Genomic DNA, 144,179 nt, shown 5'->3' on the forward strand with positions numbered 1-144,179 from the left:
AGCGTTTCACTTGCATCTCTTTCAATTTGGTCTATTGCATTCGCTGCTCTCAATGTGGTCTCCTCTATATTGGAGAGACCAAACGTAGACTGGGTGATCACTTTGCTGAGCACCTTCGGTCTGTGTGCAATCAGGTCCCTTACCTTCCGGTTGCTTGCCATCTTAACACATAATCCTGCTCCCATGTCCACATGTCTTTCCTTGGCTTGCTGCAATGTTCCAGTGAAGCTCAACGCAAACTGGAGGAACAGCATCCCATCTTCCCACTAGGTACTTTACAGCCTTCCGGTCTTAACATTGAATTCAACAACTTCAGATGATTAGCTCTACCCCACCTCGACGCCTTTGTTTTCATTTTATTTAGTTTTCAAATGTTCTCTACCTTTTATTTCTTTATTGTCTTTATTTTTCTTTCCCCCCACTCTTTCCCCTTATTTTACCCCCTTTGCTTCCCTTTTTCTCAACTTACCTCTCCCAATCCTCACCCCCCCCTCCCCCAACAGCTTTATCTGTCACAGCTTACCCTCTGATTTTAATTTCTCTGCCATTTGGCCATTCACACCTTCTATTCCATCTATGGACTGCCATTAGCAACCTTTCCCCGTGTTTTTATGGCCATGACTCATCTTTCATTCCCTCACCCCACAGTATAAATAGCTCCCACTTTCTATGCCTTTTAGCTTTGACAACGGGTCATCTGGACTCGAAACGTCAGCTCTTTTCTCTCTTTGCAGATGGTGCCAGACCTGCTGACCTTTTCCAGCATTTTCTCTTCTGATTTCAGATACCAGCATCCGCAGTAATTTGCTTTTATCCTGGGATATTAAAGGCTGTGGGTATGATTAGCGAACAAGACTAGGGGATTGTAAAAAAAATATTAGCACTGTGTAGAAAAATATTAGCACTGACTTGATGGACCAAATGGACTGTTTCTAAGCTATAACAGTCTGTGTTTCCCAGTAATGGCATCCTGGATGCTTCGTATTTAACACAACAGTTTTATGCCCTTAATAGATTGGATAAAAATGAAGCTACTCCATTACCTTGCCTCCTTAGATCGTCATTCTGGAATGAAAATGGAAGAGGGATCAAACGCTTTGGCTTGCTTGTAGGACAAAACTGATGGTGTAACATTGCATTGTTTATGAACAATATGGTACATAAGAAATGCACCAAAATAGATGTGAAATCAATTGGACACCTTCACTGGGTTCAGTGTTATTTCTACACAGGGGAAAAGTGCGTTTTTAGAGTCATAGAGGTTTACAGCATGGAAACAGGCCCCTCGGCCCAACTTGTCCATGCCGCCCTTTCTTTTTTAAAACCTCTAAGCTAGTCCCAATTGCCCGCATTTGGCCCATATCCCTCTAAACCCATCATACCCATGTAACTATCTAAATGCTTTTTAAAAGACAAAATTGTACCCGTCTCTACTACTACCTCTGGCAGCTTGTTCCAGACACTCACCACCCTCTATGTGAAACAATTGCCCCTCTGGACACTTTTGTATCTCTCCCCTCTCACCTTAAACCTATGCCCTCTAGATTTAGACTCCCCTACCTTTGGAAAAAGATATTGACTATCTAGTTGATCTGTGCCCCTCATTATTTTATAGACCTCTATAAGATCACCCCTCTGCCTCCTACGCTCCAGAGAAAATAGTCCCAGTCTATCCAGCCTCTCTTTATAACTCAATCCACCAAGTCCCGGTAGCATCCTAATAAATCTTTTCTGCACTCTTTCTAGTTTAATAATATCCTTTTTATAATAGGGCGACCAGAATTGCACACAGTATTCCAAATGTGGCCTTACAAATGTCTTGTACAACTTCAACAAGACATCCCAACTCCTGTATTCAATGTTCTGACCGATGAAACCAAGCATGCCGGATGCTTTCTTCACCACTCTGTCCACCTGTGACTCCACTTTCAAGGAGCAATGAACATGTACTCCTAGAGCTCTTTGTTCTGTAACTCTCCCTAATGCCCTACCATTAACTGAGTAAGTGCTGCCCTGGTTCAATCTAGCAAAATGCATCACCTCGCATTTGTCTAAATTAAACTCCATATGCCATTCGTCAGCCCACTGGCCCAATTGATCAAGATCCCGTTGCAATTGGAGATAACTTTCTTCACTGTCCACTATGCCACCAATCTTAGTGTCATCTGCAAACTTACTAACCATGCCCCTTATATTCTCATCCAAATCATTAATATAAATGACAAATAACAGAGGACCCAGCACTGATCCCTGAGGCACACTGCTGGTCACAGGCCTCCAGTTTGAAAAACAACCCTCTACAACCCTCTCAAGAAGCCAATTTTGTATCCATTTAGATACCTCACCCTGGATCCCGTGGCAATTTTAATTGCCACTGTTACATTTTGACCCACTTGTTTCAGCAACTGCTCTATACACAAGTACACCTCAATTTTATTGCTTTCTTCCAAGTACTGAAGAGAGAACTATTTGGAATGTAGTTAGAATTATTCAGTGCTGTAATACAGTATTAGGGTGACAACTTTACTCTGGAAAAGCATGAACATTGAGGCCCAAAAGAACATTTATTTTCTTCCCAGTGTGAGAGAGGTGTGTGTATATCTGTGTTTGTAGGAGAGAAGGGTGTGTGTCCGTGCGTGCCCGTTTGTCTGTGCAAAGAAGAGTATGTGCGCATGCACGTCTGATATAAGAATCCAGATCTCCAGCAACACTCCTAATATTTAATGAATTTGTGAGCAATAGAAACAGCATCACTCCTCCAATTATATTGATAAAAAGGTAAGACTTAAGTACTTGTTGAATAAAATAAATTATAAATGCATGCATATATGAATGTATACATATAAATGTATACATATAGAACAGTACAGCACAGAACAGGCCCTTCGGCCCACGATGTTGTGCCGAGCTTTGTCTGAAACCCAGATCAAGCTATTTCCTCCCTATCATCCCAAAGTACTCCATGTGCCTATCCAATAGCTTCTTAAATGTTCCTAAAGTTTCTGACTGCACTATCCCTGCAGGCAGTCCATTCCACACCCCAACCACTCTCTGAGTAAAAAACCTACCTCGGACATCCTTCCTATATCTCCCACCATGAACTCTATAGTTATGCCCCCTAGTTACCGCTCCATTCACCCGAGGAAATAGTCTTTGAACGTTCACTCTATCTATCCCCCTCATTATCTTATAAACCTCTATCAAGTCTCCTCTCAACCTCCTCCGCTCCAAAGAGAAAAGCCCTTTCCTCATAAGACCTACCCTCCAAACCAGGCAGCATCCTGGTAAATCTCCTTTGCACTCTTTCCAGTGTCTCCACATTCTTCTTGTAGTGAGGTGACCAGAACTGCACACAATATTCCAAATGTGGTCTCACCAAGGTCCTGTACAGTTGCAGCATAACCCCACGGCTCTTAAACTCAAACCCCCTGTTAATGAACGCCAACACACTATAGGCCTTCTTCACGGCTCTATCCACTTGAGTGGCAACCTTCAGAGCTCTATGGATATGAACCCCAAGATCTCTCTGTTCCTCCACATTCTTCAGAACCCTACCTTTGACCCTGTAATCCACATTTAAATTTGTCCTACCAAAATGAATCACCTTGCATTTGTCAGGGTTAAACTCCATTTGCCATTTCTCAGCCCAGCTCTGCATCCTATCTATATCACTTTGCAGCCTACAACAGCCCTCCACCTCATCCACTACTCCACCAATCTTGGTGTCATCAGCAAATTTACTGATCCACCCTTCAGCCCCCTCCTCCAAGTCATTTATAAAAATTACAAATAGCAGAGGACCAAGCACTGATCCCTGTGGCACTCCGCTGGTAACCAGTTTCCAGTCCGAAAATTTTCCATCCACCACCACCCTCTGTCTTCTGTTAGATAGCCAGTTACCTATCCAATCGGCCAAACTTCCCTCTATCCCACAGATCCTTACTTTCTTCATAAGTCGACCATGGGGGACTTTATCAAACGCCTTACTAAAATCCATGTATATGACATCAACTGCACTACCTTCATCTACACGCTTAATTACCTCCTCAAAAAATTCTTTCAAATTTGTGAGGCAAGACTTGCCCTTCACAAATCCGTGCTGACTATCCCGGATTAATCCGCATCTTTCTAAATGGTCGTAAATCCTATCCCTAAGGACCTTTTCCATCAACTTAGCGACCACCGAAGTAAGACTAACCGGCCTATAATTACCAGGGTCATTTCTATTCCCTTTCTTAAACAGAGGAACCACATTCGCCACTCTCCAGTCCTCTGGCACCACCCCCGTGGACAGCGAGGACCCAAAGATCAAAGCCAAAGGCTCTGCTATCTCATCCCTTGCCTCCCAAAGAATCCTAGGATATATTTCATCAGGCCCAGGGGACTCATCAACTTTCAGTTTATTCAAAATTGCAAGTACATCTTCCCTCCAAACATCTACTTCCTCCAGCCTATCAGCCTGTGACACCCTCTCTTCCTCAAAAACATGGCCCCTCTCCTTGGTGAATACCGAAGAAAAGTATTCATTCATCACCTCTCCTATTTCTTCTGACTCAATGCATAAATTCCCACTACCGTCCTTGACCGGCCCCAACCTCACCCTGGTCATTCTTTTATTCCTCACATAATACTTATATAAATTTATATAACTTATATTCTTATATAAATTTGTTATTGTGTGTTTGTGCAAAAACATTCAATCTTTTGTGGTTTAATTCTTGAAATAATGTTTCTCAGGGTTTCACCAGTATCCCGGGGAGGTCAAAATAATTCTGTGGCTGGAAAAGTTAAGGAAACCCGACTTTAAGTGAACACATTGTTAAAACACCATTAAATGTGTTGCCCACCAATTGAATTTAAAGTCAGGGAGTAGGAATATGGGCTTTGATTTAGACTGAACCACTATTGTTGGCTCCAGACACACAGGAGGTTGGAGTTGCGATGCAAGTTTTGGTGGTGTCCAGAATTCCAGTGGGAGAATTAGAGATCCTAACTGTAATTGTACAGATTATTGAATGTGAAGAAAAATACAACTTTCCGTTAATTTATCTTTTGATAGTATATTAGTGAGATGAATCAAAACATTCTAAATTATTCAGATTTGGGTAAAAGAATAACCAAATTTTACAATTCTCAAAAAGATTAAGTAGAAAATTTCCCGAGAGATTTTGAGGTGAAAAATCAGTTAAAATATGTAAATATAAAAAAGGTATTTTATCTAAATAAAGTTTTTACAAAATTGATCATATTCAGAGAGATTCATAGAATCATAGAAATCGTACAGTGCAGAAAGAGGCTATTTGGTCCATCGAGTTAGCACCGACCACAATCCCAGCCAGGCCCTACCCCCATATCCCTACATATTTACCCACTAATCCCTCTAACCTACGCATCTCAGGACACTAAGGGGCAATTTTAGCATGGCCAATCAACCTAACCCGCACATCTTTGCTCTGTGGGAGGAAACCGGAGCACCCGGAGGAAACCCACGCAGACATGAGGAGAATGTGCAAACTCCACACGGACAGTGACCCAAGCCAGGAATCGAACCCAGGTCCCTGGAGCTGTGAAGCAGCAGTGCTAACCACTGTGCTACTGTTTCAATCACACATGTATTACTTACAATCCTTCCTGAATTGGTCGCAAACTGCTATATCATTGTTAAAATTCACTGCTTACCTGACAGGCGGTAGCAGTTGTCTAAACAGGTACAACAGCAACTCGGGAAGGTGCTATATCCGATTCCACAAATTATCACGGATTGAAACAGCCTATGCTGAGGTTGCTCCATAGTGTACCTCCTTTGATAACAAAAGCTGAATCTGTGATTTTCATACTTGTGAATTTAGGCCAACATGTCCTCTTCAAGCCCCTCCAGTTTGAGAACCACTATTATGTATGTTCTTAGTCACATAGGTTGAGCTAGTCCAGTGTGAGGAACTCTGGATCAAAGCCAAAAACTGATTAACATGGTTTTGGAGCCATTGATAGGTCTCTTTTGAAGAAGGATGCCCAATTATCATGGTTCAAGCTCTAGGAAGAAATTAATAAGTCACGCGATGTATGATTTTTGTCCAACTAATTAAATTCTGACAATACTAGTTTTTGAAATATGCCTTTTTTATTTAAGTTTTTAAGTTTATTTATTAGTGTCACAAGTATGCTTATATCAACACGGCAATGAAGTCACTGAAAATCCCCTAGTCAGCACACTCCAGCGCCTGTTCAGGTAACACGGAGGGAGAATTTAGCATGGCCAATGCACCTAACCAGCATGTCTTTGGACTGTGGGAGGAAACCGGAGCACCCGGAGGAAACCCACACAGACACGGGAAGAACATGCAAACTCCAGTGACCCAAGGTGGGCATTGAACCTTGGTCCCTGGCGCTTGACGCAGCAGTGCTAACCACTGTGCCACCGTATTAGTTTACACTATGCTTGTTCAACCCCAGGCCCGTTGGCTGCATCTGTCTGCTGAAGTGTCTGACCTCTCTGTAGCCCACAGAGAAAGATTCTACTACAGGCTGCCCTGCTCCCATGTTTACTGCTGATAAGGCTCATTTAGGGAAGGGAGTGGAGAAGAGATTGGCTGCCACGTGAGGGATTGAGAGTATGCGTGTAAGTGTATACCATCCCTTGGCTTTGTGACAGGAAAAGTCTTATTGGAAAACCTAGGTCCTTGGTTGAAGGAATATTAATTTTATTAGTTTCATGGTTTGAATAGATGTTTCGTGACTTTAATGGGAGGCTGAATTTTAGTATTTCTATTATTTCCTTGTGATTGAAATGAGGAAAATAATGGCTTGATGAACATCTAGCCAATCAGAATCCTGGAGTACTCTAATACATTTGAATATACTACCAATATATATTTGCCAAAATTACTGAAAGGTATGCCAGGACACAATATTGTTTTTGTTATTCTTTTATGGGATACATATCTCTGGGAAGGCCAGCATCTGTGGCCCACCCCTAATTGCCACTGGACGGGGATGTTGTTCTGCCTTCTTAGATTGTTTTAGTCCACATGGTGTATGTAGGTACATTTACAGTGCTGTTCGGGAGGGAGCTCCAATGATGGTGAAGGAAGTGATGTAATTCAAAACCAGACTTTGCAGCTTGGGGGAAAGTTGCAGGTTGGTGTGCCTATGCATCTTAGGCTTCGAGGTGACAAAAGGTGTGGATTTGGAAAGTGCTGTTGAAAGAGCTTTGGTAAGTTGATGCAGTGCATCTTGTAGATGGTACATACTGTTGCCAGTTTGTCAGTGATGGAGGGAGTGAATGTTTGTGAAAGGATTGCCAATCAACCAGGTTGCTTTGTCCTTGATGGTGTCAAATTTCTTGTGTTGTTGGAGTTACAAAGTGGAGAGTATTACATGACATCCCCGATTGTTTTGCAGATGGAGGAGAGGTGGCAAATTACTGGCCACAAAATTCCCGTCGACTCACCTGTTCTTGTAGCCACAGTATTTAAATGGAATTTAACAGTGAGGGATTTAGTAATGGTAAAGTCGCAAGTAATATTCATGCCAGAAGCCTGAATGTTGCCTAAATGCAGCAAGATCTGGACAGACTGCTTTGGTATCTAAGGAGTCATAAATGGTACTGAACATTGCAAAGAGCGAACATTCCCATATCAGACCTTATAATGGAGGAAAGGTCATTGATGAAGCAGCTTGTAGATGTTTGGGCTTCAAAAGAACTCCAACAATGTCCTCAGGCGGAGATGATTGGTTTCCAACAACCAGAACCATCTTCCTTTATGCCAGGTACGACTCAAACCAATGGAGTTTTTCCCCAATTAACATTAACTTCAATTTTGCTATGGCTCCTTGATGCTACCTTCCTTTCGATGCTATCTTGACATCTGGGACAGGCACTCGCTAACCTCACCTCCTGAATTCAGCTTTGTTCCGAACGAAGTTGCAACGTCAGGACAGAGTAGCCCTAGTGGAACACAGACTGACCATGTCTCATAAGTACTGTTTGATAACACTGTCAACAATACCTTAGTTCTGTATCAAGTCTTTAATAATACTACCAGGCTATTGTCAGAGTTCAAAGCCTTTACAGTGTCCATCTTCAGCTGTTACTTAATATCACATTTAGTGAATCAAATTGGCTGACAACTGGTACCTGTGATGTTGGGGGCCTCAGGAAGGCAAGGTGGATAATTCACTTTGCACTTCCGGATAAACATGATGCACAGCATGGTGTGCTCGATCCCCCCATATGGAACAGGAGTGATATGGTGCATAGGTCAACACAAATAAATAATTTCACCAGAATGAATTTTAAAAATGGAGACGTTCCTCAGAATCCAAGAAATGAATATGATTCCCTTTGAAAGTTCATTTTCTTCAAACCATTTAAAAGTATTTAAATATCCTTTATCAAAGGAATCTCAAAGTTCCATCAGAAATTGGATAGTGTACTGAACTTTAGCTTTCAGGTCATATGATATTTGAAAATAAGTCATGGATGGATGCTTGACAGATTTAATATATTCCTAACATTCCAGTTCAGAAATTTCTCAATGATTTAACACCAACATTTTGAATATATTTATTTACATGTATATTTTAACAAAATGATTAGAGACGTCCAATTTCTAACAGGTGAATAAATACAAAAACCTTTAAATGTTAATTTTAGTTGAAACACTGCATTCACATGGATTGAGTCAAAGGAGGAAGAGTTTACATCAGATTATGACTACTACCTTGATAATTGTATATTTAAAAATTCAATCATTAGCTTGCCCATTGTTAGATGCAAAGCCATTACCCTTGCTCCTTTTGCTAGATGCTTCATAATGCAACTGCAATTTTTTTTTTTAAACCTGTTGTGCTACTGGTTTATTAGATAATTCACCTTTTAGAAGATATGCCCACAGTACTGCAAACTAACTACAAAAATTGTGCATTACAATGGAAAAAGAAAACATTCTGTAACAAAAAACACATTTGGGAACTTGAAAAAAATTACTGAAGGAATACATGGTCATTACTTACAGTACATACATTTGTAGAGTGCTCTGTCATATTTATATCATAATTATAAAGTTTCATAACCCTTCTAGAGCAAATCATCTGATCTACTTCAATTAGTTCTGTATTTTAATGATTTTTTTCAATATGGCATTCCTACCAGAGCAGTCTGATAAGTTTATGTAAATGCAGACCAAGTCGTAATACCCTATTTACAAGAAGTGGATCTCAGTAAATCGCAAAGTAATGATATTGAGGGAATATACACGAGAAAATATTAGTGCAAGGAGTGGTACAGCTTTTACACAACAACCTGCCAAAATAGAGTTCAATTCCATTATAATTCTTTCTGCAGGTCAGATTGCTGAATGGAACTTTAACATTTTAAAGTTATTTCCAATAAATAATTAGATTATATTGGTTTTAATAATATACTGTACATCCAATATAAACATTTAAGAAGCATTAACCAAATGGTCACCTCTTAGTTAATTGGATACAGTCAATAGTACAAATTTCAATTGAACCAATTTAAGCAGGTTTTAAGGTTTCATTAATTTTTCATTAGTTCATCCCTACAGAAGGCAAAATTTATGCTTGTATTGAGCGATGCATGCATCTACCAACTGAAGAGAAGAACACTTTACATTTTAAAAGTTCTTAAGACATAAATCTTGTATTAGAAATGTAACTATATGCTTTTGTTCTAAATTTTGAAATTGTTGAGGGTCATCTGTTAACACCAGATTTTCCATTACAAAGCAGTAGTGAGGTGGATACTTGGAAATGGAATTGCATTAGAAACAGGCCTAGTTACTACAACACTGGCTCTTCGTCTGTTGGGTGGGTTCATGAAGATCTACTCCTCTGCTTCTTCCACTGTTTGGTCCTGTATTCTGAGGCTCATTCTTGGGCAATTTCTTTGCTGCAAGGACGAGATTACAAGTCTGACAGTTCATTTCCTGGGCCATACCAATCTAAGTGTGTTTCAGTTTTTCTGCTCAAAAGAACCTTTTGCATTTGCATCACTTTCCTACTCAGTCAGAAATACTGTATTTCAAATCTCTACAGATGGTCCTAACTCATACTCTGGCACTATAACTTTTGGAAACTTATAACAGCCTGTCATCTTAATTCCCTCGCTGACCTCTGTCCTTGGCTTGCTACACTATTCCAATGAAGATCGACGCAAGTTTGAGAAACAGCATCTCATTTTTTAATTAGACACTTTAGTTTTCCAGGCTCACATTCAACAATGTCAGATTATAATTTCTATCCCCTTTTATTTTTGGATGACACCTTATGTTTCTTGTCCCATTACCATCTCCTATGCCTTCCACCATTATCTCTCATTTAAATCTCCCCTGCCTTCCATCCTAACAGTCTTAAAACACATTACATCTTCAATTTTCTCTAGTTCTGATGAAAGGTCAGAACTGGGAGTTGGCATGAAACTGCAGGAGACTGTCAGGAGCTGAGGAGCACCTATAAATAAAGCCCAGGGATTGCAGTGTGACCTACCTTGCTGGGAGTTGGAGTTGAGTAGATGGGTGCACTATTTCACCTGCAGGGAGGCAGCAGTGAAACAAAAGTGCAGTGGTGACTTCACAGGCAGATTGGCCGGAAAGTGCTCAGTTCAAGGGACAGTGTGTCGAAAAGCAGCTTAGGACACAGGAGTTAAGGTAGATCTATAAATAAGAACTAAGTCCTTAAAATAAGTAAAATTTTAAAATAAAAAAATATATATCTGAAACACATACCCGTGTGGTTACGAAGCATACAGCTTTTAGTCAGTGGTACTAGCATTCAATAAGCACAGTACTCCAAGTTAATTAAAGTTATCAAATTAAGTTACAGTCAGAAGTTTACAGCACGGAAACAGGCCTTTGGGTCCAACCTATCCAAGTTAACTAAATAACAAGTTAGAATGGCAAGGCAAGTGAGATGTTGCAACTGTGGAATGAATGTGTTTTGGGCACCAAAGCAATCCAGCACTAGGTGGACATGGAAAGGATGTTTCCTCTTGTGGGGAACACAGGTCATCCTTTCAGGACAGATGAGAATTTTTTTTTGTCAGGGTTGTGCGAAGTCAGGACTCTGCCTTAGAAGTCAGTGGAAGCAGGGTCATTGAATATTTTTAATGCAGCAGTAGATTGATTTCCTTGCCTAACAAAAATCCACCGTTATTGGGGGTAGATGGGAATGTAGAACTCAAACACAAACAGATCAGCTATGATCTTGTTGAATGGCAGAGCTGGCTCGAGGGGTTGAATGGCCTATTTCTACTCCTATTTCATATGTTTGTTATGTCAACTTCAAAACATTAACTGTGTTTCTCTCCACAGATGCTGACTGGCCTTGCCGAGTATGTGCAGCATTTTCTGTTTTTTATTTTATATTTAACTTTCCTTTTCAACAGCCCCTCGCAAGAGAAAGGGGGAAAGAGAGAAAATGAACGAAGTGAAATAGGCAAAACAAATAAAATTAAGTTGCTTGTTGAAACATTAAATAGTTTCAGGTGAAAAATAGGTTAGAATGTGTAAATGCTTAGCTTAAGGAATTAATTGTTCCTCCCAAGTTTCTACAAACTGAAACAATGAGTTTAACAACTTCAGATCTTGATTCTCTTAGGCAGCAGGCATTGGTAACCAGAGCCATTGGAAGAAAAGGAGATGTGGGTTATTCACTGGTTTTAGAAGAGTGAGGAGGGATCTCACAGAAACTTATAATATTCTAACAGGGTTAGACAGGGTAGATTCAAAGAATGTTCCCAATGGTGGGGGAGTCCAGAACTAGGGGCTAGAGTTTGAGGATGAGGGGTAAACCTTTTAGAATTGAGGCAAGGAGAAATTTCTTCACCCAGAGGGTGGTGAACGCGTGGAATTCACTATCACCATATGTAGTTGAAGCTAAAACGTTGTCTGATTTCAAGAAGAAATTAGATATAGCTCTTGGGGCTAAAGGGATCAAGGAATATGTGGGGGGGGGGGGGGGTGAAATCAGGATACTGAATTTGATGATCAGCCATGATCAAGATGAAAGGCGGAGCAGGCTCGAAGGGCTGAATGACCTACTCCTGCTTCTAGTTTCTATGTTAGTACTTTATGGGGATCACCTATTGATGCACGATTGACAGGGTCTTTCACATCCCTTGGGTCTACCTGCTTTTCTTCCACCACATTCCTTGGTCATGGAGATTTACTTGGAAGGTTTTCCATACTTCCCTTTGTTGCTATCCTGTTGTAAACATTTTCACCTCCTCTGGAAAAATCTTGTGTTTCTATACTTATTGCCTGGCTTCTTATCCCTTGTTACTTTGTTTATTTTTGCTCTCAACCTTATTAAAATAGATTTCCCTCTTGCTCTTTGCCTGCATCTATACCTTCGCTCTGCACTTATTAAAACCTTTCCATCTCCAAACATCTTCCAGTTCAGAAGTCGTCATTGACGAGAAGCATTAACCCTGTGCATCTCTTTACAGGCCCACTGCAATTTCCAGTGTTTCATTTTTATTTAGCATTTAAGTGTCTGCACATTTGGTTTAATGGTTACACTCATTTAGAGAGAAGTTACATAAATAAGTTAAAGTAATCAAATTACATGGTTTGTACATTCCTGAAGCATCTCACTGTCCAAAAACTTACATAAGCAGCTTTTATTTGAATACTTTATATGCAGATTCAATTTTTAATGAAATTTTATTGCAGCAAGCTGCAATTTATAGACATTCATTTCGATGTAATCAAGCTTACCTATTGCCAAAAATATTTCATTCACATTCATTGAAGTTTTTGCAGATGTCTCCATGAATAATAAGCTGTTGTCATCTGCATAGGACTGTGCTTCCTATAAAACAGATCAATTAGTTAAAAAGCATTTTGTTTGGAGGCTGTCTGCAGAATTACAGCAACTATCTCACCCTTTTCAAAAAGGCACAATTGGAATACATCCAGTTTTTCTACCACAGAACAAATATTTCTTTGTGTAGCATGGTCTGCAGTAAACACTTGAGAATGCCATTCTTGTGGACATTAGGGATATATAAATTCTGCAATGTTTAAAAGAAATTCAATACTCAAGCAGTAGAACATTTATGCAAATTATATATAAAACTACTCTATTAATCAATGTTTTGATTTAAAGTTTCTTAGGTCAGTGTTTCCATTATTTATTTTAACTCTCACCCTCCTTCCCTACAAAGCAGCAACTCATTTTGAGGTGAAGTGCTGTCAATGCACACTTGGACAATGAAATGACAGCATTCGCATTTACCAAGAAGAAAAACTGTTCAACAGGGCAAAGTCAACCCAGTCAATTGGCCTCATTAGCTTATTCCCAATGATAACCAAATTGTTAGAAGGAATTGACAGCAGTGCTATTAAGTGGCACTTACCAATAACCTGATCTTTGATATTTAATTTGATTTTGGCAAAGGCCACACAGCTCCAAACCAACTTCCTTGGTCCAAACATGAAAACAAAAGTTGCATTCCAGAGATGGGGCAAGTGACTGATAGACACTGTGGCAGATTTCGACTGGAGTGTGGCACCAAGTTATAGTGAAATTAATGAGAATTAGGGGGTGAAACGCCACAGGTGATTGAAGTCAAGACAGCTATGGTTGTTGAAGGCCAATCATCTCAAATATCTGATCACTTTTAGGGGTCAGAGGACTTTCCCAGAATTATTTTTCCAAGGAGATTACTTGGCTGCTAATAAGACAGGGAGCATTGGGCAGCTTGTTGCCCAGTTACAAGATGTCTCATTAGGACAGAAACCCCCCCCCCAGCTGATTTCTGTATTTTTCATACATTTGAAATAAAGCTGCTTTATAATTTATCATCATGCCTCACATCACCAAATGTTTACTTGGCTTGCCTTCAGGGAGATAAAGTAGTACATGAGAAGATAAATATCTGGTTCACGTCACAAGTCACTACTGAGCAGAGAGAATCAACTTCCAACAACGTAAAAAGATCAGATTGCTTACAGGAGCAACTGTGGCAATTGAACCAGAGAAGGACCAATGGCAAGCCCAAACCTGTAATAAGTACTATGGAGAAGAATGTGTTTTTTGAAGAGACTGTTAACAACTACTGGTTTAGAATTCAAGTGACCAATTAAATCAGAAGTTGTTAGTCACAAGTGTGAAAGATGTACTTTACAAAACATTTGCTGCACACATTCAAAGCCAACTCAAACTGTTTTGAAAATATTTTTACTGCACACAGCAACAATTGCTCATCTTTTACAAACCTGGAACTCTATCGCTCTCTTGTTCGCAAGATCAGCCTTGTTCCCCGCTAAAGCTATTACAATGTTAGGACTTGCTTGCCTCTGAAGCTCCTTAACCCAATTCTTGGCCCGTACAAAAGTATCCTGCAAAGAAATGGATGAAGGAAATAGTGAACATAAGAATTTTTACAAATCTGCCAAACAATGGACAGACAGCTTTCAAGCACCTGTCCTGAGGACCAATGTTCTGCAAAGCATGAAGACCATAAGACATAGGAGCGGAAGTAAGGCCATTCGGCCCATCGAGTCCACTCCACCGTTCAATCATGGTTGATTTCAACTCCATTTACCCGCTCTCTCCCCATAGCCCTTAATTCCTCGAGAAATCAAGAATTTATCAATTTCTGTCTTGAAGACGCTCAACGTCTCGGCCTCCACAGCCCTCTGTGGCAATGAATTCCACAGACCTACCACTCTCTGGCTGAAGAAATTTCTCCTCATCTCTGTTCTAAAGTGACTCCCTTTTATTCTAAGGCTGTGCCCCCGCATCCTAGTCTCCCCTGCTAATGGAAACAACTTCCCTACGTCCATCCTATCTAAGCCGTTCATTATCTTGTAAGTCTCTATCAGATCTCCCCTCAACCTCCTAAACTCCAATGAATATAATCCCACGATCCTCAGACGTTCATCGTATGTCAGGCCTACCATTCCTGGGATCATCCGTGTGAATCTCCGCTGGACCCGCTCCAGTGCCAGTATGTCCTTCCTGAGGTGTGGGGCCCAAAATTGCTCACAGTACTCCAAATGGGGCCTAACCAGTGCTTTATAAAGCCTCAGAAGTACATCCCTGCTTTTGTATTCCAAGCCTCTTGAGATAAATGACAACATTACATTTGCTTTCTTAATTACGGACTCAACCTGCAAGTTTACCTTTAGAGAATCCTGGACTAGGACTCCCAAGTCCCTTTGCACTTTAGCATTATGAATTTTGTCACCGTTTAGAAAATAGTCCATGCCTCTATTCTTTTTTCCAAAGTGCACGACCTCGCACTTGCCCACGTTGAATTTCATCAGCCACTTCTTGGACCACTCTCCTAAACTGTCTAAATCTTTCTGCAGCCTCCCCACCTCCTCAATACTACCTGCCCCTCCACCTATCTTTGTATCATCGGCAAACTTGGCCAGAATGCCCCCAGTCCCGTCATCTAGATCGTTAATATATAAAGAGAACAGCTGTGGCCCCAACACTGAACCCTGCGGGACACCACTTGTCACCGGTTGCCATTCTGAGAAAGAACCTTTTATCCCAACTCTCTGCCTTCTGTCTGACAGCCAATCGTCAATCCATGTTAGTACCTTGCCTCGAATACCATGGGCCCTTATTTTACTCAGCAGTCTCCCGTGAGGCACCTTGTCAAAGGCCTTTTGGAAGTCAAGATAGATAACATCCATTGGCTCTCCTTGGTCTAACCTATTTGTTATCTCTTCAAAGAACATTGTTGGAAAAAAAACTAGACACTGGTTTGGCAAGATCATGAGGGTTATTTGAGGCTTGTCATTTTAAGAGTGTGCTGTGCTTTAATTCTGTTCAAAGTTGTACCCCTGCTAAGTAACACATATAACATTATGGCTCACAAAGCTCTGAATACCAAATACATTCAGTTCCTGCCAGGTGTGGGGGCTCCATTCCTGCAAATTCTCGAAGTGTGAAATTGCAAACGATGAACCCGCTCATGAGCAGAGTTGGCACATGCGCAGTGCTCACTGGCTGTGCAGGAAAGGAGTGTTTAACATTCTAAGTCAGGAATATGTGAAATTTTATGCCACAAACTGTGATTACGTTTACAATTGCATTCGCGCAGGCAAACAATTTTGTAATAGAGGGGCTAGCAAACAAGGAGTTGTTTGTGCACAGAAATTACAACCTAAAGTTTTACTGATGACTAAAAACAGTTTAGATCACCTTACAGGTCATCAGATATTATCTTAAAAAATTAATCCTACCACAAAGCTAAAAGACAGGTGAAAGACTATTTTTTCAAGGGACCTTTTGTGACTCATTGCTTGCTTATGGATTTTTTTTTTTAACCTAAGAGAAGGATGTAATAGCCAGGTATGTTGATTTTAAAAGAGGAAATTTGAAAAGGTTTTCAATTTTGGACTATAGCGAAAAAGTTTCTAAATATTGAGACAATCCAGCTGTGAAAGGAGGGAGCTATGACATTCACTGAATTATACATTGAGTTAATTTGTGCCAGTTGCTATATTGCGTAACAGTGCATCTTCCTTTTCAGGTAGTTTCAATCCAACGTTTTGAAAATATAAAAGGAAATCTTAGCTACTGCTCTACTTCAAAAAGAAAATCAAAGAATCTGTTACTTGATTGAGAATTATGTATTTGTACCATAAGGACATATGAACATGAAATAAGAGCTATTCGACTCCGAGTCTGTCTTGCCTTTCAATAAGATCATGGCTACTCTGTTTGAGTTTTGAATTCCACATTCCCATCTACCCCTAACAACCTTTGATTTCCTAGCCTAATAAAAATCCACCCACCTCAAAAAATTCAATGACCCTGCCTTCTGAGGCCAAGTTCCGAAATTGCACAACCCTCAGAAAATGTTCTCATCTTTGTCCAGAGGGCAACCCTTAATTTTAAAACAGTGGCCTCTCGTTCTGGACACACCCAAAAGTGGCACCATTCTTTCCATGTCTATCTCAAGATCGTTCAGGATCTTATCAATAAAGTCACCCCTCACTCCTCTAAACCCCAGTGGAAACAAACCCAGTCTGTCTATCTTTTCCTCATAAGACAACCCACTTTCTCAATTTAGTAAATCTCCTTTAAACTGCCTCCAATGTATTTACATCCTTTGTTAAATGAGACCAAAACACGATATTCAAGTTGTGGTCTCACCAATGCCCAGTATAACTGAAACACAAGATCCTTATGTTTAATTCCTCTCAAAGAACAGAATTCAATTAGTCTTAATTATTTGCTGTGCCTGCACACTAACACTGACTCATGCAAGAGAATACCTCGATCCTGCTAAAGCTCGGAATTCTGCAACCATTCTCCGTTCCTGTAGTCATAGAAATCATAGAAACCCCACAGCGCAGAAGGAGGCCATTCGGCCCATCGAGTCCGCACCGACCACAATCCCACCCAGGCCCCACCCCCACATATTTTACCCGCTAATCCCTCTAACCTACGCATCCCAGGACTCTAAGGGGCAATTTTTTTTTTTAACCTGGCCAATCAACCTAACCCGCACATCTTTGGACTGTGGGAGGAAACCGGAGCACCCGAAGGAAACCCACGCAGACACGAGGAGAATGTGCAAACTCCACACAGACAGTTCCTTTTTAGTTTTCCTGCCAAAGTGAAAAACTTTACATTTTCCCACATTATACTCCACCTGCCAGATTTATGCCACTAAAATCAATCTAACTATCAATCTGCAAACTCATGTCCTCTTCTACAAATTTAGCTACCATGCCTTTGCTCCCCACATCTAAATCACTAATACAATCTGTAAAAAGTTGAGGCCCCAGCACAGGCCCCTGTGGGGCTCCAATTGACACATCTTGCCAATTTATCCAAAGTGTCTTCTGCCAGTCAATCGTATCAATTTTGGACATAAACACAATGTATTAAATTTATACAGACATACATGGTCAAGGTGCTAACTACAAAAATAAAGTACTGATAGTCACAGCCTGCACCCCAAACTTCAGACGGAGGCCATTCGGCCCATCGAGTCCGCACCAACCACAATCCCACCCAGGCCCCACCCCCACATATTTTACCCGCTAATCCCTCTAACCTGGAAAACTACATCAGATGGTACCCAACTCCAAACTGATTTTTCTTTTAGAAAAAGTGTTCCTTTTGGGAATTAACAGTATCTACAAATCTTTGAAACGCAGTCAGGCTTCAAATTCAACTTAAACCTTCAGCATTAATGAAGCAATTTGATCCAGTTTGCTTATTCGCTCAGAAAAGAGAAGCTAATATCTCACCTGATATTTTATAAATGAGGTGAAATCTTAAGATGCAAAATAAAAATGTCTAAAGAAAATTTTGCCCAGATGCAAAGGAAAAACAGAAGATTTGAGGGGAACTGGGCAGATGTAGTGATTAGAAAATAGGTCAAATGGTACGCAATTACAAAAATCATTATGAAACAAACAACTACAGACGCATCAATTAGATTTTATTCACTGTGTAAAATAATGGAATCTATTCTCAGGAGTAAGCTTGACTAAGTTGCCTGATTATCTTAAACAGCAGAGATTTAGAAGGGGAAGGTTTTGCCTGCTAAATTCGCAACTTGTGTTTTAAAAATGTTGACATCCAAAATGAACTATGGAAAGCCCCAAGCCAATATAGTGTACCTAGATTTCCAAAATGAATCCGAAAGTGCAAATTAGTATGAAAATCAGAATCCCTATAGTGCAGAAGAGGGCGTTCGGCCAATCAAGTCCGCGCAGACTCTCTGACATGATAGAGCATCTCTCCCACACCTTTCCCATGGCTAATCCATCTAACATATCTTGGGATACAATGGGCAATAGCCTGCTAATCTTTGGACTGAAAGGAGAGGAGTTCAATGAAAGCAATGAGTACTTTACTTTCAGATGGTGGGACTGTGTATGGCCCTATATTGGCTCCACCATTGTTTCTAATTTAGTTCAGTTCCAGATTAAGAAACTAAATGCAAATCCATCAAATATAAAGAGGATACTAAACTAGGTTTTGGCAGTTGATTTGAAGCAGGCTGTCAATTACAGATTTTGCAGAAAATAGGTAAAGTGGAAGAACAATGGCAAATGAATATAAATGCAACTGTAAAGTACATTAGCATCATTATGATACAGAGAAGCCATTTGGCCCAAGTACCATGCCAACCTCTCAAGAGGGATCCAGTTAGTGTCATTCCACTTCTCTATCCCTGTAGCACCTCGGTTCCTAAAAGCCCTAAAAGCTTAACTTCTGTAAGATGCCAATCCTACTTCCTTTTGAAATCATTAATGATCTCTGCTTCTACCACCCTCATAAGCACCATGACCCAGGTCATTACCCCTCGCTGTGTACAAAGGCTCTTCCTAAAATGCCTCTGCACCCTTGCTCACAACCTTAAATCTGTGACCTCCAGTCCCTAAATCATCAAAACCTATTATGATCTTGTACACCTCTTATCAAATCGCCTGAATCGCTTTTGCTCCAAGGAGAACAACCACCGTTTCACAAATCTAACCATTTGGCTAAAACTCTCTGGAAGCATTGTTGTTAATCTCCTTTGCATCCTCTCAAGGATCCTCACATCCTTCTTGAAGCGCAGTGAACAGAATTGGACACAATTGTGATGGCCTAACCGGAATATTATAAAAATGCAGCATGCCGTCTCTTTGTACTAAATCAGTTGCAAGTCTAATCAGCAGAACAGGCATGATTTTGGGAGAAACCCTCAGTTTCATATAATAGCTATCAAGCTTGTCATACTATATCCTTGCATCTATGTGAAGCATTTTTTAAATCAAATTCTCAAAGCACTGAAAATGCCCTACTCAATTTTCAGCTCAAAACATCCTGCTATTCCACACACAGCCTAGCATGCTTGACCTATTTGTTTAGAGTAGTTTTGCCAATTAAAAATCTCTAGCTTGTTTCTAAACAGTAATGCCAGCAGATAATTCAGCTCAATGTTCTCCCCAGATTTGGTGCTTCCCACAGCACACAGGATCTTAACATTTTAGTACCATTCAAACAAACAAAGCTGTACTTGATGGTCACAAAACACACTATATGAGGTGCTTTCAATGAAACAAAGTTTGAATATTCTACATTTACTGGAAATACTATTTTCAGTCAATCTGAATCTCTGAAGTACTCCACCAAAATTAAGAATGCAGCTGTAATGTAGTTGTACAACTCCACTTACATCATTTGTAATGTCGTATACCACTATAGCAGCCTGCGCTCCTCGATAGTACATTGGGGCCAAGCTGTGATATCTTTCTTGTCCTGCTGTGTCCCATATTTCAAATTTCACAGTTGTGTCATCCAGGCATACAGTCTGAGTTAGGAAAGCAGCTGAAACAGTTGATGCAGTTAAAAATTTGAATATTTTTTGAACTGGATAGCACAAACAAAATTTGTCAGCAATACAAAAGCTTAAGAGTTACAAAAATTTGCTTGCTTCAAAGAAGAGTTTTTATTTACACATTTAAAATTATGCATTCAAATTCAGGAATATGTATCAAAGTCATTAAAATAGTTACAAGCAGCATTTTTATTCATTGAGGACTCAATTAGAGTTAACCAGCTTGGAGCACTTCAATATCAACTGTTTGACCTTGTAGTCTATGGTCACAACCACCATTTTCGTCCAAACCAAACAAAACTGATTCACAAAAATAGAAATTAAAATAGTAAATGAAAGTAATTTGAAACCAGCTTCTCAGATTAGCAGATGCAAATGAACCTCCAAAGCTGAATTTCAACAGTAATCTTAAAAGTATTACTTGGCATGTTTAGTTTTAAAATCAGGCACATATTGTTTGTCTTTGTGTTGCATATGCTATGATAAACGTTTCATTACAGAATTTCCCTGCATGAGATGCAAAACAAATATTTTGTTTTAAAAAGTTGGGACTTATACATTGTTTACTTCTCTACTTGAGAAACAAATTTAGGTTTTCAAGCTCCATGAGAGAATTTATCATGGCTAGTCCGCACATTATTGGACTGTAGGAGGAAACTGGAGTACACTGAGAAACTCACGCAGACACAGGGAGAAACTCCACACAGTCACCCGAGTCTGGAATCGTACCCAGGGCTCTGTGGCGCTGTAAGGCAGCAGTGCTAACCATTGTGCCACCATGCTGCCCGCAAGGATCTCACCTCGCTGCATTCAACTCTTTTGTCGATGTTTGGACCAAGGCCATCATGCGGTCAGGAGCAGAGCAAGTTTGGCAGAACCAAAACTGAGCATTGGTGAATGAGTTATAGCTGGAAACAAAAACTTGGTTAAGGATGTCAGGTCCTAATTATAGTTCAGAAGCTCCTAGCATTTTAAGATTCTAACTTTTAAACAGAATGATATTGCTCGTGAGTGGGAAGGTTTAGATCCTGGGATTTTGCAGCATTTGTGTATGGGGGAGGGGGGGGGAAAAGAGAGAAACAGAGGTAGGCTTGCGGTTGTGTGTGTTGGGGGACAGAAATGCTGGGATTTGGTAGCTTAAGCTGCTTAATTATTTCAAGAGGTGCTTAGTTGCATGAGCAACCTTAACTCAACAGTATTTTTCAGTTTATTTCCTCTAATGTGGAGGGTAGGGAAAGGCGGGAAGCAACTCAAAAGTCAATGAGGATGTTGTGCCATATAAAGACGACAATATTACTGGCAACTGAATAGATCAAATTCTGTTTTTATGTTGTAGTAGATGCCAACCGTTTTGGGGGATCAAATTCGTCTTTTGAAAACTGTAAATTTTAATTAATGCAACTCATTTATATTTCTTTACCTATGTATTTATTCCTTTCTCTCAAGACCTATGATACACAGGATAATGAAAAGCTTAATGTGACAAACCAGGGATAGCTATGTGACAGCAATTGTGGGTGAAAACGAAATGAAGGACCCTGTTGTATTGGATGATGGGTTATGGGAAATCGATAATCTTTGAGCTTTGGAGTGCTAAGCATTCTAGATCATGGGAGTACTGGGACAGGAAGTTTGTCTTTGACCACTCTTGGCCATCAAACCACTCCTTTGCTCTGCTCCTTGCTGTTAAGGCACCATTCTACAGCCCACTACATTCCCAGCCTGAAATGAATGGAAGCGCAAAATGTGCTTTTGACTATTGCCCACCACCCTCCATGCACACTAACATGCGTATTTTTAAATTTTAATTTTATTTGTGTGTCACAAGTAGGCTTACATTAGCACTGCAATGAAGTTACTGTGAAAATCCCCTAGTCGCCACACTCTGGCGCCTGTTCGGGTAACTGAGGGAGAATTTAGCTTGGCCAATGCACTGAACCAGCACGTCTTTCAGCCTGTGAGGAAACCGGAGCACCCAGAGGAAACCCATGCCGACACGGGCAAAATGTACAATCTCCACACAGACAGTGACACAAGCTGGGAATCAAACCCAGATCCCTAGCGCTGAGAGGCAGCAGTGCTAACCACTGTGCCACATATAAACCCAACAGTTAAGAGTGGACAGGGTCTGGGTAATGGTGGGCGGAAAGGTCCAATGTCCAGAAACAGACGAGTCAGGGTGGCTTGCAAATGCCATTAGTAAGGATGAATGAGGTTCTGTTCAAGGCCTCGCTGTGATTAAGGTAGCAGCAGAGCAAGAGTCTGAGGGAAAAAAAGTGCACCTCACGATTTTGCTCATTGGCTGGATGTGGAAAATGCATTCAGCTTGTTTTATCACATTTGAATTGGTTGCATTAATTCTATTCAAACTGAGTGAACAAACTTTATTTTAAAAAAGTAAGGGTTTAAACTACGCAAATTCCAAAAGAGATGAGAACATACTGAATGGAAATGAATTAGTTCAAAACCTAGGTTACAGCAGATATATTACTTCAAATAGTAAATTTCCATGTTTAAATTGTTTAGCTTCAACATGGGGGCCTGTTTAGCATTGAATTTCAGTTTAGACTTGTTTCATGCAGGAATGATTGTAGGGCCGTTGGCATGACTGGCATTTTGGGAGTGGACTTTGCCATGCTCTGATTCACCTTCTAGAGGCCGGCAGCCTCTGCAGCACACTGACTCTCCTTCCCTCTCCTCCAGATTGTGCCTTACGTCCTGCAAATCAAAGTCACTTGTCTGCATCTTGCCATTCAACTCCAAAGAATGCTCAGGGGAGGGAAGTGACACACATTAGAGGCAGGGAGCTGGAGGTTCAGCAAGAGAGTGGGTCTGCAACAAGCGGGAAAGTGAGGGAGCACCAGTGACCATGAACACTTTGGAGGAAATAATAACAAATGGGATTACTATCTCAATGGAAACAAATTAAAACATGCTACCGTGCAAAGGGACCTGGGGTTCCTTGTGCATGAGACGCAAAAGCCCAGTCTGCAGGTACAACAGGTGATCAAGAAGGCAAATGGGATGTTGGCCTATATCGCGAGGGGGATAGAATATAAAAGCAGGGATGTCTTGATGCACCTGTACAGGGCATTGGTGAGGCCGCAGCTGGAATACTGTGTGCAGTATTGGTCCCCTTATATGAGGAAGGATATATTGGCATTGGAGGGAGTGCAGAGAAGGTTCACCAGGTTGATACCGGAGATGAGGGGTTTGGATTATGAGGAGAGGCTGAGGAGATTGGGTTTGTACTCGTTGGAGTTTAGAAGGATGAGGGGGGATCTTATGGAGACTTATAAGATAATGCGGGGGCTGGATAGGGTGGAGGCGGAGAGATTCTTTCCACTTAGTAGGGAAGTTAAAACTAGAGGACACAGCCTCAAAATAAAGGGGGGTCGGTTTAAGACAGAGTTGAGGAGGAACTTCTTCTCCCAGAGGGTGGAGAATCTCTGGAATTCTCTGCCCACTGAGGTGGTGGAGGCTACCTCGCTGAATATGTTTAAAGCGCGGATGGATGGATTCCTGATCGGTAAGGGAATTAAGGGTTATGGGGATCAGGCGGGTAAGTGGTACTGATCCACATCAGATCAGCCATGATCTTATTGAATGGCGGGGCAGGCTCGAGGGGCTAGATGGCCTACTCCTGCTCCTATTTCTTATGTTCTTATGAACCAAAGGGTTGACATCAAGAGAGAGATGAGGCAGAGGACACAAACCAAAGGGTTGGCAATGAGAGGTAGGGCTAGAGAGCTGCAAAGGCTACAAACTGAAGGGTCGGCAACAAGAGGAAGGGTCTGCAGTGACTCTGATGGTCAGGTAGCAGGGTATGTAGTGAGCAAGAGGCTCAAGGAGGCAGCAGAAGAAAGTTAGCATATTTATATTTAAAAGTCATTTAATTTACCAATATAGGAATTTAGTATTTCAACTTACAGGGTGTTTTAGAAAGGTCCTACAGAACAGAACTAGAATCAACTAATTGTTGTAATGGGAAAATCTTATTTGCTTCAAGTTGTTTCTTTCAGGAATGCAACTACAACTTTGACAATGTACTGTATCTATTTTGTTTTACTCTTTTATGGGATGCGATTGTCACTGCCAAGGCCAGCATTTACTGCTCGTCTCCATTTGCCCTCGAGATGGTGATGGTCTTCTTGGACCACAGCCAGATGTATCAATGCTGCAGAGTCCAGGTTCTTTGACCAACAACAATAAAAGAAGAGCAATATAGTTATAAGTCTGAATGGTGGGGCTTGGAGGGGAACTCACAGACTATCATTACCATGTTATCCCTCGCGGTTCTTCTAGATGGTGGATATCGTGGATTTGGAAGGTACTGACGAAGGAGCCTTGGTGATTTGTTGAAGTGTATCGTGATTATAGTACACTATTGTGGTGGTGGAAGTGAATGTTGAAGGTAGTTGGGAGTGTCAATCAAGTAGGTGGTTTTGTCCTGGATGGTGTCAAGTTGAGAATACTGTTGGAGATGCACCTATCCAGGCAAGTCCACAGTATTCCATTACACTCCTGACTTGTGCCTTTTGGATAGTGGACAGGCTTTAGGAGTCAGGAGGCAAGCTACTTAGTGTAAGATTCCTAGCTTGCAATCTGTTCTTGCAGTTACAACATTTATATGGCTGGTCCAGTTCAGTTTCTGGTCAATGGGATGTTGACAGTGAGGAATTCAGTGATGGCAATGTCAATGGATGACTGAGGGAGATGGTTGGATTGTCTCTTGTTGGAAACTGTTATTGCCTGGAACTTGTATGGCATCAATATACACATTACTTTACTAAAACAAAGTTGATGACATCTCAAGATATATACAGCAATAACAAGTCCACATTATGCTCAAGTTTTACAATTCACTGACCAGACCATATAAAGTATGAGTTTTGGACACAATGCCCCAAAGTTGATTTTTTTGCGCACTGTTTCTGAAATAAGTAAATTGACAGCAATTGTAAAGATGGTGACCTATTGGCAGGGGTGATGGTGGTGAGCATAGTCAGGAACAGTGGCTGGACCATCGGCAGGTGTGGAGGGGTAGGCAATGTTCAGGGTGCTTGTTTGTGTACGCATGTGCGCGTGGGGGGGGCGGGTGTATGAAGTTCACTTGTTCGGCTCAAGTTGTAAAAATGTCTTTCCAACAAAGCTCCCACTGTTAAATCACTGTCAAGCCATCACCTATAATTAACAGTGGAAGCATCCCAGCTCCACCATACGTGCACAAGACTTTTCAACCGCAGCAATGTCTCAATATTCATCACTATTGCCAGCAGAAGATCCTAGCCCGTTTGATAGCTTAAATTTTTATGCAATAGCAGTGCACATACTGGAAAGAGAAAAAAAGATACATTTGCATTATGTACTGCATTTCACATCTTTATATCACAAATCAATTCACATTTTTGACACAACTTACAAGTTATACCAAAAGTGTGAATTGTCAATTTATCTACAGATTTCAATGTTATTTCTGGTACTCATTAGACATTCAACAGGTAGTATACAAATCTTCCATATCTACATTAGCATAGCACATCACTTTGTTTAAGGAAGGCTGCAGGAAAAAGCCTGGGAACCAGTGAGCCTAACATCTGTAGTGGGTAAGTTGTTAGAAGGTATTCTGAGACAGGATCTACCGGCATTTAGAGGCAAGGACTGATTAGGGACAGTCAGCATGGCTTTGAGTGGAAAATCACATCTCATGAATTTGATTGCAGTCGACGTTGTCTACATGGACTTTAGCAAGACCTTTGACAGGGTACCGCATGGTAGGTTGTTGCATTAGATTAAATCTCATGGGATCCAGGATGAAGTAGCCAATTGGATACAAAATTGGCTTGATGAGAGAAGACAGAAGGGGTTGTAGAGGGTTGTTTTTCAAATTGGAGGCTCGTGACCAGTGGTGTGCCTCAGGGATCGGTTATCTACTGTTACTTGTCATTGATAGTAATGATTTAGATGAGAATTTAGGAGGCATGTTTGCAGATGACACCAAGATTGGTGGCATTGTGGACAGTGAGGAAGGTTTGCAACGGGATCTTGGCGGCATGGTAGCACAGTGGTTAGCACTGCTGCTTCACAGCTCCAGGGTCCCGGGTTCGATTCCCGGCTCGGGTCACTGTCTGTGTGGAGTTTGCACATTCTCCTCGTGTCTGCGTGGGTTTCCTCCGGGTGCTCCGGTTTCCTCCCACAGTCCAAAGATGTGCGGGTTAGGTTGATTGGCCAGGTTAAAAAAAAAAAATTGCCCCTGAGATGCGTAGGTTAGAGGGATTAGCGGGTAAAATATGTGGGGGTAGGGCCTGGGTGGGATTGTGGTCGGTGCAGACTCGATGGGCCGAATGGCCTCCTTCTGCACTGTAGGGTTTCTATGATTTCTATGAATTGGGCCAACGGGCTGATGGCAGATGGAGTTTAGTTTAAATAAATGCGAGGTGATGCATTTTGGTATATCGAACCAGGGCAGAACTTAGTTAATGGTAGGGCATTGGGAAGAGTTATAGAAGCAATAGATCCAGGGGTTAAGGTTCATAGCTCCTTGAAAGTGGACAAGGTGGTGAAGGCAGCATTCAACACGCTTGGTTTCATTGGTTAGAACATTGAATACAAGAGTTGGGACATCTTATTGGAGCTGTACAAGACATTGGTAACGCCACACTTGGAATACTGTGTACAGTTCTGGTCACCCAATTATAGAAAGGATATTAAACTAGAAAGCGTGCAGAAAAGATTTACTAGGATGCTACCGGGACTTGATGGTTTGAGTTATAAGGAGAGGGTGGATAGACTGGGACTTTTCTCCCTGGAACATAGGAGGCTTAGGGGTGATCTCAGAGGTCTATAAAATAATGAAGTGCACAGATAAAGTAGATTGTCAACATCTCTTCCCAAAGGTAGGGAAATCTAAAACTGGAGAGCATCGGTTTAAGTGAGAGGGAGAGATACAGAAGGGTCCAGAGGGGCAATTTTTTTCACACAGAGGGTGGTGTCTGGACCAGGCTGCCAGAGGTAATAGTAGAGGGTACAATTTTGTCTTTTAAAAAGCATTGGGACAGTTATATGGATAAGATTGGCATAGAGGGATATGGGCCAAACACGGACAATTGGGATCAGCTTAATGGTTAAAAACTTGGCGGTATGAACAAGTTGGGCTGAAGGGCCTGTTTCCATGCTGTAAACCTCCATGGTTCTATCAGAGGGACACTGGAGTTTGACCCATTGCTGGAATTGAAGGGATAAAGCGATCAGCTACATGGTTAGCGGCAGAAGTCCAATAAAGGATGAATGCATTTCAGTCGCAATCAAAGAATATGATCAAATACAAGAAGCTATTGCTAACATGTGAAATCCAGTTCTACTGAGTACCACTTCCATAGAGTACCAGACTAGGGGAATTCAGTGCAGTGAGGGAAGAGGTGCAGCACTGGAATTTTAAAAATTTCAAGCAGCAGCTCAAGAGATGGACGATTCACAATAATGGCTAAGTGGAGGACTAGAGATGTTGCAAGTAATAGTTTATCCAAGGTACTAACTAGATTCTGAAAGAGGAAAAATATTTTTAGGGTCATGGACGGGCACCGAGAACTGCTACTTGCAATTCCTGTACCATATTGGAACTCAACACCATTTGTTGTTGAGAGCAAACATTTTAGCTGCTTGAATATAAGTTTGGTTTCTGAACGCAAGGAGCATGGGGACCAATTATATTCAAAAGAGATGGGTTGCACCTCAACAGGACTGAGACCAATGTGATTGTGGGGAGGTTCATTTATGATGACGAAGCCTTAAAATAGTGATGGGCACCAGCATATTAGAGGAGGAGAAAAAAAAACGAACAACAGAATGTTGGATAGTACTCGAGAAGGAAACATTAGGTAAGAGCAGACCAAGGGGGCTCATGAGGAAGACAAAGATTTAGAATGCACGTACATAAATGCATACAATTTGGTGAATATGGTTAGTAAGCTACAAACATGAACAGCTGAGCAGGAATATGATGCAGTGGCAATAACAAATGTGGTTTAAAAGTGATGAGGACTGGTATTTAATATTTACAGATACAAAGTGTTAAGATAGGGAAGGAAAATAGGGCAATGCAGTGGCTGGACTGATTAGGGAAGACTGAGTGTTGGAAAAAGGGGACAAGTATAGAGCTGAGAAGCGCAAAAGGGTATGATTACAAACTATATACTGGATATTCTATAGGTCTCCAATTGAAAGACAATGAGGAACAATTCTGCTGGGAACTCTCAGAAAAGCACAATTATAGAATGGTGCTATCGGAGGGATTTATTAAATTAAATATTGACTGGAATAAAGTTAAGAGTGGGGGGGGGGGGGGGGTTATTTCTGAAATGTATGTTCAGCAGAACTTCCTGGACTAGTTTTTTCACAGCAACTAGGAATGAAGCATTGATGGATCTTGCACTGAATGAGGTAGGTCATGCAGACCAAATATCTGTTGGGCAATATTATGACTAGTGTAATCATATCAGGTTGAGATTAATAATGAAGAGGAACAAGAAACAACTGAAAGAACGTCTAAATTGGAAGAAGGCTAACATCAATGGGATGAGGAGACCTAACCTGTGTAAAATGGAACCAAATCGACAAAAACAAGCAAATAGGAAGAGGTGGGGTGGGGTCCAATAGGGACAAAGAAGGTCGTATATGCTTTGAAGCTATTGGGCATGACTAGAATACTTAAATAAATACTGCTGCAAAGCACTCATTAAGGAAGCACATGCTGACAATATGTTAGGAGTCAAGCTGATACAGATAACGGATGGAGTGAAAATGAATAGGCAGGATGTACTGGAAAGACTGGCTATGCTTGGAGTGGATAAGACACCTACGCCTAGAAGACTTGCAATACATGTCACTAAGGAGGTGGGGTGGAGGAGAGGGTGGAGATAGTGGAAGGTCTTCCAATCTTCCCTAGATATGGGAGGTGCCAAAGGATTGGAAAGTGTCAAAAATAAAATCCTTGTTCAATAAGGTGTAAAGATATTCCTGGTAACCACAGTCAGTTTAATATCAATGGTGAGTAAGGTTTTACCAATAAAGGGGAAAAAAAGATATTTGAAGAGGTTTAAGTGATTTAAGGAGACCAAGGGTGGATTTGTCGAAGGCAGATCATGTTCAACTAATCTAATTGAATTTTTTGACAAACAAACAGAGAAGATGTAGGGAATTCAGTGGATATTGAATACATGGATTTTCAGAATACCTTTGACAAACTGCCACATAAATAGTTGGTTAAAAAAGGTTCAATGAATGGGGCAGCAATCGGTTTGGATACAAAAAAAAATAGCAAGTTTAGGCATGTTTGTTTCGGAGGCTGTTCCTACAACGAACTGGAAAAGTCACTGCTTTTTAATTATATATACACATGACTTGGAGTAAAATTTCAATGTTTGCCTTATGAGACCAAACTTGGAGATGTGATCAACAGTGAGGATGATACCAATCAACTGCAACAGGCCACAAATGGGTTAGCAGAAAGGCAAGCAAGTAGATGGAATTTAACACTGTCAGGTGATGCATTTTGCAGAAGGATCAGAGGAGGCAATATAGACTTAATGCGACAGTTCTAAGAATGTGCCAAGAAGGGGAAACTTGGGGTTCATAAGCATAGATCTTTGAAAGGGGCAGGGTATATTGAGAGTAGCTAGCTAAGCATATGGAATCTTTCCTTCCTAAATTGAATATAAAAGCAGATAAGTTATGCTAAACCTTTATAAAGCTCTGGTTAGGTCACAACTATTATTACAAGAGTAATACATTACGTTCTGGCTTAGGAAGGACATGCTGGCCCACAAAAGGGGACAGAAGAGATTTAACAGAACAGGCTCAGGGATGAAGCAATTTACTTACAGGTTAGGTTGAGAAGCTGGGATTGCTCCTCTTGGAGCAAAGGGGATTTGTGGGAAGATTTGATAGCAGTGTAGAAGATTGTCAGGTTTAGATAAGGTAAACAAAGAAAAGTTGTTCCCATTAGCTGATACAAGGATTGGGGATACAGATTTAAGATTTTGGGCAGGAGATGCAGGTGATGTGAGTGGCAATGATGTGCTACTGGCTGCCTACAAAGTGTGGTGGAAGCAGAAACAATTATTTCCAAAAGATTGGATAGGCACTTGAGGGAAATAAACTTGCAGGGCTGTGTGAATAGAACAGGGGAATGGGACTGACTGGAGTGCTCTACAGAGCCCCCAGCATGGATGCCATCGTACAAATTGCCTTCATCAATGCCTAATGATATTGCGACCTGTGTCTTTGGTCAGACGGTTTTGATGATGCAGGAGAAGGAAAAACTGACTAAAGGGAAGCAAAGAGTGCTGTGGGAGATATGAGCAAAGGCTTTAGTAGAAAATATGGGTTGTAGTTAGTATGGACAGAAAAGTTAGCGTTTATTTTAAGTAAGGGTGAGGATAGGTAACCAATTCCAACGTTAGCTAGCATGAGCCAAGAGTGAAGTTGAATAGTCAGGAGTTTCATTATAACAGAGTCAAGGGAACGTGGCCGAGATGAGCTAGGAAAAGACAGGTGTTGTTGAGTGAGCAACCGAGGGCTCCAGCAGTACAGAGCAGATAGTTACACTCAGGGGCCTGCAGCAAAGGCAGATGATCACATTATAAAGAAAATAAAGACGAATAAACCAACAAGTTCCTTCTACTGTATCTACAAAATGTAGGAAGTAGTGGTCAAAGATTCTGGCGAAAGAGATACAGACTCTGGAGTGACCTTTGCTATTCAGGATGTTCCTAGAACCCTGCACAGTTCAGCAAAGCTTGACGAGCGGAACTTGATAAAGGCCTAATGGCTTCAAAAAAATATGAACCATTTCAAAATACACAAAAAAATAAGACCAAGCAAGCAGTAATAGAATTAACCAAAAGCATGTTTGAAAGAAGAGATTTTGAAGGAAGTGATCATGAAGAACTCCTCAGAATTAGAGCTAGGAAGCTGACAGGAGTTTTTACTTCATGACCAAACCACGGAGAAGTAACCAAACGTTAGGTGACCAGGCTACTGGTTGACATAGCCTTGAAATCTGTTCCAATTCTGAGTCAGAGGAAGGTCATGGAGAAACCTCCAAGAATGAATTTTGAATTGAGCAACAGGAGAGAAGAGAGCCAACATTGAGTTTAGAGGACCCTTTGTCAGAACTCGAAATATTGGCTCTATTCTCTCCCCACAGATGCTGTCATACCTGCTGAGATTTTCCAGCATTTTTTGGTTTTGTTTCAGATTTCAGCATCTGCAGTATTTTGCCTTTATTATAGGAGACAATGGAAGTGAATAGTGAATGATGGATAGTGAAATGCACATGCAGCAGTGTTTGAGGACAGTTGGGAGATTGCAAGTAGGCGTTTGGGTGAAGCTTAGGAAATCAAAGTGTGTGTTGCAAATAGCCTAACTTGAGGTAACAAAAGTATGGAATTATACACAATGGAGGCAAAGAAATGATAGAGGCTGGCAGTGCTGTAGAAGCATTTCTTTTAAGTAGCGCAATAGTATAAAATATAATCTAAATAGTAAGCGAAATAGCAAGATTTAATGTTCTTGTTAATCTGATCAAACTGTTCTAAAGATGATACTACTTCATTGTAAGTATTTTTGCACAACTTCCAACCAACTGACCTCTCTCCTGGTCTCTGCCACAAACATTACTAGTGACTCCGGCTGTCTGAGTTTGTTGGATAAAGTTGGTTTGGAATCCTTGTTTGGTGCTGATTTTTATTTCAGCACTGTATCAAGAGCATGCTGTGATGGTTAGTAAGAGAGGTACGAGACTGTTGATTGCTGAATTGGGTTTGTCTGTACCATAACAGAATGAGCCAATCAGAGCAACATGACTGGAAAACAGACCTTACTGGATGCCGCCTGCTCTTCCTCTTTACCGTGCGCATAGTAGAAAAGGCTGTGCTCTCACGATCAAAGTTGCACAGGATGCAGCAAGCCATAACAAATCACGTCATGCACTCTGAAGAGTACTGTAGGACTATTCCAAATGGCCAATAGTATGTTCTATGGTATGTACGGCAGCATGATTCTTATATTGAGCATGCTGCTGACATGCACATTGGTAGGGCATTGGAGTCTTGAGCCAGGTGGATATCCCTTGTTACATAGTAGCTTCTGGTTTCTTATGATGACTCGAGTTTGGTGATACAGCTGCCAGGATACTGATAATTAATCTGCATAATGATTAAAGTACGGTTACAGACCATCTGAACACTGAGGAACCCTTTGTGGTACATCTCAATTTATATGTAGTGCTTACATAGTGAAGCCTGCAGTCAATGCTCCCCTACAATCTGGTGAAACAATATGTTTGCTATGCCCATTTTTCTCTTGCTAGAGAGCAGCAATGCACTCCACTCACTTTGCATAGTCAGTGACCTCCCATATGCAACAGTGGATGGCAAACTGCAAGGATGTTGAAAATGTCAATACCTCCAGCTTAGAAGTCCAGGGTCATAGTCACAGTCACCTTTGCAATTACTGACAATGCTGTCTTCACCCTGCTGAAGCTGCAGATATGCCTGCAACAAGTCACAGATTTCAGTGAAGACCTCCTTCGTGAAGGGGAGATATTGCACAATGTTCCTTGCTCTGGTAGGGATAGGAGAATTTCTCCCTAAAGACTCTAGATGGATATAAAGCTCTTTTCCACCTCTTCCCATTTAGTGCCTCATGTTCTCCTGTGTCACTTCTCATTCGCTGTTACGCTGCAGGCCAAGGGGGAGAGAAACTACAGCACCCATGACTAGAAATAAATGACCCAAGCAGAATCAAGTCCATCAGCATGTGCTGCACCACTCCCCGCAGACCAACTTTTAGTAACAAAAATCTCCCGACACTTTTACTAACTCAACAATTGTCACTAAAAATCAAATAGCAACTGACCTGAAAGTGGTTAATGACCCTTTTAAATGGCATCGGTAGGAGTCACCTCCTACTGCCAAACACATTCAATTGTATAACTTGAGAACACGCACACAAGTTGGTGTGCAGATCCAAATGGTACCGACACAAACCTATGCCACTCTCAGATCAATAGAAATGACCTACCCGAAATGTTGGCCCAGAAACGATCATATCAAAACTGTGCCTGTCAGATGCAATTTTGAATCTAAACAAAAGCACCTTTGGCACAAAAAATACAAGTGCCATGCAGCCAAATTTTGCTGCACAAATCTCTAAACAAAAACCCGAAGTAGATACATTAATACCATTTGGTCTCCAAAGTAAATTTTACTCTTTCAAAAAAAATAACAAACTTCTCCAGCAAAAAAACCCAGAAGTACCAATGTTTTTAATGTGTTAAATAAATTTGATCATACGTCATTTGTTACTACTTTTGTGCAGCATTCAAAAGAAAACTTATACCCCTTTGAGCCTTTGCTGTACTTTTGGTTGGGCAGCAAATGGGCCACCAGTAAACTTTTAATCCCATCATCCTTTCTGAAAACAGCACAGAGATGTTAATCCGTGAAAGGGGCAGGGAAAAAATGGATGTAGAGCACATAATACAAACATTCATACAGAAAAGTTACTGGATATAGTTACACTAAAAGCCTTGAGATAAACCCTCAGTGAATTAAAACTTACCACCAATAGTGCTTTCTTGATATTCATGGAACTGCCCCTTCACAAAACGAAGAACCAAACTAGATTTGCCAACAGCAGACTCTCCAAGTAGAACAAGCTTGAACTGGCAGATTTTGTTAGCAGCAGCTGGTCCATTCGGTCTCGCTGCGCCTCCCCGATTTGCCATGTCCTAATAAGTCACCAGATTCAATCGTGCGAAATTAATACTTGTTCCTGGTCTCCTCGTCAGTTTTAGGCTAAAAAAAAAACAAGACTTTTCTTAAAGCAATGGTAATGTAAGAATATACAATCCTGCCAGGGCTTTATTGAAACGGGTAAATAATCTCCAAAAATGTTCCATTCCTGTACCAAAATTATGAACGATGTAAAAATACAAGATGATTTTCAGTTAATCAAATACCGAAAAAGAGCATTTGCTGAAAATCTGAAACAAATAGGAAATACTGGAAATCTACAGCAAGTTAAATCAGTATTTGTAAAGAGGAAAGACATTAATGTTTAGTGTACATCAGAACTGGAACTACCTACCCCACCCCAGAATAAGTGAAATCCAAGGCATTTTTGATTCTACCCAATTGAAATAACTGGGAAAAATAGAAAATTCTCACGGGTGCATAGTAAAACTTTTGCTAACAACCAGGATGTTTTTCTCTGCTTGTTCCTTCAAGATGTTGTCAAGTAAGCCTTTACGCCACAAGCCTGGTTTCTTCTATCATTTCTCCACATTGTTCTTCCAAATGGCTAGCGCAACAGCTAATTGGTTTGATTACTCTTCAATAACTAAAGGTGCAAAAAGTGAAATAAGGCTCAAAAATTGGAAGCAAAGTACAGAAGACGGAAAAGAAAATCAATTCAAAATTCTGAGAATTGGTTCTTTGATACCCACCTTGCAGCACTTCAGATGGAAAGTGCTTCTGGAGTGCCCAATTGTTTGTGCAATTATTCAAATGTACCGCTTGAATCTCAGACTAAGGTGGTCTCAGATTGGATACTTATTCTATTGAGTTAAGTGGTATCAAGTGGATTGAAATTGGGATGCTACAATTAGTACTCCAGGTACAGGAAAAGTCAGTTCTGAAACAAATTTTGAAAAAAGCCATTTCTAAACTTTTTACAAAGTCCAACTTTGCCTGAAATATTGCTTTATTCATTCTACTGCACATTTCCTACACAATAAACAAGATGAGGGTAAAAAGTGAGCCAGTGTGGTTATTCCACTGGGGGTCTTGTTTCAGAAACTCTATTTTTAAAAGACAAAATGATCTATTACCACCTTGAACATCAAGATTACGGAAAAATTGGAACAACATGTTTTAAGCAAGTTGCTATATAATTGGACAACAAATCTCTGTTCACAAAACCTATTTTTAGCTCAAATTTGTTTGACAGGGTTAGTCCTTGACAGGCTCAGTCCTCTGATGTTTCCATTAGCAAGTATTCAGACTATGCCTAATTCATATCAACAACTTCCTCCATTCGTTATCCAATCGCGTCTACTTTCATCAATAACTCCACTTTACATTCTTATGATCAATCTCCATAATTCAGTGCAGTGGAATTCGTGTTTGCCTTAGTGGGATAATGCAAATCATATTAATGTTACCAGAGAGGCAGTGCTGGGTAGACTAATGGGACTGAAGGTGGACAAGTCCCCGGGTCCGGATGGAATGCATCCCAGGGTATTGAAAGAAATGTCAGAGGTAATAGTGGATGCGTTAGTGATTATTTATCAAAACTCGTTGCATTCTGGGGTAGTGCCGGTTGATTGGAAAACGGCAAATGTTACGCCGCTGTTTAAAAAAGGAAGGAGACAAAAGGCGGGTAACTATAGGCCGGTCAGCTTAACGTCTGTAGTAGGGAAAATGCTGGAATCCATTATTAAAGAGGAGATAGCAGGGCATCTGGATAGAAATGGTTCGATCAATCAGACGCAGCATGGATTCATGAGGGGAAAGTCGTGCTTGACGAACATGTTGGATTTTTATGAAGATGTGACTAGGGCGGTTGATGGAGGAGAACCGGTGGATGCGGTGTTTTTGGATTTCCAAAAGGCGTTTGATAAGGTGCCCCATAAAAGGCTGCTGAAGAAGATTAGGGCACACGGAGTTGGGGGTAGTGTGTTAAAGTGGATTGGGGACTGGCTATCCGACAGGAAGCAAAGAGTCGGAATAAATGGGTGTTTTTCCGGTTGGAGGAAGGTAACTAGTGGCGTGCCGCAGGGATTGGTACTCGGGCCGCAACTATTTACCATTTATATAGATGATCTGGAGGAGGGGACGGAGTGTAGGGTAACGAAGTTTGCAGACGACACAAAGATAAGTGGAAAAGTGAATCGTGTGGAGGACGGAGAAGATCTGCAGAGAGATTTGGACAGGCTGAGTGAGTGGGCGAGGATATGGCAAATGGAGTATAATGTTGAGAAATGCGAGGTTATACACTTTGGAGGAAATAATAACAAATGGGATTACTATCTCAATGGAAACAAATTAAAACATGCTACCGTGCAAAGGGACCTGGGGGTCCTTGTGCATGAGACGCAAAAGCCCAGTCTGCAGGTACAACAGGTGATCAAGAAGGCAAATGGGATGTTGGCCTATATCGCGAGGGGGATAGAATATAAAAGCAGGGATGTCGTGATGCACCTGTACAGGGCATTGGTGAGGCCGCAGCTGGAATACTGTGTGCAGTATTGGTCCCCTTATATGAGGAAGGATATATTGGCATTGGAGGGAGTGCAGAGAAGGTTCACCAGGTTGATACCGGAGATGAGGGGTTTGGATTATGAGGAGAGGCTGAGGAGATTGGGTTTGTACTCGTTGGCGTTTAGAAGGATGAGGGGGGATCTTATGGAGACTTATAAGATAATGCGGGGGCTGGATAGGGTGGAGGCGGAGAGATTCTTTCCACTTAGTAAGGAAGTTAAAACTAGAGGACACAGCCTCAAAATAAAGGGGGGTCGGTTTAAGACAGAGTTGAGGAGGAACTTCTTCTCCCAGAGGGTGGTGAATCTCTGGAATTCTCTGCCCACTGAGGTGGTGGAGGCTACCTCGCTGAATATGTTTAAAGCGCGGATGGATGGATTCCTGATCGGTAAGGGAATTAAGGGTTATGGGGATCAGGCGGGTAAGTGGTACTGATCCACGTCAGATCAGCCATGATCTTATTGAATGGCGGGGCAGGCTCGAGGGGCTAGATGGCCTACTCCTGCTCCTATTTCTTATGTTCTTATATCCCTTTCAAAATATTCAATTTCAGATTTCTCATTTCCTCTCGTGTTTCCTCCATCCTTGATGCAAAAATAATTAATCTCAAATGGAACTCTTAGATCACTTCCATTGCCAAACTTACTTTTAAACTGTTTGCACTTTCACGCTTATGCTCTACACAAAAATCTAAGTCCACCAAGGAATTCAACAGTACTTCAATAAAAAGGAAGGCACAAACATCCTTTTTTGTACTGTGGCACAAAATACAGGGTTTGTTTGATGGATCCTTCCTTTACCTCAACCTCCCATCACAAATACCTAGTCTCCCACTAACTTGTTCTTTCCCAAGGTCTCAATTGTGAATCATTCCTATCTCTGTAGTTTTTCACTATACTGATTTTCAGAAAATTCTGGTTAAAATACAGCTGGAATAGAGGCAAGATTTCTGCATGACAAGAGATAGAATTACAAAATCCCAGTGTAGGAGTCATTCAGCCCTACAAGTCTGCACTGACACTCCGACAGGGTGGGAGGCCTTGGTAAGATGCTCTCTGTAACACTGCACATTTACCCCACTAATCCCTTTAACCTACACATTTTGGGACACTAAGGGGCAATTTAACATGGCCAATCTACCTAACCTGTACATCTTTGGATTGTGGGAGGAAACCAAGCACCCAAAGAAACCCAGGCAGAACATGCAAACTCCATACAGAAAAACACCCAAGCCCAGAATCGAACCTGGGTCCCTGGCCCCATGAGGCAGCAGTGTTAACCACTGTGACAGCATGCCACCTTAGCTTGCACCATTTTCCCCAAGAAACTGTATGATTCTTCATAACGTTGGCAAGAGTTTTACATTTTGTTTGTATTCCTTTCACAACTCAATACTTTGTATCCTTTTTATTGTTGTTTTAACCCAATCTACTAGATTTCCACTTTGTACTGATACAATCTTCTCTTTTAGCTTTTCTTTTTTGACAGCCCCGCAGGATAAAGGATGACTTTCTTTCATTCTGGTTTGATGGATTTTAAAATAACTGAGTCCAACACACAATCGGCAGACTGCCATTTGTGGAGCAGATGATGCTTGAAGGGTTGGGTAGGTAAGTTGCTTGGAGGTTTGTGCACACCCTTTAACACCTCAACTTCACCTCTGCACATTCCTGAAATCTCTTGATCTGCTTCATTTTAGTCAGATGCCAAGGTCACCCAATCAGTTGGTGGTTATGTTTGACCATTTCAGGCATACTTTGATGACATCGCTAAAGAGTTTAATCAAACTTGAAACTATGGCCATGGTTTACTGGGTTCTTGTATACTTCGGAGACTTGGTGGATGACATACTGCAAGCATTTCAAAGCACTGGCGAAGTACCACCAGCAGTGTCTTCTCAAATCCTCGGGCAAGAAAGATGGTCCAACAGCAGTATTTTCTCCCAAGCTAATTTACCCAGCTTCAAGGCACTAATCTACTCTTAGCTTTATACTGTATCTTATGTTTGCTGAGCATTATTTCACATCTAAACAAGTGCAGTGTATCTTTTAGGGGCATGTACTGGTCTTGCATCAAATATTTTCCTTGAATACCTCCCACTGTTTTTAGGTTACCGGTTAATAATTCAGCCCAATTCATCAGTTTATGTCCCTTTCTTAGTTTATGACTCATCCTCCTCTCTTTGAAACGTCCATTCATTTCTAATTCAGTCATGTATGGTTACTATTCACAAGAAGTTGTCTTACTGTCAGATTGTGTATTTGACCTGGCTCATTGCTCACCACTAAATCCAGTATGGAAATAATTCGAAAAGCAAAGATTAATTAAACCGGGGAAAAAAACTAAACTGAAAGCAAGAGTTCAGGTCAATTAGCAAGACTACGTCTTAATTTTTTTTTGTATTGCAAATAATTTAATCTGAAACAGTTCCTAGTTTCATAAATATTAACTAGTAAGACTGGAATTTGCTGTTACCTATGGGGAGACAGTGGTGTAGTGGTAATATCGCTGGACTAATAATCCAGTTGCCTAAATTAATGCTCTGGGGACAGATTAAAATCCCATCACAGCAGCTGGTAGAATTTAAATTCAATTAATTCCTCTGGAATATAAAGCTAGTCCATGATAACTATTATCGATTGTTGTAAAAAGCCATCTAGTTCACTCTCCTTTATGGAAAGAAATCTGCAGCAGCGACTAATTACCTGGACTCACCTACATGTGATCCCAGACCCACAATGCGGTTGACTCAGCGAGACAAAGGGCAATTAGGGATGGGCAAGAAATGTTGGCATTCTTAGGAACACTCACATTCCCTGGAAGAAAAAACTTGGCAAGATTTTATTTTTTTAAAATTGGCACCCAGTGTTTTTTAAATGATCAGAAAACGGCAAAAAATCAGAAAGTCTCAATTCTACAGTCAGTCACAAAATAGTGAAAAGTAGGGCAAGTATACAACAATCATTGCATTGAGAGTTAGGACTGATTTAATAATCATGATTTTAAAAGGTTAGCCATGATTCCCATCTACTGAACACTAATAAACTTATAGCAAGGACCAGAGTATAAGGACAAGATTGTACACTGAGTGCAGTCTTTTGAATATTGCAACAACACTAGCCAGAGATTCGTTTACGAAGAAATAACACTAAAGCAGGCAGCTGGAGAGCTGTTTGCATCCAGCAACTGCACCCCGGAATAATTCAGCATGTGCAGGAAGCAATCAAGGAAAGAATGCTGGTAGTATCCTTTATGACAATATTCAGTTGTGATGCAATCACTCAAGGATTTTCTTTTGGAATGTCTGCTCCAGCCAGCTGATTTCTGTAAGACAATCTAACTACACTAAATAACTTTTACATACAGCAGCTTTAAACAGATTACATCACCAAAGATTAATAACATATTTGTTCTTTGAAGCTATTTCAATGTGGTTAAATTAGGTAATGCAGAAGACATCAAGAACATAGTATTTCCTTTGCATCGAGATATGGTAAAAAAAATGCAGCAAATGAAATCATAAAAATGCTTGGATCACCTGAAATTTAGGAGCCAGTGATCATCATTACAAGGGTAACTGATCCCAATCAATCTCCATTGTAACTTAAAAGTTTGCTTTCGCATTCTTGAAGACTGCGAACACAGGTCCTCAGACTATAATGATTTATGAGGGAAACATCCCTCCAAAAACAGTTTCAACTTTCATTTCATAACAATCGAAGGATAGATTGTTGACAGATCTAAAATCTTCCACTGAAAGCATCAGTGGTCAATCTATTTCCAGACAGCTTAATGAAGCCGAGTAGAGAAATATTTTATTGCAATGACTAAGATCAGCAGCTTAGAAGATATTGGGCATGAACCCATTTTATAACGGATCTCACCAACAACTCGAGTTACAGCATTTCAGTCAAAATGGAAAATAAAAAAATCAAGAAAATTAGTACCTTGCTGCAGTTAGTAAATATCGGGTTCATAATTTGAACAACAGCTTTTGTGGCTCTTTATAGCAACAGCTACCCGTCACAAACACATCTGATTAACAGCACATAGGCAGACACCAAAATCATAAAAATGACATGGAAGAAAAAAGCTAGGGGATCTTTTATTTCATTGCTGATGGGAGAGTCAGAACTCTGTTTTATTTAGGATGTAAATATAGTGTGATGTTGGCTGTCAGTGATCAAGATATGCATTTGATCGATGACAGCATAGCAGGAAGATTGTGTTTGCAGTTTGGGAGGGACTTGAGGATTTGGAAGACAACAGTCATTGAAATGGAGCAATGAAAAGTAGGCAGCAGCAGTGACTAATTGAGAAAATAAGTAAGGTGGAAGACAATGTTCAAGGTAATTTTTGGGATTATAAAAATATTAGAGGAAGTAATTGTGGATGGCGTAGCTAGCATTGGGGAAAGTCATGGTATGAGGCAAGTACGGTATTTAAGGGAATAATTAATGAGAAGGCAGCCAAAGGGCAGGGCAAGTTTGGATGGTGGACATTGAAAAATAGTTACTTTCAGAATAAGTGCATAGGACACCAAATTTATAGCTTGGAGACGAACAGTATTAGAATACACCACGGGAACAGAAGTGAGTGATTCAGCCCTCTTCAGCCTGTTGCACCATTCAAAATCCTGAACCCCCTCTCGAACAGCACTGTGGGTGTACCTACACCAAGTAGACAAGGTGGCAGCTCACCACCACCTTCTTATTAGGCAATTAGGGAACTCTTTTTGTCCAACCAAATAAACAAAATCAAATTAATGGACAATAAGTGCTGACCTAATCAGTGGTACCTACATCCCATAGATGGTCTGTATTGACTTCAATTACTCATCTTTCCGCTGGTGGCAGTGGAGAATGCAGCAGTTGCTAGAATTACAACAGTAAGATAGGACCAGTTATGGTTTGAAAAATAAGAGAGTCAGATTAAGAAATGGATATGGATCCTCAGAAGGACATCATGGATGAGTGAAGAGGATTGAATCCAACAGAGGAGGTATTGAGCAGCAGGGTGGAGCAGTCATGGAAAAGTGGATGGAGAGCAGAGCTGGGTCTCCAAGCTATGAAGCAAAATTAGTGACAAGACAACTCCTAATGTTGCATTTAAAAATTGGAAAATATTGTTTTATTATATTAACGAATCAAGTGGTGTCAAAACCTGGCTAAGATCCAGAAATTACTGGTTAAGACTCAGGAACACTTTAATAAAATTATAAATATGGGGAAGGCAAAAAAACTCCCAAAAATGTAATTACTTACAACAATCACTCATATCACATATCCTATTATGAATTCTTGCAAATAAAATGAGCTAAGGCAATTTCATTAAATGTTCCATTACAGGACAAATTTCTAGCAGCATCTAAAGTGACTCATTTACAATGAGTACTTAGAAATCCTACAGCACAGAAAGAGGCCATTTGGCCCATCGAGTCTGCACCGACCACAATCCCATCCAGGCCCTACCCCCATATCCACCCACTAATCCCTCGAACCTACGCATCCCAGGACACTAAGGGCAATTTTTTAGCATGGCCAATCAACCTAACCCGCACATCTTTGGACTGTGGGAGGAAACCGGAGCACCCGGAGGAAACCCACGCAGACACGAGGAGAATGTGCAAACTCCACACAGGCAGTGACCCAAGCCGGGAATCGAACCCAGGTCCCTGGAGCTGTGAAGCAGCAGTGCTAACCACTGTGCTACTGTGCCGCCCTACTATTCCATAGAAATGAGATCTGAACAACTGTTTCCCAAAATTTGCAGAAAGCTAAAATCTAAATCATAGCTACGCTTTTCACATTGTTATTGTTCATCAAGTTACCTTAAAATTATTTTGGAAGTTACGGTAAAAATGCCCATGATAAATGGTTTTAGTATCTGTTGCTGCAGGAGACAATACACTAAATTGACTATTATGCTCTCAACTGCAAATATCAAAAGTTAAACAATTTGCATTACAGCTGTTCATCATCCTTTACAGAATGTTTTCACGAACACTTTAAAAAACATTAGATAAATATCCTGTTGCTTCAATGACCTTTGCTGCACTTACTGCTCTGATAAAATTTTAGACAAAAGATTCATACAAGAGAAACCAGTGTAGATTACAATTGAATAGGACTGACATACTAAAGCTATATTAAACTTAAGGGGGCAAGAGTCAAAATAATAAGATCATAAGAAATAGGGAAATAATTTTAGCAACAAGGTACATTATGTTGCAAACAAAAATGATTAATGACTTAAAATTAGAATGCATTAATTTGGAACAAACATGCAACTTTTAAGAGTCTGTACAGTAACCAAGCAGTATTGGAGATGTTCTAGCACCTGACTGCTAAATACTATTCTAAAGTTGTTAAAAACAAAAATAGACTATAGAAAGGGTATAGTTACATACTTGAATAGCAGCATACCTGTTCATTTTGCAGTCAACCTATGTGGAAATTAAGCATCAAGTAATTTAAGTATACTTATTTTTTCCCTTTAAGTTTCAAGCATCCTTATTCGAAGTTGAAAATCTTAACTGGTCATCTGTTGAATAGACTGTCAAGTGTTCACCTAAGGGTCACCATTTAACTTTTACGCTTTCTCAGAAATATAACTAGCTGCAATATAGCTGCTGCCCTATAATCAAATGTTTTAGTTGTTGGCTGCCATCACAAACTTTCACTTGAGAAAATAAGCAGGACATCCTGTTTGAAAATGGAATCAAATTGCTAAACATTTTCAAGCTTCCACTTGTAATTCAACGAAAACCAAGACACTGGGTAGAAAAGGATCTTGAGGAACTTGCATTTTTAAAAAAAATTGCTGCAAGATAGATATGGCCATGTTTTAGTCAGCACAGAGTAGGATCACAAAAAAGATTCTGTTTAAAGATTTTCTGCTAAGCATGATGACTCAATTTAATTGGAACTACCACTGAATAGTATCAAGTAAGGTTACTTAACAAGATTTCCAGAAATTCGAAGTAATAATTACAAGTAAACCAAAGAATCAGACCGAACCAACCTTATTTTCTCACTACTTACATACTCAGTTGTTCCCAACCTACTGAGTGGTCCCAGCATTTTCAATTATTTCAGATTTCCAGCTTCTGCAGTACTTTGGTTTTACAGATGATTACTTTCATTTACTCAAAAATTTCAGTTAACATGCAATTCTTTGCCATCCAGTTCTATAACCTTACGAGGTTTGCTGTACCAAGTGGACAGAATGTTGACCTAGCAGCAACCGAATTCCTAATTGAGCTCGTGTGACATTAATTTTGTTCAAACATAGGTGAGACAATCTTGAAGCAACTTAACATATTGTTATACTTCAACGCTATCTGGGAAACAATGAATCGTTAGCTTTAAAATAAATGTTAATCCGTTTTCGCATTCCGATAATTGGCACCGTGTGATTTAATGTACTTCAAGAAATTGCTTACAAAAATGAACAGAGTACATCACCTGCGAGCACTCTCACACTGGCTCCACTAGAATGGAAAGGGAAAGGTTGTTTACTGTCCCTTCCCATTTTACAAGCAAGCCCACAGTTGATGATAAAAGCTTTGACATAATAACTTTGCGAAAGAAGAAGCTTGCTCTAGTTACACAGCTTACGTCATCCCAGACTTACAACAAAAACACCGGGGCCTGGAGGAGAAAGCGTCGCCGACCGGCCTGCCAGCGGGGGAGACAGGGGGGGGGGCAACCGGGCGAAGGCGCGGCGAGAGGGGATGCGGTCGGTAGAGGGTCAAGGGCGGGGTGTCCGGGTGGAGAGATAGGGGTCCGGGTGAAGAGAGAGGGGGCTGGGCGGGCGCCAGGGGTTCAAGGGCGGCGGCCCGGGCCACCATAAACCAACAGCACCGACTGTGAAATTGACCCAGCCCAACCCAAGCCCAATCTCGGAGGCTTCTCCCCTCGGCGGCCTCCATTCGGCGCTCGGTCTGACCGGTTTCTCGCCCTGGGTTTTGTTGTCGGTTCTACGTAGCCGGGAGCCGCCATTTTGCAGCGACTTCACTGACAGCCCGAGAGCCCGGGGACGGGGCTGCGGCTCCAACTCGCTGCTAAAATTAATGGGGAAGAGGAGGAGGAGCAGGGTGGGAAAGACAACAGGAACAAATCGCCCAACTTCCAGCATCCGACTCCTTACCGACTGAAGGCAGCGAAGGTCAGGTGGGTTCGGGGCCGCTCTCCCCGCCCGGCCGCTATGACATTAATCCGGGGCCTAGCGACTGCCCAAGCGCCCGCTCCGCCTCAGCACTCACACCGGAACTCATTGACACACGCATCACCGCCGCGTCACCTTCCGCTGCCTCTCGCACATGCGCGTTCCACACACTTGGCTACTTTTGCTACTTGTGAATTTGGGAGGTGTGTGTCTGGGTGCCAGTTTGGCTAAGATGGGTGGCACGGTAGCACAGGGGTTAGCACTGCTGCTTCACAGCTCCACGGACCTGGGTTTGATTCCTGGCTTGGGTCACTGTCTGTGTGGAGTTTGCACATTCTCCTCGTGTCTGTGTGGGTTTCCTCCGGGTGCTCCGGTTTCCTCCCACAGTCCAAAGATGTGCGGGTTAGGTTGATTGGCCATGCTAAAAATTGCTCTTAGTGTCCTGAGATGTGTAGGTTAGAGGGATTCGTGGGTAAATATGTAGGGATATGGGGGAGGGCCTGGGTGGGGTTGTGGTCGGTGCAGACTTGATGGGCCGAATGGCCTCTTTCTGTACTGTAGGGTTTCTATAATTCTATAAGCTCAAGATGGGTTGCAATGCCTCATGTCAGCTTGGATCTTGCTTGTCTCCCTTTTATGGGGACCTTGAATTGGATTCAGTTGGATTTTGAATTTGGTTTTTGGGGCAAGCAAGGAATGGATTTAAGCTTGCCTGGTCCATTCTGATCATTGGTTTTAAAATTAAGAATGGAGTAAAAATAAAAAAGACACTTGCTCATGATAAATATTGTTCACTGATTTTTGTTTATCATTAAAAATAACAAGACTTCACATTTTTGTAATGGTAAGTCCTAATGAACTTATCACCATGCTGAAAGGTTAACTTCCCCCCACAGATGCTGCCTGACCCGCTGAGCAGATCCAGCACTTTCTGTTTTTTTATTTCAGATCTCCCAGATCCATATCAGTCTGCTTATATATATTTGTGCCTCTTTTTTTTCTCATATTGAAAGCCCAAATTTAAGCACTATTAATGAAAATGGCTTTGCAAGGGAGAAAAGGGCCATGGGCAACAGGAGAAATGGTTTAGGCCTCATTTTCAGTTCAAGAATCAAGTGTATTTCAAGTTTTTAGGAGGAAAACTTCAAACTTTCTAAATTGGAGGAAATCTTATGGGAGGACGTGATATGATTGCAACCAGTATTCAATTAATTAATCATATCTAGGGGGGAACTTAAAATTAAATAGCATAGGAGCATGAATGATGATGAATTATTCAGTGAATTAAAATGTGAGGATTATAGTGTTGCAAAATGATTTTAAAACCAAATTGTCATGAGTAGACATGTATATCCAGAGTGCCACATCACCAGTCAGTGCACTAAAACAACAATGTATTGTCCCACACCACAGCACATGGTGAGATCTGGAAAAATATATTTGATCCTGTGATGTAAGCTCCCGTATTTGTGTCTAAAAGTGGAATTATTTTGAACTTCTGGGAATCACAAGAAACATGGTGGCATGAGGTGTTTGTGCATAAAACACAAACATTATAAATGAAATAAATGCTGAATCAGATTTGGAAAAAATGATCCAAATTCATGCCAGAGAAAGAGAGAGAGAAACATGAGTGCATGATGTGAAATAGAAACAGCTGCTGCTGTCACGGCAATGAATGTGTAGCTCCAGCCCAGGATGATCTGGAAGGCTGATGATGTTGTATGTTGCATTTATGAAGTTTAAACAAAAATGCACATTAACACTCACTAATTTTCTAAAAGACACTCATGAAGAAGTGTCAGCTTAATATTTCTGTGGACAGGAGAGAAAAGCTTCAGTAGGCTAATCTAACCTTTTTGCGTGAGTGGCCACATTTCCATATTTTTCTTCCTCAAGGGGCTGATGAGCAAATAACAGAAAGATAAGGTTTGATACAGAATTAAACATGATTTTAAAACTACCTTTGAAGTACAAAGAAAATAAATAACTTGCTGAGCAAAGATAAAGCAATGACAAAGGAAGACCTAAACATTACCTATTGTCACTCTAAGTTGCATCTCTCAAAGCTGAAATGAAGTCATCTGCCGAGCTTCTTAATGGCAGAAAGTGGAAGACACCTTTACCAAGGAGGATACATTTTCTAAATGACCAGGAGGAAGTAAGGCAACAACTCTTTGATGCGCAGGTGGAAGAAAGTCCACACTTAAAGTGTGCCAAATCCTTTCCTAAGTTGTTGACAAACTGTGCAGATGTTGTGGGAAAAGTCCACTAGTAGTCAGATCTCGAGATTCCAAAACACAGTTTATTCAACGGAGCTCCGTGGAGACAAGGCACAAGTCTGTAGCAAACCTTCTCTCAGTAAAATGACGGGAACGGTCCATCTTTATACTTTTTACACAATAGATGGACCGGAGATTTGAACATTATCACATCGTTATAGGCAGATACAAACATTTAACATAGTATTGTTCTCATGAATGGGTACATTTCCTATGTCTGTGGCTATCAATGGTCGGTTTCGGCTCATTCAGGTGCTAATCGGTTTTCCTGCATTCATATTTTCCCACTCTTCCTATGACTAATCTACTCCCTTTGTCTCGGGTTTTTTCCCTTACCTAAAAGATGTCTCGATCCTTGGCTGGCTTCCTGAGGTGTTTGTTAACTTTAAATCACTGTCTGTGATTCTAAATGGCTTGTCTGTTGGGTTTGATTTCAAGTGATCTTTGTCTAAGTGGAAGCCGGTGTCTGTTTTATGGTTCCTTTCCCAGTTAACTCTTTATGTGCCAGGTTATTCACGGAGGCCCATCTTCTCAACCTTGCCCCTCATCTGAGGTTATTTTAAAGTGTGCTTTCCTTACGTTTTTCCCCTTACACAGATATAGGATCCAATCATGATAACTTGAAACCAGCAAAGAAGTGAAGCTGGGACTCCATGATCATATGTCATTGAGACTGAAACTGGTAAGTAAAAGGGAAAGAACAGAGTCCATATTCAGCATACACCATAGCTGATCAAGCAGAAAAGGTCATCAACAACACTAGCAACATCACTGACAAGTGAGACAAGATCAGCAGCAACCAGCAGTGCAACATCAACATCACCAGCAAGTGATACAGCATTAGCACTATCAAGGATAACCTTGACAATACAAGAGCAACATGCACAACATTGCCAGTACAGTGTGCTAACTCATTGCTGAGAGTGACAAATACCAAATCCATGAGGCGGAGGAACAACATTTTAGCATCTGAGCAACAATAAAACAAACATTAAAAAAATTTAAGTTCGGAAATACTCATTTAACTATAAAAGTTGATTGGACATTTTAGCTGAGACGCATTCTTGTTAAGAATTTAAAGGTTACATTGGTATGAAAAGCCAAATTCTTTTAAAGAAGGATGTTATTTTGTTACATTATTGCAAAAGAATTTGGGAACAATATTGTTATGTACAGGTATACATGTATATCCAAAAAGGTAAAGCCACCAGACGACCAAAGGCTGCTCTCCTCTTTGAGGGGGAGAGCTGATTGGTGGTGATTTAACCTGAGGATCCCCACACCTCAGATGAGGGGCAAGGTTGAGAAGATGGGCCTCCATGAATAACCTCAACTGCTACGGTAATTGAAGCCATGCTGTTGGAGTCACTCTGCATCACGAACCAGCCATCTAGTCAACTGAACTAACTGACCTGGCCATATTCAGAGTGCTGCATTATTGTCCGTGTTCCAAAGCAGCAGTATATCGTTCTGCACACAAATGGTGAGGTCTGGAATAATACATTCAATGTTATTTCCAGGAATTGTGTCTAAAAGTATGATTATTTCAACTTCTGGGAACCACAGACACAACAAATAGGAAATAAGAGCCAAGTAAAACATTTACGTTAAACCTTCCAACAAAATAAAAGTGGTGTCAGCACAAGGGGAGCTACTGTTTAGTGAGTAGCTGGTGAGAATTTAAGTCAGTCTTAAGTTTATTTCTGTTGAGCCAGATAATAGTCTCATAATGGGAGGACAGCTTGGTTTCGTGCAGTGCACATCTTGTCCCATGTGGGAACTCCAAGATACTTCTTGCATACTTGAGAGAAAGCAGAGGAGGTTCAATTGCTTTAGAGGGGGTGGAGCAGGTGGAGCAAAATAAGTCAGGGATAGGCAGGAGCTCAGGAGAGATTTGACAAATATATCATGGGCACAAGACGAAGGGAGTGTTAATGGTTGGCTGTCATTTTCCAGTCCCCCTCAGACGGGTTTTCCAACAGCGTATGCAGCTTGTGATTGGCTACCAGTGGAATCTTTCTGTCCCGCTGATGTATGCACCATTTTTCTTGGCTCGCCTGTCCTACTGTCAGGGACCCTGTGGTGGGGGTTGACTTCAGTGAGACTGGAAAATCCCACTGGCAGGAAGGGCCAGAAAATCCCACCCATAGACTGCAAAACTCCATCTGCCATTTATCGGCCCAGCTCTGCATCCTATCAATGTCTCTTTGGAGGGCTTTTGTAGGCTGCAAAGAGACATTGATAGGATGCAGAGCTGGGCCAAAAAATGGCAGATGGAGTTTAACGCTGATAAGTGCGAGGTGATTCATTTTGGTAGGACAAATGTGAATGCGGATTACAGGGTCAACGGCAGGGTTCTGAGGAATGTGGAGGAACAGAGAGATCTTGGGGTTCATATCCACAGACCTCTGAAAGTTGCCACTCAAGTGGATAGAGCCGTGAAGAAGGCCTATAGTGTGTTAGCGTTTATTAACAGGGGGTTTGAGTTAGCCGTGGGGTTATGCTGCAACTGTACAGGACCTTGGTGAGACCACATTTGGAATATTGTGTGCAGTTCTGGTCACCTCACTATAAGAAGGATGTGGAAGCATTGGAAAGAGCGCAAAGGAGATTTACCAGGATGCTGCCTGGTTTGGAGGGTAGGTCTTATGAGGAAAGGTTGAGGGAGCTAGGGCTTTTCTCTTTAGAGCGAAGGAGGATGAGAGGCGACTTAATAGAGGTTTATAAGATGTTGAGGGGGATAGATAGAGTGGACGCTCAGAGACTATTTCCTCGGGTGCATGTAGCTGTTACTAGGGGGCATAACTATAAGGTTCATGGTGGGAGATATAGGAGGGATGTCCGAGGTAGATTCTTTACTCAGAGAGTGGTTGGGGTGTGGAATGGACTGCCTGCTGTGATAGTGGAATCGGATACTTTAGGAACTTTCAAGCGGTTATTGGATAGGCACATGGAGCACAGCAGAATGATAGGGAGTGGGATAGCTTGATCTTGGTTTCGGACAAAGCTTGGCACAACATCGAGGGCCGAAGGGCCTGTACTGTGCTGTACTGTTCTATGTTCTATGTTCTAAAAGGTTTTAATATTGGCATAAAGGGAAGATAGCAGAATGTGTTAATAGCAGAACATTGGTCAGTGCTCTGTGGAACAAGTGGCAGATAGCCCCGTGGAGAAATCAGGATGTTGGGACAAAATAATTTGAATCAAAAAAGGAGATCAAGATGGAGGAGAGCATTCATGGTCTAAAGTTGTTGAATGTTAAATCAAGAAGGTTGTAAAGAACCTAATTGGAAGATATGGTCCTGTTCTTCCAGTTTGTGTTGGGCATCAGTGGAGCATTGCAGCATGCCAAGGAAAGACATGGGCCTGAGAGCAAGATGGTGAGTTGAAATGGCAAACAAAATGAAGGTCGGGTTTGTGCTTGCGAACAGATCAAAGGTGTTCTGCAAAGCGGTCACTCAGTCTTCGTTTAGTCTCCCTAATGTAGAAGAAGCTGCATTGGGAGTAGCGAATATAGTAGGCCAAATTGAAGGAGATTTGCTACTTCACCTAAAAGGAGTGCTTGGGACCTTAGACAGTGAAGAGGGAGGAAGTAAAGGGGCATCTATGATTGCATGGGAAGGTGCCGTGGGAAAGGGATGAGGTGTTGGGGGTGATGGAGGAGTGGACCAGGGTGTCACGGAGGGAGCAGTCCCTGCGGAATGCTGATGGGGGGGACGTTGAATGGAAGATGTGTATCGTGGTGGCATCATGCTGGAGTTGGTGGAAACCACATAGGATGATTCTTTGAATCTATATATAAAATACTTTGTTTCTATGGCTCTGGAGGGTATAGGAATCAATGGATATGGGGGGAAGGTGGGATCAGGGTATTGAATTTGATGATCAACCATGATCATAATGAGTGGTGGAGCAGGGTCGAAGGGCTGAATGGCCGACTCTTGTTTCTATTTTCTATGTATGTTGCTAAGAATGTGAAGGCTGGTAGGGTGAAAAGTCAGGAAAGGGGAACACTACCATGGATCTGGGATGGAGGGGAAGGGTGGGATGAGAATTGCAGGAGATTGGTTAGACTTGAGCGCACTGTCAACCACAGGGGTGGGGGTGAGGAGCCCTCAGTTCAGGAAAAGGAAGACATGTCAGAAGCACCATTTTGGAAGATAGCATCATTGGAACAGATGTGACGGAGGTTTAGAAATTGGAAGGTTGGGATGGAATTCTTACAGCAAGTGGGATGTGAGTTTGTAGTCATGGTAGCTCTGGGAGCTGGTGGGTTTGTGATGAATGTTGGTAGACAGTCTATCACCAGAAATAGAGATGCGGAAGTCAAGAAAGGGAAGGCATGTCAGGGATGGACCATGTGAAGGTGAGAGAAGAGTGGAAATTGGAAGCAAAATCTGCACGTTAATCCAGGTCCAGACAAGAGCATGAACCAGCAGCAATACAGTCATCAATGTATTGGAAAAATACTTTTGGGAGGGGGCCTGAATAGGACTGGAACAAGAAATGTTTCACATACCGCACAAAAAGACAGGCATTATTGAGGCCCATATGAGTACCCATACCCACACTTTTTATTTGAAGGTGAGACAAGTTAAAGGAGAAATTGGTGAGTGAAAGACAAATTGGGCAGAGGAGAGTAGTAGTGGATGAGGATTGTTCAGGCCTCTGCTGAAGAAAGAAGCAGAGAGCCCGCAAACCATTCTGGTTGGGATGGAGGTGTAGAGGGATTGGGCATCATAGTAAAGAGGTAGTGATTAGGGGCAGGAAACTGGAAATTATTCATATGACATAGTGCATCAGAGGAAGCAGAAATGTAGGTGGGAAGAGATTGGGCCAGAGGAGAGAGAACGGAGTCAAGATCGGAAGAAATTAGTTCTGTGAAACAGGAACAGTTTGACACAATGGGTCTACCAGGATGATCCCATTTGTGGATTTTAGGAAGGAAATGGAAGCAGACTGTACGAGGTTGGGGGAATACAGGTGATTATTTATTCCAGCATCCGTGGGTTGTAAAAAACATGTTGGGATGATTTCTGCATGAGCCAGAGGGCATGCCTGAGGTACTAAATCAGTACTTTGCATCTGTCATTACCAAGTAGGAAGATGCTGCCAAAGTCGTAGTGAAAGAGGAGGTAATTGTGTCACTGGATGGGCTAAAAATTGATAACGAGGAGGTTTTAGAATGGCTGGCTGTACTTAGAGTTGATAAGTCACAAGGACCAGATGAGATGCACCCCAGGATTCTTGAAAATTGCAAAGCCACAGGCCACAATCTGCCAATCCTCCTTAGATACAGGGGTGGTGCCAAAGGGCTGGATATTATGGGTGGACACATGAAAGATGAAATTAAATGCAGATAATTGTGAAGTGATACATTTTGGTCAGAGCAATGAGGAGAGGTGATATCAAATAAAGGATACAATTCTAAAAGGGGTGCAGGAGCAGGGGGACCTTGGGGTGTATGTGACAAAACATTGAAAATGGCAGGGCAGATTGAGACAGTAACAAAAACAGAAAATGCTGGAAAATCTCAGCACATCTAACAGCATCTGTGGGACGAGAATAGAGCTGACTGAGAAAGTGCTTAATAAGGCATATGGGATCCTGGGCTTTTTGAATCGAGGCACAGACTACAAAAACAAGGCAATTATAGTGAAATTTTATAAAACAACAGTTGGCCCTGCATTGGATAATTGTTGATAATTTTGTTCATCGCACTTTAGGAAAGATACAAAAGCATTAGAGATAGTTCAAAAAAGATTCACGAGAATGGTTCTAGGGATGAGGGACTTCAGCTACATGGATAATTTGAAGACACTAGGTTTGTTCTCATTAAAGAAAGTTTAAGGAGGTTTTCTTGGGTTTGCTGTGCAATGAAGATTATGTCTGTGGAGCTTCCAGAAGGGTGAAAACTACACTGCAACTTTGGAAAGAGCTCTTTGGTTGGAAGTGATTGAGGAAGATAACTTGCAGTGATTTTCCCTGTGACAGACAGCAGGGACATTCCCCTGTAGTTACCGCAATCTGACTTGTCTCCCTTCTTGGATATAATCATGATCACAGTATCCCTGAAATCCCCTGGCAGGTCCAAATGAGAGATATGGGTTGCACAGAAATGTATTTCTGCTATGTCTCAGAATTTCAGCAAAGATTCCATCTATTCCAGAGGCTTTGTCGTTTTTCAACTGCAGAATGGTATTTGCAACTGTGCTCCAGACTGGGGTGCCATCAGCACCGGGCTTGATGGGGTATTGAGGAATGGAGTTAAGGATGTTCAAATTGAAGACAAAGTGTAAAGTTTGAAGTTTAGTTATTTATTAGTGTCACAAGTAGGCTTACATTAACACCGCAATGAAGTTACTATGAAAATCCCCTAGTCGTCACATTCACGGTGCCTGTTTGGGTACACTGAGGGAGAATTTAGCACGGCCAATGCACCTAACCTGTATGCCTTTCAGACTGTGAGAGGAAACCAGAGCACCCGGAGGAAACCCACGCAGACACGGGGAGAATGTGCAGACTCCATGCACAGTTCTTCAAAATGTTCTCTCCAGTGAGATTTGACTGTTTCCCTGTCCTTGACAAGCTCCCATCCATGCTTGGTTCTCAGCAGGGTAGGCCTTGAGTTCTTGGCCAAAGATTATTTTTACAGCACTGAAGAAGCTGTGCGTGTGTATGGTGCACGTGAGTTGTTGGATTTCCCATACTCTTTCTATCCATCATTTGTACTCGATCTCACTGGTTTTATGCTCACTACCACCTTCTCAAGGACAAGCCAGGATGGACAATAAATGCCTAATCAGTGATACCTACATCCCATGAACAAATGTAAAACAATTCACAGATGATCTGTATTGATTTCAATTACTCTTCTTTCTGCCAACGGCAGTGGAGAATGTAGCAGTTGCTGGAATTACAACAGTAAGATGGGACCAGCTTTGACAAAGGGTTATCTAGACTCGAAATGTGAGCTCTTTTCTTTCCTTACGGATGCTGCCAGACCTGCTGAGATTTTCCAGCATTTTCTCATTTGGTTTCAGATTCCAGCATCCACAGTAATTGGCTTTTATTAAGATGGGACCAGTTTTGGTTCAAAAAATAAAAGAGTAGATTCAGATGAAGGAATGGATGTAGATCGTCAGAAGGACATCATGGTGATTGATGCCTTTGGGACTACTGCTTTTCTCATGAGGTATGGTGACGTTTCAAGTCCACAAAAGCTTTGCTTTTATGTTCAGTAAAGTCTTGTTTCTCTTGGTCATTTATGCCAAACCAGTCACAGTTTTCTAGTAGTGAGGTCTATGCTGATGTTTCACAGCAGAACCTGGCTTCCAATCAGCTTGGAACCCCCTTGCAAGGGGCCGCAGAGATGTCCACATCACTGTGCACCATGACAGGTAACAGAGACTGCTGTGGCCAGTGCCGCAAGCAAATTAACATTGAAGGCTTCAAGATTCCACTAAGGTGGTCCTTCTCAGTCAGTGCCTCACTTCTGATCTCACAACTTCAGCCACCAGGAGTTATAGTGTGCCTGCCCGTAGTGTTTGGTCGATCCTAAAGTTGACCATAGCTAACTGTAGGATTGTGTGGAAAGTTGTGTTGCTAATCTGGGGCATGAAGCAGAGGGATATTTCCTTCCATAAAGTCTGAAATTCAGAATTGACAATGTGGACATAACACTAGTATAATTCAGTAGGTAGTTCAAGACAAGACTCAGGGAAAGTAAAGATATGCTACAAATGTGGCCCTTGGAAGTTGAAGCCAATTAAGGAAGGAAGAAAAAATGATTTTAAAAATCCAGGCAGAATTTATGACATTTCCCTCTGCTTGAAGATTGCCCAGAGTAACCAAGTGCCAAAAAGAAAATGCAATCTGTCAGCACCCATTGAAACACCTTTGCGGGCCTAGAGATTTGAGACAAAGATGCTGATTGGTGGGGCCCCACTGACTTCCCGCCACTCAGCAGGCGCCAATTGCTCACGTGGAGCTGGTTGCCTGGCGACAGTAAAAATCAACATTCCAGAGGAGGGGAGGCAGGTTTTCTGGGTTGCGAATTCAAACATTTGCAAACTATCAGCGGTTGCCTGCAGTGTAACCCACAAAGTAAAGGCGTGATGTCGGGGATGGTCCAACCTTTAACACCTGTATACAAAGGGAGGTTCGCCGATACTGATCCCCGGCTGGATACAGTGTGTATTATGTTTCTCCTCCTTAACTTTCTGCTCAATGTCTTATCCATGTCAACTAATGTAAAGTGCAACTTTCTCATTATATCTGGAGCTATTCTCTAAAAATATATCGGCCTTGATTTTATTTATATACCACCAATTAACAATGAAACCTACACGCGAAAGGTGCGATGCTACAGTCTAGTTAGTGATAATGAATGTATCTTTTTCAGGCTGGGAAATTAATCCCTATTACTGGAAGTACTGCGGAATGTCTGACAGAAATCCAGCCCAGGGTATGTAAGCACGGTGCAACCCTACCATTTCAATAATACTGACGTTTAGGGGGGGGGGGGTTCACAGTAGAAACGTATTTATCTGACAACATTTAAGTGCAGCAAGATTTCTTTTGGAATAGCCACGCATGTCAAATTAACCGAAGCTAGTTGAATCAAGAGCTTGAAAAAATGGTAATAGCCCCAAAAACCAGATATGAAAAAAACTAATAGTTACAGAGGTTTAGGACTTTAGTTTATGGGGAATAAGTAAGAAGTGATGCCTTTTGTCTTATAAGTTTTAATGTATGTAGAAAGTCGAAAATGAATGGAGCAATCTTCTCTGGGAAACAAAGTGGTTGGATTTTGTAATATTAAAATGATTTATTGTGTTTTAAAGTACATACTTGATAATTCATTGCTTTTTAAAGAGGAACAACAAATTAATACTTAAAATTTCAACAAACCAGCCAGGCCATTACTTAATCAAATGTTACCTCAGCAACCATTCTTCCATTCTGAACATCGCACCATCCTCATTCACAAAGCACCCTACCTCCTCCAGACCAGTTCATAGAGAGACCATCCTCATTCACAAAGCACCCTACCTCCTCCAGACCAGTTCATAGACAGCCTTCCAAATTCAAACTGGCTCTCTTCACTTGTTCCCTTGTCAATTGAAGTTGGCACCATTCATTCCCTGCAGCTTAGATAAACCAGTGCTCTTCCCTCCACTCATCCATTTCATTTCTCACTGTATCCCAGGAGCAGCAAGCTGGTGTGTCTTCACAGACCAACTTCCCCCAAGTTCAGGGAGTCATATAGATGCATTGTGCTCCTCTGGAGGGCATTCCCCAAAATGAATAATCTACCATTAATGGATTGAAGATATTCTGTTCTGCTGGGGAGAGTTGTAGAACAAAGAGATCTCGGAGTACAGGTTCATAGCTCCTTGAACGAAGGAAGAAGGCAAAAGAGAAAATGCTGGAAAATCTCAGCAGGTCTGGCAGATCTGTAAGGAGAGAAAAGAGCTAACATTTTGAGTCCTGATGACCCTTTGTCAAATTGGGACCTGAGCTTTGACAAAGGGTCATCTGGACTCCAAACGTCAACTCTTTTCTCTATCCGTCTTTGGTAAGGCCACACTTGGAATACTGTGCACAGTTCTGGTCACCCAATCATAGAAAGGATATTATTAAACTAGGAAAAATGCAGGAAAGATTTACTAGGATGCTACTGGAACTTGATGGTTTGAGTTATAAGGAGAGGCTGGATAGACTGGGACTTCTTTTCCCTGGAGCGTAAAAGGCTTAGGCTTAGACCTGCTGAGATTTTCCAGCATTTTCTCTTTTGGTTTCAGATTCCAGCATCCGCAGTAATTTGCTTTTATTTTATGATGAAGAAGGCATCTGACAAACTTGGTTTCCTTGGTCAGAACATTGAATACAAGAGTTGGGACATCTTGTTGAAGTTGTACAAGACATTGGTAAGGCCACACTCGGAGTACTGTGTACAGTTCTGGTCACCCAATTATAGGAAGGATATTATTAAACTAGGAAGAGTGCAGGAAGGATTTACTAGGATGCTACTGGGACTTGATGGTTTGAGTTATAAGGAGAGGCTGGATAGACTGGGACTTTTTTCCCTGGAGCATAAAAGGCTTAGGGGTGACCTTATAGAGGTCTATGAAATAATGAGGGGCATAGGTAAGGTATATAGTCAACATCTTTTCCCAAAGGTAGGGGAGTCTAAAACTAGAAGGCATAGGTTTAAGGTGAGAGGGGAGAGATACAAAAGGGTCCAGAGGAGCAATTGTTTCACTTAGACGGTGGTGAATATCTGGAACGAGTTGCCAGAGGCAGTAGTAGAGGCGGGTACAATTTTGTCTTTTAAAAAGCATTTAGACAGTTACATGTCTAGCTTAGTGGTAAAAAGACTGGACAAGTTGGGCCGAAGGGCCTGTTTCCATGCTGTAAACCTCTATGACTCTATTGTCTGAAAAAATGATGAAGGTCAAGTGGGGGCCTTAAAACTTAGGCATTGGAATTCAGACAAGGTGACGGCCTAGTATTGTCGCTAGACTATTAATCCAGGAACTCAGGGACCCGGGTTCAAATCTCACCTTGGCAGATGGTGGAATTTGAATTCAATAAAAAATATTTGGAATTAAGAATCTACTGATCACCACAAAACCGTCAACGATTGTCAGAAAAACCCATCTGGTTCACTAACGGCCTTTAGAAATCTGCCAACCTTACCTGGTCTGGCCTACATGTGACTCCAGAGCCACAGCAACTGTCCTCTCTCTGAACAAGGGCAACTTGCCCATGTCCCACGAATGAATAAAAACAGTGAGAAACAACTGTTGAAGCCTCAACCTGGATACTTAAACCTAAACATGCTGTGTGACATCATTTAATTTCTTCCTCTTGATCTCCCACTGTAATAAAACATGCCATAGATATCTGAAGCAACTTCATCACAGCCCCTTTCCACAACCATTCAACCCACCCTTAAAGCCTTCTCTAACATTACATGAAATGTTAATAAACCTCATAAAAACATCATGACTTTAAATGAAACTATTTTAAATGAATCATAGCTTCCCATAAAAATCAATGTTAAAGCCAGAGTTAGGTTCCTTCAGACATTTCTTGTCCAGAAAAAGCAATGTACAAGTTGAAAGACTGTACAGTACATGTACAGCACTGTGCTGTGGGGTGTGAGAGGAAGGAGACATGCAGTGGCGGGTTGTGAAATCCTAGCCACTGTCTCTGCTAAAATAGCAAACAAAAACATGCCGTATGAATGTGTTGTGTTTGCTCTCTATAATTGCTGACTTTAATTTCTGGTGTTATCACAGAATGTTCCAATGTTCACTTAACTCTTAACTATTTAAATCTAAATCAGACACCATAACCTAAATAAATATCAGATCAAATGCTATATTTTTCTCATTGCATATTCTCACAGCCTGTTACCCCACTCGTGGTAAAGAAGTTTTTGAATACTAGCAGTCCCAAACCTGGGAAAGCCACGATTTTCTATGGCAAAGCAACTGATCCTGATATTGCATCAACATTGCAGCATGGACTTCCTAGCAAAATTTCTACATCTGTGAGTATTCATTGAGATGTAGCATTGTTACTTTGGTTTCACTATTAATAGATACTGTGCTCTTTTTCTATCCTTGTTACATATTTACATTTTTAGATACAATCACTTTAAAATGGAGTACATTAGATATGTGGGTTAAGTTGATTGACCATGATAAATTGCCCCTTAGTGTCAGAGGGATTAGCAGAGTAAATACGTGGGGTTATGGGGATAAGAGATTGTTGTTGGCGCAGGCTTGATGGGCTGAATGGCTGCCTTCTGCACTGTAGAGATTCTATGGTTATAGCAAAGTGGTTGTTTTACTCAGCTGGTAATACAGAAGCTTGAATTAATGATCTGGAGCCATAAGTTCAAATCCCATCATGGTAGCTGGAGAATTTAAATTCCATTAATAAACAAAATCTGGAATAAAATAGTAATGGTGACCATGAAGTACTGGATTGTCAGAAAAATCTATCTAGTTCACCAATATTCTTTAGGGAAGGAAATTTGCCATGGTTACCTGGTCTAACCCATATGTGACTTCCCACCCAAGCAATGTGGTTGACTTTTAAACCGCCCTCTGAAATGACTTAGCGAACTACCAAAGGAGCTCGATACCAATTCGAAAACACCAGTATCCATTATGGCACATCAGCAAAATGGATGAAACACCCATGAATGTCTATATCCGTTCAATCAAACTATGGAGTGGAAAGATTCAATAACAGTTCTAGTGAAAACCACAGGACACAGGAAGACCAGATATGCAGTGATAATAGCTTGCATGGCTAGTGAGATGAATTTAAAAGCAATGGTAATTTTGAAATGTAAAACCATGCTGAAAAATCAAGTTCTCTGCAGGAGGTTTTGTTCATGTCCACGACAAGAGTAGGATGTATGAGGATTGAGTGAAGCTATGGATCGCTAGTGTGTAGAATAGGTGTCCACTGGCCTATGCAAAGAACATAGCTAATTAATGTCATATTAATCCCATATTACTGATGAGATCAAGAGGCATCTGTGAAGAATGAACACCTAAATTTCAGTTATACCAGGAGTCTCACATCCGTAGTTGAACCTCTGGGTGTGTGCCTCAGCAAGACTTCAAGAATGATGTTTGTGCCAAATAGAATTGGTTGATGAAGGAAAAACCTTCACAAAGAGTGGAAATATGCACGCTGCCCCACTTGGAGTTGGAGCAACAAATCAGATGGGATGGTGGTGTTGTGAAAGTCTTGCTGAGAGAGTGTGTTGATATGACCCCACGACTGAATGTGTGAGATCCGTGAAGAGAGATGCCCCTGTGACCATCATCCTCTGTATCCCAGTACTGAACCTGCCACACCCAGGACCATCAACTGTAGGACACCAAGTTGTGCATCTTTCCTTTGAAGCACACAGCAGTTGCTGGGGTAAACTGCGTCTAATGATCGTTCCTGCTGTATCTTCTGCACCGTCTCCTTTCTCTGACTGCAGACTGAGGTCAACATAGCCCCTGGACTTGGCCTGTCATCTATGACTCCTTTCCATTTTGTAACAGGAATGTCTGCATTCTGATTCCTGCCTGTCTGCTCCTGAACGTAAGCAGGGGCCTTGACGTAGTTCCTATTTCCAAAGAGAACTATGGACAACAGTGACTTTCACAAAGCACTGCAGTCCTGACCTGTCTAGTGTTCATGCAAACCTTTCCTATTATGCCACACTAACAGGCACTCCCCCCATAATCTGCATTCTGCATACCTTCTTCCAGTAATACATGTGCTAGCCCTTAGACCTCCTTGTTTGTCTGTGTTTCATACAGCATGGTTGGGGCCCAGCTTCATACCGCTTTCCATTGTTTATCTGCTTCATCCACCTCCTTGCCCCTCTGCTGCTTTCATGAGCCCTTGCCCTTAATCCACTCCCTCCTCGCACAGTCCTCCTTCCACATTGTCTTTGTCTGCCCAGCCTTGCTCAAACTTTAGACCTTTGCTGTGGTGGCTTCAGAGTCCAGCAGCACAGTGTTGTCCAGATAGATGCTGGTGTGTGGCATAGGGAGAAGCAGATTACTGATTCACATTACTGATCCCAGCAGATTACTGATTCACATTACTGATCCCAGTTACAGGAGGGTCCCTGGGTTCAGCAGCATGGTGCTGTCCACAAAGACTGGTGTACCCCAGAGGCTGATGTACAGTGCATTAGAAATAGCATAGCTTTATAGCAGGCTGGCTTTGCATGTTGCACTCATCTCGAAGACTCTGGCGAGCTAAGGACTGCCTTGTACACACCATTCTTTATCAATCAGGTTTGATGTTTATGTAATTTCCCACTGACAAAATTGGAAGACCTGATGGGATTACAGCAGATAGCTGTTTTAATGAGCAGTCATGAGATGCAAATGAATGCAAATAGATTCTGCGCCACCTGCCAGCGGGAAGAATAACCTGCTATTGGGAGAATTACTACGTGATTTTATGCCAGCAGGATTCTCTGTGTCCGTCTGCCATCAAACCCGCCACGGGCAGGTTGGGAGAATTCTGCAGTGGAGCAACACTTAGTTGATATGAAGGGTGAAGACACAATGTCACGTGACTTAGCAGTCACAATCACCATCCAGTTAATGAGGCTGTGGATAATTGGAGGGTAGAGATTCTTGCTGGCATGAAATGATAGCAAGAATGTGTATTCCTGCTCATCTTGGTGGGTTGCCATTCCTGACAGAGGGCATGTCAGTGCTCACCTGGAAGGCAGCCTGGGCGGCTTGTGGAGATTAGAAGATGGCCTCGCGTGATTGTGGACCTTGGACCCTGGACTGCCACATGCAGCAGTGGGTGGGGAAAGCAGCATCAACCATGTGGATCTTCACACTGCAGGAACTTCCAGGATGTGGATCTTCACACTTGGTGAAACCCCAGGCCAGCATTACTCAATTCATCACAAATTTCCATCAGACTCCACAGCAAAAAACACTCCCAGTTCCTGCCCCACCACGGGATGTTGGCCCGGAAGGAAAATCTCAGCCATAATCTCTTAGTTGGAACACAGAACTAGGACTGTGCAGACATGCGATTGATAATCAGAATGCGTTTTACTGAAGTAGGGTAGGAAAATATTTTAAAAAATAATTAGTTAACGTTAATGAAACTTAAAGTACTTGAAAAATCCGTTTCAAGGCTGGACAGGAAGGAATAGTAAAAACAAACTTGTGGAGGAAACGTTTATTTGAAGTGGAACAATGTGACATGTTAAGATTTAATTAAGCTGACAAACTCACTTAAATATTTGCCTTGCGCAGTGGTAACCAACATTGCGGTGAGGTTCAAAGCTGAGAAAAAGGAGAGGAGGGCTCTTTCAACTTCATTGGCAAGGAAAATCAATTATAGTGTGCAGATCCACTGCCGCCTGCTGAATGCACTGTTGATCTTGAAAGTTCCACTCCAGGATTCAATGCTACTCCTGTTATAGGCATTCAAGCAGAAAGTGAGGAATTTTGAAGATTGTAAGCAGAGCACTCCTTTACCTCTGTTGTAACCTGCCTCATTACTGTGACTGAGCATGGAAAGACTGCAGCAAGATAAACTTTGCCAGGCAGTATTTCACCACCCAGGTCAAAGTATGCTTTGCATAGCAAGCATTTTAAAGAACATCCAATATCTTAACAAGCCAGTGATCAGCAATTATGTTTTCAATCAGCTGACTGTTTGGAAAGAGGCAAGCAATATCCTTACAGTCTGATAATTTCCTTATTGTTTCAGTCTTGGCATAGCCTATTGGAATTTTTGCCAGGCGTGTAATTTCTTTAATGATTGTGTGACAATCAGACAGTTAGCTCATTTCAATTCTTACCCAATACTCTACCCACATGCTATCAAGACAAAGCCATAGTGTAGTTAAAATTAACATGTAAAGATGTAATATAAAAATACTCTAGAATGATAATGCCAACCATCACAGTTATGGCCAACATAATAAGTTTCACTTTGAGAATTTCTACTAATGTTGGAAAACACATCAGATACAGAATGCAAACTTCAATCTTGTTTGTTTCAATTCTCCTATGACTGTATCCTAGGTCATATTCAATATGAGTGGCACAGTGGTTAGCACTGCTGCCTCACAGCACCAGGGACCCGGGTTCAGTTCCATGTTCAATTCCAGCCTTGGGTCACTGTCTGTGGGAGTTTGCATGTTCTCCCTGTGTCTGCATGGGTTTCCTCTGGGTGCTCCGGTTTCCTCCCATATTCCAAAGATGTGTGGGTTAAGTTGATTACAGTAAGAAGTTTAACAACACCAGGTTAAAGTCCAACAGGTTTATTTGGTAGCAAATAACCTGGTGTTAACCTGGTGTTGTTAAACTTCTTACTATGTTTACCCCAGTCCAACGCCGGCATCTCCACATCTTAAGTTGATTAGCCATGCTTAGCTGCCCCTTAGTGTCAGGGGGATTAGTAGGGTAAATACATGGGATTACAGGTGTATGGCGTGGGTGGGATTGTTGTCGATGCAGGCTCAATGGGCTGAATGGCCTCCTTCTGCACTGTAGGAATTTTATGATTCAGTCGCTGCAACTCTACCATCTCACCCGCCATGGAATTGGAGCAGGTGAAGAGCGGAAAACAGAAATGTCCGTTGACCTCGGGCAGGAATTTCTGGTCTCACTCGAGCAAGGCCGTAAAATCCCGCCTAGTGATTCTATTAATGAATTGTCCAATCTGCTGATCACTGTTAACTTGAGGAAATGATGGGGGAGATTTCCTCAGGTTTATACCCAGGTGTAGTAAGTAAATCAAATTTTGAAAATTGAGCAAGCCAAAGTGCACTTCTAGAACATAGAACATAGAACAGTACAGCACAGAACAGGCCCTTCGGCCCACGATGTTGTGCCGACCTTCATCTGAAACCAAGATCAAGCTATCCCACTCCCTACCATCCTGGTGTGCTCCATGTGCCTATCCAATAACCGCTTAAATGTTCCTAAAGTGTCTGACTCCACTATCACTGCAGGCAGTCCATTCCACACCCCAACCACTCTCTGCGTGAAGAACCTACCTCTGATATCCTTCCTATATCTCCCACCATGAACCCTATAGTTATGCCCCCTTGTAATAGCTCCATCCACCCGAGGAAATAGTCTTTGAACGTTCACTCGATCTATCCCCTTCATCATTTTATAAACCTCTATTAAGTCTCCCCTCAATCTCCTCTGCTCCAGAGAGAACAGCCCCAGCTCCCTCAACCTTTCCTCATAAGACCGACACTCCAAACCAGGCAGCATCCTGGTAAATCTCCTCTGCACTCTCTCCAGCGCTTCCACATCCTTCTTATAGTGAGGTGACCAGAACTGCACGCAATATTCCAAATGCGGTCTCACCAAGGTCCTGTACAGTTGCAGCATAACCCCACGGCTCTTAAACTCCAACCCCCTGTTAATAAAAGCTAACACACTATATGCCTTCTTCACAGCTCTATCCACTTGAGTGGCAACCTTCAGAGATCTGTGGATATGGACCCCAAGATCTCTCTGTTCCTCCACAGTCTTCAGAACCCTACCTTTGACCCTGTAATCCACATTTAAATTTGTCCTACCAAAATGAATCAGCTCACATTTATCAGGGTTAAACTCCATTTGCCATTTTTCAGCCCAGCTTTGCATCCTATCTATGTCTCTTTGCAGCCTACAACACCCCTCCACCTCATCCACTACTCCACCAATCTTGGTGTCATCAGCAAATTTACTGATCCACCCTTCAGCCCCCTCCTCTAAGTCATTAATAAAAATCACAAAGAGCAGGGGACCAAGCACCGATCCCTGCGGCACTCCGCTAGCAACCTGCCTCCAGTCCGAAAATTTTCCATCCACCACCACCCTCTGTCTTCGATCAGATAGCCAGTTACCTATCCAATCGGCCAACTTTCCCTCTATCCCACACCTCCTTACTTTCATCATAAGCCGACCATGGGGGACCTTATCAAACGCCTTACTAAAATCCATGTATATGACATCAACCGCCCTACCTTCATCAACACACCTAGTTACCTCCTCAAAAAATTCTATCAAATTTGTGAGGCACGATTTGCCCTTCACAAATCCGTGCTGACTATCCCGGATTAATCCGCATCTTTCTAAATGGTCGTAAATCCCATCCCTAAGGACCTTTTCCATCAATTTACCAACCACCGAAGTCAGACTAACCGGTCTATAATTACCAGGGTCATTTCTATTCCCTTTCTTAAACAGAGGAACAACATTTGCCACTCTCCAGTCCTCCGGCACCATCCCCGTGGACAGCGAGGACCCAAAGATCAAAGCCAAAGGCTCTGCAATCTCATCCCTCGCCTCCCAAAGAATCCTAGGATACATTTCATCAGGCCCAGGGGACTTATCGACCTTCAGTTTATTCAAAACTGCCAATACATCCTCCCTCCGAACATCTATTTCCTCCAGCCTATTAGCCTGTAACACCTTCTCTTCCTGAAAAACATGGCCCCTCTCCTTGGTGAACACTGAAGAAAAGTATTCATTCATCACCTCGCCTATCTCTACTGATTCCATACACAAGTTCCCACCACTGTCCTTGACCGGCCCTAACCTCACCCTGGTCATTCTTTTATTCCTCACATAAGAGTAAAAAGCCTTGGGGTTTTCCTTGATCTGACCCGCCAAGGACTTCTCATGTCCCCTCCTAGCTCTCCTCAGCCCCTTTTTCAGCTCATTCCTTGCTAACTTGTAACCCTCAATCGAGCTATCTGAACCTTGTTTCCTCATCCCTACATAAGCTTCCCTCTTCCTTTTCACAAGACATTCCACCTCTTTTGTGAACCACGGTTCCCTCACTCGGCCATTTCCTCCCTGCCTGACAGGGACATACCTATCAAGGACACCCAGTATTTGTTCCTTGAAAAAGTTCCACTTTTCATCAGTGCCTTTCCCTGACAGTTTCTGTTCCCATCTTATGCCCCCTAATTCTTGCCTAATCGCATCATAATTACCTCTCCCCCAATTGTAAGCCTTGCCCTGCCGTCCGGCCCTATCCCTCTCCATTGCAATAACATTTCTGTTTCTGTTTAGAAACCTGTCTGAATTTCCTTCTGTTAATTTAACTAACTTGCTAGGACACAAATGTAACACATGTTTCAGTAGTATTTGTTGAAATAGCCCAAGAGCACTCACCCACCACTCTACAGACAGTAGGAATACAGGTTTTACCATAACAGCAAAATTGTGTTTTGACATATCTTGGCTGAGTTTTGCAGTTATCTGCAGAAATCATTTCAACCATTAATTATCAGTAAGAATTTTGCAACTGCAATCCAATCAAAAGTGGCCATGTGTTTACATTGAAATGGGTGTATTAGTGTAAATGTCTTAAACATGTCTAAACTTGCTGTTAGGCTTTGATGCTGTTCTATGTGTAGTTTGAAGATGAGAGGAATGAACTGTATTTAAAGCAAGGTTCAGAGGAAAACCTTTATTTTGAAACCTTGTTTATTACTGAAGTTTCATTAAACTTCAGTAATATTGATGATTTAGGAGAACCTGAACAGCCAGGAGGCATGTGTTGGAACTAATGACATAGGTAGAAATAGTATTGACGTCATCAGGCAGAGATTCAGGAGCTCTGAATAAGACAGGATCTCAAAAGGTCTTCCTGTGTCACTACTTGTAATGAGTATAAAAGCAGGGAGTGTTTCAAATTGTTGGAACTTTGGGGCCTGTTCTGGGAAGGGGCACCTGTGCATGATGAATGAGTTGCATCTGAATGGAGCCAGGACCAATGTTCTCACTGAGAAGTTAACCAATACCATTGAGGAGGGTTTGAACTAATTTGGAAGGAAATCTGAAAATAACAGAAAATAGACACAATTAGGTCAGAGAACAGAGAGACTCAAACAGCAGTAGGATTCAAACTATCCCAAAATTTGCAGGGAGAAGATTGAGGGAAGTAACAAAAGTGACAATAAATTGTATGTACACCAGTGTCCACAATGTACGTGAGCTACACGCACAAGTTGCACATGGGCTTATGACATGGTTGCATTCTCTAAGACATGACTCAAAAAGGCCAGGTATGGATTCTTTATATTCCTAGTTACCAAGAAATGATACAGGAGAGAAAAGAAAAAAAGTGTGGGGGCATGGCGAGATTGATTACAAATATTACAGTTCTAAATAGAAAGAATATACTAGATGGTTCTAGGACTGAATTTGGCTTGAGTTAAGCACTAGATGAGCAAATTTGTTTACAAGTTAGTATTCGCAAACTCCAGGTATTATATAGACAGGAATATAGACAGGAAAATATATTGCTACGGTTGAGGAGTGTGTGTGCAGGAGAACTTTCTTGATCGATTTGCCTCCAGCCGAATAAGAGGATCTGGTTCTGGAAAATGAATTTGGGCAAGTGGAGGATGTTATAGTAGATCATCTAACTAACAGTGCTCACAACATAATACAGTTCAGAGTAATTATGGATAGAAACTGGAAACTATGCTATGTAAAAATGTTAAACTCGTGAAATACTAATATCAGGATATAAGAAGGGAGCTTGTCTGCATTGAATAAAAGAGGCAATGGTAATGTAAAGCAGTAATGGAGCAGTGGAAGCCATTCAGTGAAGAAATAGGTACAAACCAGGTTTATTCTTTTGAAGGGAAAAGACTGAGCATCTAAAGCTAATGTGCCCTGGATAACAAAGTAAAGATGAAAATAAAGCAAAGCATTTTTTATTCATTCAAGGAATGTGGGCTTTGCTGGCTAGGCCAGCATTTATTGGTCATCCCTAATTGTCCTTGAGAAGGTGGTGGTGAGTTGTCTTCTTGAACTGCTGCAGTCCAGGTGGTGTAGGTATATCCACAGTGCTGTTAGGGAGGGAATTCCAGAGTCTTGACCCAGTGACAGTGAAGGAACAATGACATATTCCAAGTCTGGGTGCTGAGTGGCTTGGAGTGGAACGTCCAGGTGGTGGTGTTCTCATGTATCTGCTGCCCTTGTCCTTCAAGATGGTGGTGGTCGTGGGTTTGAAGGAATGTCTCAGGAGCCTTGGTGAGTTGCTGCAATGCATCTTGTAGATGGGACTCACTGCCGCTACTGTGCGTGGGTGTTGGATGGAGTGAATATTCATGGATGGGAGGAAGGGGTAGAATCAATTGGGTTGCTTTGTCCTAGATGGTTTCAAGAGTGTTGTTGGAACTGCACTAATCCAGGCAAATGAGGAGTATTCCATTACAATTGGATCTGCCATAAATGGAATGGAAAGTCAACTTTTGGGTCTTGGAACCATAGAGCAATAGAATCCCTACAGTGCAAAAGGAGACCATTCAGCCCATCGAGCCTGTACCGACTCTCCGAAAGAGCATCTTGTCCTAACCCACCCCATGCCCTATCCACATAACCTCGCACATTTACCATGGCTAATCCACCTAACCTTCACATCTTTGGACACTAAGGGGCAATTTAGCATGGCCAAGCCTGCACATCTTTGGACTTTGGGATGAAACTGGAGCACCTGGAGGAAACCCACGCAGGCACTGAGAGAATGTGCACACACACAGTCACCCAGGGCCGGAATTGAACCCGGGTCCCTGACTCTGAGGCAGCAGTGCCAACCTGTCTGCCACATTGTTGCTCTTTTGTCCACCAGTTTTAAAAATCCACTCCTTAGTGTATGAGCACAAGGAAATGATGTCAAACCTTTAGAAAATGTTGGTTTAGCCGCAACCAGAATATTGTTCCCAATTCTGGGCACAACACGTTTGGAAACATGTGAAGGCTTTAGACAGGATAAGAAATAACTTACAAAGCTGGTTCCAGGGATAAAGGTTTTCAGTTTCATGGACATTTTGGAAAAACTGGGGTTCACACTTTGGAGAAAAGAAAGTACTGAGGTGACTTAATAGAGGTGTTCAAAATTGAGCAATCTAGACAGAGGAGGTGAAGAGAAACTGTTTCGATGGGAAAGAAGGGTCAAGTATGGTTAGGAACTGCAATGCACTGCCCAAGAGGGTGGTGAGGCCATATTCAACCTTGACTTTCAGAAGGGAATTGGATATGTAGCTGAATGGGGGGAAAAAGACCCAGGGCGAGGGAGAAAGGACAAGAGAATAGGACTGGTTAAATTGCTTTTGAAGAGAGCTGGTACAGGCATGAAGGGCTGCATCTGTTCTATTTTAACCATATTTCTGTGCATTTTAACAATCTAGTAAATTTTAGTAAAATTAATGCCATGAAGGTGAGGTAAATCACTTTGTGTGAATTCAGAGACAATATTTCACTGTGGGAGAGCCAATATATACACTTCTATATTGCAATATTCAAGATGCATTTCTCACAGTTAATTTACTGTGTAGGTTAAAATGGTGGTTAGGGAACGCTAACAATGGGCCACAAGGAACAATTAGCAAATTTTTACGATTGAACAGAAACTGAACTAGACTAGCCATAAAAGTTCTGTGACTACAAGAGCAGGTGAGAGGCTTGCAATTCTCTGCAAATAACTCCCTCCTGACTCTCCAAATTATTTTCACCATCTACAAAGCACAAGTCAAAAATATGATGGAATACTCTCCATTTGCTTGGACGAGTGCAACTCCAACAAACTCAAGATCTTGACACCATAAAGGACAAAGCAGCCCGCTTAATTGGCACCTCAACCACTACCTTAATATTCACTCCCTCCACGATCAATGCACAGTGGCAACTCACCAAGGCTCCTTCCATTGAACCGTCCAAACCCATGAAGAATAAGGGCGACAGATACATGAGCAAACCACCACCTGCAAGTTCCCCTGCGAGCCACATAGCAGCTTGACTTGGAACTATATCACCATTCCTTCACTGTCACTGGGTTAAAATCCTGGAGCTCTGTTCCTAATAGCACTGTGGGTGTAACTCTACCACATGGGACTGCAGTGGTTCAAGAAGGCGGCGCACCACCATTGTCTTGAGGATAGTTAGGGACAGCAATAAATGCCAGTTTAGCCAGTGATGCCCACGTGGCATTAAAAAAAAAATCTTTGTTTGGATACCAACTGAGGGAAAATTGTTGGCAATAACACCAGAAAACTCTCCCTGGCCTTAATTAAGTAGTGTTATGTGATTTTTTTTGTCCACCAAGACTAGCAAATACGACATCAGTTTTGGAACAGGACTTCTCCTAATGCAACAGACCCTCAATACTGCATTGAATGTCAAACTAGATTATGTGCTGAAGTTTTAGTGTGGGTTGAAATTCATAACCGTTGTCTCAGAAACAAGTGTGCTCGCAACTGAGCCAAGTAGCATGTGGAACCATGGAGTGCAAAACCTGCATCCAGCGAGATTCGGAATAAATAAGAGATTATTAATTAAAATTAAGTATATTATAAAATCTTTTATTTCACTTTGGTATTTAGGCTGCATCATTGTTAAATCCACCAATGAGGACTCGGGTTCAGCAAATATTCTATGACAAGACTATTGCAACATATCCAAGCAACCAGCGAGCTCCATTGGGAAAGTCTCATGATCAAGCACCAGGATTACCCAAAGGGATGGACATATATAAGACCACGTTTGGTAAAAAAGTAATCAAAGGTATTAATAATTAGAATAAAGAAGCAGCAAACAGACAGAAATATTAGATAAGCTACAATTACGAGTGGAATTTTATGGCTCCTACCACTGGTGGGATTTTTCAGTCCCGTCGAAGTCAATGGACTTTTGAACAGCTTGCCACATTTTCCAAGCCTGTCGCAAATTTGGCCCTAGATCTAAATCATAAAACCTCTGCATCATGTGGAGAATAAAGGGTACAGTTTTAAAGAAGTTTCAGTAAGAGACCAGGATGTACCCAAGTCTTTAAAGCTAGCATGATAAGTTGAGGAGACTATTAAAAAAGCATGCAGAATCCTTTGTTACATAAATAGCGTCTTAGAGGACAAAAATAAGTAAGTTAAGCTAAACCACTTCATAGAATCATAGACTCAACGACACGGGGACAGGCCCTTCGGCCCAAACTGGTCCATGCTGACCAAAATGCTCATCTAAACTGACCCCATTTGCCTGCGTTTGGCCCATGTCCTTCTAAACCTTTCCTATTCATGTATCTGTCCAAATGCCTTTTAAATGTTGTCAATGTCACTGTCTCAACCACTTCCTCCAGCAGCTCATTCCACATATGTACCGCCCTCTGTGTAAAAAAGTTGCTCCTCAGGTTCCCATTAATTATTTCCCCTCTTAACTTAAACCTATGCCCTCTATTTCTCGAGTCCCCAACCCTGGGAAAAACACTGAGTGCATTCACCCTATCCATGCCTCTCATGATCTTATACACCTCTATAAGATCACCCCTCAGTCTCCTACGCTGCAAAGAAAAGAGTCCAAGCCTGTGCAATCTCTCTCTATAACTCAGTCCCTTGAGTCCTGGCAACATCCTTGTAACTCTCTTCTGCACTCTCTCCAGCTTAATAACATCTTTCCTATGGCAAGGCAACCAAAACGGAACATAATACTCCAGATGTAGCCTTAGCAACGTCCTGTACAACTGCAACATAACTTCCCAACTTGTGTACTCAGTGCCCTGACTGATGAAGGCCAGCATGCCAAAAACCTTCTTCACTGCCCTATCTACCTGTAATTCCAACTTTAGAAGAGAACCGTGCACCTGAACTCCAAGGTCCCTCTGTTCCACGATACTCACTAAGATTCTACCATTCACCGTGATTTGACTTTCCAAAATGCAAACCCTCATACTTATCTGTATTGAACTCCATTTGCCATTTCTCAGCCCATTTTCCCAGCTGATCAAGATCCTGCTGCAATTTTTGATAACCTTCTTCTGTCTAAAATACCATCTATTTTGATGTCATCTGAAAACTTACAGATCATGCCTTGTACATTCTCATCCAAATCGTTGATATAGATAACAAACAGCAATGGGACCAGCACTGACCCCTGAGTCACACCACTAGTCACAAGCCTCCAGTCCGACAAGCATCCTTCCAGCATTACCCTCTGCTTCCTACCATCAAGCCAATTGTACATCCAATTTGCCAGTTCTCCCTGGATTCCATGTGATCTAACCTTCCAGTGCAGCCTACCATGTGGAACTTTATCAAAGGCTTTACTGAAGTCCATATAGACCTTGTCTACTGACGTTACTAGGACTCAGCTGGAATATTGTGACCAATTATGGGTACCACATTTCAAGTAGGAAGTCAAAACCTTGGAGCAGGTGCAGAAGAGATTTACTAATGTTTTAATGTTTGATGTTTATTTATTAATGTTACAAGTGGCCTTACATTAACACTGCAATGAAGTTACTGTGAAAATCCCCTAGTCGCTATACTAGGCACCTGTTCGGGTACATTGAGGGAGAATGTAGCATGGCCAATGCACCTAACCAGCACGTCTTTGGGACTGTGGGGGGAGACCAGGGCACCCGGAGGAATCCCATGCAGACACAGGGAGAACGTGCAGACTCCGCACAAAATGACCCAAGCCAGGAATTGAACCCAGGTCCCTGATGCTTGTGAGGCAGAAATGCTAACCACTGTGCCACCGTGCCACTCCACAATTACTAAACTGGTACCAGCAATGTGGCACCTGTGCTCCCTTCAGCTGCTGAGTTTCCTGAGCCTTCGGAAACCTGACTGGCAGCTGTTAAATCTCAATTTAATTTCAAAAGCTGAAGCATGTAACCACATTTAAATATAACAGTTGCTGACCTGCCCCTTGAGTCCACATTGTGGGCTGGTGAGGATTAAAATTGCCCTCATTTACTCTTTGTTGGGTTATGTGCAGGTAGGATGGTGGTGACATCACTGGGTTAGTAATGCAGAGACTCAGGCTGGTGCTGTCGGGACATGGAATAAAATCTTACCAAAGCAGCTGGTGGAATTTAAATTCAATTAAAATAAAGCTAGTCTTATTAACTATGAGCATGGAGCTATCAATTGTCATAAAAACCCATCTGGTTCACTAATGTCTCTTTAGGAAAACTGCCACTCTTACCCAGTCTGGCTTACATGAGACTCCAGCCAGACCTCAATGTGGTTGACTCTTAATTGCCCTCTGAAATGGCAAACTATCAATTCAAGGGCAATTAGGGACAGACAACAAATTCTGGCCTTGCCAGCAAAGCCCACATCCAATGAAAGAATAAAGAACTTCATTTTGTGTAATTGCCACTTAGAATTTGACTACTTAACGCTACCCATTGAAAACTTTATTTCAGATATCAGCGCTGGAGAGCTTATAAATCCACCAAAGACTCGAAAACAAGTCTATAAAGAATCAGTGGAAGGACATCCACTATATGTGGTATCACACAATGCTTACAATGTTGGTAAGGAAACGTGGGGTTGAATCCCGACTCGGAAAAAATGGGTGGGCTGAGGTTATATCAAAGGTTAAAATGCATAAACAATAGTGGCAGAATTTTACTTTCCTGCTGGCAGGTTTGTAGGTGAAGGTTGGTTGTCAAATTTTTGGCTGGCCTTCCCACTGGGCTCTTGCCCAGTCAAACTTTTCTGCAATTTAATGGAGGGAAAGTGAGTGTTGTAATTCAGGTCAGAAACCCTAAAGTGTTTTATGAAGTCTGCCTGGATCACAAGTTTTGCACTTTGAATTTGGCTAGGGTAAGCATGAGATATTTCCCTTCAGGTATGATTCAACTGGCCCACTAAGGAGCTTTTATCAAACACAGTTTATTTAAGAGTGCAGTTAACATGTACGGAAAGAAAATTAACAATAACTTTTACCAATTACAAACAGGAAAAACCAACCATGATATCGTGTAACAGCTAAACACCGTTCCAACCAACCAAATCCCACAAACAAAACCCTTGCTCCCATAGGTCTAACACAGCAAAGTATGAATGCTCAGGCGATGCTGGAACTTAGTCCTTTGGGTGGAGAATTGAAACTCTGACTTCCCAACCTTGTAACTTCTAGTAGCCCTCTGGATATGCACATAGACCAGCTTGAAGTCAGAACAGCTTCCCAAAATACCAGGGAGAGACAGACCCTAGGCAAGCCAACCATCAACAGCAGATTTTCCACTCCAGGAAGGCCGGAGACCTGCTTCCAGCTAGCCAGTAGACTCTATAATCCCAGGAAGAGAGAGTGAGAAAAACACTTCAAATCTGATGTCCACCTCCTTCTAAACTAAAACTGGAAATAAGTCCTTGAATTCTTCTGGAGAGGAACCACTTGACTTTGACTGTCAATCAATCTTCTCCCTCATAAGGGGGAATAAAACAAATCCTAGAACGTATCTGAGGCCCAGAGTAAAAATAAACAAAACCCCATTTAAACCATTGAAGCAGCAATAAAGAGAATTCTCCTGACAACCCGGCAACAATGAAAAAAAACTGAAGCTGTTATAGCTGCAGAGAACATGATTTAAAAAAAAACATTTCTTTAAGATGCACTAATGTCACATGAGGCCGAGGCTGACATTCCTGCTCTTTCACCTTGAGGCCCTTAAATGGACAATTAATATGCCCAGCTTCAATTTTCAGGCTGGCAGGAGGTCAGGGGCAGGAGTGAAACACAAGAAGTGACCCTGGTCAGGCATGAAGGGGACGCCTCCATCATTACCCCCCTTTAAACATCAGGCCTCCCCCTGCCCCCCCAACTGGTCAGACTACTGCCGGTGTTTCCTCCCTGCTTGGCATCTGCACCAACATCCCTAACTCTCTCTGCACCCCCCTCCCCCCCCCCGCCCCACCCCCACCCCCACAAAATAAAAGCAAAACCCTTACCTGGTCCTGGAGTCCCAGGACCTAGACTCTGTGGACTGCTTGCTGGCCACTGCAGCTTCTGGCGTTGCTGGGACTAGAGCTAGCCAGCGAATCAGTTTGGCTGTCAGCTCTTGGAGGTGGGACTCCCTCCTGATTGAGGAATTCAGGAGGAAGTCAATTAACCCTGGTTGGAGGATTAAGTCTGGACTCACCCAATTATATCTTCCACCAACCTGCTTTTTGGCCCTGTAAAGCAGGCTTCTTGCCCCCCAGAGGCCTCTTGCCTGGCAATCAGGCTATGTGAGCAGGAACTCCACCTAAAAGAGCCATGCTGTTACATTCTACAGGACATTCTCGAAAGCCGCTCCTCTGGGATTTCCAATTTGAAAATAGCACCCCCCCACACAGAACTCACCTCCAAGCTAAAGTCCAGGTCATAACTTCTGTACGGTAAGAAGTCTTACAACACCAGGTTAAAGTCCAATAGATTTATTTGGAATCACGAGCTTTCGGAGCACTGCTCCTTCATCAGGTGAGTGGCTTTTTTACAGGTATACACAGTACGAGTAGAGAGAGGGATAGTCACAGATGAAAGAGGTGTGAATTGTCTCAAGCCAGAACAGTTAGTAGGAGTTTGCGAACCCAGGGCTAATCGTGGGGATTACATGTAGTATGACATGAACCCAAGATCCCGGTTGAGGCCGTCCTTATGAGTGTGGAACTTGGCCATCAGTTTCTGTTCGACGATTCTGCGTTGTTGTGTGTCTTAAAGGCCGCCTTGGAGAACGTTTACCCGAAGCCTTGACTGCTGAAATGTTCCCCGACTGGAAGGGAACACGCTTGCCTGGCAATTGTCATGCAGTGTCCATTCATCCGATGCCGTAGCTTCTGCATGGCCTTGCTGATGTACCACGCCTCGGAACATCCTTTTGTGCAGTGTATGAGGTAGACAATGTTGGCTGAGTAGCATTAGTATGTATCATGTACCTGGTGGGTGGTGTTCTCACGTGTGATGGTGGTATCCATGTCGATGATCCGGCACATCTTGCAGAGCTTGCCGTGGCAGAGCTGTGTGGTGTCGTGGTCGCTGTTCTCCTGAAGGTTGGGTAGTTTGCTGCGAAAGTGATCTGTTTGAGGTTGCATGGTTGTTTGAAGACAAGTAATGGAGATGTGGGTATGGCCTTGGCGAGATGTTCATCTTCATCGATGACATGTTGAAGGCTCCGAAGAAGATGTCATAGTTTCTCCGCTCCGGGGAAGTACTGGACGACGAAGGGTACTCTGTCGTGTTCCGTGTTTGTCTTCTGAGGAGGTTGGTGCGGTTTTTCGCTATGGCGCGTTGGAACTGTTGATCGATTAGTCGAGAGCCATATCCCGTTCTTACAAGCACGTCCTTCAGCTGTAGGTGCCTGTTGCATTCCTCCTCATCTGAGCAGATCCTGAGTATACGGAGAGTTTGTCCACAGCGGATGGCTTCTTTAACGTGTTCAGAGTGGAAGCTGGAGAAGTGGAGCATCGTTAGGTTATCTGTGGGCTTGCAGTAGAGTGAAGTGTTGAGGTGACTGTCCTTGATGGAGATGCGTGTGTCCAAGAATGCAACTGATTCTGGAGAGTAGTCCATGGTGAGTCTGATGGTGGGATGGAACTTGTTGATGTCATTGTATAGTTGTTTCAGTGATTCTTCGCCGCGAGTCCAAAGGAAGAAAATGTCATCAATGTATCTGGTGCAGGATTGGTTGAAGGTACTGTGTGGTGAAGAGGTCTTGTTCGAACTTGTGCATGAAGATGTTGGCGTATTGAGATGCGAGTTTGGTCCCCATGGCTGTTCTGTGTGTCTGGATGTAGAATTGGTTGTCGAAGGTGAAGACATTGTGGTCCAGGATGAAACGGATAAGTTGTAGAATTGCGTCTGGAGATTGGCAGTTGTCAGTGTTGAATACTAAGGCTGTTGCAGCAATGCCGTCATCATGGGGGATGCTGGTGTAGAGAGGCGAGATGTCCATTGTGATGAGAGGTGTTCCTGGTTCAACTGGTCCATGGGTGCTGAGTTTCTGTAAGAAGTCCATGGTGTCGTGACAGAAGCTGGGGGTTCCTTGTACGATGGGTTTCAGGATGCCCTCGACGTAGCCAGAGAGGTTTTCACACAAGGTCCCATTGCCTGATACGATGGGACGGCCGGGTGTGTTGGCCTTGTGTATCTTTGGGAGGCAGTACAGGTCTCCAATGCGGGGCCACTCACCTGATGAAAAAGTAGTGCTCCGAAAGCTTGTGATTCCAAATAAACCTATTGAACTTTAACCCGGTGTTGTAAGACTTCTTACCGTGCCCATCCCAGTCCAACACTGGCATCTCCATATCATGATTTCTGTAAGTGATACCCATTTATTTTGAATTCCTGGTTATGTGCAATGTGCAAGTTAGGAGGAACAAAAATGTTTCTTACGACTACTACTGTACCAATTGAAATCAGGTGGTAATTTTTAAGATTGGAATACAGTGGCTTGTTGCATATGCCATAAATACAGGATTTGTCTTTAACAGAATTCATAAGAGGGGAGATCTTTATTTGGACTACTCTTCGGGTGATGGGACTTGTGTAGCAGCCACCTGAAGGAGTCAATGTTGGACACATTCTGTTATGGTTCTGGATTTTTATATTGTTATGGTCAGCAAGCTTCCAGTTTGAAACACGTTCTCCAGTGGCAGGTTGTGTTTCTGAAGGTTGGTTAGGGCTGAAATGTCTGCACTAGCTGAATGGGAAGGGACTGCAGGAGCACCTTAAAAATGAGAGGAGTAAGTATTGGGAATAAGTAAAGGAACTCTTAAGAATCATAAGCATTTTGTGTACAGGAAATACAGTAAAGTTGGAACTTTTCAAGATTCAAATCAACATGTGACTGCCATAAAAATATGTCCCATGTCTCCATCCACATTTTCACCTACTCTAGCTTAGGAAGTCTTTAATTTTCATTAACAATGGGTACAATCTAATATGTACCATACATAGTTGGTTAGCAGGAGCAGGGATTGATATTCTGGGGAATTGAGATGTCAATAACTTTGGGGTTTCTTAATGCATCAACCAATCCCTAATGGTATATATGCCTGAGCCTCCTGTCTGATTCCAACATCAAATCTGGCAGCTTGGATGGAGATCTGATTGAAAACTGGATGGATAGTATCAGTGCTAAGTTATTGTCACCAACCATGGCATTACTTTCACCTTGCTACCATTCTGTTGCAAGCACAAATGGGGTGGTAGCACGATGAAATCCTTCCCCATGGATTTCTCATTCATTCATTCTGTTGCTTTCAGCAGCGAGTATCACATATTAAACTGAGCTCTACATTACAGTGAGTAATTCATAAAATCAGCCCATTGGTGAGACCACATCCGTATAAAGTGAATAAGTAACTGTCAAAAAGAGATATTAATCATACTGGTAAACATTGAGATATTTTGTGATTGATTTATTTATTGGGGCATTTTTCTTCCTCTCCACAGTATCCAGCATTTCTTATCTGCTTCCAAGCAGATGATTGTGAGGGTATTATGAAAGCAAACTGTATACACATACGTGTATACAAACATACAGATTAGGAGCAGCAGTCGGTCACTGGACCTTCAAGCCTGCTCCGCCATTCAAGTGCAACTTCAGCTCCACATTCCTGCCTATCCCTGATAACCTTGCTTATTGTCATGACAATATCAGGGAAATCCAAGAAATTGGAATACATTCTGTGGGTTATGTTCTGGTCATATATTTGAAACTGGGAATATGTGAGTAAGATAATTACAGCATGGACACAGTAATGGTTAAATGGAACTAGTACATCTGAGTTGTTGATGACCCTAACAAAACTACAAACAGATGTTTACCTCGTAACAATGGATACAGTATATGAATAGGTCGTTAAGGATTAAAAGGAAGAGATGCAAGGTGTGAAGGAAACATGTTATAGGGAAGGTGGATAGAGTGAATTTACTTGCTTTTAAACTCTAAAAACTAAAATAGAACGATGAAGGTGATTAAGTCTGGGAGAGGGTAGTTCTAAAGAAATTAGGTCAGATCAGGGAGAGATCAGTGGGAAAAAATGTATTTAAGGGGATACTACGCAAAGGAGCTGCTTTTAGATCTCAACCAGCAGCAGGAATAGTTGTTTACCTCCCAACAAACAGGGTGTGTGAAGCAAGCTTGATTTGAAAAGCAAGCTGCTGGTTTACCTCAGAAGCAATCAAAAGATGTAAAAGCACCGTGTGGTAACATTTACTGGATTTTTATAGCTCTTAAAATCTATAAGGTGTTGTGGAACAGATTGGGGAGAGTTAGCTCTGAAGGTAGCTAAGATTTGGAACTGTTTAAAGTACCAATACTGTACAAAGCCATTATCTTAGTTAAGTGTACTTTTATTTATCTTTTTTCTTAATAAACATTTACTTCATTAAAATCATTACAAAGAGTTGGGGACTTCATGTTCTGGATTTCAAACCTCTCCTCATACCATACAAATTGCAAACACAGTTGAGGGTACTTGTTTCAAGTTTCCCATCTGGAATTTGAACAACTTGGCATTTACCATCAGCCATTCCCTTAACATTATCAAGAATCCCTCGACAACTGCCTGAAAACATTCAAAGACTCTACTTATACTGCCTTTTGAAGAAGAGAGTTCCAACAACTCATGACCATCTGAGAAAAGTTTATTTTCTTCATCTTTGTCTTAAATGGGTGACCACTTATTTTTAAACAATGACCTCTAGTTTTAGATTCTCACACAAGAAGAAACATCCTCTCCACATCCATCCACCCTTTCAAGACCCCTCAGTACCTAAATGTCTCAATCAAGTTACCCTTCTAAACTGCAGCGGATACAAGCCTCGCCTGTTCAACCTTCCCTCATAAGACAACCCACCAATTCCAAGTATTTGTCTAGCAAACCTTTTCTGAACTGCTTCCAATGCACTTTAATAAGGAGACCAATACTGTACACAATACTCTAGATGTGGTCTCGCCAATGGGTTGTAATCTCCCTACTTTTGTATTCAATTCCCCTTCCAATAAACGATAACAGTCTATTAGCTCTCCTAATTACTTGCTGTAGCAGCATATTAGCCTTTTGTTGATTGTTCAATCATTCCACTGCATAAGCAACAAGCTTTCATTTGACAATCCCTGACAGGCCTCTGGAGGCTGAGATCCTATCAGTGGCAACAATCAGTACTCAATCTTTTTAACATGTCACCTTCTACCTACCTATCTGCAACCCCTCAAGATGAAGTGCTTTTAAATTCCAAGTTTTTAGCAGCAATACTGTGGATTGAGTCATATATGTTGCAGTGGCACATTTTTCAGGATTATTATACAGAGTATCAAACAACAGGAACAGAATTCTGTTGAGACATAATTGCATATGTTGATACAGGTAAGACCATTAAGCTGCTGGCTAGCTGCAATTGTCATGGGTTTTCCTCTGTATAATAAATGTTGCTGTATCCAATCATCCTACAGGGTGGCTGGAGTCGGGTAGCCCAGCTAGAGCACATCAGTATACTAATCTGACTCTTAAATTCCACATCTAATTGTATGCTGGCCTGCTAATGTTAAAAGCTGAGCAAGTTTAATCAGCCTGCTTAGGATAAATGAATCCATTCTCTAAATTAAATGACAAAAGAACAGTTTCACTCTTTGTAAGCTGCTTCTGAAGTGTTCTCTGAGGAATCCAAATTGGCCCACAAGTTTTAACGCCACAGGAAGCAGGCATTGCCCCAAGTTAGCTGCCTTGAGACAAGGGAGTTTAAGAGAAGATGCTAGGGGATCCATGAGGACATACGACTTCTGCCATCTCATCAGATATGATTGAACTTTACAGTTGACTTACTGGCCAGAATTTTACCGGCCAACCCGCCACGGGAATCGGAATGGGTGAGGGGCGGACCAGGGACAGATCAGTTGACCTCGGGTGGGATTTTATGGTTTCGGGATGGGCAAGGCTGTAAAATCCTGCCCATTGAGTTTCAGGAGAAGGCAGAGTTAGAAGTATAAAGAGAAAAAGCAAGAGAATAAAGCATTGTACAGCTGTGGCTAAAGATGAACTAAATGGGACAGCTGGAGAGAGAGTTAATGCATCAGTGAATAAGGTCCCCTCAAAAATGGCAGTAAAGAAATAAAGTTCAAGTCTCACGAAGACACACAGATTTTTTCCCTGGCCATGATATCTAGAATAGAGGTGAGGAGTCTCAGAATGAGGAGTCAACCATTTAGGACTGAGATGAAGAGAATTCTTTTCACTCAGAAGATTGTGAACCTTTTGAATTGTCATCCACAGAGGGTTCTTGATTCTCTATCGTTGAGTAATTGCGAGACAGATTGAAAGATTTTTGATTTTTTGAGGGAATCAAGGAGGAGCAGACAGGAAAATTGAGTTGATCAGCCATGATCGTATTGAATGACAAAGAAGGCTCGAGGAACCAAATGGTCTACTCTTGCTCTTGTTTCTTATGTTCTTCTTTCTCTTGTCACCTATTAGTAAAGATATATTTGATCATTATTCATAAGGGATCTCCTAGAAAGAAAAATCTGAAGTTTTTGAGTTTCCATGCAGATTCTACAGTTGTGTATTTTCCAGTCCAAACCATTTGCTTTTAGTATGTTTGGCAGTAAAACTTAACATAAATCCACTATCAAATGATATGTAGCTAAATGAGCAACAGAATACATAGGCATGGAGGAAATAGGAGCAGAAGCTGGCCATTCAATCCCTTGATAAAAGCAAATTACTATGGATGCTGGAATCTCTCCTTGCAGATGTTGCCAGACCTGCTGAGACTTTCCAGCATTATCTCTTTTGGATTCAATGAGATCATGGCTGATTCCCTATCTCAATGTCATTTTCCCACTTTATCCTAGGATCCCTTGATGATTTTAATACTGCAAAATCTCCATCTTGAACATGCTCAACAACTGAGCCTCCATCTTCCTCTGGGCTAGAGAATTCCAAATATTTACCTCCCTCTGAGTGAAGAAATTCCACTTCGTCTCAGTCCTAAATGACCTATCCTTTATCCTGAGGTTGTGTTCCCTGGTTGTAGACTTCCCTCCCCCACCAACTCCCCTCTACCCAAAGACACAATCCTCCCCCCTTCCGATAAGATGAGGGAAACCCCGTTCGATCAAATATAATAAATTGGAGTCCACATCAGTACCCCATCGACCCAGATCACAAAACAAAACCTCGGAGAGAGAGGAACACCAAAATAAGACCATAGCCATAAGATGTGATTTGAAAGTGTACACTTTCACATGCAGAATGTCAGGAACATAGCCACATAACCTCATAGGAGAAACTCATATAATGCGAAGCCCCAGTATTTGGGTTCACATTCAGGCTCCACAAACAACAGGATACTATCCCTGCCCTCCAGGGGAACCTAATCCTTAAGAAAGAGAGCTGTTGGAATTCCCCAAAAGAGGACATTCTCCCTCATCCAGTATACTCTCCGCAGGGTCCGGGAATGGATAATTCAGCCAAGGTAAACATAGAATAACAACATAATTAAAAGAAGGCTGACAAGCCAGGAATACTCATGCCACCCCTGGGCTTCAAAGAAAATAAACTTCCCCGATCTCCAATCAGACTGGAGACTCTATTCAAGCCCCGCCACCAACAGAATTCCACCCAGTTTCCCCCCAACAGGAGGAGTCATCATCTGGGCATCCACAGCAGGATATCTCGGGGGAGGGCCAGAATCTCCTCCTCCCAACAGGATGATGTGCTCACCATACATTCCAGGAGCCAGACTACCCAGTAGCCACGGTCACAATCCACGCAGCCAAGGAAAATATAGGAAACCCACCAAAAAAAGGTTCGACAGCCAAGGATTCCCCGACCACATTCAGGTGTACACCAGTAAATATTTCCCTCAGTTCCAGCTATACTGGAGATGCCAATGACAATAAAACCCAGTCTTTTCCAGGATATATGGTCTGTCTGTGCCTTCACAAGAGACCAACAAGGACTCTTTAACCCCAACTAACAAAACAAAAGAAAACGTGACATCATTAATTCTAAAGGGGGGTTTCCTCACCCACCATGAGGACTAACAGGGCCATATCCACCACCTCTATACCAAACTGCTTACCCACCACCCTGCTGTGGCACTACACATATTACCCATAATTAAAGTAAAGGATGCCCCATAACATAAACCTCAATTATAAATGCCAGGATTACAATACAAGAAAAAATGGATAAATGTTGCACAAAAACAGAAAATTGCTGGAAAATCTCAGCAGGCCTGACAGCATCTGTGGAGAGAGAGTAGAGCCAACGTTCTGATGAAGGCCTGAGATGAGAGGTGTGCCTGAGATCTGGGTCCTCACCCCCTTTGAGGACCTGCACTGGAGCTTGCGGGAGAGGAAGGCATCCGCACCATTAGCGACAGCCAGGCCGGCCTGCAGCACAGAAGTGAGCACCTGCCAATTCTCCATTTGCTGGAGATATCTGAAGTAATTTGCATGCAGCCCAGATTCCTGCACCTCCCTTGCACTTAACCTTGCATCCTGTGTTGCAGGAAGGACCCAGACCCGCCCGGGCCATCTGGCATTGCGGCCCCCACCCATTCTGCCCCTGACAGCTTGGAAGACTCCTCGGAGGAAGCTGATGATGGGACCTCCGAGGTCGGCATCAGTTTTGCGTCAGCTTCCACCTCGCAGTTCACCATCCCAGAGACATTCACATTGGCAGGTCCAGTTAATGGCGAGGCATCTGGGTCACACTTTGGTGCACACAACACATCTGCTGATGTACATCGGGTGGAGGAGGGAACTCCGAGAGCTCTGGCACGCAGGGGCCTGCCACAGGCGAGGACTCAGCTGGCCCCAGACTACATACCGGGCCTCTGAGATCACTTCTCGCTCGGCTGCTGGAGATGCAGCAACAGAGCCAGGGAATGCAGGAGGGGCTGACGGCCACACTGGACCAACTGCGAGGCTGTTGGGAGGAATCCCAAAGCTTTCAGGCGGACCAGCTATTGCCTGTCTTGCATGGTTCCCGAGACAACTCTGGAAGGGTGGCATCCACGGTGGAAAGCCTGGGGCAGGAAATCCTCAGCATGAGTGGCAGGGTCCAAGCGATGGCCAAGCCACAGCAGGCCACGGTGAAGTCTCAGAGGGCCATGGCTGAGGCCCTCAGCAGGCTTCTCGAGATTCTGCGGCTCATAGCTGAGAGGCTCAAGAGCTTGCAAGAGATCCAGCCGGGACAGAGCCGTGATGCAGCAGCCCTTGAGAATGTGACCCAGTCACAGAGGGTCATGGCTGAGGGGCTGCAGAGCCAGCAGGACAGCCTGAGACACAGCAGGCTATGGCTACAGCCCTTGAGAACATGACCCAGTCACAAAGGGTCATGGCTGAGGGGCTGCAGAGCTTGGCCCAGTCTCAGAGGGCACTTGCTGTGGCCATTGACAAGTGACTCCCCGACTCAGAGGGTCATCGCTGAGAGCTTGCCCATCATGGAAAGAATGCAAGTCCTCCAGGACTGGCAGGAGCAGGTGACAGTGGAGCTTCTAGAGCTCACTGCAGAAGCACCGCTGTCCCATGGAGTGCCCCAGGGGCCCGTAGGAACCCCGGGGGAGGAGGAAGGGCTCGAGCCCATGCCGGAGCCTTCCAACCAGGAGACTGCAGCTGTGGCTACACCTTCTGACTCCCCCCTTCCTGACACCGGGGCATCTCAGGGGCAGCGGGATGAACAGAATGGCATGGATACGTCCGTGACAACTGGAAGCCGGCCAGGGCCTCAAGGTCCAGGCTCTCCAGAAGATGATCACCGAGGGCATCACAGGCCACGGGGCACGGTAAGCAGCTGGCCACCTCCACCTCCGATGTACATCCTGAGGAGACACCGAGACGCAGTGAAGGCCACGTACAATTAAGAAGTTGTAGTGGGTGAAGGAGAACACCAGTTAGATAGAATATTTCGGCACTTTAAAGTCTCACTGTCACTTGTTATATTAGCACTTATTTTAATGGCACTTTTATTGGCACCAATAAATGTTATTTCACCCCATTGCTGTGACTAATATGTCTCTGATTAGCCTCCAACAGGAATGTATTTACCCTGACTTTGCTGGAGGGACCCTGCATGCTGATGTCAGTGGGCAAAAGCCCTCAGAACAACTGTGCAAATCAAGGCGCTCAAATGATTCATTGGCTACAGAAGTGCACAGGGGGGTTGGAACCCACATGTGGCAACTCAGGCCTCTAGTTTCCAAAACGCATGGCGATCAGGGGCTCCCTTTTCATCCTTGCATGCCTGTTCCTTGCTGCCGCCAGCCCTCCCGCGGCTAGGTGGTGTTGCTCGTCGTCGCCATCGTCCTCCTCCTCCTCTTCCTCCTCCTCCTGGGCGGCCTCCTCCCCAGCTATGCCCGACAAGTTGGCCTCCACCTCCTCCTCCCCCAAAAGGTCTCCCATTGCTCTGCCAGGTTGTGCAGGCACAGCACACCGCCACAATACGGGACGATATCAGGTGGCTATATTAGAGGGCCCTGCCAGAGCGGTCCAGGTATTTTGAGGAATGCTATGCACTGCTCCATGATTGTCCAGGTGGCAATGTGGACCCCATTATATCGGGTCTCCGCCTTAGTCTCAGGCCTCCGTACAGGCATCATCAGCCAAGTCCAAAGCGGGTATCCCATGTATCCCACAAGCCATACCTACACCCTGGGCTCCTACTCAAAAACCTCTGGGACATCTGAGCTCCTCAGTATAAAGTGTCATGCAGGTTGCCGGGGTATCTGGTGCAGATATGCATTATGTCCAGCTGATGGTCGCTCACCAACTGTACATTGATGTAATGAAAGCCTTTTCTGTTCATCTTCCAGGATTTTTCTCCAGGGCCTTGAGGGCGACGTGAGTGCAGTCTCTAGCCCCAGTCTCTCGCCCCCTGTACATTGGGCATCCCCGAGATGGCTGCAAATCCTGCAGCCCGGGTTTCCTGCTGGGCCTGGTCCAGGTCAAATTTAATATACTGGCCAACCCGGGCACACAAGGCATCTGTGATCTCTTTCACACTCTTGTGGGTGGATGATTGTGAGATGCCACAAAGGTCTCCACTGGTGGTCTGGAAGGACCCTGTGGCATACAAGTTTAAGGCACTTTCACAGCCACTGGGAGTGGGTGCCCCTCTGTGCCCTGAGGTACCAGGTCCTGCAACAAATGGCACAGGTGGCACACTTTCTCCTCTCAGAAACAGAGCTGTCGGTGGCACATGATGTCCAACAGCTGGTCAGAGGACACTCGTGTGCTGCACTGCTGGGGTCTTTGCTCCCTCTTTCTCCTGCACCCCCCCTCGGGGTGAATGGTGGCCACGTGCTGCCTCCGGCGGCAGTCTCCTTCTCCTCCTGTGAGTGGAATGGTCTGGGCCTCCTGTGTCCACAATTCATTCTCCTGCTCCTCCTCCTCAGTTCCAGCAGCAACCAAAAGAACAGCAAGATCAATGGGTTGCATTGCAAAAGCCATCTTGTCAATATGGAGGGGGGGGGGGGTGGAAGGTGGTTGGGGAAGGGGAGAGAGTTTGATAACATGGGAATGGGCACGAAAATGGGCACCATTCCCACTAGTCAGATCACTCCCGATTTTACGACGTTTTCCCATTGAAAAATGAGCACGATGAGGTCGTAAAATTCCACCCGATGAGTATACATCAATCTGTTTGACATTGGTTGAGTGGCGGGTTCAGAATGTCAGCAATTGTTTAGTGGCGATGAAAGAATTTGTAATGGGATATGTAATAGCGATCAAAATAATAACATCAATGGCTAAGATTTAAACAGATCTTTTTGAAATATTTCCATAGGGGAGCAGAGGGACAGAAAATATGACTGGTCAAAATACAGCAAATATGGTACATTTGGAACGGAGACTCCGTATTTTAATGATGGGAGATTAACAGCAAAAGCATTACGCTGGCTAACTGAAGTGCAACAGTGAGTATTTGTTCTAATGACTAGTTGTAGCAACACCTTGTTTTTCTTCTGTTTAATGAAAGACAGCCCTGCCAATGAAACATAGCTGGAGGTGTCATAAAGGGATTGTTCTGTCCACTCAAAGTTCACTGCCAGACTTTTCTAGCTTTGGTTATTTCATACAGTGGTGTGTTTATAACACTGTCTCCAGGTTTAATAAAGGACTGTAATGGTGTTTGGAACCTTTTTTGGTACCTATCTCACACATTTCCATTAACCTCCGATCCATATTCCACTGCTTTTGACCTTAGTTAAAAAAAAGCTCTTCAGATGAATCAGAAAGCTGACTCACCAAATATGCCTTTGTCAAACCAAAAGAGAAAATGCTGGAAAATCTCAGCAGGTCTGACAGCATCTGTAAGGTGAGAAAAGAGCTGACGTTTTGAGTCCGGATGACCCTTTGTCCAAGCTGATTTGCTTTTGCTTTTATTGCTTTTGCTTTTATCCACTGCCTTTATCAAATCTGTTACTCTGTTATCGACCACCCTTTCAAGAAAACCCTAGACAAATCAGCAGCCAAAAAAATGAAGCTCTTGTCATGAAAATCGCACCGGATGGTTTTAAAATAATGAATTTGCATCAGTCAGTGGAACTGCGTATTGCCTATCAAAAAATGCTGGAGTACTGGGTAACTTAGTCATAAATGGGAACACTGTTGGTATTCATGTTGGTCTCTGTTGCTTTTCTGACTGTGGGGCAGGCTTGATAGACGAGCTAGTCTTTCTGAGCCCGTTAATTTTGAACGTACGTATGTTCTTACTTCAGTTAACTTGTGATACTTCTTTCCTATGATTTGTTCAAATCAGGGAACTCCTGTTGAAATATTCACAATTATTATTGCTTCTTTTCAATATAGGCAAAAGTCTGCAAAGATCATATCAAAAAAAGTTGATGACTTCAGAGAAAAAACACACCATCAAGTTGGAAAGGTCTTTGATCCGTAAGTCCAATTTAAATTTTGGAAGAAAGATTTCAATATAAATCATTGATATAACTTTCTTGAGGACTTAAATGTTTAGGAAAAATACCACTCACCGGCCAGCCGAACCCTAATACAAATAAATCTAGCAAAGTTTCAGAACAGAAACAGTGATGGCAGTTTTTTTGTCTTCTGCTTTGTAATTGATAATTGATCACAGAGGATCCTGAGAAATAAAAAAAGTTTAAAGTTTATTAGTGTCACAAGTAGGCTTACATTAACACTGCAATGGAGTCACTGTGAAAATCCCCTAGCTGCCACACTCCCACCCCTGTTTGGGTACACTGAGGGAGAATGGCCAATACACCAGCAAATCTTAAATAAAGATGAGGGAGTTCTTTTGAAAACACTTAGCTCATCCATCCATGAGAAACCCCCTGGTTTCCTTTCATGTAGGTTACCAGATCTTGCAGATACTTTTTCCACTGTTCGTGATAAATGGGTACTACTCCTAGCAATACTATATAAGCTTCTTTTACCTTAGAGACTATTACAATGCTAGAAAGATAATCCCACAATAAAGAATGATTCTTATAAAAGTTCAACTAGTTCAGCTAATGTCCCTGAGGGCAACTGTCTGCCAATTCCATCCAGTGACTTCAGTTCACATTATGCTAATGCCCTCTGAAATGTCCTAACAAGCCCCCTGTTATTAAACAATCACTACAAAGTTCAGCAACAAGAAAGCTGAACAGCTTGTCCAGTAGTCAAACAGAAGTTGTCCTTTGGCTAGATGATCTTCTCCTGCTCTCAATTGTTCTTATGTGCCCACAGTGTTGAAAATTATTTTGAGGAAGAGAAACAAAGCACAAAATATACTCTGGTGACAAACTTCATTGTTCATCACCAATAATGGCTGTATTGTACCACCGCTGACTAAACTGGCTGAATCTTGAAGACATAACTACTGGACTCCAGCTGTTAGCTGGTGAGAGAATTAACATGAGGTAGCCTACCTGCCCATGTCCTCACCATTCTGTCTCTTGCAGACAGTTGTACCCATGATCACATTGGTGACCCAAAATCCTTGTGTAGACAAACTCTCATTTCTGCTTATTCAACATGACCTTATAATATGGCTGGACAGAAGTAAGGGCCCTTATAGCATCCTAGCTGTAATGTTAAAGATTTGCCACTTGCCTAACAAAACCTTTCCAGTACCACAATGACACTATCTATCTGACATTGTGGAAGATTGTTCTGGTCTGTAGTATCTTCAAAAACTAGGATGAATTTAACCAGATTTATTACTGCCCTATAAGTCTCCTTTCAATCATCAATACAGCCATGGAAAGAGTCATGGGTAGCACCATCAAACTGAATGTCACAGGAATGATGAGGATATCTGCCTATGACCTTAAAGCAACATTTAACTGAGTAAAGCATCAAGGAGCCTTTGGAAAACTAAAGCCATTGAAGGCTAAAGGGGAAAAAAACCTCTCGGCTGGCACCATGCCCTTATGCAAAGGAAGATATTAATGGTTCTCTAAGGGCAATCACTATGGCCTTAGAACATTATTGCAAGAGTTTCTTAGGGGAATGTTCTTGTCATAAACATCTTTAGTTGCTTCTTCAATTAATTTTTCCCTATCTAATACCAGGGTACTGCTCTTTGATGATGAGCTCTAACGAAGAGTCATCCAGACTCGAAACAGCTCTATTCTCTCTCGACAGATGTTGCCAGACCTGCTGAGTTTCTCCAGCATTTTCTGTTTTTGTTTCAGATTCCAGCATCCGCAGTACTTTGTCTTTATAATACTCTGTGACCCTGGTTCGAATAACCACCACAGCAGATGGTGAAATTTGAATTCAATAACAAAACAAATCTGGAATTCATGGTCTAATTGTGGTCGTGTCAACTGTCATAAAATCTCATCTGATGCAGTAATAACCATTAGGGAAAGAAATCTGCTATCTTATCAGATCCAGGTGGTTGACTCTTAACTGCCCTTTGAAATAGTCTAGAATGCCACTCAACTCAAGGGGCAATTAGGGATGGGCAATAAATGGTGCCCACATCCCTTGAATGAAAAAAAAACTAGATTGGACCAAAGGAAAAAGAAGTATAGGTCCCAGAGAGGACAGCATATTGGAAAAGAAATTCAAAAGCATCTGAATGGTAAGATGCAACAAGCCCCAGATATCAATCCTCAGACTTGATAACACAGGAATGAGGAGCATCAGGAGGAGGTCACAAGGAACATTGTGGAGGTTGGGGCTACTGCTGCGGCTGCAATGACCCATAAATGTGTACACAGGTAAGTGACGGTTATGCGGAAGAAAGATTCAGGAAGCAAGATGGCAGGGTTTTGGGGTGTAGGGAGCTGGTGGAGTAGGGGGGATCTGGGGGTCATGGCTGGGGAACTTGGGTTTCTCAGAAGGAAAAAGCAGTAAAAACAGGGAAATAAGAATACTGGTCCAAACTGATTTTTCCGACTGAGTTGGGAATCTCATGTTCGAGCAGGCTTGGAGCCTGAGGATTTGGAGGAGCAGCAATGCCCCTCTTGCCTTCACACTTAGGTAATTAATTTTGTTACAGGTGTTCCCATAGTGCCATCCAGAACAGAAAGAGGCCCATCTTGTCTATCCTGGCCATCAAACTTCTATCTGTTCTAATTTTCCAGCACTTGATCCATAGCCTTGTATGCTGTGGCATTTCAAGTGTTCTTCTAAATGCTTCTTAAGTGTTCTATGAAGTATGTTTCCTTGAGTGAAGTCAGTAAAGCACTGGCATAGTCATATATGAAAACTGCCTATCATAGAATCCCTATAGTGCAGAAGGATGCCAATTGAATCTGCATCGCCTCCCTGAAAGAGCACCTTGGCTAATCTACCTAAACTAACATCTTTGGACATTAAGGGACAATTTAGCACCCAGGAAACCCACGCAGACACAGGGAGAACTCCACACAGTCACCCAAGCCCGGAATTGAACCTGAGTCCCTGGCACTGTGAGGCAGTAGTGCTAAGCACTGTGCTACTGCACCTAGTGGCATGCTCCTAAAGCACAGGCAAAAGATGTGTCTTGTTTGGTGTACTTCTGGTTGCAAGTGTGTCCACATTTCATACTTACCAATTTGGGGACTTAGGAAGCCTAATGTTTAGGCCATGGAGTCAAATTTTACTTTATTGATCACTTTTTTCAAAATCCATTTTGTCATTAACAATTTGCTTCGATTTTTACAGCACATTTTTTTGGGTTCTTTCAGAAATGCTGATACCCGGAAGATTCCCCCTGATCATGCGTTTGGTGTTTTATTGCATCCCGATGAATATGGTAATGATTTAAATAGAAACTGAAATTTTCAGTGGAATAAACATCAGTTTAAGTTTGAGCAATTTCCAGCTCTACTGTGGCTGAAAGCTAATAATATAATTTTAAATGTCTTAATAGCATTTCCAGTGTACTAGTGTTGTATTTATTTCCCCTTTTTTGCTGTTTAGTATTTGTATTTGAACATCCCTCCTCTAGAATTGGGGCCAAAAGATTTGTCTATTTTGCCTCCAAAATGCCATCAGTGCTATACTCATATGTTTCTTTTGCGAGTTGCACCAACACCTACTAAACTGGTGGTCAGTCCTCATGAAACTGAACTTGCATTCAACAACAGGGGTGAACCACCAATGTCACACACACACTGGCCCAACCTTTATTTAACTGGATCATTGACTACTTTCAGGTTAGTTGCTGATTAATTTCTACTAGCCTTTGCTGTTGCTGTGATTGTAGAAGTATTTGGTGGTTTCTGGAATTGTTTGAAGTTGCCCAAGTCTACAGGGAGTGGTGGGACAAGACCAGAAAGACCTCGTCCTGTCTTCAACAGTTCTTCAAAAACCACTTGCATCCAAACATATCTGCAGTAGATTGCACCTGCCTTGGACTACTGCGTGACAGGGAGAATCAACAGAGGTGAATGAGTAGGAAAATCTGCTGGAAAAGGGAGGAAGAGGGGGAGAAGGGTTCTCAAGGAAACCATGTCCACCCAAAGAGAAACTCTCTTGCCTGAATCTCTGCGAGGAACAGTGTGTCAGAGGTCTGCACTTCACTGAGGATGCCCTCACTGAAATTTACCAAATGTTACTGCCAAAGCTGTAGCCTCAGAGCAGGCTGTGAAAGGTATTGCTATTGGCTGTGAAGGTAATATCAGTAGTAAACTTTTATGTGTCTGGTTCCTTCCAGGTTAGAGCAGGTGATATTTGCAACATTTGCCATTATTGTGTACTGTTATATAAGGTTCTGCATTCCAAGAGTGCTGAGTACAGTTCATTCTCTCTTGCCACAGAGAATTAGGTGGAGTGATCAAGTGGTTTTGAGAGGCTGCAAGTGTCTCTTGGTGTAAGGTGTCATTAAATGCAAGTATGTCACTTTCCACTCAATGTCCAGCTGCGGGTGACCACTTGCAGTGTATCATGCAGGTCAGTGCCCTGCGAACTGATAGCAGTCATGATATGTTAATTGTGTCTGTTGATATGCCAGCTGTATTTGAGCCAGCATCCCAAACCAGAGGGTGGCTATTTGGGTTTTGGAAATGCAATCCTGTACTGCCTGACTAACTAGCTTGCCATAGTCATGTGATTATGCCATGAGGCAGGCACTGTAAGCTGCCTTTTCTAGCCAGTTAATAAAACCTCTCACAGCAACAGACACTGAAGAAGACTGCTGTCCTTATACATGAAGCGTGGTGTACAAAAGTGCAGGAAAAATGGAAAAGGTGCAGAGAATACACTGAGAACCCAGGAACACAGAAAGGTTCAAAGCTGCAAAAAAACTGCTGAAAAGAACAAAAGAAAATAGATTGAGGCTGCAAGTGAGACACAGTTTACAAAGGCACACAGAAAAGTATAAATCTGAGAAAATTACTTACTGGGTGTGTGGACACAGCAAACTTCATAAACATTCCAGTCCCATCTCTAGTCAAAATGAACGGTGATACATGGCAGAATTGGCAGTTTTTCCACTTACAATGGCAAAACTATGAGATTGCAACAGACTTAATGAACAAATCTGAACCAATAAGAATAGCCATGCTTTTAACACTGCTGGAGAGGCACTGCTACAAGGTGTATACCATCCTAAATGCACCAAGCATTTCATTGGACAAACCCTGCAGAGTTTATCTGCCCAACCTGAGCCTCCTGCAGCAGAAATTCTGTGTCCCTTTGCCTTCTGGTGAGCTGGCATCTGAGCAACCCTTGTTCCCTGCCTTGGTTGTAGGCCACTTATGCCAAGTGTCTCAACATGTGCAGACCCCATCTCTAAACTATCCTCGAAAGCATGTACGATGTCAGTAATTTTGATGGCAGTCATTCTTCGTCACTGTCTTGTTCATCTTTCAGTTCTTGCTCTTCCAGCACTGCCTGGCCAGTTTCCAGTTCTTGGGTCTCCGAAAAGAGAAAGGCAGAAGGGTAGGGTTGTGGTGTGAGGAGAAGCAAGAAGTGCAAGTTTACACCCCTGAGCTTGTAAATCAGAAGAGATTGTGGGATGAGGTCTACGTGGGTATGAGAAGGAGGATTATGTTTCAGGATGCCATTATCTTTGAGTGTTTCAACCACCGCTGATCATGGCCTATGTGGTGGTGGCTGCAGTGATGGAAATCACTATCTCCTCCATCAGGGTTAGGATCTGCAACTATGCCCGTCCCTCGATAGATAGCTCTGGCTGTGCACCCCCTTTTCCTGCAATCCAGGGAAACGTGTCAGTGAGTGTGTTTGATTGATGTGGTTGTCATGGTTGAATAGCTGACAGTGTGTACAAGCTGCAAGATGTGGGTGTGAGGCTTGCAGCAGAGTGCTATGCAGGTGAGGGTGAGATGAAGCTTCATTGTATTTTCACCTGATTTTACTCTTTGTACCCAATGTAATGCTTTTGTTGTAGCTAACTATGCTGCCATCCTCAGCTAGATCTCCTGATCAGATATGCATTCTGGCTTACTTTTGATAAAAAGTTAGCATATTAATCATGTCTGCTTTCCTTCATTACAATAATTTCAACTCCACATATTGCTTGGATCATTGGGGCGACACGGTAGCACAGTGGTTCGCACTGCTGCTTCACAGCTCCAGGGACCTGGGTTCGATTCCCGGCTTGGGTCACTGTCTGTGTGGAGTTTGCACATTCTCCTCGTGTCTGCGTGGGTTTCCTCCGGGTGCTCCGGTTTCCTCCCACAGTCCAAAGATGTGCGGGTTAGGTTGATTGGCCATACTAAAATTGCCCCTTAGTGTCCTGAGATGTGTAGGTTAGAGGGATTAGTGGGTAAAATATGTAGGGATATGGGGGTAGGGCCTGGGTGGGATTGTGGTGCAGACTCGATGGGCCGAATGGCCTCTTTCTGTACTGTAGGGTTTCTATGATTTCTATGATTGCCTTGAAATAAACGAGGATCTACTGTAAAAAATAAGTTTTACCCCTTTAAAGCTGAAACCTTGCCGTAGAGCTTCGACATTGCCCATGCTAAACACTGTAGTTATATATCTGACAATACCAAAATAATTCATAATCATATGAAAGAATTTGCAACATGATGTATAAATAAATTCCAAACTCTAACTTTTGTAGAGATAAACTGCATTGTGCTGCTCATCGAATGTGTACTCAGAATTCTTAAACAAGCCTCATCTCAATGAATGCATTCTTTTTCAGGTGTTGGGGACCTTATTTACTATCGGAATCCTACCAAATTCCTCCGAGAGAAAGACAGGGATCGAGGCACCTTCACTACTCTCCGCCAGCATTTGATGAAAATTAACTTTCATAATTTCAACTCGCTACTTGAAGCTTTCCGTCATTATGATAAGGTAAATGATTTTAGTGCTATTATTGTTCTGACGTTATAGAAATACACAATTGCACACCTTGGTTGGAGATGGGAAACAAGAGTAAGGCCTGCTCTTGTATCAGATGGGACCTTGACTGTGTTTTGGATGGTGAATCCATAGTTGACATGTGGACAGGGTTTCCTGTCCAATTAAAGCTAGTGGAGCAGGAGCAGAGACAGGTTTCAGACACTCATGGCAGCCACGTTCTAGAGGTTGCTGATTGCCCTAAGAGAGAGACTTTGTACCAAAGCCTGTCACTGCACCACAGGGACCTGAAATGGCACATAGGACCTGGAGCCCTGGTACTCTTGAGGGAGAGGAGGGAAACGCTCTTTCCTGAGGGTGACAGGAGGTTGCCACCTCATGATGTGGCAGGTACAGCTGTCTGTACAGGCTCATCTCCCTGTGCCTCACTGTATTGCTGGGCACCACAGTTCTGATTCTGGAGGGATATCCAGCATCAGTAAAGAGAACACATGTCACTGAGGTGTGAGATGCTCTAAAGGTCCACAGTTGATGAGGGCACAGATGTCTGTGATCATCTGTCTGGAGAGTTGCAGTATCCTTTGCCACTGATTCTCAGTCATCTACAAGTCTCTTTGCTTCTATCTGTAGATCCTGTGTTCAGTGTGGTGCCTCCTTTTCCTTTATGCCCCTTGTTCCTCTCCTCTGACCTCCTGATACCTAATGTTCAGCCCTTCCTGTCTAGCCTATGGCTGCTCATCTCCAGTGGCTTCCATTTCAGAGGATGCAGTATGCATTTCCAGTTGCAGCCTTCCTGGTGGTCTGTCCAAACAACCTTGACACTCCTCTGATACTCATGCAAAGTCAGAAGGGGGATGACCCCTGAACTAGCAGAGTTTTTGATGCAAGCTCCTCCCCGACCAGTAAAAAAAACTTTAACTACAAAGGCTATAAAAACTTAAAAAATTATTTGTACTTATCTTTGAAAATTCTTCCTACCTCCATGACATGTCCCCACCAGGCAGCTGATCTAATGCCAGAGAGTTGCTGAAATCTACATGGTTTGCTGAAAATTTATAAACTTACTGGAAATGGGCTTTTAATGAGCGCACAATGATATACATTAGGTCATTAATCGGACTTGGCTTGGTCCCTTCCCTGTTCATTGGAGAAAAGCGGAATCAAAGGCAGGACTTGCAGCTGTGCAGAACGGTGGCCATTTTCTTCATGGACTCACTGTTCAATTGGAATGGGGAAATCCAGCTCCTAGTATTCAGTCTTTAGCAACAATTACTTTCATTTTTCTTTATTCTTTCATGGAATGTGGGTGTCGCTGGCAAAGCCAGCATTTGTTGCCAGTCCCTAATTGCCTTTGCGCTCAGTGGCTTGTTAGGCCACTTCAGAAGACAATTAAGAGTCAGCCATATTTCTGTGGGTCTGGACTTGCATGTAATAGACATTAGTGAACCAGATAAATTTTTAAAACCAGGTGGGTTTTCCAGCTATTGATAATAGTTGCCATGATTACCAATAGTGAGAATAGCTTTATATTCCAGATTTATTTATTTAATTCAAATTCCAGCAGTTGCCATGGTGAAATTTGAACCAGACCATTGACTTGGGCCTAAGGAGTACTAGTCCAGTGACATTGCCCCTATATCACTGTCTCCCCTTCATTACCTAATTACAATAAGTAGCAGTTATATTTCCCATTTTTATTTCAGGATTACACTAGTAATTGTGACTATTGAAGCAGGGTGACCAAAATGATGAATTATTTTACAGCTTTTAGTTGTGAGGACAGATTTTGAGTTGAAGCTGCTTGGAGAACATCAGGTTTGGGGGTATATGATGATATAATTGGGTAAGCTATTTGAAATGGATGGCAATGGTGAGAACTGGAGAGATTGTATATAAAATACAAAGTTAAAAAGCCAGATCAGATGCTGGAAAGTATATCTCTTTGCAGGGAACCAAAGCCAACTGGACCAGATGTCCCAGACATTCTTTTAGAAGGGAACTTGGCAAGTTCCTGAAAAGAGAGGAGATTCAAATTTACAGAGCCTTAGCTGCTAGTTATTTGATTTTGAAGCATAATGAATAACTGCAATTGTTCTGAGCCTTGCTTGATTATGGACTGAGGAACGGTTCCCCAGAGTTTCTTCTGATTATTGCAGTCCTCTGCTCTTTACCCCTTTTTCCCCTGAGAGATCATTAAGGGATGAGGTGATAGTGTAGAAAGTTGCACAATTTCCAAAAAAATGGCGGGTCTGGTGGCCATTCCTTGCCCTTATTTATAGAAGTGTGCATTTCTGTGTAATGCATTCATTCCTCCTTGTGTTGTGCACATGAATGTTGATAGCTTGAGTTTGCAACGTGCTGCTCCTTAGTCCAACCCACCACTCCCTCTAGGTGATTCGCTTTGCAAGAAATACAGACCCTGGCTGGCAGCAGGCTTTCACTGGCACCCTGATAGGATCCCAATGGCAAGACTCGCTTTGGATATATAATGTAATGTCCTTACACACAAGTCAGTCACATGCGGGACTGCGACGACTGAATGTACTACCTGCTTTCAGTCACCTTCTCTTGTCCCTGGCATAACAGGCTACCCCTGCTTCTATTTCTTGTGTGTTGAGGAGGGGAAGAATCCTTGCAACTGGGGGTTTGTAAAACCACCTTTCATTAATCCGCAGCAAGAAATTGTACAGCCACTTTGGTACTCTGTATTTTAACTACCCTGTTTTACTTATTAATTGTTTCCCAATTCAGTTCACAGCTGAGTAGATGACTGCAGCTATAAGAGAGAACAGCTTTTTATCCCCAAACTGAAAACAGAAAAAGCTAATGGGCAGTTGGTAATTGCACAAATTTAATTTCTGGGCTTCACATACCATGAGTACCTGTTTGGATTTTTTTCTATATGTCATCCATGCCCTAGGAGCCTAACCAACCCCATCTGGAGTTCTTGCCCATTAAAACAATGATTGAAATAGCATGGCAAGTGTGTACTTGAATTCCTGTTACCATAAGTCGGCCCGGTGTATAAGACAACCCCATTTTTCCAGCCCCATAAATCATGCTTTTGCATATACCCTTATATCCCCTTTTCAGCCATGAAATGCTGTACTCACATTCATAATGAGCCTCAACTTTTCACTCCACACCCAAAGATATCTTTTACTTACTGGCACCTTATAACCAGGCACAAGGGTGGGCAATATTAGCTGTGTTGCGAAGGTGCACGGGAAATCAAGACACACCCACTCTTTACATTGGATACTGATGACATTTCAAAATGTCCACTACTCATATCCATGCTAGCGGTTCACTTTTATACTCAGTATATAAGTTGACCCCCATTTTTGTTGGGGATCTTTCAATACTTCGAGGGACAACCTATTTGCTGAATGTGTTTCTGATAGTCAGGAATACAATAAGATAAAATTAAATGAAAATGAGCAGGATTTGTTAATCACAATTATTTTCAATAATTCACCTCTGAATCGTGCATGAAGCCTACAATATCATAGCCCATGTCTTAATATTAATGTGGCTCAGTAATGGGCTCAGTAATCCAAGTAATTTGTATTGCATTGTATTTTATAAAATTACAATTGTATCCTTGTTAATAAAAAGTTGTGCATTGATTGTTTTGTTCTGATTTGATTGTTTCTTTCCAGAATGGTGATGGAAAAATCGACAGAGAAGAACTATGCGATGTCTGTATGCAGTTTAACTTGAAACTAGACCCCAAATTGATTGACCAGTTAATTGAATACTGTGATATTGAAGGTGATGGCACAATTAACTTCTTGGAGTTCGCAAATTTTCTGAATTGGAAAGACAAAATGCCTTTAGGAAAGATAGAACAAAAGATTCTTACAGAAGGTACAAGATGTTGGTGCTAGCTAATGATATTTTTTAACAACCTTATGCCCTTTCATTAAACAAAAGCTACTTCTCCAACAGACAATGGTAACAGGCTAGTAGCGCCGGAAGATATTGTGCCATTGGATATTGGAAGCTCAGCTAAAACACTCAGAACTATAATTAAAGAAGAAGATAGGTCTAATGGTCACTACTGGAAAACCTCTTCATTGATCAATGGAGTCGTAGGGAGTTATTCACCAGATGGTAAGTGTGTCTAAGTCCACTTTGCATTTATCTTGCAATTTTTAAAAAAATAAAGAGTTCTGTGCGGTTATCTGGAGCATCTGATTACACGGTGAATTTGTATTATCCATAATTTGGGATTGAAATTTGTCTTGGATGATGCACAAAACGGGCAGTATTGGATTGGCAACTTGTAATATGCAGCACCTGATATTCAGTTGAATTGGAGTCAGTGGAATTAAATATCAAGTGCTGTGTTTAAGGGATAACTGAACCGATACCAGCCATTTTGTGTTATCTCCAGAAATGAATTTCTACCCCTTTAAATCCAAATTTTGATTTATGTAGTTAAAAATGAACTAAGTATTAGATATTCCATGTATAATTCAGAAATTCAATTAAGGTTGTTATATTCCAGAAAACCATATGATGAAGGATAGAACTAGAGCCAATCTTTACACTTACAAACATTTATTTACAGAGCTACACATTATCAGCCTACACTTCTAACCCAACTGCTACATTTCAATGTGTGTCTAATAAGAGGGGTAGAAGTAAACCCTTGGTTAATGCCACGACCTGCATATAGTTAAACACAGATAATCCACAACTAACAGAAATACTCCTACGCTGGAATGGATTTTCCCATCCTGCTACAGTGAATGGAGATTTGGCTGGGCGCCAAATTCTCCAACCTTGCGAATGGCCATTAAGATAGCGCCCCTAGAAATAATTTGATAGAGGGTGTCATGATAGTGTATTGCTTAAAATGGGGTTGATGTTTACTGCCTTTGCCTCCATTAACAGGCAGAATTGACTGCAAAATGGGGTAGATGGTTTTATCACATCTTTTAACACTGATGATGCAACTAGCCCTATTTTTAAAGGGGGGACATGCTAGTTAGGTGCATTGGCCATGCTAACTTCTCCCTCAGTGTACCTAAATGGGCACTGGAGGGTGGCGATTCGGGGATTTCCACAGTAACTTCATTGCAGCATTGATGCAAGCTTACGTGCGACACTAAAAATAAAAAAACCTTATTGCCAGTTGACTAAAGCATCTTCCTTTTTACTGGAGTGAAATGAGTGAGCTAAACACTGTTCCTAACTCACCTGGTTATTCCTCCGTCTGCTGCTGCAATCCTCTGCCAAGACTTTCGTCTTAAAGTCTGCATTCCAATTTCCAAATGCTGCAGTAGATGAAACCAGATTTTCCACCACTCAACATTCCAGTGGCTATGCAAATCCAGGAAAGCCCCGTGTTAATATTTCCCCATGTCACCGACAGTCAAAATCTTCAAGAGCATGAACGTGACACAATTCACCTTTTGGAAGTTCACCTCTAGTAAGCTTTGTTTTATGATATATAACTAATTTCTTCTGTAGTGAACACCTTTTGGTGGTGACCAGTTAGTGATTTAACTTTCTGCAGTTCCGTCACGTGCAGAGTTTTCCCCAAGTTCTTAGTAATTGAAAACCCTCTTTTCTATGCCAAGGCGTGTAAACTTGGCACAGGGAAGGCTTGGGGCACACCTGATATTGGGCCTCATGCATCATTGGAGAGGGCTGACCAAAGTATTATTACTTTTACGCCATAAGAATGTATCGCCACAAAGGCTGGAATTTTACCGGCACACCCGCCCAAGGCTCGTAAGATCGTGCCCGAGGCCAACAAAGAATGCCATTCCGGGAGCCTCGTTCGCCCCGGGATCGGGGTGGACATGCTAGTAAAATCAGGGATAAAGTGTCTAATGAAGCAGAATTGGTTAGTCCATTTAAGAAGAAATTAGTTTAACTCTTGAAGAAAAATACTAAAAGCAAAGTGTCAGGAAGAGGATTAAAATAGTTTGCTCTGATGTGAAGCCAGACGTGGCAAACATAGAAACATAGACATAGAAGATAGGAGCAGGAGGAGGCCATTGTGCCCTTTGAGCCTGCTCTGCCAATCACCACGATCATGGCTGATCATCCAACTCAATAGCCTAATCCTGCTTTCTCCCCATAATCTTTGATCCCAAGTGCTATATCTAGCCACCTCTTGAATATATTCAATGTTTTGGCATCAACTACTTCATGGTAATGAATTCCACAGGTTCACCACTCTTTGGGTGAAGAAATGTCTCCTCATCTCCATCCTAAATGGTCTACCACGAATCCTGTGACCCCTGATTCTGGACACTCCTACCATCGGGAACATCCTCCCTGCATCTACGCTGTCTAGTCCTGTTAGAATTTTATAAGTCTCTATGAGATCCCCCTTATTTGTTTGAACTCCAGCGAAAACAATCCCAACCTAGTCAATCTCTCCTCGTACTTCAGTCCCACCATCCTCAGAATCAGCCTGGTAAACCTTTGCTGTACTCCCTCGAGAGCAAGAACATCCTTCCTCAGAAAAGGAGACCAAAGCTGCACACAATATTCTAGGTGTGGCCTCACCAAGGCCCTGTATAATTGTGCACCAACAGCTGTTACTGTGCTGAAATTCCTGCTTTTGGGTCTTGTGATAAGGTTGCTGAATCGGAGGAACCCAATTCGCAGCCATCATACGGTGCAGTGTGCAGCCAGTACTTTGCTAATTTTGAGATCAGGTTTTGGAATGTAAACAAATATAGAAAGCATTCAGAAGATTGAATAAAAATACAGGTTCTATTGCTGAATATAATTGTCAGAAAAGGAAACAAGACAAGAACATTTAATTGAAAAAGGAAGTTGAGAATACAATTAGGAAGAAGCATACCACCACTCCTACTTAAAAAGTTTGGACATATCCCTCTGCCTTCAGGTCACTAATAATCAAAGTAAATTAATTACTGGAATAAAAAAAAACAAAAACAAAATGTAAACTAAGAAAATAATTTTCGGCAGAATCTCTGAGGCATTGCCTTCCACAATTGTCACGTAGGGATTTTAGGTATATGTTCTGGGGTAAAACCTCTCTGGAGTACGTCCAATCTCCTGCATAGTACATGGGTGGAAGATCATTGGAAACTCTGCAGAAATGGCATAAACAGCAAACAAAGCTGTTTCTTTAAAATAAAATCAGGGTTTCCATCAATTTCTCCACTGCAGGAAATGGAGTGAACTTCCATGGAAATTCCAGGTACATTGATCCAATTTGCTTCCTCTTCCAAGATATCTATCAGTTTCCCGACTGTAACTCTGGAACTAATAACCATTCAACCTTCCCCTAACAGAAATTCAGACAGTCCCTTCTCAACACTGTGGCATTCCATTCCAGCACCCCCACTGGCAATTTATTCCACAGTTTTTCCATCTTTGTTTTAATTCATTTACAAGATGTGGGTGTCGCTGGCTGTGCCAGCATTTATTTCCCATCCCTGACTGCCCTCCATTTCAGAGGGTATTTGAGATCAAGCATTGCTGTGGATCTGGAGTCACATATAGGCCAGACCGGGCAAGAATGGCAGATTTCTTTCCCTAAAGGACATTCATGAACCAGATGGGCTTTTTTCTAACGACAATCGACAATAGTTTCATGGTCATCATTAGACTTTTTAATCCCAGATTTTTATTGAATTCAAATTTCCCCATCTGCTGTGGTGGGATTTGAACCCGATCTCCAGATCATGCTCTCAGTCTCTGGATTATTAGCCTACTGATAATACCACTATACCTCCCCTTCTTGCAGATTTTTTAATGATCTGTTTTCTTTTGACACGCTTATTTTAAACTCTGTCCCTTGGTCCTCAATTCTTGGTGTCTCATTGGCAAACTTTGCAAGGTCCAAATTTTTCATGCCCATAAAATTAACTATCAAGTTTCATCATTAACCTCCACTTCTCTTGAGAGAATAGACCCCATCCATTATTTTTCATGAGTGAGAAATTGTGGGGCTGTACATCTGGATTTCTGCTATGTCCTCCCAGACTGCGCGATTCAACACTGGGAATGCTGAAGGTGGAAATTTATCCCATAAAACTGTCTAGTGAAAATAAAGAAAATAGAAAGAATGTTTTTTTCCAAAAGAATAGTTTTTAAAAATTTAGGAATTATAATTACGAATTGTTCTCTTCCAGGTCTTTGAAAGACAAACCCATATAATAATTCTGGTTATGAATAATTCACTTTTCAACTTTTAGTGTGAACTGCCTCATCATTTAGGTGGATGAAAGTATTTTGCCTAAATAAAAATAGAAAATGCTGGAAATACTCAGCAGGTCTGACAGCATCTGTGGGGAGAGAAACAGAGTTAATTATATTTCAGGTCAATGACCTATCTTCAAAACTACTGCAGAATATATCCAGCATTTTCTGTTTTTTCTCCAAATTTACGGCATCCTCAATATTTTGGTTCTGTTGAAGCTTTTGGTTTTTAAAACATCTAGCACTGTTACAACCGAGAACAGTTTAAAATGTGGTATCTGAAAGATATGGGGAGCGACTCTCCCAGCCTACTGCGCCGGGAGGCATAAGCTGAGGCCGTTTAGCGGGCTCCCCACTGGGCGCCACAGCCTCCGCGCATCTCCGGCCGTCAGATTTCCAGCATTGTCAGCTCCGCGCTGGAAATCGGCATGGAGCTGTTTAAAATATTTAGATTCAAATTTTAATCTCATTAGTGGGCCCAGGACTGAAGTCTCGGGCCTCTTCCCAGCGATCGGGAGGTCGGCAGTGCTGGGCTACTGCACATGCGTCAATCTCCGTTATGATAGATTGGCGCGTGTACAATGGCCCGCTCAGCGCTATGCTGCTGGCCTCTTCAACGGGATTAGGCCCCACCGCTAGATTTTTATCGTGATTCATGCTAGGGCACCCTGAGGTGCACCGAGTGTGGGAGATTCATTTTGAAAATCACGCATTAAAAAAAAAAGCAGGATTTACTCCAGGTTTTATGTAAATTCGGCGCTGAGAATTCTTTTGGGAGAATCCTGGCCATGAACTAACATCCAATTTTCATATAATGCAGAAATGAATCACAATATATTTTGAGTTTGAAAAATATCTATCCGTTATTTAAAAACAAGTTTTGTTTGAAATGATCTTGGCCTTATTTTATTCTGAACAGATTATCCAACCTATGGCGTACCTACTATACGTACTGACTTGGCGGCCCCGCGCTTTCGACGTATTAGCGATACAGTTAACTATGGTGATGAAGCAACTGCTTCTGCATTGCTAAACCCTTCCATTTTTGCCCAGAGGAATGTTTATGAGAAGGACATGTTTATAGGCAGGTCCAAAGAAGAGGTAAGTCATTGGCAAAGATTTAACTTTCCTAGTCAAAGACTAGAACAAAACTCTCACAATGGAATTTTAAAATCATTTTCTGCATTAATCAGAATCTAAGATCTGGTTTCTATATAACTTTAATTGCAAGACTTAGGAAATTACAATTGTTAGAATGGGCTAGGAGAGCTGATTTATAAGGAACCTGTGGTTCTGACTAGCTACAGACAACTCTGGGTACAAGGATGTTGTCACAGTTCTCATAGAATTTATTAAGTTAATTGCAATGGAATAAGTACAAAATTGCAATACCTAGTAAAAACAGTGGAAACAGTCAGCTTATTCTGGGGTTCAGTGCTCTGGGGCTTGGGGCTCTGGGACTTGGGGCTCTGGGCTCTGGGTGCTGGGCTTTGGGTGCTGTGCTCTGGGTGCTGGGCTCTGGGTGCTGGGCTCTGGACTGGACTCTGGGCGCTGGGCTTTGGGTGCTGGGCTCTGGGCTCTGGGTGCTGGGCTCTGGGTGCTGGCTCTGAGCTCTGGGTGCTGACTCTGGACTCTGGGCGCTGGACTCTGGGCGCTGGGCTCTGGGTGCTGGGCTCTGAGTTCTAAGTGTTGGGCTCTGGAGCTCTGGGTGCTGGGCTCTGGGCTCTGGAGCACTGGGCTCTGGAGCACTGGGCTCTGGAGCACTGGGCTCTGGGGCGCTGGACTCTGGGTGCTGGACTCTGGATGCTGGGGCGCTAGGCTCTGGAGCGTTGGGCTCTCTTGTTATTTCATTCTTCACACCTATCTGCTCGAAGTTGCTGCCTATTAACCTTTGCTCGCCACTCCCTCAGTACATGATCACTAGCCCCTGAGTTCTGAATGGTCCAGGCAACATATGATCTGTTCCTGATTGGTCATTTGGTGTATGATTAGTGTCCGATCGGTCTCTTAAGTCACTCCTTGTTATCTCCTGACTGGTTGCCTAAGATGTCAGTCACTTGTGGGAACATCCTTCTCATTACACCTTTTCCCTGTTATTTTGTTAAGTTTATAGCTTTCCATTAAGATAGCAAGGCACAATATGGTAATTTGTATGTGTGTTTATTTGTGAATACAGGATGTGTGATGTCACTTTCTAGTGATTGATGCTTTGACCTCCATATCCCTAAATGCCCAATTGATATTTCTTGGTGTTCAGACACCTACCCTCATGTGATTCACAAATGTCTACTAATGACTGGTGAAAGTAACTTAAAAAATAACACAAGAGTACAAAAAGCACACAGCCTAAATTGCAAGGTTATTTCAACCTAAAATCTAGACAAAGTATGTATAAAATCAGTGCATAGAAATAACCAGTGTGTTAAAACTGAGGTAACAAGGTAAACATATGCTATAATATGAGACATGTACATAAGGAATAAAAGTCACAAGAACTACCGAACTACAAAAACTGATTAAAGAACCTCATTCCAGAATTACAAAAAACACAGTGATGCATAAGTGTGTTAAATGCTTAAAAGAAAATGTCCGTTTCTGAAGTTAACAGTCTCAAACAATTTAAGACTTAGAGCAGGAGGTCGAGACTAAAGCTATTTTACTTCACACAAAAGGGCCTTCTAACTGAAGTATACTGGTAGGTGACAATTGCTTGGGAGAATAATGGTTCCATACACAGATCCCCTCAACCATGACTGATTTCACAGCACTCTGCACAAAACTAGGGCCATGTGTTATATTTAACTTGTCAAGTAAGGATAGACATAGACTCACACGGTGTGAAATTTCTGTCTTACATTACATTGACTACATTTAAGCAGAATACCATATTATGTTAATTGACATACGTTGATTACTTAATCATGAGCACAACTAAACTACAAACGAATGATTAAACATGACATTTCCTACAAGAAAATGCAGGGATGCTGTATTTAGATCCTATGTAATAACAAGAAAACCTTAAAGCCTGCCCTGATCAAAAGAATACCAAAGCATGCACTGAGATTGATCTTAGAGCCTTAGTTCTCAGTTGTAGCATGTCAAAAAGCTTGAAGCTCTCCGAACAAGAAGAGTTGATGTTTGTACTAAGTTTAGATAAACCCTTATGCAACCTATCCAATTTCAGAACTTGTTGTCACCACCACACCCAAAGTAAGTTCATTTATTAGTGTCATAAGTTGGTTTACTTTAACACTGCAATGAAGTTACTGTGAAAATCGCCTAGTCGCAACACTCCGGCGCCTGTTTGGGTACACTGAAGGAGAATTTAACATGGCCAATGCACCCAACCAGCACATCTTTCAGACTGTGGGGGGAAAGGTAGATATTGGATCCCAAGAAAAGGAATTTGTGGAATGTCTAAGAGATGGTTTTTTGGAGCAGCTTGTGACAGAGCCTACTAGGGAACAGGCAATTCTGGATTTGTGATTTGCAATGAAGCACACTTGATTAGGGAACTCAAGGTGAAGGAACCCTCAGGGAGCAGTGACCACAATATGATAGAGTTTACCCTGCAGTTTGAGAGGGAGAAGCTGGAATCAAATGTAATGGTATTACAATTAAATAAAGGTAACTACAAAGACATGAGGGAGGAGCTGGCCAGAGTTGATTGGAAAGGGAGCCTAGCAGGGAAGACAGTGGAACAGCAATGGCAGGAGTTTTTGGGGGTTATTCGGGAGGCACAACAGAAATTCATCCCAAGGAGGAGGAAACATGCTAAGGGGAGGACGAGGCATCCATGGCTGATGAGGGAAGTCAAGGACAGCATAAAAGCAAAAGAAAAAGCATACAAAGTGGCAAGGATTAGTGGGAAGCCAGAGGATTGGGAAGCCTTTAAAAGTGAGCAGAGGACAACTAAAAAAGCAATAAGGGGGGAGACGATGAAATAAGAGAGTAAGCTAGCTAGTAATCAATGTGTAAAAGGTAAGAGAGAGGCAAAAATAGACATTGGACCGCTGGAAAATAAGGCTGGAGAAGTAATAATAGGAAACAAAGAAATGGCAGAGGAACTGAATAGTTACTTTGCATCAGTTTTCATGGTGGGATACCAGAGCTCCAGAAGAATCAGAGGGCACAGGTGAGTGCAGTGGCCATCACTAAGGAGAATATTCTGGGGAAACTGAAAAATCTGAAGGTGGATAAATCACCTGGACCGGATGGAATACATCCCAGGATTCTAAAAGAGATAGCTGAGGAAATTGTGGAAGCATTGGTGGTGAGCTTTCAGCAATCACTGGAGGCAGGGAAGGTCCCAGAGGATTGGAAAGTAGCTAATGTAACACCGCTGTTTAAGAAGAGAGGGAGGCAGCAGGTGGGCAATTATAGGCCGGTTAGCCTGACTTCGGTCATTGGCAAGATTTTAAAGATGAGATCGCGAAGTACTTGGAAGTGCATGATAAAATAGGACTGAGTCAGCACAGCTTTGTCAAGGGGAGGTCATGTCTGACAAATCTGTTAGAGTTCTTTGAGGAGGTAACAAGGAAGTTAGATAAAGGAAAACCAGTGGATGTAATTTATTTAGATTTCTGAAGGCCTGTGACAGGGTCCCGCATAGGAGACTGTTAAATAAGTTAAGAGCCCATAGTGTTAATGGTAAGATCCTGGCATGGTTAGAGGATTGGCTGACTGGCAGAAGGCAGAGAGTGGGGATAAAGGGGTCTTTTTCAGGATGGCAGCCGGTGACTAGTGGTGTGCCTCAGGGTCGGTGCTGGGGCCACAACTTTTCACAACATACATGAATGATTTTGAAGAAAGAACTGAAGGCAGTGTTGCTAAGTTTGCAGATGATACAAAGATATGTAGAGGGACAGGTAGCATTGAGGAAGCAGGGGGGCTGCAGAAGGACTTGGACAGGTTAGGAGAGTGGGCAAAGAAGTGGCAGATGGAATACAATGTGGAAAAGTGTGAGGTTATGCACTTTGGAAGGAGGAATGGAGGCATAGACTATTTTCTAAATGGGGAAACGCTTAGGAAATCAGAAACACAAAGGGACTTGGGAGTCATTGTTCAAGATTTTCTTCAGGTTAATGTGCAGGTTCAGTCGGTAGTTAGGAAGGCAAATGCAATGTTAGCATTCACATTGAGAGGACTAAAATACAAGAGAAGGGATGTACTTCTGAGGCTGTATAAGACTCTGGTCATTTGTAATATTGTGAGCAGTTTTGGATCCCGTATTTAAGGAAGGATGTGCTGGCCTAGGAAAGAGTCCAAAGAAGGTTCACAAGAATGATTCCTGGAATGAAGAGCTTGTCGTATGAGGAACGGTTGAGGACTCTGGGTCTGTACTCGGTGGAGTTTAGAAGGATGAGGGGGCATCTTATTGAAACTTACAGGATACTGCGAGGCTTGGATAGAGTGGACATGGAGAGGATGTTTCCACTAGCAGGAAAAACTAGAACCAGAGGGCACAACCTCAGGTTAAGGGATGACCTTTAAAACAGAGATGAGGAGGAATTTCTTCAGCCAGAGAGTGGTGAATCTGTGGAACTCTTTGCCGCAGAAGGCTGTGGAGGCCAGGTCATTGAGTGTCTTTAAGACGGAGATAGATAGGTTCTTGATTAATAAGGGGATCAGGGGTTATGGGGAAAAGGCAGGAGGATGTGGATGAGAAAAATATCAGCCATGATTGAATGGCAGAGCAGACTCAATGGGCCGAGTGGCCTAGTTCTGTTCCTATGTCTTATGGCCTTATGGAAACCAGAGCACCAGGAGGAAACCCACGCAGACATGGGGAAAACGTGCAGACACCGCACAGACAGTGACGCAAGCCAGGAATCGAACCTGGGTCCCTGGCGCTGTGAGGCAGCAGTGCTAACCACTGTGCCACTGTGCCACCCATAGTAATGAAGCTAATTCAGATTTATCCACATAAGATGTAGGGTGGAGAGATATCGATGTAACCCTATTCCATATCCCTATCTGGTCCCCAATGAAGTACTTAAATTATGAAATGGACATCTACTTAAGTGCTTCAATGTAAGTTTGTGGATTGGTTTGTAACTCAATATAATTTTAACTCAATGTTCCTTTTATAAATATCCTGTCCACCCCTTCCCTGTTACCTGCTGAATTTCTGACTATTTTTATTATTAAATAACTGTTACATGTTTCCATGTTTTTAACATGATTACTTAGTTTATACGTGAACCTTTTGATGTAAGTTGCATTGCAATTCAGTCCTTGGGCTACAAATATGTTTAATAAAATACTGCCATTATTATTATCATTTAGAACTGAGATATAGAGAGATTTCTTCATTAAGAGGTTTGTGAATCAATGGAATTGTCTATCCCAGAGATGCTCCATCATTGAGTAAATGAAAGACTGAGGTGGATAGACTTTTGATCTGTCAGGGAATCAAAATATATGGAGTGTAACAGGAATCTGGAATTGAGGCAGAAGATTAGCTAAGATTGTATTTAATGGTGGAGCAAACTTGATGGGCCGAATGGTCTATTCCTTCTATTTCTTATGTTCTTATCTCTTTACTGCATTTATAGTCAATACAGCAGCCAACATTTTCATTATATGTGTGGCTGTCAAATTTATTTCGACCTCACTATTTTCTCTGGTGGGAGAATTCAGGATGTGGAGATGCATAGTTTCAAAGTTAAGGCTGAAATTAGGGAGTACCTCTTCATACAAAGGGTAGTGGAAATCAGGAAAACTCTCCCTCGAAAGGGGCTATTGAAATTTTCAAAACTGAGATTGTTGGGTAACAAAGTAAGTTTTTTTGGGGGGGTGTGAAGGCTTATGGGTCAAAGGTACGTGGATAGAGTTGAGGTTCAGATCAGCCATACGCTGATAAAGGTGGTACAGGCTGTAGGGTCTGAATGTCTTACTCCTTTTCGTGTGGCCCTTTCTCTCAGCGAGGAGGCCAGGCAAACACTTTATTAACAGTGTCTTGGCAAATAGGTCTGTCAAGTTGGTAAGTTGCTGTCCCATATACAACAGGCTAACATTGGGACATTGCTATAGCAAGCTTGCAGAAACCTACTGAGAAAATCCAGCAATTGAGCTGGCCAGCAAACTGCAGGCTGACAGTTTGGGGCCACTGCGCATGCGCAGTGTTCCGGAACTGTCAGACGTGGGTGGGAATAGGCCCCGCCTCCCGAGCTTTTAATAATATTCACAATTGTGGTCTCTGCATTGCACAGAATGTGGGAGATTCGAGTCTGAAGTCCCACTGAAAAAACAATCGTGATTTACACCAATTTTCCCGCGAATTCAGCACTTAGAACTTTTTGGGGGGAATTGCCCCCTATTGTCACATTTGAGCTCTTATGCTGTCTATAATTGAGCTTTCAGTCAAGAACATTCACACATTTCAATAATATTCTTTATATTGAAAGTAAATTCAGTGCACTTGTAGTTTATTCAGACTTTAGCCAAGTGCAGTATTTACCCAACGCAGCTTCTTAATCATTGTAAGCTCCTTAGTTGCTATAAGGTGCTGATTTCTTGAATAGTTTGACTAACACAACTGGGATCTCTACTTAAAAAAAGCAGATAAATTATAGTGTGTCCTAATTATTTTGTTGAATGAAGGTCGTAATCTAGTATGAATATCAATTAGTACTTTTCTTCTCATCTGAATGTTGGAATGACACAAAGTACCCTCCATTCCCAATATTCCTAATGATAGTTGTCATTTTTATAGATCATTCAATTTGTACTCACGTCAATTTGAACTAAAATATGGACTTAAAATTACATTGACGCTGAAGTTTCCTATTTTCATTTACATTTGTTCAGATTAAGAAACTATTTTGCAAGATTGGAGTGGACATGTCCAATGATACGTTTGAGGAGATTTGGAAGCAAGCTGCCACAAAAGATCCAAAGGGAGAAGTTAGCGTGGAGACTTTCCGTGATGTTCTGGATGAAATTCAGACAGCACAGACTCTAACTTGTTGAGCAATTATAAATTTTTCATACAATTTCAGGCATTTTTATTAAAGCATGGAACTTTGGAATTGTGTGCATAAGTCAAAAGGACTGTCTTAAAGTATGATGATAATTTTAGACTTAAGAATGAGGTGTAATTTATATCACCACTTCTTGACATCTTATTACTTCGACACAAATATGATACCTAACTTTCTTAATGAATATATCATCTCATCTTAGTGTTTGGAACATCGCACTCAATGTAGCCTTTTTATTGTACTTGAGCAACATGAATCATTTGGATCTGTCAAATTTTGTGTGGCTTGTTTTAAGGATCATATAAACATTTTAATGCTTTGTCATTAGCTTTATAATCAGTTTTGCTTCAAGTCTGAAAAGTGAGTATGGACATTTGCATAAAATGTTAATAACTATGTCCTTGCTTCTGTTGCCCGAGTTTTTATTTAAAAGATTGTTTGCAATTTTCCGCGTTTTCAACAATAGTTGTCAAAAATCCACATTTCACCTCAGAATTCACTGCTCAACATTTCAAATCGAACTTGCTCTTTTACCAAATAAATTTGAAAATATGCTTTCTCTTCCTGGTACTAAGCGTGCACATTTCACAGGTGTCATTGTATTGTCTGCTATAACTTTGTCGGAAAATCTGTATATGTCCCTGAGAAATTGAGTAAACAGTGAACAACTGGGAAAAACCCCATGGAAATTCAGCACCATTATATGCATATCAAGCTGCCTGTGACAATAAGTTTTAGTGACAATTAAGGACTTTTCACTGAATCACTACTCGTTGGCAAAAGTAATGTAACAGTTGTTAAGCAATTAATGGCTTGAACTTTGTGTTTGTCAGGCACACAAAGTTAGCAGGCCTGGCAGCGGATATAGAATCTGCTCCCAAGCGAGATCCCATTGTCAACATAATTTCACACTGGGTGGCCAATTAATGCTTGCCCAACTTGTAATGCATCTTCGTATAGGCTGGAAGAAGAAGGCGCGGTTGGGGAACAAATTGGGCACTGGATCTGATGGGGACCTGGCGGGCACTTTAAAAACTCTGAAGGCAGCACCCTGAAGGCCACCATAGGTTCTGGGAAAGGCTTTGGGAGCATTCTTCACAGGATCAAAAAAGAAATATGTGCGGTGCTAATGGCCTTAGCAGCTGGCGAGCACAGAAGGTCAACGGGCAAGTCCAGTGGGCATTCTGTCACCGGCATAGAGTGGCCACCCATGCAGGTGAAGGCAATCACCAAAAGACCATGAGACATAGGAGCAGAAGCAGGTCATTCAGCCCATCTAGTCTGCTCTGCCATTCAGTGATATCATGACCGATCTGATACAATAATGCCCAACTTCACTTTCTCCAACATTATCCCCACAACCCTTCATTCCATCACTGATTACAGATCCGTCTATCTCAGCCTTGAACCTACTTAATGACCCAACCTCTACAGCCATCTACGGTAAAGAATTTCACAGATTCATTACCCCCTGAGAGAAGAAATTTCTCCTGGGATGGCAGGACTGCCATATGAGGAGAGACTAAGTCGGTTAAGATTGTATTTATTGGAGTTTAGAAGTGTGAGAGGGGATCTCATAGCTTCTAACAGGATTAGACAGGGTAGATTCAGAAAGAATCTTCCCAATGGTTGGGGAGTCCAGATCTAGGGGTCATAGTTTGAGGAAAAGGGGTAAACCTTTTAGAACTGAGGTGAGGAGAAGTCTCTTCACCCAGAGGATGGTGAATGTGTGGAATTCACTACCACAGAATGTAGTTGAGACCAAAGCGTTGTCTGATTTCAAGAAGGAATTAGATATAGCTCTTGGGGCTAAAGGGATCAAGTGGTATGGGAGGAAGGCAAGAACTGGGTATTGAATTTGATGTTCAGTAATGATCATTATGATTGGTGGAGCAGGACTGAAGGGTCAACGGGCAAGTCCAGTGGGCATTCTGTCACCGGCATAGAGTGGCCACCCATGCAGGTGAAGGCAATCACCAAAAGACCATGAGACATAGGAGCAGAAGCAGGTCATTCAGCCCATCTAGTCTGCTCTGCCATTCAGTGATATCATGACCGATCTGATACAATAATGCCCAACTTCACTTTCTCCAACACTGTCTGCATTGCCCTTTGAGGAGCCGAATCTCTTTAAAGCGCAGACTCTCCCTGCAGACATGCTTGCCCTGGATCACAATGTTATTCAGGAGCGCCCACATACTACAACCTTGACACATCAGCTTTCCTGCCATCCTTAATGTGTCTTAAATAATCACTTAACTAAATTATTTACTTATTTATGGTGCTTTTCGTATATTTTATTAAATAACCACAAGGTTGTGCATTGCATTAAATCCTAGGGTGCACTCTATTTATGTATCTTATGTTAATTCTGGTCTATTTTCCACTACTTGTATCACCATACTATATTAGGCCCTAACTTTCACTTTGTCCAGGCACAAGTTTTTCACACAATGCCTCTTACACTGAGCACTTACCCACCAATCAACTTACCGTTTTCTTGTCACTTCACGGCTGTCCTTCTGCTGCTGCTACACAGCAGCTGAAATGGTCACCAAATAACCAGCCTCTCCTCCTGCAGCACAGCAACACCACTTTCTGAAGGATGGAAAAGTTAAAAAGCAAAAAACTAAAGAGCAGCTCTTACCCCTCTGCACTGAATTCCCACTTTGTTCCAAATTCCCAAATATACTCAGTCTATACCTCACTCAGGTGAAGATCTGCCCTACTCCTTGTGCTCCCACTTACTGATCTGGTCCAACCATCTAGCAAATGGTGGTGACAGTGTCCCTGGCGAGGCGGAGCCTCCTTCGGGAGTGGACCTTGAACAAGTTGAGGCATTGCCTGTACAGTCTAGCTGCAGTGTAGTGGTATCTCCTGCACTTTCTGCTTCCTGGGACACTGTCTGCATTGCCCTGGCCTCCTCTCCCTCCTGGACCTTTCTTCCTTCTCATAGGACGTCCTACCACCTTAGTATATAAACCCATGATCAGAAAAGCATAAGGCAGCGTCTAATGCACCTGAGGATGCACCCTGCTAAAGTCATGGAATCATCAAATCCATACAGTGCAGAAGAGGCCATTCAGCCCATCAAGTCTGCACCTACTCTCTGACAGAGTATTTTACACATGCCCTATCCTCATAACCCGTCACATTTCCCATGGCTAATCCATCTAACCTACCCATCTTAGGACACTAAGGGGAAATTTACCATGACCAATCCACCTAACCTGTACGTCTTTGGACTGTGTGAGGAAATGGAGCACCTGGAGGAAATCCACGCAGACAAGGGGAGAACGTGCAAACTCTACACAGTCACCCAAGGCCGGAATTGAACCCGGGTCCCTGGAGCTGCGAAGCAGAAGTCCTAACCAATGTGCACCATGTTGCCATGTCTTCAGGCAAAGATAGCAAGATAAAGTATTCCAAAAGAAAACTATCCATGCATAAATTGCACCAAAAATGACAGAGTAATTCCTCAAGTCACATACATTTCACAGCAAAAATCTTAACCGAAAGAGACAGAGCCTATGCTCTGGGGCCTTTTATCCCACTATTAGTGGGGGTCTGTGCCCTCACCTCTGACCATTTTTCCAGCCTTTGCCATGTTCCCTAATAATCACCATTGAGGCCTCCTCCATAGAGGCAACCTCCTCACTCATAAGGTCATCGATTTTGGTTTCCATGCACCAATGACCATCACCCATTATCTCCCTTGTCGTCAATTCTTTCCCATTCAATTTCTTTACCTATTCTTCCTCATTTCCTTTTCCTCAAGTTTAATTTTCAATAACTCCTTCCCAGCTGAGATAAGAAATACAGTCATCAGAAAAGAAAAAAACAAACGAACATCTGGCAGTGACAATCGAGATAAGTTATCAGGCATGTTAGGACTTCTCCAATTCTTAAACCTCAAAGTTAATTGTCAGTTCTATTTATACTAAAAAGTTATTAAAGTATTCATTACCTTTGAAATTATTCTTGTGGCACCAAATTAAAAATCGACTGTGTGCAATGCAAAGTAGAAAATTAAGAGGTCATATATCATTCATAAAATTATAGGAAAACAATATTTTTCTATATGTTAAATAAAAACTTGATTTCAAAATGCTTAGTTGTACTAATTCTTTAATTTTCAATAACTTCTTCCCAGCGGAGTTATATGGCATGTACTACTTATTTTCTTTCCAATAGTAAAGTAAATACATTTTGATTAATAGTTACTAAAAACCGCCTCTGTTATAAGTTAATCTGTTCTCAATAGAATTTAGGCAAATTCGTCTCAAAGGTATTTCATAGAATCATAGAATCATAGAAACCCTACAGTGCAGAAGGAGGCCATTCGGCCCATCGAGTCTGCACCGACCACAATCCCACCCAGGCCCTACCCCCACATATTTTACCCGCTAATCCCTCTAACCTACACATCCCAGGACTCTAAGGGGCAATTTTTTAACCTGGCCAATCAACCTAACCCGCATATCTTTGGACATTGTGGACATTGTGTATTTCTTTTACATTGATCTTCAACATTGTGTACAATTCTTTTACATTGATCTTCAACATTGTGTATTTCTTTTACATTGATCTTCAACATAAACTGCTAAATAAAGGACTCCTTAAATGTATCACACTGTTACTCCAGACAATTTAGAGGTTAATAGAATGCATTCTACCTTTATTAACATTGTCATATATAGGATGAGGAATATACAAATTGTTTGCTGAATATTTCAAATATTTAAATACTGTCAAACAATTTGTGCTAATGACACTTTAAAGCTGGAGATCTACCATGTAATTACCTCAGTTATCCCCAATTGAATATGCATTATATTCATATGAACGCAGTTTTAAAAAGCCTTATCACAAAGTTAATTATTATTGTAACAAAATAAAGGATGCTTCAATTAAAACAAATAATGAGTTTATTCCACCACCAATTAACTGAATGGAGAGGGGCTGATTCTGTATTTGAACCGCATTTCTTAAAATATTCTGAAATGGCTTGAAGATTTACAATTTGCTGTCAAGATAACTTTAGTAAAATTTAAATTCAAAATTGCCATGGTACTTATGCCTGTTTCTGCTGTACTGCCATATATAGGCCAGGATTTTTCACTCCTACACGTAGGGGTGTCATGGCGGGTGGGAGTGGAGACTATTGCGAGACCCAAAAAATTAGTTTTATGTCTGTGGGAAACAGGTTCTGACCATCCGCTCCTGACTTTAATGGCGGCACAATGTCCAAAATGTCATTTTAATATCATGCATACTAATTATAATGGCTGCTTACCGAGACCACCAACCACCAACCCCTTAAAAGCTGGATCAAAAGGGCACATTACTTTCAAGGGGGTTTCAAAGGCAAGGCTCTATCTCCCAGACCAGTGGTAGGTTGCTGACCTTCCTTGTCCCAGTCCATGTTTCACCGTGCCTTATGATGGGGAGGGGTACGGTCCACGTGGGGCATGGGGATATCCTCCTCAATCAACTCAAAAGTTAACATAATGATATGCACCACAAGCATAATGAGATCAAGAATTGGAGCACATTCTGCACACTTGGCACCCTCAGTACTATCTCCAAGTGGTGTTCAACATGGAGGAGTACTGATTCATCAGCTGAGGGGGGACGGTATGTAGTAGGCAGAAAGAGGTTTCCTCTTCCATGTTTGATCTGGTGCCATGAGATTTCATGGGGTCCAGAGTCGATGTGGCGGACTCTCAGGGCATCTCGCTCCCCACTGTATGCCCCACTGTGCTGCCACCTCTGCTGGGTCTGTCCTGCAAGTGGGACAGGACATACCCAGGAATGGTGATGTTGGTGTCTGGAACATTATCTGTAAGGTATGATTCTGTGAGTATGACTGTGTCAGCCTGTTTCTTGATTAGTCTGTGGGACAGCTCTCCCAGTTTTGGCACAAGCCCCCAGATGTTAGTAAAGAGGACTTTGCACGGTTGACAGAGCTGGGTTTGCTGTTGTTGTTTCCGGTGTCTAAGTTGATGCCAGATTGATTATATTTCAGGAAAATGCATTTTATTTGCACTAGTGAGGTGCCTGACCTGCAGGATGTCCCAATACCATGTTTATGATATTCCTTTTTGTTACTAAGAAATCTACACCCAGCTATATATTTTTTGACCATATAGACTTCACACTGTTTCACCTTAAGACATTCTACTTACCTAAGTTTTTACATATAGATTGACAGAGCCAAAGACTTCGAGAGAAAAGTAAATTACTGCGGATGCTGGAATCTGAAACAAAAACAAAAAATGCTGGAAAATCTCAGCAGGTCTGACAGCATCTGTGGAGAGAAAACAGAGTTAACCATTATACCATTTTGATTCCAAGTGCTGGATGGATTTGAATCTGGGAGTGTTTCAGATCCGACTTTTAGACCCGTTCTGAGGCGCCCCCATACGCACTCTGCCTGCAAAAGTATCAGCAATTCCGAATCGTGCTGCAGAAGCCTGTGGGCGGGGCTTAACGTGCCCGAAACCCTGCAGCTCCGACCGGCGCCTCCAACTGGGCATGCGTAGGAAAAGAAATGATAGAATGCCGCACCCCTGCCACATCACTCCCGAACCGGATAATGCCTCCCCCACCCCCACAGATATTGCCCCACGCCCACAACGTTACTGACCCCCTATCCCCCTACCCCCCGTCATCCAGACCGATCGTGGGCCCCTCCCCACCCTTCCCCCTCACTGATCACAGCCAGAGTGGCAGCGGACCCCCTTCCCCCTCACTGATCACAGGCAGAGTGGCAGCGGACCCCCTTCCCCCTCACTGATCACAGGCAGAGAGGCAGCGGACACCCTTCCCCCTCACTGATCACAGGCAGAGAGGAGCGGACCCCCTTCCCCTTCACTGATCACAGGCAGAGAGGCAGCGGACCTCCTTCCCCCTCACTGATCACAGGCAGAGAGGCAGCGGACCCCCTTCCCCCTCACTGATCACAGGCAGAGAGGCAGTGGATCCTCCCCACCAACCGATCTCAAGCAGAGAGCCATCAGGTGCTCAGTACTTACCTCCTCCCTAGCTAGAGTGCCCGAATCAGACTTTTGTAGGGCATGTCTGTTTCACGCTGACTTTGGATGAGTGAACATGGTGGTAAAAGTGGTAAGGTTGGGTGTTAAGTCAATATAAATGCATGCAAATGCATTTCAATGGCCGTCGTGCCCGTTTTGGGCGTGGTCTCGATCGCGATCATTTTTGGGCCTTGGTAAAGGGGTAACTGGCACGGAAGCGGGCGTGGATCGCGCTACTTGCCTTACGCCCAACTTTACCAAGTTTTCATGCCCGAAAACGGGCGCAACTTGGTGGTAAAATCGGGCCCAACCTTTTGAGTATGGATGATCCTTTGTCAGACCCCTTAGAGACGGGTCTTAGAATTAGACAGCCCTGGTTGTATGCAAATATACTGCAATTAAAACAGCTCAGAACTGACATCTTGCTGTTTATTCCACCATTTGACATAAAGGACATATGAAGCCAAATGGGATTAATCTCAGGAAGTTGAACAAGACATTGGTAAGGCCACACTTGGAATACTGTGTGCAGTTCTGGTCACCCTATTATAGAAAGGATATTATTAAACTAGAAAGAGTGCAGAAAAGATTTACTAGGATGCTATCGGGACTTGATAGTTTGAGTAATAAGGAGAGGCTGGATATACTGGGACTTTTTTCTCTGGAGCGTAGGAGGCTGAGGGGTGATCTTATAGAGGTCTATAAAATAATGAGGGGCATAGATAAGATAGATAGTCAATATCTTTTCCCAAAGGTAGGGGAGTCTAAAACTAGAGGTCATAGGTTTAAGGTGAGAGGGGAGAGATACAAAAGTGTCCAGAGGGGCGATTATTTCACACAGAGGGTGGTGAGTGTCTGGAACAAGCTGCCAGAGGTAGTAGTAGAGGCGGGTACAATTTTGTCTTTTAAAAAGCATTTAGATAGTTACATAGATAAGGTGTGTATAGAGGGACATGGGCCAAATGCGGGCAATTGGGATTAGCTTAGGGGTTTAAAAAAAAAGGGTGGCATGGACAAGTTGAGCTGAAGGGCTTGTTTCCATGCTGTAAACCTCTATGACTCTATGACTCTAACCCCTCCTGGTTTTATTAGTGAGCCAGGCTCACAAGTGGTCAATCATTAATGGTGCACTGGGAAATTGGAGACCTATCTGCCAGGACTGGGTTTATTACCAGCTCGATCACAGATTGTTGTCTATCTTTCAAACTTCCACAGACAAAAAAATGATCTTGGATTCACCTCAACCTCACATTGACCTTGACTGCATCTTGGCTTCAAAAGGGAGATAGTCGCTAATTGGTCAGATAATTGACTACAGCAAGTTTGAAAACTCCTGAAATAGATACAAGATCCAGGAATCCTCATGAATAGCATGATGAGGATCACTACTCACCATCAAATGTGGGAGTATATCGGCCAGCCTCTTGATGACAGTACTGATATACACGCACTAAAATGTTGGAGATGGAGAGCTTCTGTAACAGTTGGATGGCTCTTTGGAATCCATTTCCAGCAATTACTGAATCCTGGAAATTTGGACTTGGACTTCCTTTCCATTGGCAGGTTAATGCCTTGTCGGGAATATTGCCTGATTCATACACTAATCTGCTGCAATTTCCCCCTGGAGCCCTCATTTGCTGTGTCAGGAGGATTTGAATGCTCCTCCTGACATGCTTACCACTGTTAGGAAAGTAAAAAAGTACGATTCTGCTGCAGCTTTTAAAGTGCAGCATCAGTTTTTTTGCAAGAAAATCTAAAGTACCATCAATGGCAGCAGCAAAGAAAGGCACTGGATTTTCAGGCACGTCAGGCAAAAGCCAAGAATAGAAGAGGAAGAATCTTGGACACTGAATATCCATAAGAGGGCGATGCAAACTGTCTGGAGCGAGATAGCAGAGGGATCACTGCTGCCTCCACTATCTCAGGAACTATGACACCGGAAGAGGTTCAATTATTTTCCAAGGGTGCTGAGGTAAGTCCAGAACTCTCGTTAATACACATAGGTCAACATTCATACAGCGAGCCTTTGCTCTTTGTAAGGGGAAAAATACAAGGGAGCACACTTTAAAATGGCAATACAAGAAAGCACACTTTAAAATGGCTGCCTGGCACATAAAGGGTTAACTGGGAAAGAAGCCAAAAGAGCAGACACAGGCTCCTGCTGTTCAGAAATCACTTTAAGTCAAAACCTAACAGACAAGCCATTTCCAAATTACAGACAGTGACTCATAGCAAACAAACACCTCAGGAAGCCAAGCCAAGGGTCAAAACGTCTTTTAAGATAAGGAAACCCCAAAACAAAGAGCTTAGATTAATGTTAGGGAAACGCGGGAAAATATGAATGCGAGGAAACCAATTCGCACCTGAACGAGACGAAACTAGCCATTGATAGATACAGACATAAGGTGATGTACCCATTCATAAAATGCTAAATGTCTATACCTGTTTGTACTTATGTAAACATGAGGAAATGTACCCATTCATAAAATGTTAAATGCTTGTACTCACTTAAACGATGTGATTATGTTCGAATCACCGGCTTACCCATTGTGTAAAGGGTATAAAAATGAACCGCTCCCGACATACTAGTGAGAGAAGGTTTGCTACAGACATGTGCCTTGTCTCCACGGAGCTCCGTTTAATAAATCGTATTTTCTGAATCTCGAAGTCTGACTACTAGTGGATTTTTCCCACAACATCTTCATCTTCATTTAATTCTCTTCATTTAACTCTGCCAGCATCTTGATGTTAGGGAGATTCATTTCTGCAAAAGGCAACCTTTGCAAACATTCACGCACCTGCTCTCCTTAAAACCACTCAACCAATTCACTTTAATTGCCAGGAGGACGCCAGCTAAGGCGGAACCTCACTCTCCAAAGCCAGTCCAACATCTACAAGGCACAAGTCAGGAGTGTGATGGAAAACCTTCCACTTGCCTGGAGAAGTACAGTTCAAGAAGCTCAACACTATCCAGGAAAAGTAGTGATTGGCACCCCATCCACCATTTTAAACATTCACTCCCTCTACCAGCAATGCACAGTGGTAGCTGTGTGCACTACCTACAAGATAATAGGGCAATATCTGCAGCAACTCACCAAGGCTCCTTTAACAGCACCTTGCAAACCTGCACCCTCTACTACAGAGGACAAGGAAAGTAAATGGATGGGAACACCACTACCTACAAGATCCCCTTCAAGTCACACACCATCTTGACTTTATATCAACGTTCCTTCACTGTTGCTTGATCAAAGTCTTGGAACTCCCTCCTAAAAGCACAATGGGTGTACCTTGACTACAATGACTGCAGCTCTTCAAGAAAGCAGCTCACCACCACCTTCTCAAGGGCAACTAGGGATGGGCAATAAATCCTGGCCTAGCCAGTGACACCCGCATCCCATGAGTAAATAAAATAAATTCCAGAAACAGTAACTAGGGTGACTTTTGCTGTGATAGTTACCATTCCTTCAATGCATGCCTTGGGAATAAATCTGAATATCACACTTTCAAAGGCCTTCCAAGATCTGGCTGTGACGATTCAATCTTTACTGACACTGGCCAGTAAAACCTCTGAGTCTCTGCCCAGCAGGATGAACATGAATGAATGGATACAGATGTCATTGTTTCTCCAGGCAATAGCACTGAGTTCACTTCCTCTACTGCCTGCCTCAGTGCCTATGCAAATGGACATACATATGAACTTGTGAATTAGGAGCAGTAGGGCACTCAGCCCTTCGAACCTGCTCTGCCATTTATAAAGACCATGGCTGATTTGACTGTAACCTCCTGCCTGCTTTGGATAACCTTTCACCCCTCTGTTAATGAAGAATCTACCTGGCTGTGGCTTAAAAATATTTAAAGACTGTGCTTCCACTGCCGGGTGGTAGTGGAAGGGTCTTTTTCCGGCTGGAGGCCTGTGACTAGTGGTGTTCCGCAGGGCTCTGTTTTGGGACCTCTGCTGTTTGTGATTTATATAAACGATCTGGAAGAAGGAGTAACTGGGGTGATCAGTAAGTTTGCGGACGACACGAAAATGGCTGGACTTGCAGATGGTGAGGAGCATTGTCAGAAGCTACAGAAGGATATAGATAGACTGGAAATTTGGGCAAAGAAATGGCAGATGGAGTTCAATCCAGATAAATGTGAAGTGATGCATTTTGGTAGAACTAACGTACGGGGGAGCTATACGATAAATGGCAGAACCATAAAGGGTGTAGATACGCAGAGGGACCTGGGTGTGCAAGTCCACAGATCCTTGAAGGTGACGTCACAGGTGGAGAAGGTAGTGAATAAGGCATATGGCATGCTTGCCTTTATAGGACGGGGCATAGAGTATAAAAGCTGGGGTCTGATGTTGCGGTTGTATAGAACGTTGGTTCGGCCGCGTTTGGAATACTGCGCCCAGTTTTGGTCGCCACACTACCGGAAGGCCGTGGAGGCTTTAGAGAGAGTGCAGAGGAGGTTTACCAGGATGTTGCCTGGTATGGAAGGGCTTAGTTATGAGGAGAGATTGGGTAAACTGGGATTGTTCTCACTGGAAAGACGGAGCTAAGGGGTGACGTAATAGAGGTGTATAAAATTATGAAAGGCATAGATAGGGTGAACGCTGGGAAGCTTTTTCCCAGGTTGGTGGTGACGTTCACGAGGGGTCATAGGTTCAAGGTGAGGGGGGGGGTAGGTTTAACACGGATATCAGAAGGACGTATTTTACGCAGAGGGTGGTGGGGGCCTGGAATGCGCTGCCGGGCAAGGTGGTGGAGGTGGACACACTGGGAACGTTTAAGACTTATCTAGATAGCCACATGAACGGAGTGGGAATGGAGGGATACAAAAGAATGGTCTAGTTTGGACCAGGGAGCGGCGTGGGCTTGGAGGGTCTGTTCCTGTGCTGTATTGTTCTTTGTTCTTTGTTCTTTGTTCTTTTCTTTGTTTGGAGGAAGAGAATTCCAAAGACTCACAGCTCTCAAAATCTGGAGAGTTTTGAAAAACGTGATTTTCGCTGGTGAGATGGCGTTTTGCAATTTTGGAACATGCCTGCCAGCGGAGTGATGAGGAACACACCGTGGAATGTCGGGAAACTAAAAATTTTATTTATTAGTCACAATTAGACTTACATTAAAACTGCAATGAAGTTACTGTGAAAATCCCCTAGTCGCTACACTCTGGCGCCTGTTCGGGTACACTGAGGGAGAATTTAACATGGCCAATGCACCTAACCAGCATGTCTTTCAAACTGTGGGAGGAAACCGGAGCACCTGGAGGAAACCCACACAGGCATGGGGAGAACGTGCGGACTCTGCACAGATAGTGACCCAAGCCGGGAATTGAACCCGGATCCCTGGCACGGTGAGGCAGCAGTGCTTACCACTGTGCCACCATGAACCTCATTTTAATACACTAGCATATCATTAGCGAGGACTCACTCCAGATATTGAGTCTACATCGAATATTCAGTGAACCAGGCGCCTTCACCTCTGGGGGGGCAATATTGGAGGTGAGCGCTCAGGCAGCCATTTCCTCTCAGCCTGTCCAATACTCAAAGGGCATCTGGGGATGCAGATAAGCAGAATAATGGGGATGCAGGTAAGCATAGCTCAAGTCTGGGGTGGGGCTCACTCTCACCATACAATGGTGGGGAGGGGGGGTGGAATACGCGGATCAGACCCTGTGAGAAAGCAGAGTCTCAATGCTATTCATCCTGGTGTTGTAGACAGGAAATAAGGTGGGGGTGGGGCTGTGGTGTCAGAGATGATGTTGGGAGGAAGAGCATATATTCACTTGAAGAATGGGAAGCGCTTGGGTGGAAGCCACAGAGTCATGAGTGTCAGGGCTCCAAAAGGACTCTCATAGCTCACTGTGGTGTGCTCACTCTTCTGGTGCATAATTCAGGAGAATCATGGAGACTGTGGATTTGGCCTTTCTGCTAATGATGATTGGACAGCAGCAGAGCAATGATGTGCGGCTGCACATGCTCAGGACCAATGGCTGCAGCTGTCCAGAGTGCAGAAACACAGGACCAACCTCAGAGACAGTACTGGCCTAGCATCTTCTGGCGAAGGTGCTCATACCTTCAGATGTCCGAGCCGGAGAAAGCTGCGTCTGACCTGGGGGATGGTGGACCACCTCTGCCACATACTGCATGAGCTGGCACCTCATGGAACTGAAGCACACACAATGTCCGTGGCCCTGAGATTCACAGCTGCACTAAATGTTTTCACTAGCGGCCCCTTCCAGGGCAGCACAGGGGGCATCTGTAGCATCTCCCAGTCTGCCTTTCACAAATGTAGTAGGGACGTCGCAGGTGCCCTATATGCAAGGGCAGAGAGGTTTATTAACTTGGACCAGAGTCAGGTGACCCAGGAAGCCGGGGCCATTGGGCTGCATCCCAGGTGCAAGGTGTCATTGACTGCATCCACATGGCTCTTAGGCCATCATCGCGGCAGCTGACACCATTCCCTCGATGTCCAATTTGTCTGCAACCACTCAATGTGCATCATGCAGATGTGTGCCCGTTTCCCAGTTATATCTTGGGTCACTCGCAAATACCAGCCATCTGTGAGGGACAGCGCTGTCTAGAGGGATGGCTGCTTGGGGACAAGGGGTACCCACTCAGAAGATGGCTGATGACGCCAGTGCGGATGCCATAAACACCGGCAGAAACTCAATACGATGAGGCTCACGCTTTAACGTGCATGCTGGTGGAGTAGGCCATTGGGCCGCTGAAGCTGCGGTTCCGGTGCCTGGACCAGTCAGGAGGTGCACGACAATATAGCCCCCAGAGGGTCTCCTGCATCACTGTGGTGTACTGCACACTCCACAACTTAGCACTCAGAGGGGAGACCACCTGGACATGGAGGAGATGGGCAAGTGCCACATCACCTCGGAATAGGAGGATGTTGAGGAGGGAGGTGGGCATGATGAAGCTGAGGAGGAGAAGGAGGAAGAACACAAGGCTATGGACAGGGCTAGAATGGGCCCTCATGCAAGGGTGGCCATTGTAACATATCATTTTGGGGATGAGCGGGAGTAGCCCATGTTAAGGACCCACCCCCATGGGTGTCAGGTAAAACAAAGAATGTGGTGCCAGCATCATCCAACCAACTTTACACATCTTCATGGGCAGGCGGCTGAAGTCATGGCCGGACTCTGCAGGAGAGTGATGATAACTTTCAGTGAGGGCAGAGCGATGCTCCTCTCAGCCTCAGCAATATGTCTGACTCCTGCCTAACAGAGAGCTGAACGTTGCCTACCAATGAATGAGCACATGGTGGGCTTTCTACATGGTTTAAAATGAGCAGCAGATACTGCAGAGCCCTTTGGGGTAAGGGTTCAGCTTCTCAGTTTCAGCTTTCTCTCAGCATTTTGACAGCCCCCTGGTCTCTTGTGCACAGGTGCAATGTTACACTATGCAATGCACCTTTCTTGATGGGAGGTTGGGGGTGGGGGGGGGGGGGGGGGGGCATGGGGCAGTGGGAGGGAGGGGTGTCCCTTTGATGAAGGGGGATGTGGGAAGGGTTTCCAAAGAATTGGGGGGGTTGCCTGTAGCAGGGCATCCAGAGTTTCTTCACTGCGGGAGAGTGGGAGGGACATAGTACAGCCATTCTCACACTCATCAGGGATGAAGCATTGGGCATTCGCAGGGATTTGCACAGCTTTCAGCACCAAATGGATGTGTCATTGGCTAAGAGGCTTGCAAGGATTAACATTGCATCAGGGAGACCCTTAAGGCTGAAATAAACAACACTGCTTAAAATACATAGCAAAATCCAAATAAACATTTAGCTGAAACTTATTACAGACACTGCAAATCCACTTTGATTTATATGAAAGTACTTTTTAATGGAATTAACAACCTCATGACAAACCAAAGCACAAAAAAATCTTTCTTTCACTTTCTGTGCATTTTAAACATCTTTCAAACGTATTTACAAAAGATTAGCCCTCTTAAAGAATCTCTCTGAGATGTCTCCTGTCTCTGCTTGCTGCAGCTCATGAGAACATTACATGCACAGCGGACAATGGGGAACCTGTGGATGTGGTGTATTTGGATTTCCAGAAGGCATTTGACAAGGTGCCGCACCAAAGACTGCTACATAAGATAAAGGTGGATGGTGTTACGGGTAATGTATTAGCATGGATAGAGGATTGGTTAACTAACAGAAAGCAAAGAGTGGGAGTGAATGGGCATTTTTCTGGTTGGTGATCAGTGACTAGGCATGAGCAGGCATAAATACTTATCTAACATTGGGGCAAGCAGGCGAAGTTAGCACCATTCCATTAATTTTCATTCAGCCGGTTCAGCGCTGCATTTCCATGCAGATGCATAAATAAAGTCAGGTGTTTAAAAGAGGCGTGTTTTCAGCATCAGGACTTCCACATTGTCCCGACACGCATGTGTGGTGTACGATCTCCACATGCCCAAAGATTCAATGGGAGTTATGGGCCTATACGTTTCAATAAAGTTGCCTCTTACTCTTCTAAACTTCAGTGGGTAAGAACATAAGAACATAAGGACTAGGAGCAGGAGTAGGCCATCTGGCCCCTCGAGCCTGCTCCATCATTCAATAAGATCATGGCTGATCTTTTTGTGGACTCAGCTCCGCTTACCTGCCCGCTCACCATAACCCTTAATTCCTTTACTGTTCAAAAATTTATCTATCCTTGCCTTAAAAACATTCAATGAGGTAGCCTCAACTGCTTCACTGGGCAGGGAATTCCACAGATTCACAACCCTTTGTGTGAAGAAGTTCCTCCTCAACTCAGTCCTAAATCTGCTTCCCCTTAATTTGAGGCTATGCCCCCTAGTTCTAGTTTCACCTGCCAGTGGAAACAACTTCCCTGCTTCTATCTTATCCATTCCCTTCATAATCTTATATGTTTCTATAAGATTTCCCTTCATTCTTCTGAATTCCAATGAGTATAGCCCCAGTCTACTCAGTCTTTCCTCATAAGCCAACCCTCTCAACTCTGGAATTAATCTAGTGAATCTCCTCTGCTCTCCCTCCAGTGCCAGTATATCCTTTCTCAAGTAGGGAGACCAAAACTGTACACAGTACTCCAGGTGTGGCCTCACCAGCACCTTATACAGCTGCAACATAACCTCGCTGTTTTTAAGCTCCATCCCTCTAGCAATGAAGGACAAAATTCCATTTGCCTTCTTAATTACCTGCTGCACCTGCAAACTAACTCCTTGAGATTCCTGCACAAGGACACCCAGGTTCCTCTGCACAGCAGCATGCTGCAATTTTTTACCATTTAAATAATAGTCCATTTTGCTGTTATTCCTACCAAAATGGATGACCTTACATTTACCAACATTGCCATCCTCCATCTGCCAGACCCTCGCCCACTCACTTAGACTATCTATATCCCTTTTCAGAGTTTCAGCATCCTCTGCACACTTTGCTCTGCCACCCATCTTAGTGTCATCTGCGAATTTTGACACACTGCACTTGGTCCCCAACTCCAAATCTTCTATGTGAGTCGTAAACAATTGCGGTCCCAACACTGATCCCTGAGGCACATCACTAGTCACTGGTCACCAACCAGAAAAATGCCCATTTACTCCCACTCTTTGCTTTCTGTTAGTTAACCAATCCTCTATCCATGCTAATACATTACCCGTAACACCATCCACCTTTATCTTATGTAGCAGTCTTTGGTGCGGCACCTTGTCAAATGCCTTCTGGAAATCCAGATACACCACATCCACAGGTTCCCCATTGTCCACTGTGCATGTAATGTTCTCAGAAATAAAAACCTAACCTCTTCAATCTTTCCCCATTAGACAACGTGCCCGTTCAGGTATTAGTCTAGTAAACCTTCTGAACTCCTTCTTACACATTTATATATTTCTTTAATTAAGGGGACTAATACTGTACACAAGGCTCCAGATATGGTCTCGCCAATGCCCTGTACAACTGAAGCATAAACACCCTCCTTTTGTAATCTCTCATAATAAATGATGACATTCTATTAGCTTTCTCCATAATTACTTGCTGTACTGGCATACTAGCTTTATTAATTCACACACTAGGGCACCCAAGTCTCTCTGAATCTTAGACTCTGAGATCTCTCACCATTTAAATAATATACTTATTTTTTATTCCTCCTGCCAAAGTGGACAGCTTCTCGTTTCCTCACATTATCCTCCATTTACCAGATCTTTGCGGACTCTCTTAAACCATCTGGGCGGGATTTTCCGGCCTCGTACTCCCCAAGACCGGAAAATTCCGCCTGAGATCAGCAGACCTTTGCATGGTCCGCCCCTGCCTGCAAAGATTCCCGTGGTGGGCGGAACACAAAAATTCTGCCCTCTGTGTCCCTTTGAAACCTTCTTATCTCATATTCACAATTTACTTCCCTAACTATCTTTGTCTTGTCAAAACATTTGCAGCCATACCTTTGCTCCCTTTATCCAAGTCATTTGTATAAATTGTAAAAAGCTGAGACCCCAGCATAGACCTCCATGATACACTGCTCATTATGTCTTGCCAGCCAGAAAAAGCCCCATTTATGCCTACTGTCTGTTTTCTGTTAGCTAGCCAATCTTCTATCCATGCCAATATATTACTCCCTACACCACAAACTTTTATTTTACCCAATAACCTTTGATGTGGCACCTTATCAAATATTTTCTGGACACCTAAGTACAGTGTATCCACCAGTTCCCCTTTATTCACAGCATGTGTGACTTGAAGAACTCCAATAAATTGTTTAAACATAATTTCCCTTCCACAAAACCATGTTGATTCTGCCTGATTTGACTTGAATTTGCCAAGTGCTCTGTTATAACATCTTTAATAATGGCTTCTAACATGTTCCCCATGACAGATGTTAAGCTAACTGGTCGGTAGGTTCTGCTTCCTGTCTCCCTCTCTTTTTAAATAAAGGACATACAAATGCTATTTTCCAATCTGATGGAACCTTTCTTGAATCTCGGGAACTTTGGAAAATTAAAACCAAAGAATTAACTATCCTTGTAGCCACTTCTTTCAACACCTTCGGATGAAATCCAAGAGGACCCAGGGATTTGTCAGCTCACAGCCCCAACAATTTGCTCAGTAATTTTTCTGAGTTCCTCCCTTCCTTCCATTTTTTTGATTTGCTGCTATTTCTATGGCATTGGGGAGTTTCAGGTATGAGCCTTGTAGACTATAGGATTAACATTAAGAGCACCTAATACTGATGCACGTACTGTACCCGTACCTGTGATGCAGTGTCTCATGACTAAGAGACAGAGCAGGTGGGAAGCAGAAATACAACCTTGTGTAGAATATTGAGGTATTCACAGATCTGTCAATAAACAGGAATGGTTTTTAAGTATAATAGTCCATGGTAGCTGTAGTAATTCAGCCAAATGCCAGTTTCTCATTACCAAAGACCCTTTATTGTGCACTAAAGATAAGGGCTGCACCTGTGGCTTACAACCAGATAGTTTACATCTTGGGACCTGTAACACAAGTCTGGGTTTGGCAGCTGATATAAAACCCCCCCGCTGACCACTTCTGATTGGGCCAGCCTCCGCTCACTCAATCAGGAAACTCGTACTCCACAAAGCCAATGGGGAGACCTAACATTGATCCCCTGTGGCCTTTGTGGCCATCATAACAGTAGCATCTTTAGGGTAACAGGCAAACCCTAGGGAAACCTCTATCAAGACCCTGGACCCAAGTCATAATTGGCGTGAACCCCTTTCCATTTGAAGAGGAATATTGCTGGAAGAGTGTCCTTCTGGCTCAGCTGCTTTTCTGTGACTGGAGTCACCTCTGTGCACTTTCATCAGGAGGTCTTGGGAGACAAAGGAAGTGGAAATATGAGAGAAACCGGGAGGAGGCAGTCTGTTTAAGTAAGAGAGGGACTATGGCCCCAGTACTCACCTTTCGGGGGGAACATCGAGACTGGGGATGTGGATAGATGTTGAAGGCTGAGGTGAGTGAAAGTCAAGCAAGGGGAGGAGGGTTCACAGGTGAAGATTTATGATATAATGTGCATTATATTGAATTATTGCACTATCGATTTCAGTCAGTAGATGGAGCACAGAGCACACCATTGTAGTAAATCAGAAGTATAGAAAATATTTTACGGCCAAACAATTCTGTATTTCTCGTATATTCATTTTCTATTACTTATCCGGTGACCCCTGTGAAAAAGGCGACAATTACTGATAGAACTATTGTATTGTTATTCCTTTGATGACTGGATGGATATACAGCAGACAAAGCTACACTTTATATAATAATATGTGATGACGCTGAAATTGTAAACTATGATGTCTAAACCTAGCTGTGTGGTATGTCACATTAATTTCTGCAGAATTGAGTTGTTTTATAATTCCATCAATTTTCCTGACAGCGAATCATCTGTGTTGCCAGAATCTTCTGTGAAGAGTGTTCTCAGCAGAGGCAACTTGAGTGACTTCTGCCTGGAGTTGGCAAACTTGTTTGAAATGCATTTGTTACACTGCGGTGTAAATGTCAGGTTTCATCGATACCGTTTGTTTTAACCCCATGAATCTCTAAATTTACACTCTGTCGCTGTTTTAACTTTGTTTCAAATCCAGTAACACAGTGATAGAAATGAGCTGCAGCTCTCATTTTCTACCACGGGTGTGAGATGCAATTGCCAAATTGACCAGACAAACCCATTAGGAGAAAACGCCGAACCTTCCAGTCTTTTTATTCAGAAGTGTGATCATCTCTGCACATGGGTTAACAACTCACCAATATTTTCCCCTGGCTATTATGTTCAAATGCTCGCTGTCCATTTTGTCAAGAATTGTAATAAGGACAACAAATTGGGCAGGATTTAAAGACCACAGAAATTGAGATTAATATCAGAAAGAGCAATAATTGGCATTCTTTTCAATTATGTGTCTTGTGGCACAGTGGGCACTCTGCCTCTGATCCAGAAGCGCTGGCTTCAAGTCCCACTCCAGGGCTTGATAGTTGTTCTTAGCATGGCCAACTGGTTGAATGAATATCAACTGCGAATCCTTCCAACATATGCCAATGGCAGTTGGTAAGGGCGGTAGAGATTCCTGGTAAGCCATGTGATGCAAAGAAAATTGGAACTCTCAATATTTGTAACTCTGGACTAACAGCGTAAATGTAAAAGTGTACTTTGCCACAGTAATTAACAGGGTTGGATGGCTGGTATGAATCAGAATGATGCCAGCAGCAAGTCTTCAATCTTTGTTCTGGTTGGGGGATGATTTTTGACCTGTAGCACGGTAGCACGGTAGCACAGTGGTTAGCACTGCTGCTTCACAGCGCCAGGGACCCGGGTTCAATTCCCGGCTTGGGTGACTGTCTGCGTGGAGTTTGCACCTTCTCCCCGTGTCTGCGTGGGTTTCCTCCGGGTGCTCCAGTTTCCTCCCAAATTCTAAAAGACGTGCTGGATAGGTGCATTGACCCGAACAGGTGCCGGACTGTGGCGACTAGGGGAATTTCACAGTAGCTTCATTGCAGTGTTAATGTAAGCCTTACTTGTGACTAATACAGAAATAATAAATAAACTGTCTGCTTGTCCTACCTGTGGAGGAGGTCATGGTGCCACGGGCCGGACCTGAATTTGGGCAGAGAACTGAAGAAGATGCAATAACTCCAGCGCCGGAATTCTACCACCCTGCCCGCCATGGAATCGGAATGGAAATATTCATTGACTTTGGACAGGATTTTCCAGTCTCGTTCGAGTGAGGCAGTAAAATCCCACTCCAGATCTTTATAATTTTCTGCAATATAATTTCCCCAAGAAATGAAATGAAGAGACCATAGTTTAGTTCGGCTATTCGGTCATAAACATAATCGCCTGTAGCAAACTCCAACACTGAGTCACAGAATCACTGAATCACAGAATACTACTGTGCAGAAGAGGCCATTCGGCCCATCGAGCCTGCACTGATGCATGAAAGGTCCTGACCTGCCACCTAATCCCACTTGCCAGTACTTGGCCCATAACCTTGAATGTTATGATGTGCCAATTCTCATCCAGGTACTTTTTAAAGGATGAGGCATCCCGCCTCCACCACCCTCCCAGGCAACGCATTCCAGACTGTCACCACCCTCTGGTAAAAAAGTTTTTCCTCAAATCCCCCCAAAACCTCCCACCCCTCACTTTTAACTTGTGTCCCTCGTAACTGACTCTTCAATTAAGGGGAGCAGCTGCTCCCCATCCACCCTGTCCATGCCCCTCTGGATGGAGGTTGGTTCTGTTGGGTTTCCATTCGTACATATTTCCAATTAGAAATTTGACAGCTGGAAGAAGCCTCACCCGAAACACACAGGAACTTAAATGTAAACATCCATACTCCCAGTAGATTGCAACATTTAACCACATGTTAAAATGAAAACTTCCATGTATGCTTTTTTAACGGAAAAACCCATTATAAAAATGTCAATTTTTATCTACAGTAAGTACAGAGGAACCCAAATATGCCATTCAGCTCCTCTAGCCTTTTCTGTGCCATTCAGTCGGATCTTGTTTGATCTGTGACCTGTGACCAGAGAGCTGCCATTGCCCCTTATTCCTTAATATCTTGTTTGATCTGTGACCTGTGACCAGAGAGCTGCCATTGCCCCTTATTCCTTAATATCTTTGGCTAACAAAAATCTATCAATCTCAATTTTTAAATGAACAGTTGAACTCACATCAATTGCCATTTGCCAGAGTTCCACACCTCTGCCACCCTTTATATGAAGAATTGCTTCCAAATTTTGGCTCTGATTTTCAGATTCTGCCTCCTAGTCCCAGCAAAGTGTCTTCCAATCGACCATAGCAGTTCCTCATAATCTTGAGAACTCTATCAAGTCACCCCTTAACCTACTTGTTTCCAGGGAATACAGCCCTGCTTTATTTAATCACTCCTCGTATCTTAACCACTGGAGTTCAGGTATCATTCAAGTAAAACCTAAACTTGTTGCATCCATAATTATTCCCAGTTCTGAAGAAAGGTAATTGAAATGTTATCTCTGTTTTTCTCTCTCCACAGATGTTGTCAGATCTGCTGAGTGTTTCCAGCACTTCCTCCTTTTATTTCAGATTTCCAGAATCTGTGGTATTTTGCTTTAGTATTAACCTAGTAAATCCTCATTACAATCTCTCCAAAGCTCCAAGATCAATATATATCCTTCCTAAGGTGTGGTGCCCAGAACTGCTAACAGTGTTCCAGGTTTGATCTAACCAGGAGTTTGTATAACTGCAACATGAATTCTACTCCTTATATTTTTTTGCTCTAGATCAACATTCTTGGTGAGATTCTCTGGCCTCCCAGCTGCGTGTTTCCTGCCAGCAGGATGTGTTGCGTTGTTTATTAGTGCCAGGATTCTCTGGTCCCGCCGCTGTCAAAGGGAATTCTCACTGATGTCACCCCATGCCGATGGGAAACATGCGAGGGGGGGGGGGGTTGCGCTGCTAGCCGGACCAGAGAATCCCACCAGCGTAAACGGCCGGAGAATTTCGGCCTTTTTGTGTTCCTGCCTTTTTGATTATCTTTTGTAGTTGTTTTAGCCATTTTAGTGTTCTGTATACCTGGATCTTCAAGTCTTTTAGGATGCCACAGTTTCTAACTTTTCGCATTTGCCTACATTGATATTCATTTGCCACAGCTTTGTCCACCAACTTAATTGATAAATATCTCTGTAATTTTACCTTTCCAGCTGCACTGCTTACAAAACTGCCTAAATATTTTGTGTCACCTGGACATTTGGATATATGATTTTCTATCCCATTATCTGAGCTATTTATAAACAGTGAAGAGAATGCATCCCAACCAGCCACATCCTGCCAATAGTGCCTTTATACATGTGTGTGGAACTGTAACTGGTTGATTCCCACTTTAAATCAGAAAGGTAAAAGTCATGTAATATTAGGTGTGTGTTGTCCACCAGCTCAAGGAACATAGATTTTTCCAGTGGGATGTGTTATATTTCAAGGAGGACCTATGGAGAGCAAATCAGGTCACATGAAAGATGCTGTTGTGGCCTTGTGGGATCTACACTTAGTGCGGCGCCTGGCCGCCAGTTTCTGTTAGGCATATGGTGAATTTTATTCCGAGAAAGGTGCCCAGGAGTGGTAAACAAGATAACTCTTTCCTTCTCCATATAATGTAGCAGCAGCTCCAATTTTCTCGACAACCATGGTCCAGAATAATTATTAGAATGATTCTGTATTGATGCACACCTTTTGACACCTTTTTTTAACATTAGCAAAACAAGAGTGACGCATTAGTCTAGAATCTGTGACTTAGTGTTGGGCTATCATCACACCGCCTATATATTCAGTGTCTGCGTGCCTCTATCCACTTCACATGATGAAGGAGCAGCGCTCCGAAAGCTTGTGATTTCAAATAAACCTGTTGGACTTTAACCTGGTGTCATGTGACCTCTCATCTTGTCCACTCCAGTCCAACATTGGCATCTCCACATTAGTCGTCTTCATTATACTGTGCCTAGTACCTCTAGGTATACAAATACCTATATATGGATAATAGAAAGTTCCCTTCAATTTTATGTTTTGTGAAATGCTGTTTCTATTATTAATGTTTTTGCTTCTTGCCCACAGCTGTATGTGTGATAGAATATGAGATGACTGTTCAGTGAGTATGCAAAGCAATTCACCCAGAAAACAAGATTCACTTAAGATTCAACATCATGTTGTTTGATAGATTCTTGAATACAAATGTCTGCACTGAACTGCATTGTTTATTGTAAAAATGAATGATCAGACTTGAAGAAGAAATCATGCTTATGTCTTAGTTTTGAATGAAAATTTGAGTTTGGGGTTGTAGTCTTTTGTATACTCTACAGCGATTGGCAGCCTTCCATCTGCAAGAGATGATGGGAATGCAGCCTCAGAACATTAGTGAGGTCAGAGATCATTTGCTGCACTTCTTTTGATGGTTGAACAAGCCAATTCTGGAATGGCAAAGTCTGCCACAAAGTGTCACAGATGAAGATGTTCCCTGTCCATGGTGCAGGTTGATTTCTGCAGATGTATTGTTTAGACCATAAACTATAAGATATAGGAGCAGAATTAGGCCTTTTGGTCCATTGAGTCTGCTCCGCCATTTCATCATGGCTGATATTTCGTTGTGCTAGTGAATTCCTCCCGTAGCTGATGTTGCCATTTGCATTGATTTTCAGCTAGAATGCGGAATTTTACAACCCTGCTTGGGCGAGGCTTGTAAAATCCCGCCCGAGACCAACGGAGAATTCCGTTCTGCGAGCCTCACCCACCCGGGGCGGGCGAAGCGGTAAAATTCCAGCCAGAGCTTCCCACTTGTCGTGATTAATGTTGAGTGCTTTCATGTCTCCTTTGGGAATATCCTTGAATTGGACTTTGGACACCAAAGGCATGGATTACCTTCATATCCTTGGGGATGCAGCAATCGCCCATCGGTGCACTTAACAGCCAGTGAAGCCTTCTTTGCTTGGTTAGCGCTAGCATGCTTGTAATGCCAAGGGTACATCATAAATGGAAGTTATTGAGCCATTTTTATTGCTATGTGTAAGTTGTCCAAACTGCTACAATGTACTGAGGATACAAGTTTTGTAGATAATCATTTTGGTCCTGCAGGTTAGTTTGTTGATTTTTGTTAGTTAGCCAAATTTGGTGACTGATTTTTAATGCCTATACTGAGGCCTTTATCAAGAGACAGGCTGTGTGTCCCTGTAGATCCAAACTAGCAGAATTTGCTGACTGCTTCCAGTGGTCTGATCACAGGCAAAGTCACAACAACCTATCCCATAACTACAGTTTTCATGTCACTGATAATGAGGGAGAACATGACACAGGAATGAGACCATCGATCCATGAGCCATTGTAGCTGGTCTTCTGAATGGGCAATTATTGCAGCATCATCAACATGCAGAAGTTCTCTGATCAGGACGTGCCACACTTCTGTCTTAGTTTTCAGTCTTCAGAGGTTGAGGAGTTTCCTATTGGATTGTGTGTGGAGGTACACTCCTTGCATGTTAACAGAGGCAGAGGGAAAGGTACAAAACTGAGTCGGGCTAAGACACAGCTCTGTTTCACTGCAATCTTGATCCCAAAACTGTTTAAAGTGGAGCCATTGAATTGAATGATGCCTTGCATGTTATGATGGAAGAATTGTGAAGCACGTGAGCACAGCCGATTTCCTTTATTACCCAATAGAGGCCTGCCCTGCTTATAGTGTCAAGTGCTTTTGCAAGATCCACAAGATTGAGTGGTTTTTGCTGCTCTCTGCACTTCTCTTGAAGCGGACATGGGAAGATGACCATGTACATCGTGGATCTGCCTGCTCTGAAGCAATATTGTGCCTCTTGTATATTCTGTTGGTTAATCTATAGGGCTTCATTAGAATTATTCTGGCAAAGGACTCTGCAGTGATGTTGAGGAATGAGATGCCTCGGTAGTTGATCCAATCCCCTCCATTGCCTTTGTTCTTGTATAATGTGGTAACGGTTTTGCCACACATATCCTGTGGGACAGAGCCTTCTGTCCCACAGAGATGGAGGAGGTCATGAAGGTATAACGCCAGATAGGGCTTTACAAACTTGAATAGCTTAGCTGGTATACCCTTTTCACATGCATTCCTTACTGCTAGGGAGTCAATGGCGTTTTCACGCTCAAATAATGAGGGGTCTGCATCAAGTTCACACATAACAAGTAGATGCAGAAGATCATCAAGCTCAGCAGAGGGATATCCATCCCGCATGACCCCCACCCAAAATGTCGATAAAAGTTTTGTGTTCAATGCACTCAGAAACAATCAGCGATCATTTAACATCAAATGTTCTAATTTGGAATGATCTTGATCACAGATCAGCAGCATTTTGATATCAAATGAAATCAAATGACAGAAGTCGCTCAAAGTCATTGAGTGCACATAAAATGAGCTTATTAAAACACAGGTTAAAAACAAGCCTGCTTTTTCTAAAATTAGTTCAGTTTTAGGATGTCTGAAGCTTTGCATATTTTGGAGTCCAAATGCTTAAGTGATGTTGCTAATCACAGTGTTTGAGTGCTGCGGTTTGGGGCAATTGATGACATTGATATCAGTTACATTACTTGTAATGTTAAATGATAGCTAACTGACTGTTTTTGAACACAATTGATGTCAGTGAATGGCTAAATGATTGCTTTTGAGTGTAATTGATCGCTAAATAATTGCTTTTGAGAGCAACTAATGCCAAACGAGTGCAAATGAATACTGTTAAAAGCAAATGTGTTAAAATTTCTGGGTATTGCTTGGAGTGGTGCTCTATCCAGTGGGCCATTCCTTGTTCCTGTCACTGACTCCATCTGCAGATTTCAAAGGAGCTGTTTTGCTGATGTTGAGACTAAGGGCTCTTCTGATACCATCATACATGGTGCAAAAGTTACATTGTCACTAGAGATCTGTATTTCTTTCCATAGATTGATGCAACACTTGTTGGCACAGCGCCTTGCTATTTTTTCATAACTGCCTTAGGCTAGCTTGAAGTTGTCACATACTTTAGGTTTAGGAGTCAGGTTGTAAGACAAGTAAGCTGTGCTCTTTACTTCAATGACAATAGTAATTTCTGCAAGCTGGGTCTCAAACCAATCTTGGTTCCTTTGTTTTTCCCTTTGCCAAGCATGATTACTACAAATTCATAGATAATTGACCGCAGATACCAGCATGCTTCATCAGTGTTATTTGGTGAGCCCTCATGTGGAATGGACTGCCTGAGATTTTTGGAGAACTTCTGACATTTGCCATAATCCCTCATGCAAGGCAGGCCATTGTGTTTGGACTTGTGTGTTTTCTGCAGTTGAACTTTCAGCATGTTACTGACAAGCTGATGATCAGAATAACAATCTGCACTTTCTGGGCATGAAGCCATTCTCGCCAACAAAACAAGCCTGGGAAGATAGCTAACCGATTCGTGCCTGGCACAAATCGGATTTTTGGCCTTGCATGCTATCTTCCTAATTTGCCATGCTGATCGGCGAGCCAGTAAGATCATGCCACAATGTTTCGTCTTCAACTGCTTTCTGTGGTAGTGAATTGCACAGCCTCATGACTCCCTGGATGAAGAGATTTCTTCTCACCTCAGTTCTAAAAGGTTTACACCGTATACTCAGACAATGACACCTGGTCCTGGACACTCCCACCAATGGGAACATCCTTCCTGCATCTACCCTGTCTAATCTGGTTAGAATTCTATAGCTTTCTTTGTTTCCACGTAACTCTATTTATTGATTACATTCCCAGAAAGCTTCATTTGATAATACCTTACTGAGGATTTGATTGATTCATCTTTCTAATTTTATGAAAGTTTTATCTCAGAAATTGATATGGTTTGCAAAATATAATTGAGCAGGACACTGGTTTCACCTTCTCTTTGATATTCGATGTATCTAGGAGATTGCACCTTGATCAAGATTTGAATTTACTGGTGGACTGTCCAATTAGACCCTCAACAAGGCCAGTAACATCAAGGCGTTGTCTAATTCCATACTTTTGCAAACAGGGCAGTTCATGATTAAGAACTAGAACCTTTTCCCATTGTTTTAGCCACTTTGTTGACAATATAAATGTGAATGAAATCCCATAACTCTTCCACCTCTTAAGATAGGAAGGGCTGGAGTGAACAGAATATAGCGGAAAATTCCTTTTATCTGTAGAAGTGTAGGTATCACAGAACCTTATAGAAATAGTTGGGAATCCTCCTAGTTATTAAAGCCAAAGTGGCAGTAATATTTTCATTCTGAGCTGAGGTACAATTTGGAACACAAACACACGGTGGCAGAATCATCCCTCTTTTTCAATCTTCATTGCCTATATATTCAGTGAAAATGCATCGAGCACTAGATCAAACTATATTTCTTCACTCAGTGGAATACAGCAGCATTCAGAATGGATGGAGCAGCATGCTGGCTTTTCGACTTTGAAATCGCCACTACTCTTTTTGTTGGCTCTAAGAGTCTGCATAAAATGAACTTGAATAAAGTTTCAATTCAGGTCCTCAAGGGAATGGACTCACAGCACAAAAGCAGCCCTTAATTTGGAACTCAAGAAGCTACAGAGTCGGTGGTGCGAAATATCAGCAATATGATACTGGTGCTCTTCAGAGCTTGGGGTTGAGTTCATATTGCTGGGCAGAGTAGACCCAAATCTAATAAAGGAAATCAGAGTACTATGGATCTATCTCATGCTTTACATCATCTGAGAGTGCTTAATGCAACTGTTGGAATTAATGCAACTTGTCAGAATTGGGAAGATGTTTCTTTTACCAGGTTCATCTTTCACTTTGGTGAACAGCAACATTAATCAAAAAAATGTTTACCTATAATTTCTATCCATCATATTCCCAACAGAGTGAAGAAAAGATGTGTATAATCAATGAAGAATGTTAATGCATGAGAGTACTCATTTCTAACAATTGTGACTAGCCTGGAATGTTAGCGTAAGCGGGTACCCGCTAACTAGCCTGCAATCTAGTTACTTGCTCATTACTTCTTCTGCCTGCTACATAAAGCCTCTTCCTTACTCCCATCAGAGACTGATTGCTTCTGACCCATCCATCTAGGTTTGTTAGTTTATCATAGAATCATAGAATCTCTACAGTGCAGAAGGAAGCCATTTGGCCCATCGAGTCTGCACCGACATTCTGACAGATCAGATCCAATTCCCGTAGCCCCACATATATGCTCCTCTAATCCACCTACCTGCACATCTTTGAACACTAAGGAGCAATCTACCATGGCCAATCCACCTAACCTGCACAGATTTGGCCTGTGAGAGGAAACTGGAGCACGCGGAGGAAACCTATGCAGACACAGGGAGAATGTGCAAATTCCACACAGTTACTCAAGGCCAGAATTGAACCTGGGTTCCTGGTGCTGTGAGGCAACAGGGCTAACCACTGTGCCAGCCTTCAACATCATTATTCCTACAAAACTCATCTCTAAACTTCATGGCATGGGGCTCGGCTCCTCCCTTTGTGACTGGATCCTAGACTTCCTAAACCACAGGCTGCAATCAGTAAGGATAGGCAACAACACCTGCTCCATGATCATCCTCAACACCAGTGCCCCAAAAGGCTGTGTCCTCAGCCCCTTACTATACTCCTTATACACTATGACTATGTGACCAAATTCCCCTCCAACTCGATTTTCAAGTTTGCTGCTGACACCACCGTAGTGGGTCAGACCTCAAACAATGATGAGACGAGTACATGAATGAGATAGAGAATCTGGTGAACTGGTGCGATGACAATCTCTCCCTCAATGTCAACTAAATTAAGGAAATAGTCTTCAACTTCAGGAAGAATAGTGGAGGACATGCCCCTGCCTACATCAATGGGGGCGAAGTAGAAATAGTTGACAGCTTCAAGTTTCTAGGTGTCCAGAACATCAACAACCTGTCCTGGTCCCTCTACTCCGAAGCTATAGATAAGAAGGCCCACCAACATCTCTACCTTCTCTGAAGATTAAGGGAATTTGGCATGTCCGCTATGACTCTCACCAACTTTTACAGATGCACCACAGAAAACACTCTTTCTGGTTGTATCACAGCTTGCAATGACTCCTGCTCTGCCCAAGACCGCAAGAAACTACAAAGTGTCATGGAGCTCAGTCCATCACGCAAACCAGCCTCCTATCCATTGACTCTGTCTACACTTCCCGCTGCCTCGGAAAAGCAGCCGACATAATCGAGGACCCCACGAACCCCAAACATACTCTCTTCCGCCTTTTTCCATTGGGAAAAAGATACAAAAGTTTGAGGTCACGTACCAACCGACTCAAGAACAGCTTCTTCCCTGCTGCCATCAGACTCTTGAATGGGCCTACCCTGCATTAAGTTGATCTTTCTCTACACCCTAGCTATGACTGCAACACTACATTCTGCACCCTCTCCTTTCCTCTCTATGAATGGTATGCTTTGTCTGTACAGGGTGCAAGAAACATTACTTTTCACTGTATACTAATACATGTGATAATAATAAATCAAATCAAATCAAATCACTCTGCTGCCCTAGGTTATGAATAGTTGGAAACAAATTCAATGCTTGATCAAAATACAGGAGTAATTTTTGTTTATGTTGTACGGCATAAGCTGGTGCAAACACAATGTGATGGAATAGAAAGTATAACAGAAATATATGCTTTGGATGTATGTTAATTATATGCATTGTGTGCATTGTCATGGAGCAAATAATCAGTGACAAAAGGTTCCTGTCTGCAGGGTGTAGGAGCTCCATTATAACGTTATAATTAAAGTGGGTGTCAGCATTTTGTCGTGTAGATTACCTTGTGATGTTCCTGTGTGAGGGATTCTGAGGGCGTACATAATTGACATCCATTGTTACTTGGACATCAGTGTTATATGAAAGCTGATTACAAGGGAAGGGGAAAAGTTTCAGTGAACATTTTTGAGACCATTCCCTCATCACTTTTGTCATCTTTTCTTGTCACTTGGATTTCAGGTGTCTTTCTGTACAACTTGTTTTTTTTTCTTCCTTTATTAGGAATTCCGTGCAATGGTCCTCATGGAAGAATATAGTGGTATCAATTTTCATCTCAGCCTTTCACTAAACAAATGCTGGGTGGGATTAAAAACCAATGCATATAGAGTGGCCAAAATTAGTGGGGAACTAGAAGATTGGGAAGGCTTTAAAAAACAACAAAGAACTACTAAGAAAGCAATAAAGAAAGGAAAGATAGATTATGAAAGTAAACTAGCACAAAATAAAAAAACTGATCGTAAAAGTTTTTACAAATATATAAAACGGAAAAGAGTGGCTAAAGTAAATGTTGGTCCCTTAGAAGATGAGAAGGGGGATTTAATAATAGGAAACGAGGAAATGTCAAGGCCTTAAACAAGTTTTTTGTGTCGGTCTTCACAGTGGAGGACACAAATAGCATACCAATAATTGACGGGCACGGGACTGTAGGGGGTGAGGACCTTAAAACGATCACTATTACTAAAGAGGTAGTGCTGGGTAGGCTAATGGGACTAAAGGTAGACAAGTCCCCTGGTCCGGATGGAAGGCACCCCAGGGTACTAAAATAAATGGCAGAAGTAATAGCAAATGCATTAGTTGTAATTTATCAAAATTCACTGGAGTCTGGGGAGGTGCCAGCTGATTGGAAAACAGCTAATGTAACGCCACTGTTTAAAAAAGGAGGTAGACAAAAGGCAGGTAACTACAGGCCGGTTAGCTTAACATTCGTAGTTGGGAAAATGCTGGAATCTATCATTAAGGAAGAAATAGCAGGACACCTGGAACAGAATGGTTCAATCAAGCAGACGCAGCATGGATTCATGAAGGGAAAGTCATGTTTGACTAATTTACTGGCATTTTTTGAGGATATAACGAGTGCGTTGACAGAGGGGAACCGGTGGATGTGGTGTATTTAGATTTCCAGAAGGCATTCGATAAGGTGCCTCACAAAAGGTTGCTGCATAAGATAAAGGTACATGGAGTTGGGGGTAAAGTGTTAGCGTGGATTGAGGATTGGCTATCTAACAAAAAGCTGAGAGTCGGAATAAATGGGTGCTTTTCCGGTTGGCAATCAGTGACTAGTGGCGTGCCGCAAGGATCGGTGCTGGGGCCTCAACTATTTACCATATACATAGACGATCTGGAGGAGGGGACCGAGTGTAGGGTAACAAAAATGAGTGGGAAAGCAAATTGCGTGGAGGACACAGAGAGTCTGCAGAGAGATTTGGATAGGCTAAGTGAGTGGGCAAGGATCTGGCAGATGGAGTATAACATTGGTAAGTGTGAGGTTATCCACTTTGGAAGGAATAATAGTAAAATGGACTATTATTTAAACGGTGAAAACTTACAACATGCTACTGTGCAGAGGGACCTGGGGGTCCTTGTGCATGAATCACAAAAACTCAGTTTGCAGATGTAGCAAGTAATCAAGAAGGCAAATGGAATGTTGGCCTTTATCGCGAGAGGGATGGAGTATAAAAGCAGGGAGGTCGTGTTGCAACTGTACAGGGTACTGGTGAGGCTGCACCAAGAGTACTGTGTACAATTTTGGTCCCCTTATTTAAGAAAGGATATATTAGCTTTGGAGGGGGTACAGAGAAGGTTCACCAGGTTGATTCCGGAGATGTTGTTCCATTGTTCCACAGGAGCAGGCTGAGGGTAAGGGAGTTTGTTTGTGCATTATATTTATTTATTTCTCAGTTAAATTTGTGTAAAAAACCGGAGGTTTTTTTCCAAAACAGGAAGTAGGCCCAGCAGAAGCCTGGGAAGGTTTTGGAAGGTTTAAAAGCAGGCCGCACTTTTGATTGGGCAGCGTCGTTAGCGGGCGGCAGAGTGAGCAGGGGGCAGAGTGAGAGCTGAAGGGCTTTGGCTCAAAACGGGCTTCGGCGAGAACAGGCAGAGGCGAGAGTAGGTTTTTCTTTTTCAGAAAGTTTATTCCTGTTTTTCCCCAGAGTAAAAAAAAAATGCCCGGCAAGATGTTGGAATGCTCCTCTTGCAGGATGTGGGAGATCAGGGAGACCTCCGGTATCCCTGACGACAGCACCTGCAAAAGATGCATTCAGCTGCAGCTGCTAGCAAAGCGTGTTAGGGAACTGGAGAAGGAGCTTGATGACCTCCATCTAATTCGGGAGAATGAGAAGTATACAGACAGTAGCTTTAGGGAGATAGTTACACCTAAGCAGCAGAGCACAGGAAATTGGGTTACTGTAAGGAGAGGAAATGGCAATGTGAAAGGACAGGCAGAGCAGGGTTCCCCTGTGGCCATACCCCTCCACAACAGGTATACTGAATTGGATACTGTTGTGGGAGATGCTTTACCTGAGAAAAGCTGCGACAGCCGGAACTCTGATACTGAGTCTGGTTCTACAGCGCAAAAGGGTGGTAGGAAGAAGAGGAGAGCAATGGTGATAGGGGACTCAATGGTCAGAGGTACGGACAGCAGGTTCTGTGGGACAGAGACTCCCGCATGGTTTGTTGCCTCCCAGGTGCCAAGGTCAGGGATGTCTCTGATCGTGTGCACAGCGTTCTAAAGTGGGAAGGTGATCAGCCAGATGTCGTGGTACACATCGGTACAAATGACGTAGGAAGGAAGAGTGAGGAGGTCCTAAAGAGTGAGTACAAAGAGCTTGGAAGGAAGTTAAAAAGCAGGACCCCGAGGGTAGTAATCTCAGGATTGCTACCTGAGCCACATGCCAGTGAGGGCAGGAGTAGGATGCTTGGGCGGATGAACACGTGGCTGAGGAACTGGTGCAGGGGGCAGGGTTTCCAATTCTTGGATCATTGGGACCTCTTCTGGGGCAGGTGGGACCTGTACAAGAGAGACGGGTTACACCTAAACTACAAGGGGACCAATATACTTGCAGGGAGATTTGCTAGTGCTATTGGGGAGCGTTTAAACTAGATTTGCAGGGGGATGGGAACCAGAGTGCCAGAGCAGATAGTGGAGCAGGGGTAAAAAGACAGGTTAGTTCAAGCAAAATCACAAATGGAAGGGTTGAGTGTGGTGGAAATAATCTTTTGAGGTGTGTCTATTTCAATGCCAGGAGTATTGTGGGGAAGGCAGATGAGCTGAAGGCGTGGATAGACACATGGAAATATGACATTATAGCCATTAGTGAAACTTGGCTACAGGAGGGGCAGGACTGGCAGCTCAATGTTCCGGGGTTCCAATGTTTCAGGCGGGATAGAGGCAGAGGGATAAAAGGTGGGGGGGTGGCATTGTTGGTCAGGGAAAATGTTACAGCGGTACTCAGGCAGGATAGATTAGGGAGCTTGTCTACAGAGGCCCGATGGGTGGAGCTAAGAAACAGGAAAGGTATGACCACATTAATGGGGTTGTATTAT

At 42.6% G+C, this 144,179-nt stretch overlaps 2 protein-coding genes across 5 annotated transcripts; one reads left to right on the forward strand and one right to left on the reverse strand.

The window, feature by feature from the left end:
- Window positions 1–8,552: 8,552 nt before the first annotated feature.
- On the reverse strand, window positions 8,553–44,977 carry rab5aa (RAB5A, member RAS oncogene family, a). Its single transcript, XM_078236008.1, has 6 exons — window positions 44,812–44,977; window positions 33,959–34,194; window positions 20,174–20,325; window positions 14,247–14,369; window positions 12,744–12,837; window positions 8,553–9,916 (listed from the first exon to the last, which is right to left on the reverse strand). Exons 2-6 carry the CDS (start codon window positions 34,122–34,124, stop codon window positions 9,801–9,803), a joined length of 651 nt encoding a protein of 216 aa, XP_078092134.1. The 5' UTR covers window positions 34,125–34,194; window positions 44,812–44,977; the 3' UTR covers window positions 8,553–9,800.
- efhb (EF-hand domain family, member B) lies at window positions 44,352–111,024 on the forward strand. 4 transcript variants are annotated; one of them, XM_078236004.1, is made up of 14 exons: window positions 44,352–44,834; window positions 55,516–55,578; window positions 56,918–57,043; window positions 58,531–58,674; window positions 70,030–70,210; window positions 72,852–72,962; window positions 86,212–86,341; window positions 87,237–87,320; window positions 90,569–90,636; window positions 94,000–94,154; window positions 97,823–98,030; window positions 98,112–98,276; window positions 103,279–103,460; window positions 110,175–111,024. In XM_078236004.1, exons 3-14 carry the CDS (start codon window positions 56,951–56,953, stop codon window positions 110,334–110,336), a joined length of 1,683 nt encoding a protein of 560 aa, XP_078092130.1. In that variant the 5' UTR covers window positions 44,352–44,834; window positions 55,516–55,578; window positions 56,918–56,950; the 3' UTR covers window positions 110,337–111,024. The 4 variants fall into 4 exon arrangements, with proteins under 4 accessions (XP_078092130.1, XP_078092132.1, XP_078092129.1 ...); XM_078236006.1 differs by lacking the exon at window positions 56,918–57,043; XM_078236003.1 differs by lacking the exons at window positions 44,352–44,834; window positions 56,918–57,043 and adding an exon at window positions 55,229–55,303.
- The last annotated feature ends 33,155 nt before the right edge of the window (window positions 111,025–144,179 follow it).

The sequence above is a fragment of the Mustelus asterias genome, chromosome 2 (genome assembly GCF_964213995.1).
Source record: "Mustelus asterias chromosome 2, sMusAst1.hap1.1, whole genome shotgun sequence".
Classification (NCBI taxonomy): domain Eukaryota; kingdom Metazoa; phylum Chordata; class Chondrichthyes; order Carcharhiniformes; family Triakidae; genus Mustelus; species Mustelus asterias.

What these genes read in the sequence shown, in the direction of transcription:
- rab5aa (XM_078236008.1), bottom strand. Translation starts at nt 34,124, where the DNA reads ATGGCAAATCGGGGAGGCGCAGCGAGACCGAATGGACCAGCTGCTGCT. An exon ending in AGAGAGCGATAGAGTTCCAG is followed by an intron (nt 12,838 to 14,246) that starts GTTTGTAAAAGA and finishes TCTGTTTTATAG; the next exon opens with GAAGCACAGTCCTATGCAGA. An exon ending in TGAAATATTTTTGGCAATAG is followed by an intron (nt 9,917 to 12,743) that starts GTAAGCTTGATT and finishes TCGTCCTTGCAG; the next exon opens with CAAAGAAATTGCCCAAGAAT.
- efhb (XM_078236003.1), top strand. Translation starts at nt 55,229, where the DNA reads ATGTCGGGGATGGTCCAACCTTTAACACCTGTATACAAAGGGAGGTTC. An exon ending in ATTGCATCCCGATGAATATG is followed by an intron (nt 90,637 to 93,999) that starts GTAATGATTTAA and finishes ATTCTTTTTCAG; the next exon opens with GTGTTGGGGACCTTATTTAC. An exon ending in ACAAAAGATTCTTACAGAAG is followed by an intron (nt 98,031 to 98,111) that starts GTACAAGATGTT and finishes CTTCTCCAACAG; the next exon opens with ACAATGGTAACAGGCTAGTA.